Below are 121,896 nucleotides of genomic sequence, written 5' to 3'. Positions count from 1 at the left end.
CTGAAAAAACCTGGGAGGCCCTGACTACATAATTTGCCTGGCAAGTATCTTCTCCACCAGCAATAAATCCCAACTCAATACATATCTAAAGTGATAAACATTAGAGGGCATGTGCTTAAGAGTATTAAGTCAGCTTCAATTACTGGGGCAAAAAACAAATGTTTTCAGTTTGTGATACAAATAAATCTAAAAAGGAGAAAAAAAGAAACAAAAACCAAACAAAACCAAAAACCGAAAAACAACAGTGAGAGAGAAAACCACTGCCACACGAATGTCAAATGGGTACTTCTTTCTTTTTTCTCTTTTTTAAACAGGTCTGTACAGAAACATAGCAAAGAATGCAGTGATCACAGCTCAAACCAGACAGCAACCTACGGGAATGCTAATCCTGTGGACAGTACAGCAGAAACACTCCCATCTCCAGATGCTCCAAATACATCGGCTACCCTAATGCACTCCAAACCAGTTCTACCTACAAAGGACATTTTGGTGTGAAAAAGTTTCTGTAAAGTTCCCTTTGTTTCCAGTGTTTTTCTTGTACAAAATATTACAATGTTTTTAATATATATTTACAGACTTGCACAGCTAGAAAAAATACAAATTACAATTAGGCTTGGCAATCGGTTCTTTTCTTTAAATACATAATATTTCAGAGCAAAATTGTAGTGGTAATGTATCCTGCTCTTCAAGCGCTTCTTCCTTAAGCTTATCAAGCATAAAAAGCACGATCGCAGTGAGACGTGTCACAGTATGTGCAACAAATGCAGCTCATCAACCTCCTGGCATCAAGAAGATAAAAGATGAACGCAATTTATGCACGTTAGTGGCACCATATAGAAAACTCCGTAACTGAACATTAAATTCCTGAATAACATTCATTAACTGCACAGGCAGAGCCTGCTTAAAGAATAAAAAGGACAGCAACTGTAACTTCCAGGAAAAGCAGACACCAACTTCATGGGCACTACACATCTCCAACTCAAATGTAGCCACAGCCAACATTCCAGGGGCATTTGGTAGCTTCAAGCAAGCCCCAGGATTTGAAAGGCTTTTGCCTTTTAAGTAGAGGCCAGGGAGAATTTTTTGCCTTAAAGCTACAGTATCTCTCATTATGGCTTTTAACACCCTGCCTTTCACTGAGATGAGGTATGTGTTTCTAGTGAAATGGTAACAGTTGAGCAAAACAGTTTTCAATGGACCACAAAACTCTGCAGGCAGGTGTAAACAGATCTTCCGTAAGAGGTTGCCAAACCGAATTGTAACAGTGCAAAACAGGATTATTTTTTTTTTTCCCTGTTAGGAAAATGTTGTCGAGGCATCCAGGACACCACTAGTAGTTGTCAACCCACTGAGCAAATCCTCTTTCCACAAGAGTTCTGTTTATTGACACCACCTGAAGAAAGAGGAAAAAAAGAATGAAAAAACCACTAACAAGAAAGGCCACGTTCCAAATCAGCACTGTGATGAATCAGAACTGAAACATGTTAAACAACAGCATGGCAGCATACCTCATCTCCCATCATACTCCACAGCTGTATCAGTGGCAGACCTGTTGCACTGTCATAATTCGTGACCTGGAAACAGAAAACAGCAATTTGGTCTCATTCATTATAGGTGCAGAGCTGGTGTAATTCACTGCATGGTACTCAGTTCCTCAACTCACATGCTAGATCAGGGGAATCAGCTGCTGCCACCACACAGCTCAGATAGTGCTGGCAAGTTTACTTTATTTGCTCAAATCTCTGCCCTGGCCAGAATTACTTATGCCTTTGGGCACTGTGTTAAGCCAAAGGAAGCTATAAAGCTATCACAAACACTATCAGGCTTCCCACTCATCTCATTTCAATTAATTTACACTGATAGTTACAGCCACTATGAGAAGCACTTCAAAAGAGGTAAAGTCCCCTTCAGTAAGACCTAGCACCATGCACAGAAGCCTTTGAGCTCCATTAGAATCCCTTCTTCCACTAACCAGCCACAGGCCACATCTTTCTGTGGCAGGAACACTCCAGGCTGGCAGGGCAGCACAGTGCTTCACCTGAACAGTCCGCTTTGGCTCCATAAGCCCATTTATGTATCCATCCTCATCGTCTGCATCAGCTGACAAAAGGGATTCTTGCCCCTTTCTTTGCACAGCTCTTAGAGGCACACAGTCCCGTGCAGTGGTGATGCTATACAAGGTTGCTACACAAGCCTGTTCTCAGGAGCTTAGGCTTCTCAAAAAGAATCTTGCCCGGCAGCCAGGCTTACAGGTTCTAGACTTTCTGATTAACACACACACACACACTATACTAGGGTTAGAGAGGATAACAGTAGCAGTAAAATCATCAGCAAGTCTTTTCCAGACAGCTCTCATGTACCTGCGCCAGCAGTGCTGCCCCTCTGGTCATCTCACTAACAGCAGCATCAGCTTCTGATGAAAAGTGATCCTCATCTTTGGAAAGAAAAGAACAGGAGAAAACAAGTGAGATATTCACAGGCTTTAAAGTCCAGAAGGTACCATTAATCTAATATTGTCTGACCTCCCACATAAGTTAGGCCAGAGAGAATCCTCACCTATTGCTGCTGCAGGCATTTGCTGAAACCAGTCTATTAAGCAGGAGATCACAAGTATTATGCCTGCTGTGTTGCTGAAGGGAGAGGATGAACTGCTTTTCAAAGCCACTAGCTAACTTCACGTGAACATGAGTGGTTGAGGAATGAGGAAGCTTTAAAGACAGAAGTGTTCTTTTGCAGTACCTCTGCCATTAATATTTTGATCCTAAATGAAGTAAGCTCAGGAGCCTCAGGCCTTTCCTGACCCTGCAGCGTGCAATACTATAAAAAGAAGCTCTGAAACGTTTCTCCCACAGACTGGCTGCACTTGAATGGTGCCAAACACACTCTGCAAGCACTGGCAGCCCAAATCTCACAACCTGCACAGCTTATAGGGGTACTGCTGCTAACTGCACACACACGATGCAGCAGGAAACTCTCATGTCCCAGCCAATACAATTAAAATCCACTCCGTGAAGATGAGACAGGACATGGCTTCATTTTGGAAGAAAGTCATTCATTTCCTATCTATGGGTTACAAAATAGTTTCCTCTTTGTGTTCCCCACCTTGGGATGATCACCAGAAACAAAGGAATTCCCTGCACCTCCAGAATACCAAAGGAGGAAGATTTTCTCAGGGCATGTGCAAACCCCTCACATCTGCGAGCAGCAGCATAAACCCTGCCACCCATCTACAGCCTTGGCAGAACCTGCACAGGAGTCCTGCCAGCCACAAGTTCCAGAGATTAAAACCCTGCCCAATGTTGTACCCCTTCTGCACCCAGGGGGGCAGGATTTTAGACACCAGTACGGGAAACACTGCTAGCAAAGCCAGAGCCTGCCACCAGGGGGTGGGGAGAAACAACTGAAAACACAGCAAGCATTTCTAGGCAGCAACTGACATCAGGGCGCTTGGAGGCAGCCTTCTCAAGGCATAACGTGCACATCAGTCTTTTCAGCAGGAAAATATCTGGTATTTGTCTAGCAGACTGAAAACCAAGTTTGCATTTACAGTTACACTATGTCTGAATGCAGCAGAATCTTTACAGCTGCTTCAGCTACAACCTGCCAGTCCTGACACGCTGCTGTTCAGGAGAGTAATTCATTCTCACCCCTATACAGGAAAAAGCCTGGATATTTATTATCTTCCTCTTGAGTAAGACAGACTGTGTCATTCTAGCAGATCCAGAAGAATAAAATACAATTTTTCCAATCCCTAATCCACTTCAGAGGTTGCAATAGGAGGGATAAAGTTTAGACAATCAATTCTGGCACACAGCTGGTGCGCATTTAAACCCACAGGAGGAACACCAACAGTAGCTAAAGAGCTCCATTACCTGGAAGTGGCACCACATTGTCTAGTAAAACTTCTGCTCCTTGGAAAGGTAGTGTTACAAAATCAGACCTTAAGAAGAGAATCAGATCAAAATAAGAACATGGCTTCAAATTACTTCTGTATTCTTTAAAGTGACATTGCTTAATCAACTGCTCTAATAGGAACTCAGTTTATAAATGATAATGGAAAAAAACAACCAACCAAAAAACAAACTATTCCATCAACAACCTAACTAGAAGCAATAAACTGCCTGCTCAACAGGACAAGTCAGTTTGAGCTCCAAGCAAATATCAGCTCTACAACAGAGCCTATGCTTCTTACCTGCAAGCCATTGTCACTCTTTCTAAAACAATTAAGTATTTAACAGGCTTGTATGCAGCTCTCCCAGCCAATGGGGATGGAGAACACAGAAGCTGAATTTTAGTCCTACCTCATCTATTAATGGTACATTTGGGACTCTAGAAGGCATCCGTTTGGTAAGTTTCCAAGCTGAAGTGGCAGAAGTTGCGTGGCTTTTTTGAATGGAAGTGGAGACAAATTGCAAGGGTTTACCACGCACCCAAGAATTCCACAGCCCCACTGCTGGGACAAACCATTTAACCATCTCCCACTTCAGTATTTCAAACTATATGGATGCATTTTATGCCTACTGAAGCCAGATATTGCCTCAGGCTGTGGAAAAGAAACTACAGACCTGATTTGTCTGAGCGTGTCAATCTTTACTCTCTCGTATCCTCCATAGTCAACGTATCTGATCTCCACTTCACCGCTGTCTTTGAAGTAGCCAACAACTTGTGCCCGCCACCATGCCCCATCAAGGCCTGGAGCAGCACAGATGATACCAACTGCAAAGAACAAAATACAGAGAAGCTCAGCATTAATCGATTTCTAGAAAACAGCACTTCACACCTTACTGGTACTACGCAGTTATTTACTAAGAGTCAACAGCATTTCTTACATTGCTTTTATTTTCTTTCACACCTCTCACATTCCCAGGTGAGAGGGCCAGCAGGTGAGACCAGCAATATGCATTCTGCCACTAAATCTCAGCCACTATGATGCTGTTCTATGCAAATATCCACTTCTTTTTCAGCCTCTGGTCACTAGCAGCCAGATCTGCTGTCTCCAACAAGGAAAGCAAGTGCTAATTACTCTTTCCCTGTTATGCACTTCACATTAAGTCCAAGTCACTTACCTTCCACAGGTGTTGGCAGGGTTGGAATTCCAGGCTGAGAATAGCAGACATACATCTGCTGGTCCAGGCTACGCAAGACATGGAAGGTGGGGTGCGTATGCTGCTGTAGAAACATGTGTCCAGCATTGACTTGGTTAGCCACAACCACTTCTACAGTGACTCCATCTGGGAGCATCAACTACCACAGGAAGGAAAGAAATACTCATCAGCTTTTCCTGTCACATAAGCTTCAGTTGCATTTAGAAACACTGTTTAATTCCTTGTTCCACGAGCAACTCCTAAAGCTAACAGCCACTGGTGGGAGAAAACCAGCATTCCAGTAGCTGGCTTCCAAAGGCTGCTATGGATCAGAACCAGAAAGATATCCAGCATTACTCTACACTAAAGGAAATCAGATCTGAAGACAGGCCCATCTTGTGCACAAAGACTATCAGCACAGAGCAGCTGTAGGACTACACAAAAGATCAGAGAGAGTCAGCCATAATCGTAGGTCAAGTCATGCTGCACTATCAATGCTGTTCAACTCCCAAGGAAGCCTCGCCCACAGGATTTTCAATATCAAGGCAACCTCTACAGGGGCTAAGATTTGTCACTGAGGTAGTTTCAAAAGTTAGTGTGCCCTGCCTACCAGAGAGCTGCTGTGCTGGGCAACTTCCCAGAACACAAAGCATTACTCTGCTCAAAATACATCAAAAGTGCCTTTAACTTTATTAAATTCAGTCCTCCTGAACAAAGCTTGTCTTCACATCCATGGAGACAGTTATGTGCACAGTTACTGTACAGATTCTAGATGCCCAATGCAAGCAGCGTTTCTAAGCATCTTGCAGCAAGAGCAGCAAAAACAATTATTCAATGAAACACTAATGTGTAAGCATTCTCCAAATGCAATTAGGTACCATAATGCCACCAGAGCCAGCAAACCAGGGCTTACCCAGGAAGTTATAGGGAGGGAATGAAGTGCCAGCGATGGTGGAGGTGGAGCATAGACGTTGGTGAGACTCAGCTCTTTGAACTTCTTGCCAATAAGGCTCAGTGCTTTTTCCACATGATGCTGGGAACCTGGAAGACACAAGTCCAGCACAGAGTCTGTTGCACAGATATTCTAAGGACATACATGTAGCTGTATTGATTCATGTAGGATACAAAAAACTTCCTAGGCTACATCAACAATTTCTAGAACATTAAGACTGGCCATTAAATCTGATGCTAGGGCCAACATGAGCAATGAAGGTTGCCAGGCCATCACTTCAACAGCATTAGCCTCCAGGATGATCTATTTCACAGAGTACCAGTAGATTTTTTCAGCCACATTTAAGTCTAATTCCCACACAGTCAGAGTCCATTTGTCAACACACATTCCCTAGCTCCTCCCTCAGCACTAAGTGATCCTCCAAAGGTGCTGGTTACAAGCTACAGCAGCTCAGGATTCTAAACTGCACTCTCACCTCCAGAATACAGAGTTCACAAGCCAGGATACAGGTGACTTGGTACACACTGCTACTGTAACTGCACTGTCTGTGAGCAGAAAAGTTTCATAGAGCACTGGACTCATTAAGCCTGTAAAACTGTTTTAAATTCCTTGCCCATTGAACTACACCCCATAAGCTAAGTATTAGACCATGAATAGACACATCTCACCTTCAATGTGACAGATTTGGAAGTCGTGGGAATAAGGTAGTGTTGAGATATAAATTTTGGCACCAGACGTTTGCTTCAGGAAGCTCACATACCTCCCTTGTTTGCCAATCAAGCGGCCAACTAAATGCTTTACAAAAGAGATAAGAAAACAGTCAGGAACAGAAATGGATCGAACAAGGCTGCTCTCCATGCCTTCTTTCACCCACATTCCCACTTCCCAGCACACAAATGGCTAGGCAGGATGAGTACAAAGCAACATAGGACCAGTTTTGTTGGTCTGCGATAAGGCAGTTTGTACAGACACCGGTTCAGTGTGTACTGATCGTTTTAAAACATTCACATCTTGCAAAAAACATGAAAACAAAACTAAATGTGGTGAAGGCTGCAGCCTTACTACAGCAAGTGAAAGAACATCTCCCAATCTTGACGTATTTTTGTTTTTAGGAGACTACGTTCAACATACTACTTTACATTTTGAATAAAACGTGTCAGGTATAGCACAAGCTAATTAGATTAAAAAGGGAGTAAATCAGGCTATCACGTGCCGGAGCATACAGTCCTGAAGCAGCTGTGCAGTGTGCACTCAAGGCAACAGCATGCTTATCCTGACAGCTGCTGTTTCACTTCACCAACTGTCAGCATATAGGCCTGCTGAGGAGCAGAGCTGCAAGGGCAACGATGTGTACAGCAGTCATGGGTGACCACATACACAAAGTAGGAGAGAAGGGATGAATACGGTCCCCAAAACTATATCCTCTCTCACAAATGCAAGAGAAATCTCATTATAAAGATAGATGCAGACTGCTCCACAGAACAGCTCAGATCAGTATTCTGTTTGTGAGGAGTTTAGACAGGCTCATGTTATAACATAATCCTCCTATACAGTGAAAAACAAATCCTCACCTGCTCTTAATAACCTTGTGCCCTCAAACCATTCTAGAAACACTTTTGAAGCAGTGCACTAACAGGCTGGGGTGGAAGATAATGGTGAGTAAAGGGTTTAACACCCAACATTACCCTGGGTATAGATCTTACGTGCCTCTTGATTACAGCTGTGTACAGGCTCTTCACTCCTGGTCAGTTGCAACAGGAGCTAAATGCTTAAATCCTTGTTTATTTGTCTGTCTCCTTGGGACAGCACTGAGCCACTACCAGACTGCAAGAACCAGATGATCGCTATGTAGGGCAGGGCAAGAAGCATGATGAGCTGGTGGCTGGTTACCTTTGGAACCTCGATTTCCCAGATAGTGAGGTCGGACTTGCTGGATTCTCCTCCTGGCTTAGAGTTCTGGTGGGTCTCTGTCTTCCCCAGGGCACAGCCACTGTCCACAGAATCCATGCTGTTCACATCCGAACCTACAAAACACACACACACACACCAGCGCTCTGATTACTCTCAATATCCACCCAGCTACAACATCATCTTGCAGGTTGAGCTTTTCTCACGTATATTCATGTGGCGTGTTCCTGTACTGAGTTCTGCAGCATTTCAGTACAGATTGAGCCCTGCCATGCACAGTCTAAACAGTTTTCTTTTGTTCCTGGAGTACCTCTGGGAACACAACAGAAGGAAGTTCAGCATGAGTCCTTCAAACAGGGTGACACCTTGCACAGACAGGGCACTAAAGTCACCACTACCAGCTGAATGGAAGCTATGCTATTATCAACACAGAGCTACTGCTGTGGAAAGATACTCTGCATTTTCCCCATGGCTTATACAGTGCTCCTTGCAGGGAGGAACACAACCTATTTGTCTGCTTCATATCACATTCCTGCCCGAACAAGGGCTGCACAGTGAATCCTGAGCACACCCAAGCTGCCTCTTGCCTTAACACCTCATATGCCATAACACAGTACCAAAGCTGAGTCTGTATCAAGAAGGTTTCCCTTGGGAAGGGGAAAAACAAACAGCTTCCTTCAGGTCAGTGTGTTACAAAGTTGATCCTTCCTGCGGATCAACATGCAGAAACATGAAGACCATCCAGTACAAGATCTAAAAGAAAAGTAACTGAACAGCTCTACTTCGCATTTGCTACATTTTAACTAGTAAAACAGCACAGATGCCAAGAAAGTCAGATACAAACAGCACAGCTGCTTGCCACAGATTCTCCAGTCAAGAGGATTGAAATCCCACAGCCGGGGTGTGAAGGTCAGCTGTAGGGCCTCTTATCCAACAGTCACACTAACAGCTTTACCTGCTGTATCCTTCCTTCCCAGCCTTCAGCTTCAGCACAGAGCTTTCAGCTCTTGCTATTTATCAGCAGGCGCACAACCCATTCTTACATCTTCTCATCACATCAGCACTGACAGCAAGGCAAAACCATTCTCTTCCCATAGTTATTCTCACTAGTGAAGATGTTCTGCAGGTTTAATCCTTAATTCTTGGCAAACTCAACCCTTGTCTTGCAACAAGCAGCAACCCCACTATGCAGCAATTACAAAAGACATCCTGTCATTAAGAGCTGTTGGCGCCACAGGATCCTAAAGGATTTTAACACCCATCCCCAAGGTCACATGGGTCAACATTTGCTCAGACAGTTTTGTATTCTGCCAGGCATACATCATCCAGGATCTAGAAGGCAAAAACAACACAAAGACAGATGGAGGAACTCCACAAGCATTGCTGCCTGTTGAGAATTCTTGGCGTGCACCTACCCTTCCAAGCAAAAAAGGCTTCAGGGTAATTGGTCTGCAACCAACAGATTTTATCAGGATTTATTAGAAAACTCTGCTGGTTCACCCAGCAGCACCTCAGAAGCCTGCCCTACAGCCTCCCTGCAGAAGCAGCCCACAAATGGAGATAAGAACTCAGTGCTTACTAGAGGTTGCCTGAACTGGAGCAGAAACCATTTGCATTAGCAAGTTTCAAACCAGTAAGGTGTTCAACCCCTACATGTGGTCTATATCCAGTCACACCATATCATGGGGACACTCACATACTTTGCTTTAGGCAGTGAGCACTGTGCTCAAAGGGAATCAGCCTGTTCATCCCTTTGCAGCACATCACAGAACCCTGTGATTTCGTGATATGTTGAACATCCAGTGTTACTTTGGATACCCATTCACAAACATTCACCTGCTGGGAAAATGTTAATACAAAAAGGAATTATCTGAATGTGTTGTGAAGCAAGGTGTTACTGCCCAAGAAATGTCTGTTCACCATATTTTGTCAGAAGCTTTACAAACCCCTTACCTCCCGAGTGATCTCCATCCGTCTCTGCCACCCAGTTACTCTCATGGCGCGATTCAGAACCGTCTTCTTTCAGCATCCCATTACTGTATGGCACTTTGCTGTCTTCAGGCAGCTTTGTGGTAGGTTTTTCACCTGCTTCTGAGCTCTGCTCAGCAGAAGTGTCTTGGGTTGCAGATGTGCTCAGTGAGTCCGAATGCTGACCTGATGCAACAGACAGCATTGTGTTCTGCAACAGGTCCTCCACACTCGTCCCACCTTCAGATGCACATGTGCTAAACCCAGAGTCCTCCACAGTCAAGTGTGACTTTCCCAGTGACTCTCCGTGGCTTGCCACAAGAGTTCTATCACCTCCTTGGGACTCACTGCTCACACAGTTCTTTTCCTGATGGTCTTGTGCGTCTCTCTGAACCGGGCTGGATAAATGGCCAAGTGCTGAACAGCTGGAATATGTCACGCACTGATCACATTCCTCTGTTGGCAGGGATGTTGGTACCGCAGCATCACTCTTAAGAGCTGTGTTCTTATCCCCTCCTCCAGCTTCTGCCACAAGCAGCTCATCAGAAGAAACAGTGCTTGCTCTCTCCTGAGGTCTCTCAACTCGGCTGGCTGCAGCCTGGCAGATCCGACTGGACACATCGCTTACAGAACCAGACAGCACTTCCTCAGTTGCTGCCAAAATGACCTTGGAAATTATCTGTATTGCTACTTGCTCGATTTTCTCAACTTCTTCTTTGTCCAGACTCACTCCTCTGATCCTCTCTCTCTCCAACTCATTTCCTTTTGCATGTGTGTCCTCCCCATGACACACAGGTACAGTACTGTCATTCGACTCGGATATCTTTTCTTCCCTACATTGCTCCAAACAGGCAGACTGCAAACTGTCTGGTAACATCCTAACTGCAGAATCCTGGTGACTCAATACAACTTCATTAGTAAGAAGGGCTTGTGGGGTATTGGCTTCCTTTTCCAATCCCAAGTGAAGGGCTGTCACACAGCCAGTATCAGACAGCGCGATTTCTGGCATCTGGCTTTCCTTAGGGGACTTAAATGAAGACTCATCTGACTGCTCTGCATTGCTGATCTCCTCTGCGATTCCAAAAGGCCCTTGTGTCAGCACCACCGATGCTGATGGGCACTTAGCTTGGTTTGCACTAGAGCCTGAGTCCTCTTCAGGGCTGACTGCAGCACCACTGTGACACTTAGCACTCTTTGAGATCAGAGGGAGAGAAACACAAGCAGGGACGCTGTTTTCATCTTGAGAATCTTTAATTTCTAGTTTTTCACTGTCGTCCTCAATGGTGCTGGGCTGAGTTGTCCTTATTGCTGGGGCTGAAAGGTCCCGTGAGAAATCTAACCTCTCGCGAGTCTGACGCGTAAGAGAGGGTGTCATCGGCCCTGCTGGCAGCAGGGAGGTCGAGGTTTCATTCTCTGGGCGTTCCTCTTCTGGGGAGAGAGGCAGTCTTTGAGGAACACATGCTTCCGTTTTGGGTGGTGAGTCATTCTCTGGCAGTTCTTTCTGCTTCTCTTCCACAATGGCTATTGCTTTTCTCTTATGGTTGCTTGGATGCTTTTTTCTATGGGAATAGATCCACCAGCAGCCAAGAAGTGCCAGCACTCCAGGTATGGCGTATGGGATAAAAGTGCGAAAGCGTAAAGCCATTTTACAAAGCCTCAGCAATTAATCCTAGAAAGGGAAACAAAAATGGCGTTAAAACAGTCACAGAAAAGACAACAAGAAGTTTTACAAGTGTCTCAAGCCATTTCCTTTAGCACAACAGGGCTGCTCTCCAGCTGCTTTAAATTCACATCTCTGCTCTGTCAGCAGACCTGAGAACACAACCCTCACCTAGCACAGGGATACCTGGACAGCTCTCACCAGAGCATTTATCCTGGCCAACAGCTTCACCTTCTTTCTCCTGTCTTGCCCTTGCAGGTCAGTGCTACAGACAGGGCAGCATCCCACACAGCACATTTCTCCTGCTCCAGGCTGAGATCCCAGCACAGCTGCACTGCAAGCATTCGGCAACTCAGACATGATACATCACAGGTCTCCCCTGCTCTCTTCTTTGAGAACAGCATCACACTCCCCAAAGCATTTTATAGGCTGACAAACACCAATGACTTACTACATTTGAGAGACTGAAGGAGAACTGCTTCACAACCCTCCTCACCCACATCACTGCAGGAGGGCAGCGCATGGCACACAGCCCACGCCAGCACTTCTGGGGGTGCAGAAGAGCACTGTGTAACTAACCATTGTCTTATACACAAAGCAGAGGCATTTCTGAACAAGGAACGCCTGTCCTCATGATGATACAAGGGTCTGCAATAGCCAGAAGTGCCTTTGAAATATTTCACACTTTCCACTGGAAACCCAACACAGATATAAAAAAAACAAAAAACAACAAACCCAAACCCTGTTCTTCCTCTTAACTAGCCATGACCACCACAGGACGGGTATTCATTAAGAACCAAGGGACAGTAAGTCCACTCAGAACTTGCAGATCCCTCCATGCCAAACATCAATCACTGGATTTGCAAGCTAAGCAGATGGGAGGGCTGACACTGATCTTACCGCCCATCTGTCTGCAGTGTGGTTTCTGCTAAAAGAACAGAGCTATATAAAGGGAGAACCGCAGCACTAAATCAGGTTACGGCACTAAGACAGGCAAGTTCCCCTCTCTGGAAAAAGCAGCTCCCGAGTCAACAGGTGTCACAAGACCAGCTGGATGTGACCACACATCCGAGCAGAGAGGACAATGCGGGCAGGAGAGAGTTACTGCACCCTGCTGCAGGACCATGCCAGGGATACCGCTAACAGAAGGTGCTGCAGGACCGGCTCTGATCCACAAGTGCCTGGAATGTCTCTGCAACCTGACCTCGATCACTCAGTGACTGACGAACAACATCTGCAAGCTTTTATGTGGCTACATGACCGATGTAGAACAGGAAGGCCTGCAGCTGAAGATAACCTACAGAGACAGCAGCATGCCAGGATCCACAGAGCACCCTACTGCCTGCAGAGGTAGCTCCTGGATGCAATAAGCCAGTCGTAGCAAGCTTTCTGGGCTCTGAGAAGTGCATAAAGTGCTCAGCCAGTTAAAATGAGCTCTGAACACACAGAGCAGCCAAACCCCCAGCTTGCCATGCACTGATGAGTCAGAAAGCCAACACCACTCCACAGGGCAAGGGCCCCTAGGCCTTCCACTGCCTGCTCTAAGGCAGCGGGTGGGCACTGTAGCAGAAGGCACAAGTAGAATGAAGGCAGAGGGTTCGGTGTCACCAGGGCAGCAGCTCTTTTATCCACATTAGAAGGATCCCACTGCTCGTTCTCTGAAGCCTTTCAACTGGAATCATCCTACCACTCTAACTGAAAAACTGAACCTTGCAAAGTAAGGCAGATAGTTTGCTTAGAGAAACGTTATTTCAGTTGCTTCAATTTCATAACACAACAGAGGAAGAACAAACAAAGCAGCCCTGAGCATCCCTAACACCACAGGAACTCCAGCTGGGATAAGCTGCACACAGCTCCTGGTGCAGCACAGTGGGCAGCAGGATGGTCTCAAAGCTTGCCTACACCATCTAAGTTACCGTCTTTGTGCCACCATTAACAGGCAGGAACAGACTACATTCAGGGCTGCTCCAGCCAGGGACATCACTTCAGGTGTGTAGGCTTTGTGTCAGCTGGAGACGAGCACTGACAGATGGAGTATCTCGCCTTCACTCCCAGCAATGAAGGCCTCTTAATACTCAGTCAGGAGGTGTCCAAGAACATGACATCACGAGTTCAGAGCTTCAGCCATTGCACACTCCTTTGGAAAGATGCTGTGAAATTTGAAAACATATAAACTCATCTGCACAGTGACTGCCAGCAAAGAGATGCACCCTGAATGCCTCAGCAGCAGTTCCTCATCACACCTGAACCACTGAGGTAGGTACAGCACAACCAGGGCTGCACTGTGAGCATGCAGCCCTCCAGGGCCCAGCACAGCACATCATCCTCCCGCATTGCTCACCGCCCAGTTGTGGTCATACTAAGACCAGAATCCAGGAGGCCAACACATTTCTAACATACCTAACAGAATACCCCTTAATTGCAGTTTCAGCCTTTGTTTAAAGGGGTTCTGTGGGTTTTTTAAGCTCCGAAGCAACTTCAGAGCACGCTTTCATGTCTATAAATAGAGCAATAAGCAAGATGGCACACAGCACTCTGCTTCTGCTTTGCATCAGGGTGCTGCTTGGATAAAGACAGACATCACTGTGCATTAATTCCACCACATTAATGAGTGTCCAGGTCACACAGGTGGCTTGTGCACTCCCTGCTCTTAGCAAGGTAAGGACACTTGCACCCTGCATCCCTGCTGCTCTCTGAAGACAGGAGGACCCAACCGGGGATTTTCAGAGCAGCTGCCCTACTCTGTGCCATCACTGCTGCGATGCACACACCTCCCTGCAGCCCAACTGGGTGCCCTGCCTGCCTGGCAGGGACATCACCCCCACCACGAGCTCCAGGACTCCTGGTGAGTTATGGCAGCAGACCTGTAGGACTGTGCACATCGTGTGGCCCTGCTGGGCTGCCCTGCTTCCAGCACTGCTGCAGACAGGGAGGCCTCTCCTGCACTGCAGGCTGAGGCCCACGCTCCTGCTCTGCTCCAAACTCTGCCCTGAGAAGGGCAAACAAGCTCCACACACCTCAGCTCAGCACCCAGAGCCCATGAGCCAGACAGCATCACTTCAAACCTTCAGCGATGCCTCAATGAGCAGTTTCAAGTAGTAAAGATTAGAAATACATTTTAACACCCCCTGAACGGCAATACCTGTCCAGCAGAATCCACCTGGATGGAGATCTCACAACTTAGAAGCTCAGCCTCAAAGTCTGCCCTATACCTACATAAACTGCCTTGGTGAACAGCTGCTACCCTCCAACTTCTGCAAGGAGAAAGCTGCCTGTCTCCCTGCAGGAAGCACACTGGCTCTTCCCTGCCCAGCTCTGCTGGCACCACATTGCAGCTGCTCTCCCCACTCCCCATCCCTGCAGGGCTGACGTGCCTTTCCTTAAGGAAAGCTGGAACACAAACCAAACCGCTGCCCACCTCCCACAGCAGCCTGAGTGCTCACGGTTTACATTTTCCTGGAGCAGGAATTAAAGCAAAACACAACATGCCTGACAATACCCACACACAACAGACTTCCCTCCAACCGGGTTATGACTTTTACAAACGAGTAACACAAATAAGACGTGTTTACAGGAGATAGCAGCTACAGAAGCGGGAACCACCCACTGAAAGAGTATTATCTGGTTCCCTTTGAGAAGCGTAATGTTTCTTAGAGAAGAATCAACAATCAAGGCAGTCCGTTGGCGATGCTTAGTCTGTCTCAGCTGGAAAAAAAATGATTATCAGAGCAAGTGTTCCACCTGCAGCTTCCAAGTACAACCCTCCCAGTCTGCACGAGGAGCTGGGCAACAAAAACATGCCTCCCTTCAGCTCTCAGCACTCGGGTCCCAGACAAGCCAATATTAGCTGCGTTTTTCACACCTTTTCCTCCAGCCACCCTCACAACTTCAGCTGAGCTGGCTCACTCAGCAGCCCCACCTCCTGGTTCAATGCAGATGCGATTTAAGAAACACAGTAACACCTCCCGTTCCTCATGAATGAGGCTTTTAGTCGTCCTGTGCAGAAGCTGCATGAACTGGGCAGCTCTGATTTGTTCTGCATGAGTCTTTCAGTCTTGCAGCAGAGCTCATGGCTGGGAACACCATTTTGGTTAGTGTGCTCTGGATTTGGAATTGAGGTGAAAAAATAACCCGGTTTTGTGCAGTAATTTGGATTTTGTTTGGAGGGTATTTTTTGTCACTGTTTGCTTTTGAACCTGGTCACTGGAAAGCCTGCACACTGCTAAGACAAAGGGTTGCATGTGTCCCCTGCAGCACAATGGAGCATTGTGAGCCACTGCTGCTGCTCGTCTGCTGTCCACTTAAGTTAGTTGTGATTAATGCAGAACCACCCCACAAGCTGTCTCATACCACAAACTCTAATTAAAGTAGCTCACAAGGGCCCGTTCCCAGCAAGCTCCCCCATACAAGACAGTCCCATTATGACCCATCCCTACAGAGCTGCACAGGTCGCACCCGTTTTCCAACATGTCCCAGAGTGACAGGGCCCCCTCCCCACTGCTTGCCTGACCATTATGCACACAGGGGGCAATGGGACCGTTTACACACACAAGGCTGAGTGCTGTGGCCTCCCCTGCCAGCAGCAGGGCACAAGATGGCAGCTTGTCAAGTCACATGGCCCTGAGCACTGCCAGAACAGAGGGGCCGGCCCTGCATCCCTCACAGCCTGAGGAGCCCGTGGGGGAAGCTCAGCAGCTCCAGAACCTCAGCCCAGAGGTGATCAGCGTGCCAGCACCAAGCACTTGTGCCTGGGTCTGTTCTACCTGCACCAAGAGGAGCCATCGCACAACAGAACTCACACCATCGGCATCTCAGGAGTCTGCTCTGAACATCACAGCGCACACCAGGGCTCAGCCATGCAGCTCCCTGCTGAGCACTGCCCTCAGGAGGGATCAGGACAGCAGGGAAGGCAGCAGGCAGCAATCCAGGTCACATTCTGACTTGATTTATGGACAACTCCTGGCAAGGACCTGGGAGATGAGGACAAGGATGGTCACATGTGTTCACCTACCTTAAAAAAGAAAAAAGAAAAAAAAGAAAGAAAAAGCTGAGGGCAGTCAGCTCATTCTACTGGTTCGCAATAGGGCTCCAAGGAAGCCACCTTGCTTCTCCAGCCAGGCCAAGCAATCCTTCAGTGCACGCATCCTTATAAGGTTAGAAATGTTTGCAGGACGAGCTTTGCAGGGACGCCAGACAGCTAATTCCTAAGGCTCGAGAGGGGAGCGCGGCCATCCCTGGAGCACAGGAAGGCGCAGCACTGGGGGCACTGCCCCACAGCCTGGTCCCTCACACAGCGCTATGGGGGTCCCACCCAGAGCCTACATGATGAGACACAGCCAGAGCTCAGCGCCACCCTGACCAGAGCAAGCAGGAAGCTACATTGGAAGTATGGCTTTCCCAGCAAGGCCGGGACGCCCCCCAGCAAGCCCTGCAGTTAGCGATACAGCAGTTGGGAAATGAATAGTATCTGGGTGAAAGAGAACTGGGCAAGGCTGCCTTGGTTAAAGCTGCAAGGGTACACGTGGCCTCTTAAAACTTTCCATACCAAAAATAACCTGCAGCACACACTGCCTCATAGGAGGCAGATGAACAAGAGTAGACAAAAATCTAAAGAACTGGAAGCCCCACAAGCAAGAACAGAGGAAATACTGCACAGGAACAGCCCAGAGATGGGAAACCCGAGCTACAGCAACCTGCCTCCACCAGTGCCCAGCTGCCTTTGTGGGAGGCTGCAGGTCAGGCTGCAGTGAGTGGTGCCCAACATGGACCTCACAGGATGGGCCGTGGAGCTGCAGCCATCTGCCACATCCCCAGCAGCCTTGTGCCACCCACTCAAGGCACCGAGCAGCTGCAGGACATTGCAGCATTTCAGACTCCTGCCTGTCCTACCCCATCCTCCCAGGGCAGTGTACCAGTCAGAAAGAACATCCACCACCCAGAGCTGAGAGCTCAGGAGATGCGACTCAGAAGCAGCAAGGATGTGATGGCAGGCAGATCGCAGACAGGATGGTATGTACTTTTTAAAAAAAAAAAAAAAAAGAAGTAAACAGGTGAGTTTCTCTATACTTAATTAAAGTGTTCTGCAGCAGTTTCTGCCACTAACACCAGCACTGGGAGACAAGAGCAGCAGGGGATGCTCCGGAGGCAACACCTCCCATCACCAACTACACAGCTTACAAAGCTGTCTCTCCTGCAGATGGGAAGCTATTAACGAAGCCACTCTACAATCTTCAAGTATTAAAAACCCGAGTCCTAGCTGCAGAGGGGTTATTACGACAAGCAAGAGGCTGGAAAAGTTGGTTGTCGTAGAACTAAACTAGCACTCTTGAACATGAAACACCAGCACCAGCCTGCCTTTTATCTCAGAGATAAAGACTGCTTTTTGTGTAATCAACTCCACTGATGTTCCTACAACAGCTAAGTCCCTTCCTCTGCAGCTGAAGCTGCTGTGCTGACAGCCCAACTTTAATCACTGCTTCACCCTACAACTCTGCTTCTGTGCCTTCTGCCCCACCGAGGAGCCTGAGATTGGAGCAGCAGATTTGTTCAGCTCCAGCTGCATCACTGTGAGGCCCAAAGCAAGGCTCACAGCCATCTGCATGGACATACTTGCAAGCAGAGGTTTACAATGAAAGTATCAGCTTTGCCAAACCATATGGATTTTTTTCTTGCAGATGTCTCAAATCACAAAGCAGCTCACGCATACACAACCACCCAGCACCAGCAGCCATCCTTGCCTGCACTGCTGCACGGATTAATATGAGGTCCTGAGCTGATCCCACCTGCTATACAACAAGCCACAGGTTACTCTATGTAACTAACGTTAACCCTAATAGGTTATCAAGCTCCTTTATGCACTTGGTACCTTACAACCTTTCTGCTCCCTCATTTCATTACTCAGCTTCCTCAGCCACGCTGGTGCCTTGCTGGGAACCCTCTGTCACAGAGATGGCCAAGATCAACTCGCTGCTTTACCAGAAAGGTGAACTTCAGAAGCAGCTCCTGCATCACTTCATCAGTACCACCTTCACTGCTCTCCTCTCAAACATTTGAGGAAGTTTGCCAGTCTGAGTCTGCTTCTGAAGCAGAGCCAGACCAAATGTTCTGTTGCTTTGAGCTAGCCAGAAGAAGTTTAGCACATCGGCCAGGGGCCACACAACCTTTCCACTATTGTTCGGCTTTAGACAGCAGAGAAAGCCCTTGGATTCAGAGCTCCCCACCCTTGTACATAGATATCCCCTCTGGGAGCAGCACCACTCCGTGCTCCCCCACCTACAGCTTCACACAGCCCAGCCGTGCTGATGCACACCCTGCCCTCCCTGCCCTCTGGGACTCATCTCCAGGTGGGCAGCACCCAGCATGGCCATGCTATGTCCCCAGTGCACAGCCCACGTTGCACCAGGGGCAACTCAATGGTTTCAAAAGCATTTTCCATAAAATACTGAAGAGAATCTCTGCTTGGTAGTACAGGGAAAGCTGCTTTTATTTCCTTTATAATTTACTAACATATAATCACTTTTAAAAAGATTTTTATCATCTTTCCTTCTTTCTGCATTGTTACCCAGCTTGGAAATCACTTCTCTGGACTTCAGAACAAACACATTCAACACATACGTGCCTTGTATTTGCTTCTACATCAATACAAAACTCAACCCTTGCTATGGGCAACATTAGTGTCCACTGCAGGTGTGGCTTACAGTTGAAAATCTAAGCAATAAGTAGGATGCGTGGCACACACGCTGATTTCCAAAACCCAGGCACTCACAACACTCAGGAGCAGAGACTAAACTAACCAACAGCTCCCACTGTGCTCTGCACAACACAACAAAACAGACCTGGATTTTCAAGGAGACAGGATGGGGAGGTTCACATCACTGCACTGATAGTGCAGTAGGAGACAGTGGGGTGTGGAGAGCAGTGACAGACCTGCACCTGGAGCTCACCACAACAAGACCTTGACAGAACACACTTCTCAAAACAAAACCCGGGCTAAAACAGAACAACAAGAGGTGGCGTTGCTCAGCAGGAAACTGTGTGCCTAGAGCTCAGCTCACTGCAAATAAGCCTGAGAAGCACGTGGAGGAAGGATATTGAACATCTGTTGTAAAAAGCACTCCACATTCACCTACACTGAGAAGGAGCAGCAAAAGCTTCAGCACAACACTTAAACAGAACAAGCAGGAAGATGACTTTTATGCATTAATAAGCTTGCTACAAGAAGTTATACAACATACTTGAGACCTAATCAGAGAGATGAGCTTCACTTTGATCTATATTACAGGAGCAGCTACAAGCCCTCGCCCCAACTGTGCTGGGGGCTGTTCTCATGCTCAGGATGGCTCCCCCTGACTGCAGCCCACTGCTGGGGGCAGCTGACACACCAACCTTCCTGCAGCCAGTCCGAGCTGCACACACACGAGGAGCAGAAAGAGGTACTCTGAGCAGAGGGACAGGAGCCCATCCTGCTTACCAGCCAAACAGGACACTACATGCTATTCCTTCAAAATACTTTGGAGCTGTGATGTGAAAACTTCTTTCCTACAACCCCGAACACTGTACTTGTCCTTATCCCCGCAATTCAACAGGAAACTGAACAAATCCCAAGCTCACAAACAGAAGAGGCTCCTCATTAAGGAAAGGGGAAAAAATACAGGATAAAACCCTTGACTTTTATAGAGAGATTTTTCTCTCCATTCCTTGTTCCAGAGACTTCAGGCTTCCAAACCACTGATACATCCCCAAGCACAGCTAAAGCCCCAGTATGAGAGGCATATGCAGACCATGAGCTCTTGCTAGGAACTGCTGCTATTTATACCTAGGGAGCCCAAACCAGCGAGAGCACATGGGAAGTTTCTCATCCTCATTGCCAGGTGGCAGCAGAGGTCACAGGCAGTTCTCCTAAGGACCTCTTCAAGGTCTACAAGCACAGATTTGTTTGCTGAAGAATGATTTAAAACAATCTCTTTGAATCTCTCTCAGCTCACCTCTGCTAAGAGCAATGCATGGGGCCTGTGCATGCTGAGCAATAAAGCAGGGGAACAGCTGAACAGATCATGTGCAAAAGCAGTGACTGACACAGGAACACACCAGCTCCTGCAGCCCCTGCAAGGAGCAAACCCAACAGCCTGACCTTGCAGCAGCACAGTGTCCTGCAGACACCTCAGAGTAGTTGAAGTTGGCAGCTTCAGGTTCCACCAACCATTAGTGTGAAGCGTTCCACAGCAGCACCGTAGTTAGAGATCAGGATTTTAGAAAGGCCAGTCATTAGATCTGAAATATTACATGATTAGAAGTAATTAATGGCCTTTAATGACTTACAGACGTTGCTAAGGGCACCTGGGGACACCAAATCTGAGCTCACCGTCCCTGTGGACAGCAGAAATATCCTAAATAACTTTTTCACATCAGTTAAGCACACACAAAAGACAAGAGCCATAGAGCCACAAGGGCCCTGTGGCAGGTGGGGGTTTGGAGCTTCATGATCCTTGAGGCCCCTCCCAACCTGGGCCATTCTGTGATAAGCAGAGCACGTTATTTTAGAGCATCGTGCTCATGTAGCTCTGCAGCTGCACAAACACACTTGATCTCCATTATGCCCCATCAGCCTGCAGTGCTTCCAAAGTGAACTGGAGTCTCAACACAGCAGCCAGCAGCTCTGAACACGGAGCAGCTTTGTCTGCAACCCTCATGTTGCTGTCACTGACTCCCAGGAGAACACAGGTGGGATCAGAGCCCACAGACTGATGGGCCCGACCCTCAGGTACCGCCCCACACATTGTGCAGCGAGGGGAATTCCTGCTGCCTCACCCCACGCAATGGGGAGCAGCTACCTTTACCCCAAGGCTTTCAAGGCAGCTGATGAAAGAGAGGGCAGCTCTCTATGCAAGCACCCCAGCACATCCCCAGAGCTTCAAGGAATGCAGTTCCTCCAGTGGGTATTTAAGCTTGGCATGACTAACGAGAGCAAACCTAAATAAGGAGCAGCCACCAGAGTGTACAAAAAAAATGTGTTCCTGCAGCACTGACCCACACAGATCTCCAACAGCAGCAGGTGTTTCACGTCTGACAGCCATCAGCCCCTGCATAGGGGACCATAGGACCCTGCATAGGAGCTGCTGGGTCCTTCAGGGGCTCTACAAAGCTCTGGGAGCAGCAGGTGCTGGGTGAGCAGCACCGGCTCTGCAAGCGATGCATAAAGGGGGCTTCCACTGAGAGTCAAGCACAGTTTGAGTCCTACATGTTTCTTGCTCCCTTTCACTTACTAAAGCTCGAGTTCTCCTCAGTGCAGCACACACAAGCAAACCAATCAAACAAGAACCAAGCTGTGGAGGCGTGCAGAGAGAAGCGCTACCTTCATTCTGAAGGAATCACGGACATCAGCCGGCGCCGGGCCCGGCCACACGGCGCTGCTGCACCCACGGAGCTCATCAGACACAGCGGAGGCTCAACAGCCGGACCGTGACCCACGGGAACCTGCGGCGGGCGGAGCACAGCGCAGCTCCGCGGCTCCCGGCCCGGCCTCCATCCCGGCACATGCTCAGTAGATCATTCACAGACCAAGTAAACACGAGAAAAACAAAGTTGCTTCTCTTGCTTCAACTTTCCCCAGCAACGAGCCGTTTCCTTTCACCTGAGACAAAGTCCACAGCGTTTCTGATAACGCTCCCCGGGCGCGAGCGCGGCCGCACCGAGGCAGCAACGGGGCCCCGAAACGGCCCCGACGGACGGACCCGCCGCGGGGGCAGCAGCTCCCGTTCGGCTCCAGCTGCGGTGAAGCTGTGCCGAGGAGGCCGTGGGACAGCACACAGCTCCGGTAGGCGGCACAGCGCCGCCCGGTAAGCGGGACCTGCCTCCGGTACGAGGCGGGGAAGCACCGCAGGAGCCCGGAGAGAGCGGGACGGTTCGGGCGCAGCTCCGCGAGCAGCGACGGGCCGGACCGTAACCGCTGTGCTATAAACCAACCAACCAACCAACGGGCAGAGGCGCACGCGCTGCACCGGGCGGCGGATCGGCGGCAGCTCCCATCGGAACGGCCGCAGCACGGACAGGCCCCGCCGCCCCGCACGGCAGCCCGGGCTCGGCCTCGGCCCCGCGCGATCCCGCAGCACGCGAAGCCCCGCCCGCCCTCAGCGCACACGGAGCCCATCGCCGCGCGGCCCCGGCCATGTGTGGCCCCGCCGTGCCGCCCGGTGACCTCCAGGCCGTGCCGCCGGGCTGACCTTGGGCTCGGCGCGGCCCCACGGGACCCTCCGCGACCCACAGAGCGCGACGAGCGGCGGCGAGCGGGGCCGGGCGGCGGGTACGGAGCCCCCGGTACCAGAGGAACGGGAGAAGCGTCGGGCCCGCGGCCGAGAGCTGACAGCTCGGGCCGCAGAGCTCCAAGGAGATGGGGGCCCGGCTACGCGCGGTACTTACGGACGGTCCGGCGCGGCGCTGCCCCCTCCCGGCGCCGGAGACCCGAGGCCGGTCCCGGTCCCGCTCCCACCCGCCGCCCCCCGCCCGCTCCGACCCACGTGCCGCCCGGCCGGGCCGCCGCGCTGGGACACGCACCGCGCCCCGCCCGCGAGACACGCCCCTCTCGCGAGAGCAGCGCCGCCCGCCGGGACCGCCCCCCCACCCCGCGCCGAGCATGCGCACTGCGAACAACGGCGCCTCACGAGCGAAGCGAGGGCCGGCCCGCCCCGGCCCGCCCACAGGAGGATGGCGGCACCGCACACGGCACCGCCCCGCACACGGCACCGCCCCGCACACGGCACCGCCCCGCACACGGCACCGCCCCGCACACGGCACCATCCGCTGCTGCAGGATCATCCCGCCGTGCCGCTCCTCAGCCCCGCGCTGCCGAGGGCCGTGGGGTGGTGAGCACGGAGCGCACAGCGCGAGGCCTCCGAGTGCCGGGCTGACGGGTGAAGGGAAGGCGCGAGTCGGGGCCGGTAACGCCGCGCTGCGCCTTGAGCGATTCGATTTCGCTTCAGTGTGAGGTGGCGGCGAATGAACGAGCGGCTGCGGGTGGCGGCTGGTGGGGAGCGGCGCTGTGTCCCCTTACCAATAACATCTCATTACAGCCCTGCCGTTCACATCTCATTACAGCCCTGCCGTTCACATCTCAACCAGCACTGAGATGTGGGAAGGCCAACAGGAGCTTTCTTGCAAACTGCTTTGCGGTGTATTCCATGCACTGGTTGCAGTGCCATAGCACGGTGCTGGCTTTCAGTGTGAGCCTGGTTTCACTCTCTGAACCCGCACTGTGTTGTAAGCAGCGCTGACTTGTCGCTCTGGGTGCAGAGCAGCGTGTTCAGGTGTCAGCTGCAGTTACAAAGGGAGCAGTAATTTTTCCTTTTCCAGCAGTGAAAACCAATGACCGCCCTGACTAGAACGGGACCAGAGGAGAATTGCACCTGGAGGAAAAGGGCCCACCCAGCTTTTCAATGGACAAGATACACAGAGCTGACAACAGCCCGTCCTCGTTTCAAGAGCAGTAATTCAGCTCACAGAAACTCAGGAGCCAAATATTTGGAAGAACTGTGTAAGTTTCTTCTTGTTTTGTTGTCCTGCCCCTGCCGATCCCTGGCCTCACTTGTGTTTGTAGTTGGGGCCTTTATTCCTTCCTATGCTTCGTGCTGCTCCTAAGCAGGCTCCCCTTTGGCTCACCACCACTCTGCTGTGTCTGTCTGTAGGCAGCTGGGTGGGTCTCACACACTGCAGAACTCTGCACGTGCACTGTAAGAAGGGCTGGAAGAACCAGCAAAAAGGGAAAAAACCCTGGCTGATATTGCAGGGAGAGGGAGGGCAGAGCCAGCAGTGAATGCACTGCACAAAATGCAAATTATGGCACAGAGAAGGGAGCCCAGGACAGGCGAGGAGGGAGAGGCAGTCACTGCGACCCTCACCTGGCACCTCGTATTGTGTCTTAACCACAAGTTGCCTTGGGAAGCTGAATTAATAAACAACGGCTTGGAAAACTCAGCCCCAGTCAGGCCTGTCTCTGATCCGCCTCTTCAGGACACGACACTTCACTTACCTGCGTCTTTAATGCCCGGATCTGGATGCCCAATTCTTGTACAGCTCACCACAGCCATTCTGTTGAGCATCCAGCTCTGCGCTCCCTGAGCTAATCAATACTAATATTGACACTAATCAGGAGCAGAAACTGCAGAGCACATCTTTTTTGTTTTTCTAAAGGATGACATGCTATAAAAAAAAAGTTTAGTAGTTCACTGTTTCTTAAACACAGAGTTAGTCACCACTATCGTGCTGTCATCTGACTGTACCTTAAGATGCAGCTGAACGTTTTCATTGTTGCACTGAGCAGCAAACCTGGACTTGTTTTAACAAGTTAACACCAGAACTTTATTCTACTCCACCCACTCAACCCCGGGATTTATTTTCATCTGGGAACTTGTTAAGCACAGCAGCACAGAAACGAATGATCCACGATGCTTAGGATTCACACACAAATCTTAAAATTCTGCTGCTGGAAACAGATCATCAGTGCTTTGATAGGGAGCAGTCAGTAGCACTCTTCACAGCAACAAGAGCCGGGCTTTAGTTCTTAGTTCCATGGCACTGTGCCTGAGCACGATACACTCGACATTTGATGATCCCAGAAGTGACCAACTTGCAGTAGAACTCGGTCCTGTGGTAGGATGCTAAAGGACCAGACTGCACCTACATGTTGTGCAGTGGGTGTTTCTCCATGTAGCAGTTCACCCGTGACAGCGTTTGGTCACAAAAGGCTCCGAGCCACCCTGGGGTCAGTGAAGTGGGCCAAAGAACGGGATGTCAAAGCAGCAGAGTGTGGTCAACAGAACAGCCACTTTCTTTCATCTGCTGCTTCCTTAACCCAGCCGCATGCAGCTGTGAAGCAGCCTGAGATGAGGCTGATCCTCGCAGCAATGTCACCATTCAGAGGTATCGGGTTCAGCTCCATATTTGTGCCATAGTTTCCCTCAGTGCTGGCACCCCACCAGCTTCTGGAAAAGGTTTTCAATTTTTACATCTGTGCACATTCTGTTGTTTTTTAGGGTGTTCACAATAAAGTCTGACATTACCATTATGAGAAGTACATTTTTTAATGAAACATCTGTGATATCTAGAGGGTGAATATTAGAAAGTTGTGCTATTCCAATTGGGGTACGTGGAAGTGTTTGTGCTGGCCAGAGACAGCTCAGTATTTAGGAATGATCTACTCTCACTACAGGTCAGTGTTATTGCAGGGCTTTGCAGCAGTTCTAACAATTGCAGTTTTACTTGTACAGTTTTACCCTTATTTAACTCTAGAACAAAATTTGTACCCTTTCATCACAGAAGTTCTAAACTTAGACTTTATTTTCCCTTTGTAAAACATTCTGGCATTCAGGTGCCAGCTGGGCAGCAATTCTGAAGCCATTTCCAAATAGAGAAGTGGTTGCTCTGAGGATGCCATTTTTTCCCCATGTAGAATTGTTTGACCGCATAAAGACTGAGCTAAAATAACTCCCCTTTCATTCACTACCATTGCACCACAAGTACCAGGGAAGGTCAGCTGGCCTAAAGAAGAATGACAGTGATTTTAGCAGCAGTCACTTAGCGTGGCTTCAGGAAATACCTCTTAGGGCTCCTCTCTATACACAGTGCTGCTATTACTGATACAGATGAATGATTCAGAGGCAGCATGTAAGTACTTACACATTTTTAGTAAAGTATTCCCCTAAAAGAGAAATATATATATTTGTCATGAAGGTTGCCTGACAGTTGGGACTTGAGGTTTTTAAGCTAGAAGAGCCCAAATAGACAAATTATACTGCTGTATTCTTTAAAGGCCAAGCAGCTGTTTTATTAAAATACTGGATTAACATTAAAAAGTCTGATTCTTTCGATTATAATCATCTTACTGCAGTGACATGAGATTGATGACACGGGGCTGGCTTTGTTCTATCCACATGCTGTCCCCTCCTCAGTTATCCACAGGCAGTTTTGCTGCTATTCAAAACCTTGCAGGATCACACCTGCACAGCAGCACATTTGTCTGAAGGACAAACCCTGAGGCAATTGGTTCTTGTTCTCCCCAGGGAGAACAGCTTGTCAAATCTCACTTTCAACCCCATTCAAATCCGTGTTCCAAGAAACAGAGGAAGGATTTCAGAATAGACCAACTCTGTCCCGTAAGCGAATGACCTTCAAACAACTTGAAGCAGGTTGAATTTACATTTTACTTCAAAAAAAGGCAAAGTACATACATGAGGAGAAGATGGAGGAACAAGTTACCTGAAACCAGGCTTCTACCACTTCTGCCTAAGCTCACCAGCTGTGTCTGATCTGCAGGGCTCGGCCCACCCCGGGACACTTGCTTACCATGGGAACAGGACTGTGGATCAAGGGAACGTGTTCGAAGTCGAGGCCCAAATGGAAAGAGGAAGATATCGTACACAGTGTGAGTTTATAGTACACAGCTTTGTTTTTAAATGACGCAACGCAACAGCAGGAAGGAGAAGTAGTAGTTAACAATGACTAACACTAGAATAATCAAATTTGTATGTTATACATATACAGCAACTAACTGCTTTACAAAAAAAGCAAAATAATACAATATATTGTCACATGTATTTACAGTGTAGTAAATATACTTTTCTGTCAAATTTTACACAAAAAATATTTACAGGTGAATATACTGCATTAAAAAAAATGGTGGGACCAACACTAAAAGTGACTTTCTGTGGTAAGTTTGTTGCATAACAGTAAGACGTGCTTCATTACATCGGTAAAAATTAAACTTAGGATGGAACAGAAAAAGCCCTAAAACCTACAACCCATTTAGGAAGAGAGCCCTGGAGTGCTCCAAGTGCTCCTCCACAATACTTAGTTGAAAAGCTTCCTCTTCTTGGAAACTTCATGCACATTAAAGCAGAAACATTGGCATAATTAACAGGTAGGTTATGTACTATTCAAATACTACTGAATTATCTTTAAGTCAGGGAAAATACAAACACAAAATGTTAATCATCTTTACAGTACTTAACTGTAGTTAGTACGTAATGGATAGCATGTTCCAAACCAGGGGTGTCAAACATACAGTCCCCATAGTGTAGCTACGTGGTCCATGTGTTACAATCAGATTTTTCTGCATTTAAGTTATCATTCCAAAGTGCACAGACTACAACATGGCTGCAGAGGTGATCGATCCTCAGACTGTGACTGGGGCAGCCTGTGCGCTGCCTGAAACAGTGACTGGAAGGTCTGACCTTGGGAGTCTCCCACTTCTAACACCAGGTTTCATGCCCAATCTTGAAGCATCATCACCAGCAACTAACTGCTGATCATTAGCATCAATGGAGTGACAGGATGAGGAGAGGGGTGAAAGAGGCTGGATTAGAGGTGGAGTGCAGCGCTCACAGGAATGAAACAGAGCAGGACACAAACAGGCAGAATGGGAAAAGGGAATAAATAAAGAAAAAAGTAAAGCAGTAGCAATGGGTGTTAGAGGGAGCAGGTTTTCATGGTGATGGATGACAGTAAGGCACTGACCAACCATTTACTAATCAAAGGTTACAAATGAAAGGAAGGCGTTTTCCCCTTTGATATAAGCACAAACTTCCTAAACCCTGGTACTGCTGTGTACAACAGCAAACATAGCTACATCTGTAGCTGTCGGCTGTGACCACCTGCAGTACTGCGTTCAGGCCTGGGCTCCCCGAAGGCAGACATGGACCCGCTGGAGCAAGTCCAGAAGGGGCCAGGAGGATGCTCAGGGGGCTGAAGCACCTCTCCTGTGCAGATGGGCTGAGGGAGCTGGGCTGTTCAGCCTGGAGAAGGCTCTGGAAGACCTCACAGCAGCCTTCAGGAGCTGCAGGAATGGACTGACAGGGAGTGTAACAGCACAATGGGTGAGGGCTTTGAACTAAAAAAGTAGATGTAGACCAAGTAAAAGGAAGAAATTCCTCACAAGGAGGGTGGTGAGGCCCTGCCACAGTCTGCCCAGAGCAGCTGTGGGTGCTCCATGCCTGGAGGTGCTGGAGGCCGGGCTGGGTGGGCCCTCAGCAGCCTGTGCTGGTGGGAGGTGCCCCACCATGGCTGGGGCTGCAAGGTGAGCTTTAAGGCCCTTCTATCCAAACCATTCTATGGTTCTGTGCCTACAGTTACACTCAAGTTCAGCTCTTTTTACCTAAACTGCCTGACCTCCCCGCTCTGAAGGTCTGGGTCCCCTCACTGAACTACACAGTGAAAACATTCAATGACTCCTTCCCGGGAAACAACAGATGATATTTTGCTGACTTGCTTTATCAATGTATCGTTTGTTTCAGCCAGGACCAAGAGCTTCCAGCAGTTCTGAGTTCTCACGGAAAAGGTAATTTTGGTTTCACCATACTCAAGTCTCTTAAGAATGCATTACTGCTTATTTCATGATGCATCTGTTACACAGGCAATGCAGAATATTGGCACTCAGTCCAATCAGAGCAGAGCAGTTCATCTGGAATTAGTTTTAAAAAATTTGCTCACAGAGAAATGACTGAAAATTCTATTTTTGTATCAGTAAATGACAAGGGATTTTTTTCCTCCCGCTGATGGAGGGAATAACTCCAGGATTCTACAATTCATTGTCTTCAGCAAAACAGGAAGGGCTGGGAATAGCTGGATTCAGCACAATTAGGTGCAAACCGACAGTGATACCGAAGGTGGCTATTAGTGATTTGATGTATGAGATGAAAAAGGTTTCTAAATCAGTGACTCCCAAATGACAAATGCACAGAGGCTCAAAACACGGCACCAGTCAGCGCTCAGTTCTTAATTTAAGTCTGGCCCTGTAACCCTTCCATAGATCTAACAGTTTAGGAATCGTTTCTACTGCTGCTCCTACACAATCAAGAATAAAAACACGTGGTAAACTGCACAACTCGTCATCTTTTCCAATGATTCCATTTCAATTCTACATTTTCTTCTTGTTTTGGCAAACTATTTGCATATTAAGCTTATTAAGTTCATAGTTCTTCCAGGACTGTAAACAAATTAGAAGAATTGTTATTTTATGAATCAATACAATAAAGGCATTTTTATTTACATAAATGTTACATTGTTACTGTGTGGATACACGTGAATTATGTGCTGTATCAATAAAATCTGAACACTTATAATTGTACCATTCTCTAATAATTTAGCTGTGGAGTTTGATTTACTGAAAGCCACTAATAAGATTGCACTAGAGGATTTTAATCTCTTCATAGAGTGGATATACTTTTTTTTTTTTCCCTTCTAAAGCCATTTATTGTTGTTAACTTCTAACATACAACAGAGATTTGAATCTAGGAAGTGTAACTGTTCTTTAGCAGTAGATTTGCTTATAGCCCTACAATGAGCACCCGGCTGACAGGCCTTTGTCACAATGCCCATTCACCTCTGAGATCCAACTCTGCACATCTCCAGTCTGTGCAGGTAATGTCTGCAGCACCCCGTGCCACACCTTTACACCTCATTCAACATAGCAGCATATTATCACAGTCCCCATTGCCAATGCACTACTGTGACCGACAAGTCTCTCACAGTGACAGCAATTTCAGTTTCATGTAACCCCCAAATACGAGCCCTTACAAACTAAAACCCCTTGAAAGTTCTGCAAGAAAAGTTTGACTGCAGATGTCTGCACTGATAGCAGAAATTGCACTGCAAACATTCAAACGTAACCTGGATTTGACAAAGTGTCAGTTAGTTTCAAAGTTGTGTACCTTAAGCAAACATTACTGTTTTTATAGCACTGCTTGGACAGCACAGAAGCAGCTTTGCCAAACAACCTCCCAGGGCTGGAAGTTAATCAATAAAATTTTCCCCTCCGTATCCCAATAGTTTTTCTGCCAGGAATTTCTCGAAGGTGCACATTGTTAGAAGGGCAAAACTAAAGCATGCGTTAAATGGAAGAAAGCAGCAATCAATTTTAAACACTGCTATAATGACACCATAATAGTCAGTTCTTGATGGTTTTCTTTCCACTGTACAACCTTTTTTAGTGCAGTTAAAGTACGGCAAAAAACCACTGCTTTGGAAAAAAGCCAGTTTATCCAGTCTGGTCCATATACAGTCCAAGTGTTTGAAGCTATGGTCTGGGGAATGAAGAGACTCATGAAGCCTCCTTGTCCTCTCAATTTATTGCTAATTACAAGGAATTTAATCTAATCGACCAATTCTGGCTAAGCTCATTGTACTGCAGCTACTGTTAAATTTCTTTTAAGCATGGTAAAAAAAAGTCCACAGCTAAAAATCCTACAAGTTTGAATTAAAACCAGGCTGATAGTAACTTCCCCTGGGTCATAAAGCAACTACCTTGAGAAGTGTGCAAACAGGATTAAGTATTAACACTTTCCTTTAGAGAAGAAACAAACAAGGTGAATCACAGAAGCAAGGCAGAACCGTCTATGGGAAATGGCTTTCATATTTGGACAAGTTATGTTCTGCAGCGTTAAAGAACTCACAGCTCCTTCGCCTACAAAGTCCTTCAGGATCTACATGCGGTTCTGAAACACTGGCTTAAATTAAAAAAAAACAGAATTAAAGAAAGAAGGCATTAGAATTCAGGCAATGTTTCAGGAGTTGATCATCTGGCAACACGGCTGACAGGATGGGAACTTGAAGAATTAAGTGCAGCATCACAACTGGTGGGGGCCCTTTGCGAGAGGCCCACGTATGTCAGTCAGTTTCCAAAAAAAAAAAAACCCAAAAACTGATCAAACAAAAAACCAACCCCAAGTTTCACACAATCTTCTTAATGCTGTGACGTTTCAAGCTGCCAGCACTTCGCTGCTTTTGCACTTGGCTGGCGGAGCCGTGGCGCATCCTCCCGCTGTTGGTGTGGCCAGCGGTGGGCGAGAGCTCCACGTTCTCCTTGTCGATCCCTGGGAAAACACACAGACCAACGTTAGCTTCCCTGCTTTGCCGCCCTGTGACTCAGCATCCTCACGACAGACGTTTCTGCAAATGAACAGGTTAACATGTAGGTGCCTTCATGGGACAAAATGCTGTGATACCCTCGATACCAGAATGAAGGCACCCTTCTGGACCACACGGGGTCAGGCAACGGCGACACAGGTGGCACTCAGTGATTGTGCTCAGGACACAACCCAGGTCTGCCATGCGAACGGGTGGCGGTGAGGAGGCAGCCTCTGGGAACACAAGCAGCCAGCGGTGCTGCCCTACAGCTGGGAAAGCAGTTCAGACATCCAACTAACAAAGTATTTAAAACAACTTGTAACTCTCTTGGCAAGTAGTAACACAGCCTCACTGGTGACGATGACTCGCAAATGAGAAATCTGATGCAGTACTGTAATATGAAGAATCATTTTTTCAGATCAAATGTACAACTCTGTGCTCAGAGTAAGCACAGCGCTGACCAGATCCAACACCCCTCTGTGCTAACCTTTGTAAGGACAGGAAAAGTCACTGCAAATACTCCTGAAACTTCACTGTAACAAACAGGGCAGTGAGACTCAGGTCCAGTTCAGAAGGAAGGGCAGAGTGCTCCGCTTTGGAGCTGCCTCAACACCCTGCAGCTGACAGCAGCATCACGGTTGCCTGTGTACGAGGCTGCTTGCTTGCAGGAGCACATCCTCCGATATATTTGTGGGCAGAATGAGCAAGGGTAACTGAAAATAAAATGCTCCATCCATACCCTCCCAAATCAAGAGTAAAGAAACTCTAGGGCCAAAGCTTGGACATAATTGCACAATTATGCAAACAAGAGGTGAGTCTGGAAAGTTTCATGACTGTTATTGCCAAAGTGCTGCACTCCCAGACAGAGGCAGGAGGTAGAAGGTAAAAATGAAACCAGGATTTCTACCCAAATGCATGTACTCTTCTTGAGCTTTAGATGTTCTCTGCAGGACAAGGGAACTTCTACTGTGTTGTGCTAAAGGAATCACATCAAACAACCCTCCTAAACAAACCCCACCAGTGTAACTTCATGCTGACAAGATGACAGTGCATGACTGGGTATTAGCCACTGCTCTACAGCCCTGGATACAGTCTGTCATTTGAAGACTTAAAAGCTAAGACTCCTGCTTAGTGCAGACATGCTTTCAGTCATTGCTTTTATGCTAACCCTACTCTGAGTTAATCACTTGTGTATCTTCATGCAGCTGTCACATTACTTCTGCAACAAGATGAGTATGTTTGAGGCACATTTAACAACACTAAACACAGTACATGTACAGCATTGGAATGAGTAGTAGGAATGATAATTTAATGGGAGAGGTTCAAAGTATAACTAGAAGCAAAAATTAGGATGTCTGACAGCAAATAAAAAGGTTAGAGCAAAATCCCATCACTACACATGGTATTTCCCACAGTTCTATGTTTCATCCCTCTAAGAAATTGATTCTCACAAGCCAGAATGGTGATTACTCTCCTCTAATTCACACAGTTGCAGTGAAAATCAGAACTACGTTCAGACGCTGTCTGAAGGCTGCCATCCTTCCGCTGCCTGTATGTGTGAGCTCATGAAGTCACAAGCTATGATGAGAACAGGAAGCAACCTGCATGTGTGAGCAAAAAATGTCTTCCGCAGACCTATTTATTTCTCCACACAGAAGCAAAAATCAAATGGTGTCGCTGAGAATTCATTTTAATGAACCCTCTGTCTGCTGCCATTTAGTCCAAAGAACTGGTGTCTGTTTCCTGGTGGTGCACCAATGATGCTGAAACTACCTCCTGTGAAACTGAAGAGCTCAGGAAATAATTTTACATTTTAGCTTAAAATGTGCAGCAGAACAATTTCACACACTGAGCTTCCACTATTACTAAATGAATCTTATTCTTGAAGATGTGAATGGCATTTGCCACTATACCAGTAAATATTACTAGCACCACAAGAGAAATGCAACAGCTTAGCACTTACACTGAAGCCATTCCTGTACTCAGGATTAGTAAAACACTTCTCATGCCACAAGCCCAACCCTAAAGCGGATCAAGCAGCATCTCGTGCAAATATGATGGAAATAGAGAGTACCTTGATGAGGAAGCTGCATGAAAACTGCAGATTTAGAGCAAGGCAGAGAAGCTTTACAAACACAGAATGAAAGAAAAAACGTAAGTGAATAATGTCCATGACAATGGGGTGGGGACAGATGACAGACAAAACATACAAACAATCTTGTCTACTTGTTTCTGGATTCAAGAAATACATTATCAGCAATTTAATGTATTTGTTAGCATAATAAAAAAACATACTTGCATCCAACTGTTTCTTTAATTCAATTCAGCACTGCTAAATACTTGATTTCCTCAGTAGTTCTCCTATCACAGCAAGCAGATGACAGGCCTGCATCTCATGCCAGCCCCACAGCCGCGGTGCTGCCTTCAGCAGCCCGGTGGCCCATGTTTACTTCCTATTCTGCAGTTCTTCTCCCAATGGTTTTATCTTGGCAGATACATTACATCTCTCATTGCTTACTCCCTCAGCACGATGCCTCAAGGCACAGTGAAGGAAAACGCAAAAGGGAGCTGTATAAAGTGTCAGAACAAGATTTTTGAAACAATTAAGCAGCCTAAAAAGCAAAGGATGTTTTATGCAAAGTTGCATTGGTTAATGAAACATTTTAAATGTGAGAAACAGCAAGTTGACTTAGGTGGAGCAATGTAATAGATGTGGGATATGGGAACACAATGAAATGCTGGAAAACCACTTTCCAAGTTTTTGAAGGCACTCAAGCCTATTCAAATAAGCACAGCAGTCCTCATGGCTGAATTTTATTACTGTCCTTTGCATTCCTTTCAGCTTTTGATAAAAGGAAACAAAAAACCACCAACAAAATCTCAAGAAAAAGCTGATAAAACAAACTGAAAAATATACCTACTTGATAACCACCAGCAGCTAACACACCCCAGCCTTGCATGGGAAAGTCCTGTGATAACAGCAGTTATCCCTCAGTAATCTCCTTTACTTCATAGAGGCTTTCGAACATTTTACCTCCAAGCAAACCATGCATTCATGCATTATTACAGACCTGCATCATTTAACAAGTTTGCCAGTTCCTCCCAAATGCTGCTGGTGGAGATGGGCTCTTAACCAGCATTAATCAAAGCCCATCTGTTTGTGCAACACTTGAATAAAAAAAAAACAAATTTGAAGAGCTGCCTCAATTCCTTCCATGTAAGAACATAAAATGAGGGGTAAAAGGAGGACACAACCAGTAAGTTCCTTTCAAGTCAGTGTTATTTTCTTACTTGTCCCAGGCTAGAATGCAAAACAAGGAATCAATACCAACGCCACAATGACAACCACGGTCTCCTCTAGTCTAGAAACTTTACTATTAATAAAGTAGCAGAAAAAGAGGTAGCAACTGTGCAAAATACCTCTCATATTTCCTCTCCTCACTTCAGACAACATTATTTAATGTAACACATCTTGTCCTTGTGTGACTGGAAATCAAGTCCTGTTTTTGACCGGAATCTTAAAGGCATATTCCTAGAACTCAGAATCAAAACATCAAGAAGTGATCACTCCAAACCTAAATAAGTTAAACTGAGTTCTCAGACTGGGGAAGAGTTGTAGTCACTTCTCACTGCACAAAAAAAAGGAAACTGCCATTCCCACACAACTGGAGCACCACAGAACACAATCTCACCTCTGCACACCTTACCTCTGCAAACTTGTAATAGCCAAAAAAACCACAAACAGAGCTATGCACAACTAAGTAGGACTTAAGTCAGAGCTACCAGAAACCAATTAGTAAACAGTCAAAAAACCCAACATGCTTCTCTAAGTCTCACACCCAAATCTAAGTGGTCTTGAGCCTCTCATTAGGTAAGAAATGAAGCTGAAATAAAAGGCTGATTGATTTCAGTGTTCAGAATTGCAACAGTTAAATCACTATTTGAGAAACATCAGACTGTGTAACTGCTTGACAAAGAAGAGCAAAGCATTTCCGCAGTGTATGAGCCAATAACCAGAATCACTTCAGGCAGAACCTTCCGGTAGATCTCTTTGACATAAGTTCAGTTTTCTTCCTACATTCCATTTTCTCTAGTTTCTCTCTCATATGCTATGTCAAATCCTTTTTAGCCTTATTTTTTCGTTTTTCACCCCAAAAATCTATGCTGCCATATTTAACCTCTGCATCCTTCTTTAATTCCCCTCTCCCCAAGCCAGACAGAATTTAGCATTTCTATTTACAGCCAATGATGACTGCACTTCTGAACGCTGTCATACTTATTTTTTTTCCTTCTTCCTCCAAGCAGAGTCTGAGCCCCATTTGGTGCTGCCTGTAGGAGTCTCAGCTTTATCCCACATAGCCTGAAACAGAGTCAGTTCAGGCATTCTCAATCACAGCACAGCTCTGGATTATATTTCCTAGTATGTGCTAGTTTGCACTGCCTAAGTGAATGTTATTTTCCTTGCAAACCTTCATGATTATGTATCTGTCTTTATCAACTTTCTAGGATTCACTGTTGCATATGTTCCATGTTAAGATGCAGCTGCTATTCATTCTGATGTACTTCATGTTATTTTCTCCATGCATAATGACTTGGAAGACGGCTTTTGTGCTGGACAAAATCCAGCATCTGAAACACCAGTGTAACAGCTTAGTCAACAATTTAATAGTCATTAGACTCAAGAATGCAATCATGTTTGATGCGTAAACATATTAAAAACATAACGAGAAAGAGTATCTGGCTGTATAAATTCAGTACATTTCCCTACCTATGTAGTACCACAACTGCTACTGACCTGGGGAGTGCTGGGAAGTTGCGAGCGAGGTCATGGAATTGGAAAGGTTAAGGTTGGCTGTAATGCTGAGCTGGCTCTGCACTGCAGGAGGATACGGAGATGTGGGTGTCAGGAGAGATTCTTCACTGGTTTCTTCATCAATTCCAGGCAAATATGTGTCAATCAAGGCATCAAGAAACTTCACTATGAGTTCAGCATAGTCTGGGATTTGTGTTTGCTGTGAAAAAAAAAGGTGGGGTCATTTCCTCCTACTTTTCTGTTGATGAGCTGCACCCCTGACTCACTGTAAGTTTACAATGGTTCTGCCTGAAATTTATAAAAAGCATTTGGGTGCAACTACGTGTGAACTGGGGTCCTTCCCAGATTAGTCTAAATGTAATACTACAGATCACTCGCAGATGCGATTTTAGTACATCTAAGAACTGCACAGCCAGAAGAGGGGGCTGTTCCATTCTGAAGTTCCAAATCACCCAAACTTAAAATGTTACGAGGAATATTACTTGCACCCCCCAAAGCCTACGGCCAGAACACTGCCTACTCTGCTCATGTAGTTCCTGTAGCAATGACTAGAGGCAACAAATGGGAGCACAGATGGTCAATACTTTTATTTCTTCTGCTGTAACACAGAATTTGTCCTCACGGAATTATCGCTCTTACTGATTTGAACTCTTAAACAGTGAGATGCAGACAACAAACCAGAGTCTCTGAATAACATTCCATGTCTTCAAGACTTTTTGCAAACTTTGGGGTGCTGAAAAGCTGTATCTACCACCTGACTACTTTTATCCAACTTCAGTAAGTTTACCTTATTGATTTCACCAAAACAGCTGCTGCAGGCTGAAAAACTTTCAGCCATAAGAGCAACCCTTACATTTCTGACTTGCTCGTATCAATTTTATCACTTATCTGCATCACTCCTGAATTTATCTCTTACCTTGGAAAATGGGCCAGCAAATCTCCACAACCCATTAAATCCAAAACCTGCAACAACAAACTTAATGTTATGAAGGATTTATGAAATCAGAGAGAAACCACACAACAAAATTCATCAGCTCTCCTGCTGAGGCACTTTCATTAGGTATCTAACTTTGAATTCAGCAATTAAAAACAAATTACTTTGTAGATAAGAAGTTTGGTATTGGGGCGGAGACTCCTCGTGGTAAACAACACTCTGAACAATCCCATGAATTGGATTCAACAAATTTGGATCCTGACACAGTGACAGAAGGGTATTGATCTTGGAATCCAATAAATTATGCCTAAAGAAAAGAACAGAAGATTATTTTTTTCCCACCAAATAAATACGCAGTTCTCAACAACTTTACAGCAAAGTACTTTTAACCCATAGCTAAAAATATATATCAAAAGAATATCTGAAGTACACTTGACACCAGTTTTGATATGCACTCGAGTTACTGATTAAAAAATTGAGTCTAACTAGTACAAAAATATCTAAAATTGTATATGTTGACTTACATAGAAAACTATATGACCACGGCAAAAAGAAATGTGATTTTCTACAGTACCAAATAAGTGCCAAAGCCACACTGAGTCACCAGACTACTGTAATGGCAGCAGGAATGCTGAAAGCTTTCGGGAGGAATGGATGGCTGCACAGACGGGCTCCCTGGCTGCTCTGCCAACCTGCCCAGAGAACTGACGTGTGCCATAGGGGCATTTGTGGCACTGCCATGTGAGGATGCCCATTCCTGTAAGAACACTCCTTTCTCCCCTGTGTTAAGTGAATGCAACGTTCTCAAACTGTGATGGACATCCGTCTCAAGCAAAGGACAGAGTGCAGCTCATAACGTAGAAATGAGTAAAGCAACTCACACATGCTTGCCCTGGACCAGAGACATTTTAAAGGAAGGCCAAGTACAGAGTCATCACAAACAGCTTCAGATACTTACACAACAGGAAAGACCTTTGGGAAGACAACACTGGCTTCTGCTAAATACTCGTACAGAATCCGCTGGTCAAATTCATCAGTAGTGTACTTCACTAACGTTGCCTGTGATAATGCAAAGGACTAAATCAGCATGCTTCTAAGGGAGGCTGAGTAGTTACAGCCTTTTTTGCTTGTTATTATAGTTTAAGGTCTGTAAGATTTCAGGATTCCAGAAGAAGCAGCATTCCAGAAGATTAATTTGGAGACATGGAATTAAGTTGCTTCATGTCATGGGAAACAATAAGAACAGTTGGTAATAGCTTCTATTTTGGCCCCAAATTAGATAATAAGTTTTTGACAAAACTGTGCAACTGAGTCTTTCTGCATTACAACAGAAATGCAAAGTGTATTGGTGTACCTGGTGAAAGCACTAACGTACTGGTTGCTATACTGCCATTTAGTCAGGGTTTAAGTTGGACTGTGCTGGTATTCTAACAATTTTCTCTTCTTAACTTCTAAAATATGTAGTACATAAAATAGGTTCTTGTTACATCAAATCAGTTTGTAATAAAATTCTGTCAGGAAAAGGAACCAAGTGTTCAACATGTTCTGCACTACAGACAGAATCATGGAAATTCCCAATTTCCCCTCACGTTGGCTTTTTTAATGGGATTATAAAAGTAATTCTTAGAAAGTCTGAAGAAAAGCAGCAAAGAACAGAGTGGCACAATCATTCTAATTTTGATCCATGTGAAGCAATAAAGCACCACGAGGAACATTTCTCTGGACGATGAATGAGCATCAGGAAGTAACAGACAATAATACACAGAAGGAAGGCTTACAAGAACTGTAAGCAGCAGTGCTTGAATTTTTGGATCAGTCAGAACTTCTTCATCCAGGAGGACATTTGACTCAGAAACAGAAACTTTTCGGAGATGGGGGTGCTGCTGCGGTGATATCCTCTGGGTTTCTGCCAAACAAAAAAGACCAACCAATCAAAAGGGAAATAAATCTAAACCAAAACAGAATTAGATCTTGCATAACAAGTCCAATTATATGCAAACTTCAGATTTCTCATAAAGTATAAAAGCAACAATTATGCTGTAATACTAGCAGAGCTAGACTGTCACATGGAATGTATTATCAAATGGCAAACAATAACCCCAATTTCCTATTCAGTGAAATACAGGCCCAGGGGTGGTAAGTAACGTTTTCAGGGTCAGGCAGCAGACTGACATCAGATACAACAGAAGAACCCTGGTCTTGCATTGCAATTGGGGGTGGGGTCACAGGAAGCAGATGTGGGAGAAGATGAAGAGAGGCATTCTAGGCATCATGTCAGATTCCACTTGCAAAATCTGCAGCTTGGGCTCAGTAAGCCACAAAAAGCCGAATTTTACTTATTTTGCTCCTGTATATAGTACTTTGTAGCTGCCCCTTATCCTGCACCTGCAAACTGAGCAACTCTAATTCAAACCTCAATTGCCAGTGATATGAAAGACTACACTCTCCAGAAGCCACTATTAAGGTATTTCTCCCTGCCCTGGTAGTAACCTAAGAAAATAAACACTGAATTTGGAAATAATCCTTTGTATATAAATACAAAGCATTTATAATTAGTGTTATTCTGAAAATGTTAGTCCTGTTTCTCACCCATTTCATAATCATTTTCGGCTACTCTCCTCATTTTGGGAGGCGTTGTGATTCCAGATTCCATGTCTTGCCTTTTAGGAGCCTTTGTGTCCGATATCAAATGGTCAAAACTTTTCCTTGTACCTAAAAACAATTTATCAGGAAATTAAAAACATTAAACCTAAATCCATACTTTAAGTATTTCTGACTGTCTGGCCAAGCTACCATCCTATTCTGCAACATAACAGTAGGAATCTGGGGACATTTTCACTACTTTCAGAGATGGTAGAGAAATTATGGTTACATCATGCCGCTCTCCATCACAGTTTCCAAAATGCTTCACAATGCATATGAGAATAGCATGCAATTTATTCAAGTATGTAAGCTGTGGGCATGCTATGGTTTCCTGGTCAACACATCACATTGAATAAACATGCCAAAATGTGATTACTGAAAAGGAAGCAGTAACAGGATTGTAATGAAAGAAATGCCTCTCTTCTTCCATGTACACTACAATGTAGAACAGTAACCATAAGTGATGTGGAGAACTTATCTTGTTTCATAGAATCATAGTATCTTTCAAGTTGGAAGGGACCTTTACAGGTCATCTTGTCCCACCCCCCTGCAATGAACAGGGACATCCGCAGCTCCACCAGGTGCTCAGAGCCTGGTCCAGTCTCAGCTTGACTGTCTCCAAGGATGGGACACCACCATTTATCAGGGCAACCCATTCCCGCACCTCACCATCCTTATTGTAAAGAACTTCCTCCTTATATCCAAACTACATCTCCCCTCTCATAGACTGAAACCATTGCCCCTTGGTCTGACAAAACAGACCTTGCCGAGGAGCCTGTTTCCCAGAAAACTGGCACTATGAAACTTTAGTATCTGAAATATCTTTTTTTTTTTTTAAAAAATCACTTCAGCGTGCACATTCTGAGTAACATTTCCCATCTTCCTGACCAAAGCAAATCAAATTATTCCTCTTCAATTGTAGTGTCCTCTATTTGCATTTTGTAGAAATCAAGTGCATTTCTCTGAATCAAGAATAAGCACTTGAAGTCAGAACAAGTACAAGTATAATTTTTCTCCAGTAAAATTTCATGGAGTATCCCGCAGACAAATTAGTAAATCAGGTATCTTAATAACCTAGGAGCTTTTTAGTGTTTGCTTGCGAAGGCTGCCCCATATCCAAACTCATGGACTTTCGTGTTCGAGGGCTTATCTGTCCCACTGTCGGGTAACTGGCAGCCAGGTGTCTGTCTGACCCCTTTGGCGATGACCACGGTTGATTTTCCTTTAGTGTCCTGAAAGTGCACAGAAATTAAGAAAGTCTTTAAAACTTTTGCATATTTAGACATTAATTTTTCAGCTAGCCAAGGTATCCTTTATTTTCTAGCAGAAATATGCATCAATTAAAAGTAATTATTTTGCTAGAAAAATGTCTGAGCTAGTCAAAACTGACAATCTGGCATGAACCTAATACTGAAGAGCTGAATATAAAGCAACAAGAACACAAGCGAATCTGCCTATAAGGCAAAACGTGAGACATTTATTATCTACTGCTCCATACTGGATAAAAGGAGAGGTACTGGGTAAAGTGCTCTGTACTGAGAAAAACTGACTCTGTGTGGTATTTTCTAGGCTGCCTTCCTAGCTTACTCCAGTGGCTACATATGGACAGCTGATGTCAAAGTTCTCCAATGACAGGAATCAAGCAATCATTTGGCATGTCCTTTCTTCTTAAAAAGAGAAAAAATGTTATTCTAAAATGCAAATGAAGAATGAAGTGAGATTAGGTCTCACAGAAAAGGGTTATCAAAAAAGTTATCTCCAAAGCAGTTAACTGAAGTCTAAAATTGCTTTCCAGATCTCAACATCCTACCTCTAGAGACTCAATACACAATTTTCCCTATGATTCTGTGCAACCAATGTGCAGCTGAATATTAACTTTGATTTAATGAACACGGGGTTTAGTTTTCTACTTAATGCAGCTCACCTTTAGATGGCTTAGTAAAGAAAACAGACATTGAAATTTGGGAAACTTTTATTCTCAAAAAGATAGACAACCAACCTATAGCTAGTGTCACTGTGATGGATGGGATATGTATCCATAGGAACATTTTCCATTGCTACATCTGTCAACAGGAGAGACTTCCTATGTTTTAGGCTGCAGCGACTTCGAACTTCCTCAGACACTGTCAGCAAAGCTAAAACATAATAAAATCAAAGAAAGTTGGTGCAAATTTTCTGTCAGGAATACGCTGAAGAACGTAAGCATCTACTTGAAATTTCTACTTACTACAAAAAAGACCAGAGATGTAATTACACCCTACCGAAATGTACAGATTAAAAGTAGGTCATTAAAAAAATAACTATTCTCGAACCAACAAGAATTCCATGATCTAATCATCTGCCCTCGTACAGCCATGATTTCTGTTTCTAGACAACTAGAAATGTAAATTCTGTAATTAAAAACACACTTTAGAATTTAAACCAAAGCACCTTCAGTCTCCCTGAAGCATTTTGGAAGCTGCCCAGTAGGTGCTGCACTGACAAGCCTTCAGACCACACTGCGTCAGTGACGCACAGCAGCCTAACCCAGACTCTTGTCCACCTCCGGTTGCAAGTTTCCTTTATACTGATAACAGTCATTAGCCTAACACCAGAAGATATTCCCACAATCACAGAATCACAGAATTGTAGGGGTTGGAAGGGACCTCTAGAGTTCATTGAGTCCAACCCCCCTGCAAAAGCAGGGTCCCTATAACCCATTCCTTTTCAGTTAACCCAGGTTCAAAAGAAGGTTTGTTCAATCTTACCTGCTAGGTAAGCCACACTCTGGGTGTTCACCTCAAACTTGTCACAGTTTCTGTGTTTGTTAACCAGAGCTAGTAGTGTATGTAGAATCCTTACTGTTCTTGCTACAGTGGTAGGTGAAGGATGCCTGTACCCTGCAAAATGAGGTTTAAACACCAAATCTTGTATTTAATTTTTAAGAACATATCTACAAAGCAAAAATATTTTAAAAAAGCTTTCATAAGTATTTTCCAGCATGTTCTCAGGACGCCTCATTCATATGGTAAGGAAGTACAACACCAACAGAAACTGCACATTCAGAACTACTAATTCAGTCCCTCAGTCCAAAATCACACAATCACAAATGTCTGTGCTTACATTGCTTCTATTATCTCACAAATCAATCTACAGTGAGCAGATACAGGCAAGCACAGAGAAAGAAAGTATTCCAGGAGAAAGAAGTAATGTACTGTAGCAAATGAAACAACACATTCATTTTCCCACACGAGCAGCAACATGCATTCTTACCTTTCAGGAGGTGCCCCACTAGTGCAAAGTTGAAGTTGGAGTTGAAATTTAGCCCAACAAAATGATCCATCTGTTTGCAGTGCCATTCAAGTGGTCTCCTGATCTCCATGAACACCTCTTCTGGGCTCTGGCTCAGAGAAAATAAGACATAAAAATATTTCATACAATCAAGGAGTGGATTTGGCTGGGACCTCTGTACACATCTTCTGCCATGGGCAGGGACACCTCCCACCAGTTCAGGCTGCCCAGGTCCCAGCCAGGCCTTGAGCATCCCCGGGTATGGGACACCCACAGCTGCTGTGTGCAGCCTGTGCAAAGGCCTCATTGCCCCCATTATAAATTTCTTCAGAACAGCCTATCTGATTGAAGGTTACTCATCATAGTAAACTAAAACAGTGACAAAACATGGTAATTTAAGAATGTACAGGAACCTATTGACTGCACTTCTGACTTGAATAGATCTATGTATTTCTCAGTTGCATTTTGGGACAGAATAGTTAAGCTGCCATCTCTACATCACAGTGTACTGCTGATATTACATAAGTAAACAGCTTGCAATGCGAATTTCAGTTCTAACTGTTCACCAGGACAAGGAATATATATATTTTTTCTTTTGCATAGAACAAATTGCTTACAGGAACTAAGGTTTAATCACAGCGGATTACTAGCAGAGGCCTTGCTTACCTTATCATTGAACACTCGAATGCTATCCAAGGTATGCAGGTTCTGTTCAAGCAGTGCTGTACCTGCCGAGTACAGGTTGACCTCATCCAACTGCAGTACTGCCATGGCTACCCAGAAGAGGGCCTTGTGCATAGGGGAGTCCTACAAGGAGAAGGGAAAAGAAAAGGTCACAATTCTGCTTTCACATAAGACAGTGCAAAGCAACCAAGTGATAATTGAAGTTAACAAATTGAAGTTAATTTTAAACTTTTTTTTAAAAGTCCTTGGCTATGTGAATGAGTCAAATATGCACATTAAAGCAGCCACTCAAATACACCTGGCAGGAAAAAAAGTTTTGTTTTTTTCTTAGCATATTTTTTAAGGTATCAACAAAGCAGGAGTTACAGACACATCCATATTCTCTAGAAATCCCTTTCAGAACTTTGCCATAGAACTGTGTTTTTTTAGGTGTGCATGACAATGCCAGGTAAATCTGCAGTGACTGAAGTGATGACATGCACAGGTAAATCTGAAGTGATTCATTAGTAACATCAAATGGCTACATTAATATCACATAAGACATCATCAAAACTTATTACGAGGCATGATCAGAAAGAAGTATAAGCAATTGCAAATTTCAAAGCCAAGATGGAAAATCTATGGTAAGAATGAATACAAACTGTGGTGCAGCCTTTGCGTATATTGCTATGGCCCAGTTTGATGAAGCAGAACAGTACATTCTGAAGTCTTTTTAAAGCTTTTGCACATATGAACATCTGTGACATACATCCCATATGCAGTACTTTCAAGCGTGAGTCACAGCAGCAATGTGTGAACGTCAGATACCACAAGACTTACTGACATTTTTGAGTTTATACTCATAACTTTCACTTAGAAAACACGTTCTGTTTACTCCAGAAATCCAGCTGCTTACCTTGTTAAGAAGAGGCTGCAATTTGGTGAGTGCTATAACTGTAGCTTCTATTAGAACTTGGCTATTGTAATTATCAGGGCCTTTTAAACAGCTCTCCAGACCCTTTTTGTAGAAAAACAAGAATAATAAGAAGAAAACAGAACCCATAATTAGATTTTGCTTTGTGAAAATATGAGAGCTCTAAACTATAATGTGGTTCTCAATTAGTTTACAACACCTGAGTTCCCTTTAGGCCAATTTCAAAGGAGTTTTAGAAATGAAGATTTACACCAACATTTATTTACTGTTGTGAACAATCACACAACGGGTATTTAAAAAGTAAGGGTGCAAGAGCCACAGAATGGCTCTTCTGCAGTTCAGACACTGCACAGTTAAATTTTATGTCCACATAAAAATACTTAAAGAAATTTACCACAATTCAGCTGCTATAGAACACAACCTTCTTTGAAAATATGGACATAATTGCTAAGCTAGGTACTATGTTTTAACGTTTTCTCATATAAACATTCTGCTTTTTCTTGTATTTAGTTGCTACACATTGTTAACTTCCTTAAAAAAAACTAAGAAGAAAAAAAAAAGAATAGCACACATGCAGGAGCTGCACTGCCAGAAAATTTCTCATTTATTGAAATATTGGCTTTTCTGGATCTAAATTCAGTGTCCCAAATTTTAAACTCAATATTGAAATCTAATGTTACTCTAGAAGTAGCTGCATTGATAAACTTATTGTCACCAAACTAATTTAACATGGAAAGCCCAGCCTACAAAGACAATTTCCCATCAGGTTTCTCTGTAGAAGAATATGCTTGAAGAATGCATTTACTGTGAAATTATGCTGAGTTTTATATTCAATAGAAATATTTAAAATTTTTAGTTACTTTGTGAGTCAGAGAGGAAGACAAACAGAAACCCAAATACCTTGCTAAGAATTCGGATTATTTGTTTTATTTGTCCATGAGACACACGCTTACTTATACAGCCAAAGACAACAAGTGCTCTTGGCTGCAGGGATGGATTATACTGGAATGCAAACCTGTGAAGAAACAGAGTACACTACATTAAACGAATATACAACAGACAAGCTGTACAGTGGAAAACTGAAAAGTCTAAGTGTACTACGCAGGCAGTTAGGGGTTATGTTTTGAGATCTATAACATACTTTTGAGCTAGTTCGGTCCACTGGTCCAGCCACTTGCATGTTGGAATATCTCTCATACAAGCCTAAAAAGAATGACAGTGTTTGAACATACAGAACATAAAGAAAATGCATTATTTTAATTCAGAATGTTCAGTTATTTTAGTTTTTGGAAGTGTTCCTTATCATGTCACTGCTTGCTACACTGCTCGTTGTAGAATAAGCAGCACTGTATTTTCATTTTGAAACACATACCTCCATGATCTCCAACAAAGCTTCGGTAACAGTTTCCAAGGAGGTCAGTGCAAAAGTTTCCCTCTCGTAGGAGCCAGGTGAAAATGACCTGTCTCGATAGCTGGAGCGGAATGCTATGACTGCAGCTGATTTCACTTTGCTGATTCCAAACAGCAAATAAAATTTAGGCAGAGAAAATTCAGTCAAGCTCAGTCTTAAAACTTGCTTGGTCTCCTCTGTTGAATAAATTTTTAGACATTAGACGTAAAACACTGACATACAATTCACATTTTAAACACTCTTAATCTCATTCTCCACAAGTACACAAGCAGACGATAAACCTATGCACATTTCAATACTGTTTTCTTTGCTACTTGTCTCAGAACATGCCAGAACAACTGTGGCCTGTTGCATAGACCACTGAAAGCAGTCGTGAGAGAAATGCAATCTGAAAATAGATAAGAAAAATTTGTCTAAAGATGTGATTCCCTGAGGCTTTTCCTCATATTTGTTAGGTAAACAGACACACGGAGTGCTGCTGGTTTGGAAGGCCAACATTACTATAAGTTCAAACTGCAGTTCAATTCTGGCTTTGGTTCGCACTGCAATTAACTCACTTAGATCAGACGAAAATGAAGGCCCTGGGACTGGCACTGCATATTTTTGCAGTTCTGAACTTTGTTCCATTACTGTGTACTTCAAACTTTTTAAACAGGAAGGCTTGTCTTTAAATACAAATGTCTGTGTCTATGCACACACTCACTCCGTCAACATACTTAGATATAAAAGGCGCTTTCAGATGTTTAAAAAAACAAGATTACATAAGCTTCTTGATTTTTTTTTCACGAAATCCAGCCTGATTTTATACTGTACCTCTGTGACTGCTGTATCCTTGCTATCTCGCATATTTTAGGGCTGCTATAATACAGCTGTATGCAACATGCCTGCTTTAACCATGCAGTTTCAAAATTTTCTTATGTAACTGATATTTGTTACCATATTATGCAACTATTGAAAAGATGTACATCAGCCAGTTTTAGCACAGATGTATTTTATCCTTAATCTGCATTACAGGAACTTACTGGTACTTACTTTGTTCCCTTTTTCAAAGACCCATTTACAATGTATACTACACACCTTCTCAAAACCAGTCACATTTTAACTCCCCCTTCATAGTTATTCTGGCTCATACCCTTATTCTGGCTTCTACAAAAGCTCAACAGCACCACAGTATTTTCAAGCTCAGAACTGTTGAAGGAGAGACAGATAACTCTGGTATTTCTGAAACCAAAAAGCAGTCATTCAAAAATCCGTTAAAAACTTACCACTAAAATGAAGCTGTGAGCAAGTGCACAGAGAATGAATGATGTTGATGACAAGACCATGAGTGGAAGCTCTGAGAGAAAGGGGTCCAGTGGCCACCAACAAAGTAACCACATGAAAGAGGTAGGGGAGATGTGCAGCCACATCCAGAGAATTGTTGAAGGAGAGCATCAACATGTAACGTGCTAGAATGGCAATATCGTCCCACATCAGGTGCTGTTCCAGTGTGGGAGTTGGAGACAGACAAGTTTTGTCAATTATTTTGCACATCCTTCCAATCACCTGAAAAGAGAGCAATCATTTTGTGGAACAAAGAGCAGAGCCCAAAATTTCAGTAAAATCACTTACAAATTAACAATGCGTTATTCTATTTTTTTTCCATTACTGCTGAGTCATCAGAAAGCACCTCAGTGCTACCTTGTTATCTAAAGGTGAAATTACTGTTTAAGAAGCAAAGAGTGAACTCACTTTGCTTGAAACCAATTTTACATTTCCAGAAGCAAGTGCTACCGCTGTGTCGGCCATAACCTCAGCCTTAATGGATCCTAAGCCCCCTGTGGCACTAGTTTTGATGAAACTGTCCAGCACTACGTCAAGGAGATCCGTGATCTGGTAGAGACAAAAAAGTCTTTGTTATTATCTGGTTAACATATTTTTTCTATGGTAAATAACCTTCTAAATAAGTAGATCTTGGTGTTTTATAGTTGAAGGTGCACAGCTACCATAATTAGAAGCAGCAATCCTAGCGACTTGTTGTCTTTTTGGAAAAAGCCTATTGAAATATTAGAAATGTAAAATGAATTGCATCAGATCAAAATGCTTCACAACTGCAGAAGAAGTATGATACGGTATCACTTTTATTTTGTTCTCTGCTTCAAAGTACAGCAGCTATTTATAAAATGCTGCAGATATTGAGAAAAAACTGGATTTGAGGTAGAAAAAAACCCCAAAACATACTTCTGGGAAATAAGCAAGATCCAGTCCATCTAAAATGTTATCTTTATGTAAGTGATTGAAAACACTATAATCTGCTTATAAACAAATTACAAGAAATCAGGCAGAATTTGTACCTGTCCCAGACTTCCCCATATTTTAGCCTGAATTGAAGGGTACATCTGCTTCTCATTTATAGTCATTGTTATGAGCTTATCCAGAATAGCAGTGACTCGTTGGCGCTTCGCATCGTCATTGTGTTTGCAGAACCGGACCAGATTGGACAGCCAGGGAGTCATGTACTCCAGACAAAGATGTTTAAGTTCAATGCCTGAAATAAAAATTCACTTTGTAACAAACGATCACTGTTGATTCCTATTAGCAGGTAAATAGTTATTTGCAAGCATTACTCCTTTCATTTTCCACTTAAAATAATGACTATCAGATCTGAGCAAACAATACCCCAAAACATAGCTCTCATAAGGCTATAAGTAATTATTAGTAATTACCACATTATTAGTAATAACATCCAGTAAACATCTGCATGAATCTAGCACAGAGATTCTGACATTTTAGTAAATTAGGATGTGTGACAAAGATTTGTATGCTTAGCATGAAGTGGGATATAAAGACAATCTCTTTTTAATCTTGAGAATGTATTCCAATCAGCTTCCAGCAGTAAGATCAGAGCTATTTTATGTCTGGAAAACAGAGATAACAAAGGCAGAATAGCAGAACCAGATAGGAGAGAGATAATCAATGTGGATGGGTTAAATTTGAAAGACACTGTTTCCTTAAGGTATCTGCTAGAACTCAAAACTTCACCAAGCTTGTTTGTTTGTTTGTTTGTTTTTTGTTCTGCAACATTCTCAATTCTGCTATATTAAAAGCAGTGCAATAGATCTGTCCACTGAGAACTCACTGTACAAAACTGTCGGGGGTATGAAACAAATAATTTGTGCTGTGATCACACTGAGTAATTGTCTACATAAATGAGATGGCTGGTGTAAGCTACAAAGACTGGGCTTGGGCTGCTTCATTTCTTTCCACGCAGAAAGAAAAGGGTACATTCAAGTGTGTAAATCAAAGTACTGTTGGAGTTTCTGCTCCAACAGACACCACCCCCCCAGGGCACAACATTGGCTTCTGAGAATCACAGAAATACAGAATTATCTGATAAAACTTGATTATTAGGAAACAAATATAAGTGGGTCATCTTGAAAACATCCACATCAGTTCTAGGAAGCATTAGTAACTTAAACTTGCTGTGATTCAGCAACATGAGTAAATCTGTTAAACTTGACAGCTATCAGCTTTAATTGTTTCGTGTTCATGGTTAGTACTGAAAAAGACCAGTGTTACTTACTAGATTTGCTAAATCCTGAAATACACTCTTCCAAGAATTCTAGGGTAAGGTGTGGCTCGTTAGCTGCAAGAGTCTTACTAATAGACACAATAAAGAGTGTGTTGTTGGCAGGAATACATAGACCTGAAGTTTCCAGTAACTGGCCCTCAATCTTTAAATTAAAGGTACAGGTTAAGGCACACAGAAGATTATAGGCAGCAGACCTGTAACAAAGCAAGCAATGTGATTTGTAATATTCTTCTTGTCTGTTTTAAAATACACACATTACACTGAGACATCACAGTAATGGCAGTCGCATTTCCAAAACCAACTCAATATTGTTATATAATGTACTATATTTAAACCCCGAGCTGCTTTTCTGCATCAGTTAAGATTCAGAGGCAACATTTGCCTTGGACAAATGAATTAAATTACTCCTTTATTTTAAACATTTTCTGATAAGGTGACAGAGTGCTTCAAGAATTTGTTACTAGACTCCTCAGAAGAGCATCCAGTTCCTGGAAATGCTAAGTATTTCCAAATGCACCTGAGAGGCAGGAGCCAAGGGCCACAGAGGCTCCCAGTAGAGCAAGGACTCATTTTTGGAGGCAGCCCTCTCTGACGAGATCCAAGAACTTGCTCTGCAAGGTACAGTTATTAAGCAGGAAGTTCAACACCAAGCAGATCAAATGTACCCAATAAACATATATTGCAAACTGCACTTTTCCTTATAAAGGGAAATTAATTTAAAAGATCAATACCGCAAACTGGGGTCTGAGCTTCCCAGGTTGAGCAATGCTATGTTCAGTAGTGTTCCAGGAACATCCTTTGGGCGAATTTTAGTGTGCTGTGGGATGGAGTCTGGTTGTGACAGCTCCCACCGTGTCCGTATATGAATAATGGACCTCACAATGGCTTCACACTCCTGATGCATGAAGGTGAGTGGTGTTCCCTGGTTGGCAATCGTCAATGTAAACTGATTCTCATCAACAAGACAGATTTCCTCAATTTCAGAGGCATAGTATATATCATTTAAAAACACTGTCTGTCCCAGGACTCGTGTTCGTTCTGCTGATGTCACCTGCACAGCCGTTGATCCAACCTTAGAAAGAGAATGAAGAAATGGTTGCGCACCTGCTTTTAATGACAAAAAGAGACTAGGCTGACATTTCTATCTGACCGAGATAAATGTATGAAACTGTATGCAATAATACTTTTTGCTGTGATTTCTCTATGAGATAGGAAAGAAAATTAAATGACAGCAGAAACGCATTCAAAATCTTATCAAAACAGACCAATTCACTAATAAAGCATGAAAATACTTACTTTGATAGACACTTTGGTGTCTTTGTGAGCCAATTTGAGGGCATTGTGAAATACTTTCAAGTCCTCTTCCAAAGCTAAGGTAGCTGCTGGAAGTTTCTGCTGGTCATGTTCAATGTGCTCCGCCAGTTTTCCTGGAGAGTCTATAAAAATAAGCCTTTTGCTTCCTTTCAAACCTGTCAAGAGTCTTTCGTGGTATTTGGTGTATTCTCTGACCCAAGAATTACAGTTGTAAATAAAAACCGCTGAGACATTTTCATAAGCAAAGCCTGGAAAAACTACAAACCATTTAGAAAGAAAGTCTGTTTTAAAGCGATTGCTGGGGCCAGCATGTGTGAGGTCCACTACTATTTCATATGGCTTTGCGTAGTATGGCTTCAGAGTCAGCAGGACGTGGTATATCAATAAATCTCCATTGATCTGACCAGTCTTGAAACTGTAAGAAAACACGACAGACGCTGTTGAGTTTGCCTTTTAGATCCATAATAGAACATTTCAGTGGTGCATCAGACACTGTTACACTAAAACAGATTGACATTTACACAGTCCCAAAAATGTCAAACTCAAAGCAATGATATTGGACCGGCATCCACAGCCCAATTTCTGCCACGGCTCATACTCCGACCACGTTCAGTGTCCAGTATGCTAAAGCTTGGTTTGGATTTAACTTCATTTTGAAGTGCCACACCACCTATCACGTGAAGTCATGAAGTCTCTGGACAGCCAGGGGGCTCATCCAGCACCTCCAACAAAAGGAGAAATAAAATCCACACTGGTGAGGAAGAGTGCAGCGATTGGCTCAAAGCTGATGCAAGTTAAGGGATTCTTTGAAAAAATTGTAAAGTATCACCCCAAACTCTATTTTTATTATCATTTTTTTAACACATTTCTACGGATTCATATTATACCTACTTCTATACATAGAAATAAATTATTTAAATAGTCTTGGTTAAGACTAATTAAACACTCACATACAATTTTTTTCAGCTCACTTTATCTGCCAAGTACTGTAGAAAGCACAATAATGTACTCTCGTACTTGGTGGATCATTACTAAGAATGGCTGGTCCTTTGCGTAGTACAGAGGACCCATCTGGGCTCCAGCAGGAGAGGGGTGGTCAGCAGGGATAGGGAGGTGATCGTCCCTCTCTACTCTGCTCTTGTGAGGCCCCATCTGGAGTACTGTGTCCAGGTGTGGAGCCCTCAGTACAAAAAAGATATGGAGATTTTGGAAAGGGTCCAGAGGAGGGCCACAAAGATGATCAGGGGGCTGGAGCACCTCCCCTATGAGGACAGGCTGAGGGAGTTGGGTTTGTTCAGCCTGGAGAAGAGAAGGTTGCGGGGTGACCTCATTGCAGCCTTTCAGTACCTGAAGGGAACTTACTCCCAGGAAGGGAGTAAACTCTTCGAAAGGGCTGATAATAGCAGGACTAGGGGAAATGGTTTTAAGTTGAAGGAGGGAAGATTTAGGTTGGATGTTAGGGGAAAGTTCTTTACTAGAAGAGTGGTTAGGTCCTGGAACAGGCGGCCCAGTGAGGTTGTGGATGCCCCGTCCTTGGAGGTGTTCAAGGCCAGGTTGGACGGGGCCCTGGGCAACCTGATCTAGTAAAGGTGTATGTTTGGTGGCCCTGCCAGGCAGGGGGTTGGAACTACATGATCCTTGAGGTCCCTTCCAACCCGGGTAATTCTGTGATTCTGTGTGTGATTCTGTGAAAAGCATTCAGGTACTGTGAAAATACTAAGAACCCTTTGTTTCTCATTTAATGATTTACTGAATTTTATGAGATTGGGCAGAGCTGTCTGAACCATGTTTTCAGAGTTAGCACAGCAGATTAAATTTTACTAGAAAGAATTAAAAAGTCAAACTTCGCAGTAGTAAGACTTGTGCCTGCTTTGAGCTAGTATCATCTCAACTCTTTCAAAGCAAAATATGCTATGGAAAACCCTACTGCAAGCTCAAGTCATTTTCATCAGAGAGACACTGATCTTGGTGACATCTGAGGTAAATCAACTGAGTACAGCATAACGGAGGAGATGCACTTCACAAATGCATTTGTCTGCCCAAGAGACTTTATTTTCCTGTGTTACTTCCTGTTACTCAGAAAGCTCATTTGGGCAAGTTGGTGTTTTTTCCCCTCTAATGTGTCATGGCATAGTTGTTTAAAAAAAAGAAAAAGAAGAAGAAAGAAAGAAGGAAGTGTGTCATCACTGTGGTTTTACTTCTCCACTTAGAACACAGGGCATGTAATTTCAGTTACAGATTTGCTTAAAAAAAAACACAACACAACAGCATTGTCCAAGTCTACTTCATGTTAATTGACGTTTGCACCCAAAGAGCAAACACATGCACAAAGAAAGCTTACTGTTAAAAGACTAAATACCCAAACACCAGCTTGCTTTCAACTGCACCTTGGAAAGGTAAGTGCATATTTTCCTTCTTCTTTCAGTTCTACTTCAAGATAAAGGTCTTAAGGTCTTAAGATTTTGTAGGAAATTATACATGAAAAAGTTTGGCTTTTTTTTTTTTTGTTTAAGTACAATTCAATGCCTGATTTAAGGAATCTGATAAACAATTGCTTCTAGTGATGTTAGAAGTTGTTCACAGTCAGACTCTGAGGAACTAACAGTGGCAGTCTACACTTCTCTGTAGTTTCTAAGCGCTGCAGCTCTTACCGTGCACTGGCAGAGGACCCTATCAATACCTGGGCACAAAGGGCTGAGCTAAAAAGTAAAAGCCATTTAATGATCAGTTCCTTTGCTAACATGATTTCAACTGAAGTCCTTAACAATATTGGTTTATTTACTTTTAAGAAAAGCATATCTGGTCCAAATAAACAGTCGTACAGATGCAGTTATCGAGTAGAAAAGATTGGAGTGCATCTGTACCAGGAAATGCACCTCATTTCTGCATGTCATGCAGAAACTTTGTGAAATGTTTTGTTTCCCTCCCCCCAAAAAAGGTTTTGCTGTTGCTACTTTTCCTCCTTTTTGTAGAGTGCAACAAGACATTCCCCAAGTAACTGTTACTACAGAAAGATAAATATTGTACCCAAGCTGTAGCTGATTACTAAGATCCTTTCTAATTCAAACTTAACAATAAGGACTCATCTCAGAGCCTTAGTTCTACCTGATGTGTGAACCGCAAAGAAAGATACAAATATATTTTCCTCTCTCAGCCATGTAAGCAGCACTGTCTGCTCCCTTCCCTGGGGGGCTCCTGCAGTATGAAAGGTGTCATCTGGGTGCTGAAAAGACAGGCAAGCTTACCTCTCTGATTTTTGAGTGTGAACACATTAAATTCTCTGGTAAATGAACTAAGTTTCAACCATGGCAAAAGTAAATTTATTTCTGGTACGTTTCAGAATTACCAAAACCTAGAAGCATATAGATGTGCTTTGTTACCTTTAAAGTAACGGCTTCAAGAAGAAACACATTTCTACAAACAGCGCTGTTAACGTCAGTCATTCTTGATAGCATTTATACACAAACAAGATGTAATCTACAGCACTTGGAAGAACCACTTCACTTTGTTAACAGGGACAGGTAAGAGACAGGGAGCACAACAACCAGCCATAAGACCTGAGGGTGTCTCACACATGCAAACCTGAGAAAACTCAGCACGGACATGATGCAGTAACTTCTCTCACTTGTCAACATCACTCTGAGGTTATCCTATTTGTCTCTGATTCATGGTACAAATCTGGTTACCCCAGTATAGAGCAGAGTATAATACTAATGGTAATCTGCATAATTTCAGAGGTTTGAAAGGAAATGTCACAATCTGAAGTACATTTGTGATAAACAGGCTTTTGTACAATGAATCAGATATTAAAGAACAAACATTTTCCTAGGGATTTATGAAAAACTCCAGACAGTTGTGATAAGAAGTAAGAATGATTAGAAGAAATTACTGCTGCCACTTAGAGGAACACTTTCAATTAAAGCTCTCCACGTGGCCATCTGTACAAGTGCAGTTACTTCTCCCATATTTGGGGAAACATGGTGAAGAAAAGACGGTACTTTGTAGGTTTTATGTGGGTGGTGCCTCCCTTCCTCATTTAAAAGCAGAAGTGATGAACTTAAAGATGTAATATGGTTAGCTTTAAAGAGGAGGAACTACGGCAGACTCTGTACGTACATGCACAAATCAGTGAGCACACAGCAGAAAACACTTTCCTCTACTCCATGTTCTTTTTTCATCTTCATGAACATCACACATAAACCTCCAAACATTGAAATTTAACACTGTAAGAGCTGAAGTTTGAGACCACCAATTCAATCAGGATTCCAAGCAGCTCAATGCTCCCTCCTACACATGGTGAGCACGAGGCCAAGTTACAACACATTTCTGATCAGAAAAGCAGCTGGATACTAAACCCAAGAAGTCTGATTCAGACCTCTAAGAACTGGCATTGCTAATTCCTAACACCAGAATTTCTGTTTTAGTAGGTGACCAAAGAGGAAGATGAAGACAAAGAGACATGGCAAACCACATTCTGCTTTCCCTCTTGTGATAATCTTTTCATTGTGTTTGCAAATAAGTGCAAACCATACCGACTACCCCAGGGTTAGCAATGAAATCTGGTATCCAATCTGCCAAAACCTAACTTGCAGTCAGAACATAACAGAAGACAACACAACATCTCTTCCAGGCACTGATTTTAATGGGAAACCAACACCCACTGCTGAAATGCAGACAGCCACCCCCCAGTCTTTATCTTCAACGATGGACCCAAACTCCTCCACATCTTCCTCTGCCCAAAGTGTTCCCAGCACTGGAGGACCAAGGAATACCAGCAAACCCAAGATGACCATGACAAAAGAAACATGTGAAGACAATAAGTTTCTTATACTGATTTGCTTCATTATAATAGCAGCCCTTGTACTCATCTGCACCTTCTTGTTTCTGTCAACTATTGTAATGGCAAATAAACTCTCCTATCTCAAAAAAGCTCAACAAGAAAAACGTCGGCCCAGGAGTAATGGTGATATTCTGGCTACCAACAGCTTCTGGCCAAGTGCAGCAGGAACGTGGCAGAGGATCCCTAAGGAGACAACTGGGACTGACTTGGTAATGCAGGACTTGCTATCAGCGAGAGATGCTGCAGTCCAAACAAAAACCCAAGACGAATCTACTGAGAGTTACACTAAAGACACAGATAATAAACATGAAAACAAAGGAACAATGTCACACAAAAGCAATTCAACCCATTTTGTAGTTGAGATTTAGTCAGCTAAAAAGACCTTCAGCTTTTACATTTTATACTGGATTAATATGAGACAAAAACTTCACTTTCAAGTAACAACACACACTGTAACATGAGAAAACTAAACCTCCAGGTTTCTCATTTTTAATGTAGTGGGTATGCTGTAAAAACCTGTACAGCTAGAAGGGAGTAGGACTGCGTTGAAGAGATTTTTAGAAACAGCACCAAGGCTGTTTTAACTCCTTTAACCAGAAATCATGGTTGTAGGAACCAAACAGGATAAAGCAGAACAGAACTTTGCCATTTTTAAAGACCACTGAGGGACAAAAAAAGAAAAGGACAGTTTGAATATGCTATATTTACGTAGACTGAAGTGCTACATAGGCACATCCCACTTGCTATTCTAAGAAAACCATAATTCAGTCACAATGTCGATGCCATTATCGAATCAGGAACTACTCTGTTGAAATGTCTTTGCAGGTTTATTCCATCAAAACTTCTTAAATCAGCTTAACTGCTTTTGAACCAGGCTGAGCGCAATCATGCATTCTGCTTTGAATTTAGGTGCAAACATGCGAAGTTTGCACTGTGTGTTAAAATATAAGAACTCTTTCTTGTAACCATCAATAAACCAGAAATATCAGTTTTTTAAATCAAGTTTATGTTCTGTTTCTTCTCAATGTCATAAGAGGTAAAACAGCAGCATCACAAAAAAAAAAAAGTAGAGAATCACAATCCTATCAGTGGAAAGAAGGACAAGAAACAGTAATGAGGGTGGGATCTGCGGCCAAAGGTAGGTGAAACTGCCAGGATTGAAGGCAACTTGGATGAGGTAAAAGACTCGGGAAAGCGTGAGTCCTAATATCAGCACAGGATCAGGATTTGCATGTGCAGCAAGAGTTGGCAAGAGACTGGAGAAGAGCCAGCACAGCCAGCAGAACACAGCAGCAGGCATGGGACATTGGATAGCTGTGGTGGAAGGCACAAGAATGCACTTGATAAATGCCATGAAGATAAGACTTGTGCACGTTTCTTTTGTCAAGGAGACAAAAGGTAGTTTGGGTTATGATATGGACAAAGAAAGACAGCAGGAAAACAACTGCTTAGAGCAGGCAGTCCTCCTTTAACGGTGGCAACAGGTGCCAGCACTGTCCAGACAGAAGAGCAGAGTGGGGAAGGGGAGGCAGCCAAAGGGTGAGATCTGCTGCTATCTGCCTGTAACACAGCTACCTAAAGGAAGACATGCAAGCCAGCACCTCGTGATCAGATAGTACTCTATGAGTCACTATAGCGAGCCTACGGTTGCATTTCCATTAATAACAATGATAGCTCATCAAAACCACCACTGAATTTTTATCAGTAAAAATGAAATCCAATCCAAACTTAGCTCTGTGTCATTCAAAAAAATTGTAACCACATCTATTTTCAACAAGGACTGGAAAACAAGTGTTCATGAATTCCTATGTAACAGGCACATACACAGCAAAGGCCACCTCAATATTTCAGTTTCATAAAGACAATTGAGCTGAAAAGTTTGCTTTTAAATCATGCAAACCTTGAGCTAAGCTTCTTAGTAATCCTCCTACTCTTGATACTTCCTGCAGCAAGTGTTGGTAAACTTCCTCTTTAGCTGCAGAAACTTGCTTCAACGTGAGACAAGCCATTTTAGAGCTGCTCGACTCCTAGTACAGTCTGTCCTCCTAAGGCTTCATACAAAAGAAAGAGATTGCTTGCTTGACAGAAGACAAAGGTAAGAATCAAATTTCAAAATGTAAAGGCTTAATATTTGCATTATTTCTTTTTAAATGAACTGCAATCGCTATAGCACTTCCTCAGCTAATTCAAAGTTCCAGGAGTACTTTGAAGATGCAGGCATTCCATCTAGTTCCTAAGGTTTTGCTACTGTGAGCTGTCATGAGCTCTACACATATACAGCATTTTAATAGACTTTGAAGCAGAATATATTTTTGAGCAGAAGGAAATAAAATGGGGTCAATTTTATCTGTTTTAAATCTTACAGTTTAGATTATGTTCTCTAGAAGCATTAATCTGCTGTGTTTGCATTGCTGCATCTGAAACGGACTTCTATAGTTGCATATACTGAAGCTCCAGAGGCAGTTTCACATGAGCAGTGTGATCACAAACTATCTCAAAATGCACATAGTCACTTCAGATAGAAATCACAATGGCTGGCTGCATTTTAATGCTTTGTGTCACACAACCATTCTGAAACCTGAACTCTGAGCAGGAAAAAAAGCCTGCTCCATCCCAACCTCTTGTCGTTAACCCAACCTCCTGTTACAAAAACTGCCCCCCATGAGGGGTTAATTTACAAAGGCAGTTTAACATTGGAGTTCTGTACCATTACATTTGCAATATTTGGGAACCTTTGCAAGATTATTACACTCTAACCTTAACTGCGGAAGTGTAGGAAGAACAGGAAATAAACCTTAAAGAACCTTTTACCCAGGTCTCAGCTTATCTCTAGATTTCTCTCTCAGTCCTCCATACATAAAGTAGGACAATTTTCTTTACTCTTGTTTGTCAATACTGCTGTGAGTGCTTCATATTCCATTCCACATCCATAATCATTTCTGTGATGGACAAAAGTTATTTTGAAACAAACTTTGCACTTCTCTTGGAAAACAAAAAGAACCCACCATGATATTGATGTCAGTGACAAAGCTGTTGTCCACACAAATGGCAAAAAACATGCAGGTTAAATCTAGCCTAATTTTTTTAGACTGTAAATATAAAATTGTCTGGCATCAGTGGTACCAGTCACTTCAGGTTCAATTTAGTGTGTTTTACTTTATTCTTGATGTAGGACGGGACGTATTTAAACAGACTGAAGGAAAATGGTCAACAATGCAGTAATATTGGTCCTCTTGTGTGGAGAAATTTGGGAATCACTTTCCACTGAAATACCTTCAAATGTTTCCACAAATGAAAGCAGCGTGTATATCAGCACCAGGAGCCCGGCAAATGTTTCCACAAATGAAAGCAGTGTGTATAGCAGCACCAGGAGCCCAGCAGAGGACAGATCTACCACGTACCAACTGCAAACAACCAGCCCCAGCATGCAGAAGCCTGCAGGAGTTCTGACTGCTGGGACAACACTGCCACAGCTGCCTGAACTACACATAGAGCCCACCAACGGCAGCTGGGTAGCAGCAACGATAATGGGCATTGTTTTGGTTGGTATGGTGATCGCTATTAGTACCATTGTTCTATGGAAATGCTGCAAGAAGCCGTTGCTAGCCGATTCAAATTGGGCAGGTCAGTCTCCATTTGCAGATGGAGACACTCCAGATGCCTTTATGGACTCTGGCCAGGCTACCAAACGTTCATCAGTTTTATTTATGTTGCCTTGGAAATTAAGAGAAGAACCATTGGTACAACATGACCCTCCTGCATTAGAGAAACCACCCAATGGCACCTCCAGCACTCAGCAGACCCCGGCAGAGCACAGCTGCTCTGCCACCGACACTGCTGGAGCAACGGCCCCAGGCCCAGAAGCAGCAAGCCCAGAACAGGTGCTGTGCCCACAGCTTGCTGAGTGCTCCGAGCTGCCTCCTCCCCCTGAATGGCTGACTGGGCCAGCTGAGGAGCACGCCTCGGATCCTGGCCAGCAAGAGGAACTTCCCTCGGAAATGAAGGAACCATATCCCCCACCACCAGAGCTAATTATTGAAGAGATTTGTGAGCCTCTGCCACAGCCAGAACACCCTCAGTAGACTGCCAAAATAACTTTCCAAAACGCTTCTCATTTTTCTTAAGTGAAGCACTCTTCAAATAACTGAACTTCAAATAACTGAATAATGGAGAAGTTGACACAGGCAAGAACAGTGAGACCGCAGCACGAGCAACAGCTCCCCAGCATTTCTCAACATCGGCTTTCACAAAATGGGAAGCACCCCCCCCCCCTTTCTGCCTGAAACAAACCACGCCAGAAGACAGCACGCCTGGTGCCCACTGCACGGCCTAATAGTGACTCCACTGTGCAGATAACCAACAATTCTTGATATTGGAGGCTGCAGAAAACTGTGTGTACCTTTGTGTGTCAGTACATGAAACATGCAGATGGATGTGGAGAGTAAAACTTTAGAGGGACTTGGAGCTTCTTGCAAAGGTTTGTTCTATTAGACTAAAATGAACGCAATGAATTCAAGTTAATTTTAATAAAGCTTTCTAATTTGAAGATGTTTTGGTTGCTAAAAGCATAACAGAGTTATTTGCTTAGATACAAAGCTTCTAATTCAAAACAGTCCAAATGCTCTGGCATGCATACATACAGACTGTCTCATACAGAAGGTCTATTTTCTGCATCAGATTGAGAAACTGCTGGGGAACTCTGGATGACAGGTATTCAAAGCAAATCCCCCAGCAGCTACCAGTCCTTTATGAAGAGGAAGAAGAGCTCCAGATCAAAGACTGATGAAATGCTTACTGATGTAAAACCTCCCATTACTTTGAGTTATCTTTCAGTAATATAGTAGTATAACTTTTGGTAGTATAGTGAAAAAGAGGATATGGCTACAGACACATGAAGAAGGGAAAGGTGGCGTTTGACCGATATACTTGGTGTTGATGGATGAAACGAACAGTCCACAGAACATCCAGGCAAATGACTATTGGAATTAGCTGCATATGTTTACTAATTTCTTCCCCTCAAGTAGGATTTTCAGAATTGATTCAATGTTATTAAACTTGAAAAAATGGTTTAAGGTTGTCTAGATTGCAGGTTCCTTTAACTCCAGATGTCCAGGTGTTGGAGAAGTTCCTTTCTGGGCCCCAAGTATGAGCAGTTCACCATCCTGACCAGAACCATGCATTTTTATTTGACCTATTTGACAATAAATTGAAGGGAATCCAAGGTGAATTAGAAACATTTATTTTACTGGCATTTAATGCCTAGATTTGTAGAGAGAAGCTGCTGGATAGCAAGGCTAGGTTTCCATGGCATCTCTGCAAAGAGACACGACAAAGAACTTGCAGCCTTGAGTTTGCTGGGGGAGGGAATATATGTTTGGATGTCACATATATATGTACCTATTACAATTGACTTTAAATTTCAAAAACTACCAATAAAAATTAAGTCTTAAGTTGCACATATGCAATTCAACGCTGATGCATGTACAAAGAAAGCAGGAAAAGATGTTTATATGAGATGTATGAGTGTGTATGCCTGAAGAACAGCATTCTGGTAACTCAAAGACTCTGAGGCTCTATGCACTGAACCACAGTAAAATATATGCATAAATTTTGTATGTTACAAATGTATGCTTTACAAACTATGCATACCCTTGCCATATTGTCTGGAGAAAAGCAGATAAAGATTTTCTATAGAAAGCAGTGAAGTCCTGCAGCCTGTTTTATACCCAACAACACAGAGACAACCTGATCAAAGCACAAAACCAAGGATTTTTAAATTAGGAAAAGATATTCTGTCTGGGTAGCTTAAGTAAGTTCAAGATAGGAAACCTAAATTAACATTAACCTTTCTTACTGGAACAGAGACCAAGGGAAAGTAGAAAAGAGCACAACTTACAGGACTTTTTAAATGGGGACATTTAAATAGGCTCATACACTAAGAAAATTTAATACGTTACATTTTGATGCAGTATTATGGCTACAAATACATAAAGATGTTAACTGATTCAAATTAGAAAACCCAACTATTTTATTGAATATGTATGCTTTGCAATAAATTTGAGTCAGCACCAGCGACAGCTCTGCAGTCCTCCAATGTAGTGCAGATCAGGTGGTTGCAGAGCCCCAGCTAGCAGCAATACGATGCAGCTGAAGAGGCAAGCACAATCCACAGACAGCAACTGTAGCTACTCTCTAGAACAAGACGACCTCTAAGCTTAAATCTTTCACAGAAATAATGTGCTGATATTGCAGAAGACATTACGGTAAGTTTGTGTTTTTTGTTTTTAATCACAAAACCTACTACAAAATTAGAGACAGAAATAAGAACGAAATTATTAGTTGATAAGAGATGCTTGCACCAGGAATTTGCTGCAGTGTCAGAGATTTCTTACTAACATGAATTCAGCTTTCAAACATGTGTTAGCAGCTTTGAGAATGTAACCGAAACAATAATAAGGAAAAGTACGACTGTGCATGTTACTATGAATGCAGAATTTGGGTTTCCAACTAAATTCCTAACAATTTACGATGTATTTTAAGCAATTCTACTTTAGCAAACAGCATGCATGTATGGGGGGGTTCTGCTACATTACTGCAGAGATTTGTAAAGCAAATCCAGTTGACAGCCATTTTTTCATCCTGTATAAAAGAACACATTATTCCAAACATAATATAGGCTTGAAATCACTAAAAACAAGAAGCAGACATTGTATAACGATTGGAAGAGACTTTCATTTTCGGAAGAAAGCCCTCATTTGAGCTTGAGGGGGAAAGGCAGATGAAAAAACAAGTCTCGTTCTGGCAGACAACATGACAGGCTCTGAAGGGATGCTTTGTAAAGTCTCTCTTGAACAAATACAAAAAGGACCGTGCCACAAAGGGGTTTATTGATATTTTTTACTTAATTTCTGCTGCAACCAATCACTGCAAAGACAGCCCTTACAAATAAATAAAATACATTTCATGGATTTAAAGGGTGTCATTTTGGTATATTTATTTTTAGGCAGCAATGGAACAACAGATACTGAAAACATCTACCTGCCTGCTGGTCCTTCTGTTTTTCATACCCACTGTTCTGGGTATCTGTCCTTCTAACTGTACATGCTCAGGAAACAACAGGAACGTGGACTGCTCAGGCAGAAATTTAACAGTATTGCCACAAGGACTTCAAGACAACATTACATATTTAAATCTGTCATTTAACCAGTTTGTAGATCTCGATCACCAGCTGACAAGATTCAGCAATTTGAGGACCCTTGATATTTCAAATAATTGGCTCAAGAATGTTCCTGCTCATCTGCCCAAGTCCTTATGGGAATTATATGCCATAAATAACAACATTAAAGTCCTTCAGAAACTTGACACAGCTTACCAGTGGAACCTTAAAGTGCTGGATGTTTCCAGGAATATGGTGGAAAGAGCTGTTTTGATCAACAACACACTGAGTAGTCTCAAGTTTCTCAACCTCAGCAGCAACAAACTTTGGACAGTTCCAACCAACATGCCCTACAACATAGAGACAGTGGATCTATCCAATAACTTCTTGTCTCAGATACTTCCAGGAACGCTGGTGAGATTACAACACCTCACAAGCCTCTACCTACACAACAACAAGTTCACATACATTCCCGACAAAGCTTTTGACCAGCTCTTTCAGCTGCAAGTAGTAACACTATACAACAATCCATGGTCCTGCAGCGATCAACAAAATATCTCCTATTTACTTAAATGGGTGCAGGGCACCACTGCCATGGTCCAAGGGGCTCCCTGCGCTGACCAGTCAATGCTGTGGGCCGATGTCACGCCAATCTCCACCACTGTGCCAGACGCCAGCTTCATGATTAAAGGAATGAAGGCAGCAGACACTACTGCCTCTCCGGCTGCAGCTGAATCAACCCAAATGACAAAAATGCATAAACAATTCAAAGCTAAGGAAGTTACTACCTTGGCTTCGTTAAGCCAGACAATACTGTTCACAAACACGGACCGGCCCCTGCTCCCCTACCCTGAAGAGCCAACAACCAGGAAGGTCAGCACGTATGAAGCAGCTGCCACACACACCATCTTCATTAAAGATTCAACCGATGTAAACTCAAGCCTGACTCATTCAACGGGATCTTCCACCACTCCTATGACTCTCGGTATTACCAGTGGAATGCCAACAAACTACTCCAGAATGCCTCAAAGCACAACTGCTACCTTAAGGAGAGAGGAAGCCACTACCAGCATTCTGAGTACTGATGTGCCCTCCAAAGCGAGCATCTGTGAGATATGTTTGTTTTATGCTGTAATGCTTAATGCAGTGGCACTGTTTATTGGCTAGGAGCTCATGCTCTTTGAGGTTATTCCTGTGATACATAGCGGAGGTGGGAGGGGGGGAACATCCAGGTCAAATAATGAATCAAAACAGGAGAAATCTGAAAGTCTGACTGATCTAAAGAAAATAACAGTTCCTAAAGAAGTGCAGACTAATGTCTCGATACTAAGCTGCTACTTATTTTAATATGTCTTAATTGAGTAAAACTAACTTATGATCTTGTTTTTTAAAATGTGCTTATTTTGTATTTAAATTTTCAATTTTACTTGCACAGAATAAACATCTGAATTTTAAGTACTGATTGTATTATTTTGTTGTTAAACAACTGGAAGAAACAGAAGTCCTGTATCATATCTGCATTGTCTTGCTTGATTTGCTAGTGAGCAGTTCTTGTAATATAGCAGCACAGATACTTTGTAAGTTATGATGCCATGCATAAGGAAGGGAAAATATAAAGAAATTAAACCTAGCTGTTTCACTAATCAGAAGTAATTCTTGAGAAAAACTGCTAGCATGTATATCTATGTTTGCTTCACATGTACTAGGATATTTCAAATACAAGGAACAACTGTTTTGAATTTAGGAATTAAATATGACAATGCCATGATGTCTATCTACTAAGAAGGGGTAAACTGGGAAGCTAACATGGTCCAGCTTCAGCATGAGAAGAGTGGTAGGGGCTGATCTCTCTTTTTGCTCTGTCTTGACTTAGAATTGCAGGCAAGTTATTCCTTGCTCTTCATAATATGAAATAAAAAAAGATAGAAGTAGAGGAAAATGCAACATGTTCAATGCCATGACACTCTCCAATAACACAAAGTTTAATCTACACACATTAACAAAATCGAGCAACTTAACTTACAATCAAAAACCTGAAATACTTGTTATTACATCAGAATTCGTTCAGAATGCTTCAAACTACAACTTCTTGATAACCAAAATAAAATATCAGCCAATTCCAAAAGCAAGTTATGCAACATGTATCAATGGAGCAGTTCACTTAAATCTCTCATTTAAACAAGTCTTGAATCTTGCGACTTAAAATTTAATTCAAGCCATGGCACTGAACATGCCCTAGCACGAACGCTATTCTCCTTGACATCCGCACCATCAGCGAGTAGAAGTAGATGCACGCATGGTTCTGACCCCTCCAGGAAAATTATGTGGCAAAGGTACTTGATATACTACTGATGAAGTTTTGCAAACAGCATGAAATGAAAACTGAAGAACAAGTTAATTGTAAGAGTATTATTCACTTAATATTGCAAATCTTTATTCAATATTTTCCATGCATTTCAGGCCATTTAATTTCCAGTTATTGTAGCATGAAGGTGCTACAAATCTAAAAAACCTCAATACCAAGACTGCAGTCCTCTACCTACTTCTTCTAGGTTATTACTCAGGGCTGTAGATCATTTATATTCACTGGTATCAGAAAAATCACAACTTTCCAAATGTGAACAGTATTTCTATAATCAGAAATGTGTTTTAATTTCTAACAGTACTGTAAATGTCGCACAATGAATTTGTACAGTTATTTCATTGGCATTTAAGTAAAAATAAAGCTATGTTTGTATTGAAATGAACTAGTGACCGTGTTTCTTTTCACTACTGTCTTGCAGACAGGTAACTGTACAGAATAGATGCTGTTTTATTATACAAATCTATTCCAAGCAGGCATTTGGCTCAATCTTTACGTCTTATGGAAAAAAACTATAGTACGATCAAACTGTACTATTTTGATACTCAAATTTCCCTAATACTGTTTATTAATAAGCTGTTGAAATAATGATAGTAGCCTACCTTTCTGCTTCTTACCATTTTGAACTTGCAACCCACTAAGACCTGTGTCTACTCATTAGAGAATGCACTCCTTCCTACATCTTAAAGAAAAAGGAAAACTATCTCCATGTTAAACAGCACAGAAAGCATCTTAAGACAAAAAGTCCACACCAGTGACATTTCCTAGGCATTTTAGGTATATAAGAACTAGTTATCCAAGTCAAAATTTAGAGAAGCTAGATCACAAGCAACATATGCAGCATCATACTAGAAAGCGGCAACAGGTAATCAGAAAGAGTTCCCCACTTGCACAACCCATATATTTTCCCCAGGCTAAATAATCTGATATAAACTGATGAATTCCAGTAAGCAGCATCGGTACAAAGAAAATGCCGCAGCCTGCCATCCTCTCTGGAATGGAATCATACTTGTCAAGTACTGTGACTGGCTCTAAAACAGCATCAACTTACTGATTATGTTCAGAATTAGGTATTTCCTAGGTTATTCACATGGTGTCATCCCACACAGTTTAGAGCAGCTTAGCGTGAAAGATAAGACAGAGATCACAAAATGAAATGCTGTGACTAAAACACCTTAAGTGAATTATATTATGTTGAAAGAATTACATGAAACATGACGTGTCTTTTGGCATCCTATGCTGAATGGCTCAGCAAAATCCTATTGGATGCAAAAAAGTCTACATGGAATTAACTTTTAAACACCCTGAGAATGTTCCAATTATAATTAGACTACTCAGTAAACAACAAACCTTTGGAAAATCCTGCTTTTCAGAAGTTATTCAGGGCAACAAGCAAGTCCTGTACTTGGCTTACTAGCTTACTACCCAGGCTTTGAAGTATGAAGCAATCCGATACATGCCTGGAAGTGGAAATGGGGTTGTGCAGTTTACTGAAGGCATACATTGACTGAGGGGGGGAAAAAAAGAAAAAAACACAGATGTGTATGGAAGTGAGATGGTACATCCCTTCAAACACTGGGGCCATGCTCCATATCCAAAACTTGCCATTGGTGGGTGGAAGCAATGAGGGCTTTTCAGTCAGACTGCCTTCACTAAGCAGATTAAATTTGGATTCCCTTGTATTTTTCTGGAATACAAATGAGTTGATAACAGAGCACAAGTGGGCAGGCAGTGTGGGAGGCAGGCACCTGTTGCTTGGCAACAGCACAGTCAGATTGAAATAAAATCAACACGCATGGATGTGAGCGCTGCAGAACAGCTTGCTGTGCTTCTAACAGGCAGGGCACTCAGTCCACAATAAATATAAATACCATAACCTATTCTCAGGAAATTCTTTGTTTCAAAACAACTATCTAATACTTCAATATAATGTTTAATAGTCTTTTAAAAAATGCTGCTGTCTTTATCTGTTGGTTCCTTTCCAAACACAATCCAGCACACCTTGTTGCAGAAATACTTGCTTTCAAAAGGTTAAAATCGCTGCGCAGGCAGCTGCAGTGTGAAGCAGCTCTGAGGTTTGTGTTCCCGTGCTTCCTATTAATTACTCTGAGAGCAGCTTTAAAACTTAATGGGAGTACTTCAGGATCAATATAGACTGATGTATTGAACACTGTAGTAACAGAGCAAGGATTAAAGACGGAAGGAGCGCTGGCTTTGGAAGTCTGGTTGTTACCCAGGAAACAAAACACTGAGAAAAAAATACAGAAGAGATGAAATTTCACAGCACAAGAGGATATAAACTGATCCAGATATGTCAGAGAAATGACTCAACAATGACCTAGCAACAAGACTTTAAGCTAAAAAAGAAAACTTGCCTGCTGCAAACCCTCAGATGTACTGGCAGCTCAGACCTGCACAGCCTTTCTACATTTCACACCTCAAAACCTGACAACTGGCTCAGAACCACAACTGGGCTCAGAACCCCAAAGAAACATCACTCAGCCATGTCCCTGTTTGCAGCATCAGCACAGAAAAGAGGACCCAAACCTGCTAGGTTTGAACAGCACCCTTGCGGGGAGAAACCACAGACCTGCATAGTGGCCAAAGAGGAAAAGTAATAAAAAGGGGTTGTAAAGGCAATAAACAGTAACTGACATGACAAACAGGTGCCATCCAGCCTCATTATCCACATACTGGCTTTATTCTAGCCCACTACCAATTTGCCCAAACCTGGACAGATTTCTTCCAAATACCTGTATACAGTGCCCACACACCAAGCCAGCACCTCATCCAAGGAGCATCAGACATCAAAATCACAATCAGCATTTAATGACACTAAAGATCACATGTTTCTCAGAAGCTGAATAAATTCCAACTACAGATACGAAGTATTCAGTCTCCTTCACATATCTGTTTGTGCCCACTATGCACCTCACTTAAAGAAAGGTAGAAGAAGTCTCATTTCAACAGGCTTACACCAAAAATAACCTTACCAGAATACAACAGCAATTGTAAATATATTTCAACAGAAATTATAATTATTCAAATATAAAGGAGGTATATTTTTATTTTTGTTGTCATACAGTCAACAAAACTTCTGTAAGATATGGAGAAAGGCAGAGAGAATGAGTTCCAACTCATCTTCCTCAACAAAAGGATTGAATATCTTGAAAGCCTTAAGTGTCCCTGAAAGTATACATCCTAACGAGATTACTTTTCCTCATGATGGATACACACATCAGTCTCAGAGAAACAATTTCCAAAATGCCTCTAGTGGAACTGAAGAAAGGAGCAATAAAAGCAGGTAGGAGTGGAGGCATGAAACGACCCAGCTGACCCTTCTAACTTGCCACAGAAGAATGACAACTTATTCAATTACACCAGTGAACAAACATAACTGAGTTTCCAAACATCCATTTTTATTCCTGTATTTTCAATGTCAGTTTTGTGGTTTTTTTTCCTATTGAGAGCAACGCAACTAGTTTAGAAGGGGTGTGAACACAACACATCCTCTGGTCTTTAAAATTCCACTGACATTCAAGTGCATGAAGTTAGTTGCGTTGTCTAAAACAACTTTGGTAACCACGTGCAGATTTAGTTGCAGCAGCCTCTAGGGAAAAGAAAGAACTTACAAACAAATGGAATACCACAATCTAGGTGAGCTAGTTTCAGTCTCACTTTACTGCCAAATCTGCCTCCCAGCTGAACCTCTAGGGCATCATTCACAGTTTTCTCCACTGTCCAGCATAAATGCAGTACTCATACGTAAAGTTTGATTTCCCCAAATAAAGGAAAATGAAAGCCTTGCTTACATACATACTTTCTTACATACTTTCGAATTCAGAACTATAAATTGTTGGAAAACAGTTCAGAAAGAAGTGGGAAAGAAAACAAAATTTATGTAGTGAGAGCAGCAGCCACAGCCACCAGCTTGGGCATCACAAAAGCTGTTCCCAGCATCACCTCAACAAGCATGTGCACCATTAGGGTGCACACACCAACACAGCACAGCAAGCAAGCACCCCACTGCCAGCACACAAACACCCCATCAGCAGCAGATGCACCAAGAGGCGACAAAGCAACCACAAACAGCGTGTTGGGAATGGTGCTGGGCAGCTATATTGGCATGGCTCTGTACCCACCAGCAAAAATCACACTGCAATAGCAGAAGCACATCCATGAGCCCTAATGGCACCAAAAAGCAAGGCAACAACCCAACCACAGCAGCATTAACAAGACCTGACAGCATGAGTGAGTACCATGTGAAAGGCCCAGCAGCAGCACCGGGGTACAGCCACGGCACCACCAACACTGCCCAGAGGAAAAGGGCACAGGCACCAAGACCAGTGACAGCCCAGTTCCACAGCACCTCTCACCAAGCTGTGAGCACAATGACACTCCTTTTGTTAGCAAGTCTGTGCTCAGTACTTGAAGCCATTCTCAGTTTCTATGGATACTGCTTTGAACATGCTGTTTTCACTCCACAGATTTTAAAAGGTCGTTATTTAATAACTGAATTAAAATACCAAGTTTCATTGACAGTCTTACTGTAGTAGCACCTTTGTGGCCTTATTTCATTTGAATTAAACACAGATTTATAGAGAGAGAATTACTATTTGTTTGATCATAAACTGGCTAATATTAAGCTTGAAATATTCTTCCTAAATTCAGTATTGCAGCAAGCTACTTGTCATGAATAACTGAAGCAATGCTATGGCGCACTATATACAAACCTTCTAAATATTTGTATTACTCTTTAAAATGGGATTAGGGGACTTTTTTGAGAAACCACATCTCATATTTTAACTTGTTAATCTTATACTTCATAATGTGAGGACGTTATAACCACTGATAAAAGGTTAACAGTAATGTGGTCTAAGGGTAAACAGTAATGTGGTGGTTTACTTCAAACAGTGAAAAAATAAATAAAATTCATTGTTACAGGTACCCACACAGCCCAGGGTGTAAAAACCATGACAGTTCTAATTTAGTTCTGATCACAGCTCAAAGCTATGGTCTCCAAAATTTGGCAGATAAGCTACGTTCAGAGTCCTGTTTGTGTCATTTATATATACTTGATAGTTTTGATTCTGCACGTTTCTTTTAGACAGGGTAGGTGAAAGATTCCTTACCGCCGAGCAATGTAGTAGAAAACAGGATTGCCAGCTTTAGATGTCCCAGCCTGGTAGAAAATATTTAATGTTTTCAATGCTTTGAACTCTTCTTTTTCATGTACCTGATGCCTAAGAAGTAGAAAAGGACATCAACTTTTCACAACCACCTTAACAAAAAATAAACAAGCAAAACCCAAACCCTCTATTTGCATCTTTAAGCACAAGTATTACGTTCATAAAATCTTGAACCTTTGTTAAATCACAAAAGCTACTGAGGTTTCTCATTTATTAAAATCTACTCATAACCACAGCAGGTGCGTGTGAAGCCAACTTTTTGAACTCTCCTTCAGAATGAAAGCTGCAGGCTTAATAACTACTTATATTACTCAACATGCTGAAGACTAAAAACCCACAATAATCTCATTACCTGGTCATAAATTCTTCAAATTTCGAACTGGTGAGATTTAAACTGGACCAATGTGTATCAGCCACAGGTTTGTGCTCAGGTGGACCCAGATAGGCAAGAAGAGTAGCCATTTTGTCAAAAGGTCGTCTTCCTACAGCTTTGTGGTCCCTAAAAACAGCACATTTCTTAAAAGACAGGTCTTTCTTTACTCAATCCATGACATTCTTCTCAATATTAACAACAAAAACATCTGATTCCAAATTCCAAACGTTCATTCCCAATGAATGGTTCCTTTCATAGCATTCCTAAGTCTTACCTATTACTGGAAAGGTACTGGCCAATTTTCTCCTGATTGTTCCACAACAATCGGTGCAAAGCAAGAACATTGCCATCACTGATGAAAGACAGGCTGTGATTGACAGTGTCACTCGCTGGGCAATCAGACGCAATATCAAGGAAAAACCTGGAGATGAAAACCAGTGATGCCATAAACATATTCAGGAAATCTGTCACGTAGGTACAAATTAAAAGGCCAAAAGAACAGATCTCTGCTTACAGTTTACACAATAAAGATCCTTTGCAGAAGTTTCCAAAGGGCCTACCTTCGAGCTGCATCAAAATTGCTTTTTACAAAGTCATTAAAAGGCCTCATATGTTCTTCTTTTGTAAACAGGACGTGGTTGGCAATACTCTGAAGTATCTGAATGACAATAAAAGGAAAGGCACAAAAACGCTTAATGTTGAAACTGCTATGATAACCAGCATAACTTCACTGCCATAAATAAGTTGTTATGAAACCCCAAAACAAGAAAAAACCACACAAAACAACTAATTTGAAGTATGTTCTTTTACATCATTTTAAACATTAAGATACAACCTCACTTAGACAGGCTTAATGGCAATAATATATGCTTATTTGAAGAAAATCACCATTTCTTAACATTAAAAACATACACAGGTCACAGAAGTACAGAACCATTAAACTTATCAATCTTGAGAATAAAGTCAGGGGAAAAAAAGTCACTTCTTTAGAACTTACATGAACTTAATCAATATCAGCATATTCTCTACTCCAGAAATAATGCTGTTTTCAAACAAGGTTATGATGTATAAAAGCAGCAAGGCAGCTGCAGTTCAAATAAACATAATCTTTGCTATACAAAACTAAGTTTAACTAAACCTTCCTCACATAACTCCACTGGAGAAGAGAATTGTTTCAGGTAGAATTTAAATACAGCCAAATAAAGATGCACGCTGATTCACCTTTGACATCAGTTTCAGTCCCCTCTCAATTCTGGGCGGAGGCTTTTTATCTAAAATCCCTGCCTCATACGGGGAGACGATCGCAGGATTGATGAAGCGCAGGAACATGGCACTTCCAACTGCCCCAATGCTGTTCTGAGGAAATCGCTGACTAACAACCTACAAAGTTGAGAATTACAAATAACACATTTGCATTAAAGGGAAAGCAACTGGAGAAAAGTCTCGTATGGCAATCCTGCAATATGTATTCTTCCCATAGCAGTCAAGCTCAACAAGTCTGAGTAGGATTCTCTTGCCTTGATAGGTCTTGCATTGCATGACAATCAAGAAAGAGAAGGAAAGGAGAGAAAGGGTGAGATGGCTGTGGAGGCACAGGCTGGATTTCCTTCAGCTTTCAAACAAACTTTCTCACTGGGGTCAATTTCTGAACACAAAATTCAAAGTTACTGACTACTTAACTCCAGCTGTTGGACAAATGTCTTATGTTTGTATGCAGGCACGCAGTCTTCCAAGGAAACATGGATAATTCTTTTTAGATTCTCATGTCTTCTTATTTGCATACATATTTCACTTTTATTCTCAAGGTCCTCCCTCTCCATCAATGTGACATACGAAACAAAGTTTCAGGAATAATTTGAATTTGAGGGAAGGAGATGTTTCTAGAAATACTCTCCATCACCATCGTATCTCATCAGATTTGCCAAGGAAGGAAAGACAGGATGGTCCAGAGCTGAATTGGCAATGCCGTAAAAAAAATTCAATATCTGTATGTGTATTTTGTAAAACTGACAGTTAATATTAAATCTGATTCTATGTTGCTACCTAACAAAATCAGCAGTTTCATATGCAAAGGTAAATTGTTTACAGAAAACACAAATACTCCCCAGCTTTCCATACTTTAAACCAAAACTAGTGCAATCTCAAATCATGCTTCTTTAAACACATAAAGCCATCAGCACATACATAGCATATCAAGAATCACTATGGTTCAGTAGCAACTTCATTCATAGTTATCTTGTGAAACAATTACTGATATTATGTTCTCGTAAAATGTTAGTTTGCAGAGAGATCTGGTATTTCCACATGTTACTGTGCTGCTCAGCTACTGCAAAATGTAACGGAGCATTTATTAGAAGCCTAAATTTTTGTTCTACCTCAGTTTTATTCATACATTATGTTTTGAAGTCACTGTTAAACAAAAGGGTAAGCCTTAGCTTTTAATGACACCACTTCATCACAGTATCCAGTAAGTTAGTTGCAATGGGAAATCTGCTTGTCTTCTCTAAGTAAATAAATACAAATGCTAAATTTTATTGCTTACTCACAAGGCAAACAAAAGAAAATATCTGAAATAAGTCCTGGGAGCCTTTTATTCTCCAGCAACTCATCAGTTAACTGTTCTTCTGGCAGGATGCAAGCTGAAGTCGTTACCTACCAAAGCATTACAACTAAACAGACTCAGATTTTCCCCCAAACCAAAGAAAACATTTTCCTTCTCCTTCTTTTCTTTTTTAATTTGAAGATGGCAGAGGTAGAGGAATCAGAATATTACACACTAAGAAGTAATGTTAAAATGTGTTTTTGTTTACTCCGATAGGCACACAGAGAATATTTTAAATATAACTTAATTCCAGTGTTAATTGAAATGAAAGCTATTTTGTGCCAGAATTAGTAGAATGATTTCACAGTGAGTTCAAACAGACTGAAGTGAAGATGTTTTGAACAAACAGCAAAAGATTTCTGTTGTGGGTTGAAAGAAATGGCTAGTAAAAAGGTCTCCAAACTTACTGATTTTTTGTTTTCCTTTTTTTCTTTTACGGTAGCTTTATTCAGTAGAGAGTGGCAAGTTGCCTACAGAACAGAGATGAGCACAAACAAGTCACAGCACCAACTACATACAGCAACAAAAAACCAATGTTGACTTGTACGTAAATTGCACAGTAAAATGTAACAAACATAACCAACAGAAAATGAAATATATAAACTAAAGACTGATGATGGAGGTTTTATTCCACTTTGTTTTAAATTAAATCTTGTTTACAAAGCACTAAATATAAAACAAACAGAAGTTGCGTTTCAATCATTTCTACTATTTCTGGCTAGATTAAAAGTCAAGCCACATCAAGGTGTTCATGATACACAAAACTGGGCATTAAATTGTATATTCAGTTTTCAGATGCAATTCACCATTCCCAAATGATTTTAATAGTACGAACTGCAAAGTGTTATACCTTTGAAATGCACATTAACTTTGAAAATAAATTTGGAGTTTAAAATCATCCCAATGTTTCTCTGTGTGTCCTTCAATTTGGTTAATCTGTGACTCATCACAGTTATTATGACTTCGATAACAGTTACAGTAAAAACACTTCTGTGAATAATGGAGGAAAACAAAAGCAACAGGTCTACATCGAAGATATTCATTTTGATTGTGTTAATTTCAAGGCAAAGGGACCCACCACAAAGCATAGCATTCTCTCATGTTTTATGTCAGGATCTGAGCAAAGCTGTAGCATATCAGCCTTATACTACACACTTCCAAAGAGGAATATTTTGCTCTTGGAGCAAAACCTATCTTCCATATAGGCTGCAACAGTAAACTAGCATCACCAGATGGCTGGAGCTCTCTCAATAGAAAAGCTCAGAACATTCAGTGGTTTGAGAGCAAGCACATACCAAGAGTTCATATAATCTTTAGAGTATCAGAGAAGAAAAGAACTGGAAGAGAATTCCTATAGCTTAAAACGTGACAGAGTAAAAACAAATGAGTGAAACTATCAACTGAAGAGTTCTAATTTATTCAAGACCTTTTAATATTTAACCAACGGTGCCTTTACCAAACTTTCAACCTTGTGTAACTTCCAGAAAGATACAGGTAACTTCAGAAACAGGCTTATCCATCTCTATTCATCTTGCTACTTCATTCAAAGGAGCTAAAGTTTCCATCTTTCTTTACTAAGAAAAATCATGAGTGTTTGTGTGTTTAATTCCGTATCTTTCTATGTTTCTATCAGTCAGCACCATTTCTTTGTACAAGGGACTATAATCCAGTTCATCCTTGACCACAAAATGTTCCAGAACATATAACATCTGAAAACGAGCAAGTGTGAAGGTGATGCAATTACTGCAGAACCAGCAGTTAGCTGTATGCATCCAGGTGAAAATGCTTATGAGAAACCTGCTGGTAAAAGAAGCACCAGCCGGTGCAGCCTGCAATATCCAATCAAATACAGAACCTCTGTTCCTATAACACTGCCACAGTAACTAAAATTAGCTACAGACCTTGTATGGAAAAAGAATACCTATTTGATTGATCGGAGAAGACCAGTAGTCATCTGGCTTCAGAAACAAATAATCATTTCTACTGAAATAATGCAAATACAGCATTCACTTACAAAACCAAGTAGTACCTACTGTGTAGAATTTTTTCTGACTTTTCATAAACAGTTCAAGCTTTTTTTCTCCTCTGTGTCTGCTTCCACTTCCCACAACTATCTCCCACATACAACTAAGGCTGGTAACTCCTTTCCACGTCCTCCTTCCAAACAAGGCTCTGAAAATCTGTTTTCCTTGTTTCACTTTAGACCTGCTCCTCCAGAACACCCCAGGGCTCACAGCTCACAAACTGCTGTGCGCAGCTTTTCTGTGATAGAATTCTTCCCCAAGACTGGAGACTAAATTCCCTACAGGTCCCATAGGCAGCAGGAGCATTCTACAGGTTTTCTGTCTGTGCATTACTTATAAAAGGAGCCAGAAACATGCAAAAGACCAATCCCAGTTTGGTAATTTTCTTTTGCAAAGCTGATATGACAGCACAAAATAATTTTATCCACAAGTCACAAACTCAATCTTTGTAATTTGCATCATGAAGAGAACTCCATCAATTTATTTATCTTTGTCTCTTCCAGGTTCTCTTCCTCCTGTTTACTTGCTTTATTTGTCAATACTGTGTATGTGAAGAACATCTGGTCACCCATTTAAGCAAAGCACAGCAGCTCTTTGCACACAACATACTCCAGGCGTCTGGCAGGCAACCCTACAGTAACTCCAGGAGAACGTATTGCTCAAAGCAGTTGGAAGGTATTTTACTTCGTAGACCAAAATGTACTCGTCATCATTCTACATCTCAAGTATAAAAATTTCCCCACTGCCTAATCATCCTCAAAGTACAGAGCATCTGCAGCATTCCAGTTCCAAGGTTAATGTTATTTACTGAATACTATGCAAGTGGACATCCTTCCCAGTAAAAGTTAATAGCTTTGCTTACAGCTGTCCACAGCAAACTAGAGACTCCTGCTTTCAGAACTTAATTGAGACATGATAAATTTTGCATACTGTAATGCCTTGATTTCACCTGTAAAAGAGCTTATTTAAGGAAGTGCACACATAACAACAACTCTCTACCAAATACAGTCAAAACAATTTAGATATTTATTCCCTTCCACTACAATCAGCTTCAAGTCGTGCTTTCTAGAATTCAGAACTTCAGCTGGTTTTGTCTCACTGAAAACAGCTTTGTTGCTTTTTGTTGTTGCTTTTAATATTTATTTGTTTACAAGTATTTCATTATCTTTTTAGCCTCATCTTCTACCAAAGATGCAAAGTGTGAGGTTGTGTCCACCTGTAAGTAACACTTGCAGAGCAGTGATCCAGATAAGATATTTCATAGACAGTTTTGGAAAAATTTACTGCATGGGTGAAATACCCCTAAAGAATTTGCCACTATTTTTATGCAGAGAACTTAAGATTAATAACGGCACAAGAAGCTATTATATTCATGAAGCTGATGTTGATCAAGGATAAGAAGTTAATTTATTAACTTTAAATAAGACCAATTAAATCCGAAATAAAAAGTGAACAAGTACAATGCTTTTATATTCAAAATGTAGTTTTGCATTCTGTCCAAGAAGCAGTGGTTTTTTTTTTTTTGTTCTCTATTTGCTGCCTTCCCCACAGAGGGTGCTATGTGACAAACTGATAGAAGTGAATATAACCATTACCTCCATAGTTAATCGTTAGTCTCCCACTGAGTTGCTAAAGCACTGAGATTATTAGGTCTGAATTCTTAGCTGTGATACAATTCCTTAAAAAAAGAAAATATTTTAGTCACCTCCTTACAGCCATTTCAATTCCTAAAGCACCATATCATCTCCAAGCTCAGATCCCTGCTATTCACCAAACTTCTGATAGAAGCCTTTCAGTAACATCCAATGTGCACCCAGACCAAGCTGTCAGAATTGAAAAAAAAAAATAAAAACCCCGAAGTTCAGGGGCAGGCAACCATTGCAGGCATACCTGGTACAAACAATGGCACACACTGCGAAGTTGTGGTGGGAATTCCGAAGAAGAATTAATGATTGCATGGAAAAATTTGTCTGTCATTTGCAAGAGGCTCCGCTGGTTCTCTTCAAGGCTTTCTGTGGGCTCCAGTCTGAAACAGATCCAGAAATGTAAGACTGGAAATCAAACAAATCACTGTACTTGTACTTTCAGCAGTTATCTTATTCTACAAGGTAAACAGAACGTTTATAGGAACATTTACAATCTTTCATACATTTGCCACCAATACTTTAAATTGCACAAACAGAAGGTCATTTAAAACTCAGTAATAAACAGACAGCTAAGTTGGACTCTCTCTTCCATACAGAGACAAGCATTCATCATTTCCAGAGGTCTGCACTATCCGTCTGATGGTTTCTCTGGAAGTAGTTTCTGAGATAAGAGACAGACATTTGAGAGCTTAACTATTAAAAAGTTGGCCTACCTTTTGGTAAGCTTTTTAAAAGAAGAATGATGAGAGTTTCCTAAGAAGTAAAGTCAGAACAACCGGCAACAGTTACAAAATCCAAGTCTTGAAGTGACATGAGAAATTAAAACAAAATACTGTACGCAACATACATGCATTCCATCTTGTTTCTGTAACTAATTCAGTGACCCAAACCAGATGCCTTCTGGTACTGCCGGAAAATGCCAAATTATGCCTACATAAAAGTATGAAGTAGTATGAAGTAGCAAGTAGATGAGGTTTGTACGGGCTCCAAGCCCTCAGGGCTTAGAGGACACGCAGAACTCATGTCACTGTACCGGACAGCTCTGTAAACTCTCCCTGGGTGTAAGAAATGTAGATACAATGGATGTGCCTAGTGGAACGAGGAGCAGAAAGTGTGAAAGCATGAGAAAAATATCTGCAACAAGAAAATAATGATGACTGGGAGACAAGTATATAAATAAATACATTTGTTCCCCCCTTTGAATCTCAAACCTTGTAGGATCCACCTCAAAGCTAACATGCTGCCATTCAGAGGATGTGATCACCGTTCTTAATAAAGGTTCCAAAAGCTTCTGCAAATAAGTAGCACCATATACCTGTTGAGAAAAGAAAACCAGCAGATATGGCCAGATTAAGACAGCAATCCACGTGAACACTACAAAATTGTGTAAAATACAACAACCTGAAAACACTTAATTTGTTTTGGTTTAAGACAGACTCCTAAAAAGCAGCTGTGATCAACTTCTGCAAGTATTTTAATTACTTGGAGAAGACTATAGGTCACTTCAATAATCATAATAAGCAGATGAGAGTCCTTCTTAGTGCACAGTGACTCAACACCCCATCTCTGCACAGTATGTCACGTTTTATACTGAAATTAAAGCACAGAAGAGCTTTGAATTCATCTCACCACCTTTAAATTGCTCATTAAGTAAAAGGTGATCATATAACTCTGGTGCACGTAAGTTTTAAGAGATTTACTATGACTGAAGATTATGTAGGTCAGGACTTCAAAATAACTAAACTCTGTACAAGTATTTAGCAGTTTTTACCAAGTTAGATCTTCTAAATTTCTAGTAACATTTGTCTTCAAACCTACAAATCTTGCATGTTTTTGTTACACAACCAGTCAGGTTTCTCCAAAATACAGAGCACACAGACCAAGAGAAATGGAACATTTATTACTTCAGAAACTTTTAAAGGGACTAAATGCAAATTGAAGCCCAACAAGTTGAGTCAGGCAGTCTTGGTATAAGTTCCGTTCCAGAAGGATTGGCATTTTTTACCTACAGAATTATTTTTATCTACAAAAATTAGTTCATCAAGTATTAAACGCAAAACTCCCTAAATTTTCAAGAGACGTCAGTGAGATCTACGACAAACTTGAACTGAATTTCAAAGGCCACTTTGTACTATTTTCATATAATGCATTTTCTCAAATGCTTAACATCACAGATGGTTAGCTTTGTATTTTTATATTACTAAACCATTCCTGTTGCTGGCCTGATTTGTAGCAGAAAGAAAGGTTAGATAACATACCTTAAAACAGAAAGTCATTATTTTACTAGCTAAGCTGTTTCCTCGGAAGAGTGTCTGCATGGAATCTGCTAGTTCAACTTCCTTTGAAAACATATTCCAAAGTAGCTGATAGAGCAAGTGCCGGGAATCAAAGAGTGTGACCAGAACACGAGCTAGCTCATCCTGAAAGGAATCAAGGCAACGTTCATCTGAGCAGCGAGTTAAAGCTTGTACTAATGATTTAAAGTTGCTATTTGCATGTAAATATCCAATTAAAGCACACACAACCTTTTCTTTTCCCTTTGCTACTGTCTGAAACTCTTTCACTGTAACTCCTCCTGCAAATTCAGAATGTCCAGATAAATAAGCAGTTATTCTGCTGTATAACCAAGACCAACTTATCTTGCTAAAATCTCAAATAGTTGAACAAATAGTTTCATTTTTCCGCATTACAGCACACAATCTGCAATAAGTAATGTCAATCAAAACAAATGCATTATAATAATTGCATATAAAATTACTCAGACATTAACTAAAATTTAATAAAAGTATAATTTAATAAAACTCTAGTTTGTAATTAAGATCTGTTAAAACCGAATACATTTCTTGAGAATATACTGAGAAATACAAAAGGTAGGTCTAATCTCAATTTGGTGTGCTACCGTTACACTTGGAAAATATTTGCACTAATTATTTCAAGTCTTACTATTTTCAAAAAACACAGGAAATTAAATGCACAAATCAACTTACCCACTGAGAACAAGGCACCACGTTTGCTAAAGCCATAGCAATAGGAAGCTCCCCCTGGTCACCCATCATCGTAACAAGCTCCACCAGCCTCTCAAACCGATCTGCCAGCACCGTTTCTGCTAATGTATCAAATTCGGTTCCCTGCTGTAAAATTTTGGTGAGGACTTCCATAAACGTAGCTCTTGTCTGGAGGTCTTTATGATAGCCCAGGCCTGATTTAAAAAAAAAAAGAAAAACAAAGAACACATCCAATAAGGCTACTAAAAAAAAACCCATAAAAATAAATGGAATACATAATTACACACAGCTTTCTCCTATTTCTTTACCTATTGAATGCATAAGACCACTGTCCACATTTGCATTGAGTAAATTTGACATAGCAAGAACAGTGCAGTGCCGCAGCGATGCCAGTCTTCGGGACATCCCACGTTTCCTGCCACCAGTTTGTGCACTTTCATCTTCAACTTCACTACAGTCATTTAGAAGGTTCATAAACAGCGTGAAGTATCTAAAGGAAGAGATAATAACTTTGATCATTGAAAGATTATACAAAGGCAAGGCTAGGAAGATTTGCACACAAGAACAAATAAACTGTAAGCCTTCCATAAAAAATCCCATGCATGCCGCAAATAATCTTTTCTGTAGTACTGGCTAATATGTATATAGGGTATATATATCTATATATACATATAGGGTACTATGGTTAGGCTGCGGTTAGACTTGATGATCTTCAAGGTCTTTTCCAACCTGGGTAATTCTATGATTCTATTATTCTAAATTGTCTAAGAATATATTGAAACAACAGGAAGGCAATGCCATAGAAATGTGAATACAAAGTTCTGTAGATCTAGAAAATGAATTTCACAGATGTACCTTCACAGTTAAATATAATTTCAAACCCAGTTAATCCCTCCCGTGAATTAAAGCTACATCTATGTTAAGGGCAAACAAAACCAAATCTAACAATTATTTCTAAGCAAACATGTTTCCATAAACATAAGAGATAGAGCTGGGTGAAACAGCGAATGTATGAGGACACTATTAGGACAATAAAATTAATTCAGCTAGAAGAATAAAAACATAGTTTTTAGGAAAAGAAACATATGGTGCATCTACTCAGAGCCACAGTATAGTAAAAAATAGTTAAAAGCCACTATTTACTTAAGAAATAACTGAGATTTGGCTTCCATCAACTCAACACCATCTCCTTCTTCAGGCTGTAATGGAAGCCCAGCAAGAAGAGAGACCACTGCTTCCATACTTGCTTGGTCCAAATCTCTGGAAACAAAAAAAGAGTTGTGAATCATTTTAGATTTCAGCAGGATTCTTCTCTGCTCCCACTTGAAGATTTCCCTTCATGCACCAAGTCTCTTTCACTTACACACCTAATTGCAGCTGAAAAGTCTGCCAGAATAAGGCCTGCATTCTGTCCAGCAGGAAAACGGCAATCACATAATACAGTACAGGTTCAAGGAACACATTATTAAAGGACAAAAACTGAAAAGCAAGTATGTCACTAAAAACATTTAACACTGTAATTTTTGATGACTTTATAATGCATCATAGGACAACATAACTTTATAAAATAAAAAAAAAAAAATCCTAATGCTAAATCAGAAATTGTATTAAGGAGAATTCAATAGGAATTGGAACACTTTGAAGGAACCCTCAGGAGCCATGTCAGGTAAAACTATGCATTAAAAACAGCCCTGTTGCCGCTCATCAAAAACTTAAGTTTCAGTTTTGGCATTTTCCTTAAAATTATGACCACTAAAGAAATTCCACACAGTGCAGCTGATCCGTGGATATCAAATGACACCAAGAACACCATCAGCCATTTCAGAAACAGCATAACAGCATTCCCCCATACCTTGTCAAGCACTTCACATCTTCATCTGTTGCTTGATTAGATGTTCCCATAACCCAGTCTGTCAAATATTCCACCATTTTGTTCCTGTTAAATATATACATATACACACAAAATTGTTAGCTTTTGGTTTTTAAATAACCATCCATTCCCTCAAGCACACTCACTACCATTTACCTCATCTCATTTATTACAAACTCATATCTGAATCATCAACACACTGAATTTTACTGGACCCCATACAGGTTTCTTTTCTTTTTTTTAAACATCCATTTAACGTCCCCAAAGTCAAAGCAAAATTCTAACGTAGCACCAGATTCTAAATTATTAGCTCTGAAAACAAGAACTGTTATGAAAAAGTGTTGGTATTTTTAAACAAACAAACACGTAGCAGAACAAAATTATACTTGTATATGTTACACTGCCCTAAATACTTTATACTGCTTGAATTTTTTACTTACCTAAATTTCATTTCTTGGCAAAACGAAAGGTCATCTCTCCGCTCCATCATTACTTCCACCAACTGACAGAGTTTAGTTTTTATTTGAATCGCGTGTACCAAATTCCCCAGTACACGCACATACCTGAACATAAATAGCAAAAAGATGAAATAAATACTTCATGGTTCACAAAAAATGGCCCATGCATCTGATATATCTTTTCAGCTCTGTCTCACACCCTACAGGCCAGCTGATGTAACAGACCTGCATAATGGATTAGCAATTGTTTGGGCCAATATTTTTATCAAGCAAGGAAACCAACCTTTATATATCAGCTGAAGATGGGTACCAAATTTCTTCCAGTGAAAATAAATTCCCTATCAATATAAAACTGAGCAGAAACCTGCCCATCAGCTGACTGCTAACCAATAATACAACTGCATATGAAGGAATGAAGGAATATTTCCAGGAAAGGAGGTGAGCTATGGAATGGTTGGTTCTGATAAACAACAACAACAAAAAGTCACCTTCCATCAGTTCATTTTATGCTATGGTATGAACAGTCTCCATGTCTAATGAACCCATTAGGTCTATTAGAAGGGGACCATAATAAACTTCCTTGATGGATGCAAGCAAAGGTAAAAACTAAAAGAGTCTAATTTTCCTCCTTAAACATATTACTTCGTATAGAAAAGTCAAGAAGGTTTCTTACCTAACCAGATTTAGCATCATTGTCTCAATACTGGCTTGTCCAAGATGCTCTGAGCTCCCTTCTGTATGATTGTCAAGCAAGTTCTTCATTATAGCAATGGTTTGTTCTACAAATTGTGTGTTGGTCTCAGTTAATAAAACCTACAAGAAGAAAATTTCTGGTCTTAATTATGATCAGAAAAAAGAAAGGGGAGGAGAGGCTGTTTATCAGATATACCGCAGTATTTCAAAATCTAACAGACAAGCATTTTTCAATTATCACTTGAACAAAAGAATGTTACTATATGTCATTATTAAAATAGATTAACACTAACCAAGCTTAGAGATTCTGACAACATTCTCACAGGTTCTGTTGTCTGAGAGTTTACTGAGAATTCAAAGATATTTTTAATTACTTCAGGCTTAATATAACTTGGAACCAAATATAAAAATTACAAGATGCATGTTCTCAAACAATCACAATGTCAGCAGATTTTTTGTACAAAACACAACAGATGCCTCATTTTAACTACCAATAATAAGTACTAACCAAGCACTAACCAATAATAACTACTAACAATAAGACCGATGCTTTTTAATAAGATACAAATGTAAAGGAATATATCAACACTTTACCTGTCCTTGAGAATCAAAAAACTTGCTGATGGTATTCTTCAATTTGTTAAATAGCATTGGATAAAGTGCTGGACTCAACTCCAAACCCACCAGATCTTTAATATTAGTCCGTATTTGTAGTCCCACTTTCTCATGGTTACAGACCATCAGAGTCAATAATCGATCTATGAATTTGCTAACAGGAGTCTCTGCATTTCCCTCAGTGGATACCATAGATATCATGGAGCCCTTACGCTCATTGACTGGGCCCATGGGTGGACTATAGGTTGCTAATCCTGCATTGCTACGATGCTGTAGGCACACTCCTCCAAGAGCACAGAGGAATCCCGTCATGTTGATCCACTCCTGAAGAGAATCTGTGTCAGACAAGTCTATGGAGCCTCCCCCACTAACGTGTGACATTCGTCTCTTAACAATTGTCTTATGAAGACTTTCAGTAACCTGAAAAGGAACAACTCAAGATGAAATCTCTTCAATTAAACAAATATAACAAAGAGAGATCAGAATTTAAAAGTATTCCATAACAAATCCTGCCACTTAAAATTCCAGTCTCAACAACTTTCTAATATTTGCCTTTTGCAGTTTATTTTGGTCGTAAAAGAAATTTATCTGGGAGAACTATTTTTTGAGAAGTTGAAAAAGCAAGGCTAAAAACAGCCCAGAGAGGGCTGTCTACATGACTCCCTGCGGAATACCAGGCTAAAGCATATTTAAGTCATAATTGCCAGCAGCTTTTTTTGTTCCTTAATAAAAATAATAAAAGAAAAGAAAATCAACCTTTCAGTGGAAAGGATTGCACTATTTCTCTCTAGGAGTACTTCAGAGTATTTTAGTTCAGAATTTCAGACTCCATCCACCACACAGCAATTTAAGTAAAATTATTTCTTTCTCATATCAATGAGCACAGAGGACTGATTTCTGGAATACTGTCATGGATCTTATATCCTCTTACAGAACTAGCTGCCTAAATTTAAGTTAAATTCCTTAAAATACATAAATTTAAATATTTACTTTGAATTTCTAAGTGTTGAACCTATGGAAAAATCATAGTCACCTGCCCATCTTCCATTTTGGTCTTTGGATAGTTAAGGATTAGTTTTGTAGCTTGTTCCCATTTTGCATGTGTATCCTCCCAAGCCTAAAATAAGACATATCAAGATTTAACTTCAAAACTACTTGAAACAACGGTCTTTGCTGTGTTCAAAAAATCCAAACCAACTAACAGTAACGAGAAAAACCAACAAAACCAACAGATACGTATACAAGTTTATAAGCAAGTTTACCTCTGTGTTCCCTGCGGTTGGATGTTCAATGCGTCTTAATAAAGCCATCACTCTTTTCTGAAGAGCTGCTCTCCCTACAAAGAACAGAATTTTTATCAAACAGGTTTTTGAAAAGCTACCTACATCAAACATGAGATCTTAAAAAGTAATTTTTAAATTAGCAAGAACATAACTCCTTAAAAAGCATTTCAAAAAAGGTTCTCACTGTTATACCTTCAAATCATCAGACATCCAAACTCCCACTTCGTTCCATCTATTTCAGTAAAAGGAGTTACACTCACATCAAGAATCTTGTAAAGAACTTCAATCCTGACAGTTCTACTACCCAAGGGGACAGATATTCTCCAGACTCATCATTCCTACCTGTTGACATCATGTTGCTAACAGATGCAAACTCCATGAAAGTGTTGTAGTTTGGCAAAAAATTATGAACTGAAACTTCATCTACTCCACATCTGATATCTGCTTCCTCACAGAGGTGACGGAAACAGGACATTGCAACAAGGACAGCCTCAATATCCGGACTCCACAAAAACATGTATAAGGCGACTTCCAATTTTGTTTGGGCCTGGCGACAAATAGGCGTTCCACTGCATCCTGCTGCACTTTCCTTGGGAAACAAAATGCCAAATTTGGTAACATTGCCTGGGAATATGTCAGTTTTCCTAAAATTTAGCTTTATCCAAGATGCTTTTCAAATTTATTCCAGAAGAATAAACAATTCTAACCAAGATCAGAACTCTACTGTATATGACACTGCATAAACCAAGTGGCAAAAAACTACTTTCACAAAGACAATCACATACTTACGGAAGTCCCATGAAAATAGTGCGCTAAAAAAAAACAATTTTTTTTTTGCTCATAGAAGATATTAAAAAAAATCACGTTCACTTTTTCCTGCAGCTAAACAGTAGACCAGAAAACCCTGCCTGTCAAATGGCATACCTTACTGAAATGTTTGATACCTTTTGCAGTACATTACAACTGTTTGCAATATATTAAGATTGAGATTTCAGGTTTATGTTACTCACCATGGATGAATTCCCTTTTCCTTTCCTGAGGGTGGCTCCAGGAGCACAGCGCAGCATCTCTTCATGGTCAAGAGACATCTGACTAGTTCCACCTCCAGAAACATCATAAAGGAAGAGAAAGTGACAGGAAGTTCTGTCTGATTGCTATGAAGAAAGGAAAGAAAAATAATTAACCACCTCATCTTTTGAAACAGTATCGTTCAGGACATGGCTCTACATTATGAAGGGGAAAAGCTCCCCAGAATTTAAAGTGTATCTTTCACATTGGTGCTCTAAGACAACTTTATAAGTATACCCATGTAAACAGTATCTTAGAATTATACTTTCCCTTAAGAACACAAGGTATTTTGAGAAGCATCTTCAAAATGTATCACCTTGAATTAAGCACATCATACCTTTTACTCCCTTCCTTGGGCCTCCTGAAACCCCAATAGGTTTCTTGGTTTTCCTCCACAGAACACATACCAACATGATTACAGCTGCAGTGTAATTAAGTCTAAAGAAGCCAAGTTCAGCAGCACTGTAAATTTTCTATACACTTTATGTTTTAACATAAAAAGTAGAAACTGAGAACTTTCTCTTATCCTGATATTAATAATTATCCTCTAAGCATTATGAAGAGATTTTTAACAACTAAGTACTTCTCCACTGATAGCAGAATTAGAATATTAAGCACACTCTGTGTCTCACAGACAGCTGATTCCTACTTCAAGGCAAAACATTAAAGTCTTCCCGAATTCACAAGAAGCCAGAATGTCTATATTTCGGTGAGATCAGATTTTACAAATGTACATTAAGTTGGAGATAAAGGAAAAAGTCTACCACTCAGCATTCAAAACAAACTCAAAGTCTCCATCAATAACACAGCTACCCAAGTTGAAAAGAGAAGGAAGTTAATTTAAAGATAAAAATGCTCTCGGTACAATGGACTTTTGAAGCATGTCACGTATCACACATAACATCTTCTCATGTTAATTTATCTACTCACAAACCAGACAAAAAACAAACAAAAAAAAACCAAAAAAAAAAAAACTAACAACTTTATTTGCAGTAGTAGGCCTTTAATTTAAAAAGTCTGGTTTTAATTCGAACAAGTACAGAGTTCAAAGTGTGTTCAGCTCGGAAAAAGTATCTTAGTATTAGAAGGAAGCAAGTAAGTTCAAGGACACGTCTGAACAAAAGATCAGTGAAGTACATTTTCTCAGAACCATCTTCCCCTTTCTCTCCTCTTGCAGAATATTTCCCCTGTATTAGGAAAATAAGCATAGGGCATCACCTCCTCAGAAATAACAGAGGTTTTGGAAAACCATTTTCAGGGAAGTAAAACAATACATGTAGCTGAATCCTCACCCTAACTTCAGCTAAGGGTTCTAATCACAGATGCCTCACACAGCATTCTCTCATAGATGACAGAAGACAAAGCATTTTTCTCTTAGTGCAAATCAGAAAACAGAAAGTACAAGTGTAGCTACAACTCCTTCAATCATAAAAATAACTTAATAAATAAAGGGAGTGACAAAATGGCTATTTACATACTTTATTTTTTAGAAGAAATTTATTCCTACAGATGAGAATCTCTCGCAGCCACTTGAGGATTTCCGTACTGCTGAGCATCTGATGACTTGTTAATTTCTTGCAGATATAAAAAAGCATTTGTGAACTGCAGCAAAATGAAATGAAGCATTAACTTTATAATCTACTAGAAAAATATTTGAAAAAGTTAATTACTACATTTTGCATAGAAACAGACAATTAGCATGAATATCCTATAGACGTGCTAACATCTTCTAACTTCAATAGTAGATATAATACAGGTGTGTACTTAAATGACACAATCCCCTCTACCCTTCCCACCACCCAAATGGCCTCAGTAGTTCCCTAGAGGAAGTTAAACAATTTGGGTACTTGTTAGAAGTCCAGACTCCAGAGCTGTTGATTCAGAAGTCCTCCATTTATCCACAGAACAGATACAGAACAGACAGTGGCAGTACAAGTTTACCTACACTGCTCTGATAACGTGTCTCAACTCTGTTCTGGAAGGAACACATCTAGGGATGTTCCTTCTTCATATCCATTCAGGCCTCACACTCTCTGTTAAAACTGCCAAAGGGTCCAAATTAGTGTCAATTTTAAAGGGTTTTTCCCCCAGCCCAAACAGACCACAGATTCACTTCTATTACTAGAAATTATGGTAATGAGTTTGTTATTGCCCAACTAGGTAGGACTCAGCCCCAAAACTACCCCATAATAAGCCCTTAGAGCCACCTCCAGTTGTCATGCAGGCCCATTTGTTGATGCTAGTCAATGTACATCACCTAGACTTTAGTCTTTCTTCCAAAACAACCTCCTATGCCAAACCAGATGAGATCACCAAATTCTCTTATTAAGTTGGTCAGCTCATTCAGTTCTTAGAATTCTGAGTTTACAAGCTCCTACTTTTCAGTTCAGCTCTTTTGTAACTGACTTTTTTTGAACTTTGTTTACCTTAGTGCTCTCCAATAAACCAACTGCAACAGCTGCTGTAAAGTTATAAGAAGCAAGACAACTTTACCAGTAAAAATTCTTTAAACATATGAGAAAGACAAATGGAGACCAGAGGTCAGGGTCAGCTACTACCTTCTGTAGGTGAGGGTTTCAAAGTCAAAATAGCAAATCCACACTTCTAGAACTCCTTAGCATTACCCTCTCTCAGTCCACACAGAATAAAACAGAATCCAAATAATAAACACTTCCATGCAGGGGTGAAGCCTTTAATTTTTTATATCAACAATCATTACTACAGCAGGCTGAAGAGAATCAATAAGAAAGCCTGCAAAACACTTGCAGATATTTTTGTTAGAATTCAAATTGCATAAGGAAGATGCAACTTCATCATGAGAAAAATACATTAATAGAGGCAATTCATGCTGATACTACATAGCTTTCCTGAACTGCTTACAGCTATTGCAAAAAAGAAATCAAAACCTATTCCTCTTACTTACAAAGTTAACTTACCTAATTTCCCAGAATGTTTCTATAGGTGCATCAGGATTCCATAAGTCAATGCTGTCTAACTGGTGAAGAACTAGCAAGGCCTAAATTCAAAACAAAATAGCGTCTCATTTCAGATAAGTTTTTATTTTAATATTTACTGAAGATATTACTCCAAGCAATCCTACATACACAAACTTCTAGTGGTGACTACAAGATTTCTTCAGTTAAATCTCTTCACCAAGGACAGGCAAATACTTTCCTCTTTGTAACCATTCACCGCACAAAGGCTTTGATAGATAATGGCCAGAAGCTATTGTTAAGTGCTTACTTGTGAACTATCACCAAAACTGGGACAAGACAGTTCAAGTCCAACAGCACTGTGTAGAGCACAACAGAGGAACTGCCAAACTCTGTTTGATCAACGACAGGGCAGAACAAAACGTCTAGGGCAGTCATCAACTGGCAATCTGAATTGCTGTGTTTTAAAACTTGCCCTCTAGGTCTCTCCTGTAAAACTTTTAATGCAGGAGACATTTAGAAAAGGATCAATAGAGACACATCCCTAAGACACAACTTCATAGTTAATCAACACCTTGTAGCTTCAAGAAAAGCCTTGATTTGTCTAGCACAGCCTGTACTAACTATTTGGCATACAGAACATTCACCTCTTACCTCCATGGCTTCTTGTGCTATATCTGGCATGCTGGATTGTGGAACGAGTTGTACAAGGCCTGTAATTAATTCAGCAGTGCTGCCTTGTGTCTCAGGCCCTTGCTTCCTTGGATTCTAAATAGCAAAAAGGAAAGCAAGTTTAAGAAGCAAAGCTTGTCAATGACTGACCATGTTACTGACTGATAAGCAACAGTTTTGTAACTAAACGAGGGGATTTCCACATTAATAGTGGGGCAGCCAAAACACTTGCATATTTTATCTTTGACATAATAGAAACATATTTAAATTAAACAATAAACAGACTAGACAAAAAGAAAATGTTTAGCACACTGCTTGTACTACCCTAGTTTTGGCATTGCTGCATTCCTATGCCCTCCACATGCAGACATTTGATCAAAACTCAGTTTACTTCCAATACTTTCAGATTTGATGTACAAGATTAACAGAGTCACAGAATAATAAAGAACAGAATATTCATTCTGACATGACTTCACAAGAAAGCACTTTTAAACATAAGGCTTAGTAAGTTATGGTTCTCTTTCACACCACTACAATGAATCTTAAGAAATTTAACACATCTGCTTTAAAGAATACTTGCTCTAATCCTCCTTTTACTCATCACCAAGGACAACATTAACAGGAAGCTGTAAAGAACTAAAAAAGCATCCATCTTTCTGGTCACTGAAACAATGACTGTAATCCCTTTTTTCTCCCTTCAGTTACAGAGCTTTATGTTTCCTTTCATTGTATCCCACTGCAAGATCTTTCCATTTTTCTTGTTGCCTTTTTGTTTTGACAGTGCAGATGAAAAGAGTGAGTAGAGAAGTATCCTAGATGTCATGTGTATGTTTGTAATTTTTATTCCTTTAGAAACTTCAAAACAAAATTCTATTTGAATGAAATATTCAATATACTTACACACAGCAAAAGCTTTGGATCAGCATGGATCAGTTTTACCAAGGATAACAGTAGGAACTTGTAGCTTTTGGTTTCCAAGTCAGTAGGTTTTTCTTTAAATTTAAGGCTTGTCATTTTCTCTTTAAATGTAAGACTCTGACAGGAAGAAAAGGCACAGTTATTGTCAGTAAGGTACTGTACATAGTAGTTACCATTAAACAGTTTATGAAGCATTATTGTTTATATTAACTATGACTCATGAAAGAGTTAAAAAGTATATCCAATTCACTTAAGTACAGTTGCATGGACTTCTGCTCAAAAATCCCCCATTAAATATGCATACGCTATCACTATTACATCTTTAAAGTTTATCTAATAAATATTTTAGTGAGCTGCAGGTGGTTTAAGAAAAACTCTGCATCAGACAAACTACACAAGTGAAAAATGTATAGAAGAAATAACAACAATTCAGAGTAATTTCAACTGTTCTGAGAGGAAAAAGAAAAATCTCAAGTAAGCTTGAACACATGAGAGGGTAGGGAATCTATTTATTTGTTTGTTTATTTATTCCCCCAAAAGCAACACACACTGTTTTCTGTCATAGTTACAGTCCGGATGAAGGCATTTTCATCTACGTGATGTCTGAAAAACACTGTGAGTGCCTTTCAGTTCTCACAAGGTACACAGTGCATCTTTTCATTAAAAAATGCTAGTTCCGTTTGAAAATCCAGTAGTTGTTCCAATGTCCTTATCTGAAATGGAGGGCACTGTAAGGCTTGGATCAAGGATTCATGTGAAATGTGCCGTGATCCAGCACTGCTGTTCCCACAGCAGTTAGTAATACGACCAATACAATTAACAGCAGTCACACACAGTGCTGGCTGTGCAGTCAGTGTGTATGGATGCTGCTCATCATAAGGATTTCCAAAACTGAGAATATGCTTCAATCCTGCAGAGTGCACAACACTTCAATGTAAACAGTTTTGTTGCACAACAAACAACTGCAGCATCTTCACCTTATAAGATTTATGGACAAATGCTTATGCCTGAGAAAACATTCATTTGTGTCTCTGTATGTATTAAAAGAATATGCAATGTATTTCATTAACTGGAATCCCAGAATGCTCAAACACAGAAGATTTTCATTTCTCTCCAGTAAACGTACAGAATTTATATTTTCCTTAATTTTAAACTCCATCACCAGGGAATAAGCCAGTATTTATTTGTGCCTGCTGCTACCAAGATAGTAGAGAGTAAATGGTACAAAAAAACGTTGTGGATATTCAGCACAGGACAGAATTATCTTCTCTAATTTATTATTTGAGAAAATCTCAAACATTAATGAATAACCTTAGTGAAGACAAAGAACAAGTTCTAATTTTGAACAGTAAAATAAACCAGCTCAAAATCATCCTCAAATTAAGTATATGTACAATATTGTAGTATGTAATTCTTCCAGAAATGCTCAAAGCTTATGCTATTTTTCTGGCCAGTGAATATATATAAAAAAAGATTACAATCTAGCACAGGAAATATCTGATTAAGAAATCGGTAATATGCTATTAGAGCTAACTCAGGCTGTGCAAAATCTGAGTTTGCTACAGTAGGGGAGAAGAGACACATGGCAAAAGAAGCTGATCAGCTTCTGTGAAGTGTTTATTTACTTCACACTGTCAAAACCAAAGACAGGGACACGACCACTGTCTGCACAGACATCGGGGGGGATAAACACCAGTCTGAAGCTAGCAGACAACACTGGAACAAGAACACATGGGGATAAAGTTACTAATAAATAAGTTTAGGCTGGAAATTAGAAAACAGTTCTAACCACAGAGCTGGGAGATTCTGGCAAAGTGTTGTGATGGAAATGTAGAGGGCAGAAAGAACAGAACAGATCCAACAAAAAGCCTTTACCAATGAAACAAGTTTGTGTAAAGGATGACATTGCAACAGCCAGACCAGCAGAAGCGGTCTCCTCCAGTCCTGTGCTCCACGGAAAGCATGCCACCTTTTGTGTCCGAGATGAAGTGATGTGACTGCAGTGGTAACTATGCACAGAAAAGTCAGAGCAACTAAAGGCTTTTCTGCGGTAGTTACAATGGGTCATACTTACAGCAACAGAGGCCCACTGCCATGCAAAACAGTGACTGGTTGGCATCTGACCATGAGCGACAGCAGCCAATAAGAATAGAAAATAAGAAGCAGAAGACAAAGCACCACCAATCAATGTCAGAGTTGACACTACAACACCCCTGCTATATTCTCAACAGATGAACATACACATGTAAAACGCAAGTTAAACAAGTTGTAGCTTTCAACTAACAGTACTTTTTGATTGCTTTTCTTTCATATGAGAAGCCCAATAGGAGTATTTTCATGCATAATTTTAGGCCTTCCAAAAACAAACATCCAACACACCGTGACACAATTCAGAACATCAGTGAGCTAACTTGACACATCCAAAGTCCTACATAGAAAGATCAGAAGGAAATGCAGTTGTGTGAGAACTTACTCAATAAATCCGGATGAACTACAAATCTGAATTTACCCCACATTTCTTCTAAGACAACCGAGAAAACTGACTTCATTTCACAATGGTTGAAAGATCTTTATCATTGATGCTGTCACCACGACCAAACAGTCAACTTGCTCATCAGAAAGCAAGCAAGACAAATAAAATGAAGTACCAGTCATGCTAATCATGGTAAAAGCATTCCAGTTTTCAGAAATTAACCTCACATACAGAATGCTTCTGTTATTCAGGTTAAACAGAAATGGATATAATATCTAGCTATTCACACAGCAAGAAAGCTTAAAATGAATGGCTAGCCACAGAGGACAGCTACAGAATACTTCTACGTTGCCAGTTCAAAAGCAGCATGAAAAATAATTGGAGAAACATATATCACTAAGGCCCAGGAACAGCTTGTCAATACACCATAACCTGGAAATTTCACAGAGCATGTATGGCTCTCTGTTGCTTTTTGGACTGTCATGTTCTTCCCCCCTCTAGTTTCCAGTCTAAAGTTAATGAATAAAAAGCCAAAATGGAATGGAGACATGGGAAAAGCAATAGGTTTGTGTTTTACCAACTTCTTAGAAAGTCTTACCGGAGTCATACGAATTGCTGGATGTGCCCCACAGCCCTGAATAGCTTTGTGAAGTGTCTCACTAAACATGCTGCGAAGCTCCACGGAATGGCAGTACACAGCATCGATCCTGGGCCACCAGTCCAATGCAGACTAGGAGGAAAGTGCAGAAATGCTCAGCAGGTACACTAGTTAATAATATGAGTTATGTTACAGTTTACCTATGATTCTGGGATTTATTCCACGGTTACCTTAGATCTCTAAAAGTTACAAAAGGTTTAATATAACAAATGAGTGCTTTATGCACTACTACTGATATGTTAGTTTTTCATTTCAGACTTAAATGAATTGTAACAGAAGGAACGCCTCTAAGTTAGCTACTTACTACAATTCTCCTTCTGAACAAACACGAACTCTAAAAGTTCAGGAAACAAGAGTAGATTTCAGGATACAGAGGGCTAGATAATATTTTAAATGCTCCACATGTGCTCAACTCATTCTGATACAATAAACAAAGTAAAAAAATTATACTCTAAGTGCTCGATAATATCTGAAGAGCTGTATTATTCAACATATTAATCAGAAGTAAAACAGCATTAATTTGAAAATGTACAAATATCATAGCAATATAACTATACTTAAAATAACTTCCTTATTTTTCTCCAGATACACCATCAGATCCAGAGTTTTTTCTACAGCAGCTCATTTTTCTCTCTTTGCCAAAATGCCTAATATTTTTTTTGTTTAAACACAGGGTTCTCATTATCATGCTGGGATAAACGAACTGCAATAACATTATGTATAAAGTCAGTAGGGCTGGTTGCTCAGCACTGACTGGTTCCATTTTCACAATGAGAAAAACCTCTCAAACAGAGAACCCAACCAACAGACAACGCAAACTATGTTTGCACATGCTTGGCTATTAACAAGCAACTCTTGTGGTACGGATTTAAATTGTATTTTATAGGTAGCTACGGATCTGAACAGAAACCACAGATAGCTGGGCTAATTAAACACTTCCAGAACTTACATTTGTGATTATTCGGTGGAGTGAATTTACTAATACATAATGAAATGTTGATGGGGAACTCTGTGCCAAGCAGATCTGCAATGAAAATAATACAAAAAAGCCACTTACGAACACATTTATTCTCTGACACCTTTCATATCACACTGAATAACATACTGGAGCCTTTTAATTAAACTGAAAAAAGTGTCAAATGTATAGACACAAGAATAAGAAACTCTAACTGGCTAAGAAAAGACTTACAGAAACACAAAGTAATGTATCACTAAGGGACACTTACACAGTTGAAATTATTTACCAACTCCCAGCTGTTGCTGGCACATCTTTGATAATATATAAGTCACTGACAGCATGCAGAGAATGACTTACCAGAACGTTGTGCTCTCACCTTAAAGTGTTGGTTATTATGCGGGTTTATGCGGAAGCATGAAACTAAGCAGTCAATCATAAGGTCTACATCTGCATTCTGATTGCTTCTTGAAAAAGGTTTGCTTGGATTAAACAGCAAATTCTATGTACGTTTTTTTGTTAAAGAAAGAAGAAAAAAAAAAAGAGACACCAAGATTATTCCTGTCTACTTTCAATACATCACATGGGGGAGGAAAAAAGGAGCATGTATTCTACTCTAAAAATTACACTTTTTTTCCCAACCATATCTATCAGTATCTACTGTTGTGACACGGCACCTTTGGGAAGCACTGAAGTAGTTAATAAATTACCCAAATGTCATGGCTTCACCCATGGGGCACTAAATGAAGAAAACAATGCAGAATTTCAGGAGGAAGAAAGCAGGGCAATAACAAAAATAAAAATAAAAATGAAAATAAAAAGGGAGTGAAATTAAGAATTACAACAACTCAATCAAATGCTGCAATTAAAAAACAACCAACAAACATTCCCTAAAGAACACCATGCCAATCATTACAGGGGAAGTTTGAAGATTTAAAATTCAAATCTCTTCATTGCAACTAGGAAACATAGTTTACCTTAAGATCAACTACCATGGACTGCACTAGTAAGAAAATGACAGAATTATCCTCCCAGTTGATGTAGGTAGATGCTTTGCACAGTTTAACACAAGCAATAGCAGCACTTTCAGTCAGCTGTCTGCTCCCACCGTGGCCTGCAAGTGCTTTCCTGAGATTGTCCAGGAACAGTTTCTGCAGAATTCAAATGGGTAACATTTATCACCAGACCTTTGGTAATCTGTGATCAGAGTTTTCAGAAACTGAAGTGTTAAATCAAATAATGTATTTCCTGAATAGAAGTCACAAATACTGGGGCTGCAAAAAAACAACTTGATGCAGCATTTTTGAGAAGCATTATCTGTATTACACATTCATGTTGGACCATCTAGGGCAATCAGAATGCAATGAAATTAGATGATTGTTTACTTGTAATAAGAATGTTTGCAATTACATCAAATTCTCCTTCTGCAGGTATTGCAATTACAGAACACTAGTTACACTGCAGAAACCTAGAACGGTACAATACAGAGCAGCAAGAAGAAATGCTAAGCTTGCTACTGGTGGTAACACGAGCACTGCAACACTGGGATTCAAGTCTCTAAGCAAACAGGCAAGTTTTGAAATGCCATTATTTAGGACATACTAGCTGCGTGAATTATTGACAATGAAAGAACATACACCAGTTGAGAACATGAGAAGGGTGAAGAAATTCATACATGGAATTTTCATACACTTGAGATATGAAAGACGTAATGAAATAGAATACAGAATAAGCAAAGACAAGCATCATCTAGAACTCAGAATTAAGATAATTTTCTTACCTTGTTCATTTTAGTTTCTTCTACCACGTCCTTTGCTATATCTTGAATTATCTCTGGACACAGGACCAGGAGTATGATTTGTAGCGGCCACACCGCTGCTTTACGTTTTGTGCTCTCTGCAAAGCCATCCACCAAGTCAAACAACTTCTCTGCACAATCTGCATAAAACATAACCTCAAGTTCAATACTGATTTTAATTATGAAAAGACAGGAATAAGAGAGTAGTGATATCTCTGCCTACACAGAAAAAAGTTCTGCTTTGCACACAACAAACATGCTGCCCAACATAAAACAGGAGCCATTTAAAGCTGGGCTTATCAGAAAACATTCATTTTCATCCCTTTTGGACTGAAGATAAATATAGCTGATGTTTTCTAACAAGTTTGTTTTTAGTGTATCTAGAAGAAAAATACGCATGTGAAGACTTTGCATCTTTGGGGTTCCATTTTTTGTGCTGTGACCACAAAATGAATCTCTTTAGAAGTCGGGACAGGAAAGGAAGCAGAAATATATTCTTGCTGCCCTGAAAAAGGCTGACAGAAATTTGTTCTGACACGCTGGATGGACAAGAAGGAAGAAAAGACAAAATGAATGTGGGGATGCCTTGTGGGAAAACAAAACCAACTAAGAATATCTGCAAATCTCTCATGACTTAGCAGGAAAAAGTTAAAACCAACTTTTGAACAGTGTGCAATATCTCACCGGCCATATCAGTCTGTGGTGTTTGATACAGCTTTGTGAATTCATCAGGATAGTTTTCCACCCAGTTCCAAAAGGCCTGCAGATAACATAGAACATCTTTACAGTCCAGAGCTTAAAAAAAAACATATTTTCTGAAATTAAGTATTTAAATGAAGATTTTAGTCTTAACTTTTAATAATTCAACATTTCTTGCATCAAAAGGAAGCACCAATGCACATTTTACAATAAAATTCTGAATTTCATATATTTTTAAATTACAGAAAAACAGCTAATAAGCAATGAAACAGAAAATTAATAATACTTGCCTTTTCAAGACTGTTGATAACAGCTAACTGAGCTACTTTCTTAAGGGCTTTGAACTTGAATACAGTCTCTGTAAAGATAAAACATCTCTGCATTAAAAAGAAAATTAGTTCTGAAAAGCTGCAAAGAATGTTTATTAAAAACACGTGAAGTGCAAAGCCTCACTTTTTAAATCAATACTTTAAAGCTACTTGGATACCTGTAAGTAGACTGTAAAAATGTATAGAGTATTTGGACTAAGGAAGAAAAAGCTGAATGTATCAATATCATTGTGTCACCTCTAACAACACATTCAGACATAAATATTTCAAAAAACAGGTTCCCATCATACCTTGCAAGAGTCGTTTTAGCTTTGAACAATCCACACTGATGTACTGTAGAAGTTCAATGTCATGAACATCAGCATTATCTTCTGAACAAACAGTCAGTTCCTGTAATCTAAAAATATGCAAAGTAAATTAACTTCTTCATACAATGTCAGATAGGTATGCACACACACCTACAATTCTATACATTTGCAGAGCAGCAGGATAATAAATGATCTCCACATCTCGTATGATCCTCTCCAATAAACTTATCCAGGTTTAGAAATAAAAGACAGATTTTGCAAAATTAAGAGTGTTTCAGCCTCATATTGAGAATAGATCCAAAAATACCAGCGGTAAGTCTCACAAGACGCCGGTATCATCTGGTGACAGCTTGTTTACAGCCAAGATTTGACTAAAGCCGCCTGCTATCTCCCATATTGTATCTGTAATCTTTTCATCCAAATTATTCACTTGATGGAGTCATGACACCTTTAGACTACTGTTCCTTAGCAGCAAGTCTTGCCCCAGCTAATTTCTCTACAGTAAAACAATGACTGATGCCATTAATAGCACAGAAGGGAGCTACAATCACACTCACATGAAGCAGGTCCCTGTTATTTGGTGCAAAAGAACAGGATGAAGTTTAACTGTACCATTCTAAATCCAATGGAACCTCTTCTTCGTTTTGCACTGGATAACTTACTGAGCAACTCAACAGATACCAAGCCACTAATAAGTAAATCATATGTTCTCACTAACTAGATCGCCATGTCTAGTTCCAAAGCTACAGATGTGTTTTTGACAAGGAATGCAATTTCTAATACTACACACAAAAGCAGCTCTTCATTTCTTCAACGCCAGGGAAACTTAACAGCCCACGCTGGGAATGGGAAGGTCCCCACTGCAGTGCTTTTCGTGCCAAAAATCCCCCAGCTGCTGTACAAGGCCTAGAAATATTCCTAAACAGGAAGCACAGGTCAAAAGATCAGCAATGCTAACTGTCGGCAAGCTGACCCCTGTGGAGATCAGCAACAATTGGTCAAGTATTTAACTATTTCTGTGCACGCCATCCTGAGGAGAAAAACAGGTTGGGGGGAAAAGCACTGCGTTACGGTCAAACTGATGCTAGGAAGAATTTTAGAGTTTGAGAAGTTAGCCATGCTGCACACATGTGAATAAGTATGGATTCACAGATTAAACCCAAAGACTGTCAGAAAGTCTCAGCTGAAAAATATTTCCTATAAAAGGAGCAATACAAATTATTTCCTTTTCCACAAGCAACAGAACATAATCAACCTACTGAGGAAAACTACATCCTCCATATTAGAAGCCAAGGTTATGCTCTTTGAAGCAGTTATTTAAGTAAAGGCTCTTTTCAAGTTTTAAAATACACAAAAAGTCATATAAATTATTTCAGTTTTATTTCTAAAAGGTATATTCTTCACATTTCAAGGAGTATGTAAATCTTTGTTTCAATTAATTGGCATATTAATTGCTATTCAGCAATAGAAGGGTGTGCAAAATCCACTCCTAATACACTACAAATTACGTTGGCTGTAACAACACGTGATCAGAGGTAAACCACTTCAAGAATCTCTCAAGAAACATCACTGTCAAATGCTGAAGCTTAAGAAAGACCTGGAGCACAGCAAGAAGAGCAAAGAATAGATGGAAACTTGGAATACTATGAAAGATTATGTTGTTTTTACAGTAAATGCTGTGTAGAAACTCTTCGTCAGAAGACAAATGGGTCTTCAACAACTAACAAACCATACTCCAGTCCAGCTCTTTTGCCCCCCTCAGGCATAAGGAAAGCTTAACATAATAACCTTCAAGCAGGAAAAGTGAGGAAGGGGATGAGCCTCGGGGCTCCAACAGAGCTGCGGACAACCTGGAATTCAGTATTCTAAATTCATTAAAAAATGGATACAGGCCATTATGTTCAGTATCTCTTTTGTCCACAACACTTTACATCCACAACAGGTTATTCAACTTCAGCCTACAGCAATACATTTCTCTCAGTCACTGTTCCATTTTACAGTAGAATTTAACTTGGACTTACAAAAGCAAGTAAAAAAGAGCAATAAGCACAACTCAAGAAGTAAGCTGAGTGTAACCCAGAACAGATACGAAAACAGGTACGTTTTCTCACGTGAAAGTCAAGTAAGAAATGCGGAGGGAATTTCACTAAATACTGTTTAAACAGTAAACATTTTTCAAAAATGAAAGACTGCAGCTGATGAACAACGTCCTAGGCACTTATTTTCAGGTGTTCTAACACACTGGCTAAGTCAAGCTACTGAAACACCTACCTGGTGGAAATGCGGCTGAACACAGCGTTAAAGTTATTGCAGCTAAGAGAAAAAAGAACCCCAGAGGCAGAATTGCGTAGTTCAGCTGCATGCTGGTTCCCTTCACGGTAAGTGTGGATGAAGTGGCAGATTTCTGGCAGCAGCTGTTTAACCAGCATAGTCTCGTCTAGTCGCATCGTATCCTTCGGTTGCTAAAAATAAACATTTGGTATTTCATGATATTCAGTTTTCTAGGTTTGAAGGCAAAGAATGGAGCATCTGCCACTAGTAGCACAGGATCTGAATCTGGATTTCAAATCCCACTTGCAATGCTACCACTGACCACGGTGCAAGTAAACTACACAGAAAAGGATTCTTTCCATTTGAACAATAATTTGCATCATTCAAACCACATCACAGTTTTGAATTAGTCTCCAAAATATGCAGGATGCGAAGTTGACCAATACCATCAAATAACATCAAATTCCCTTCTGAAGTAAAGTATATTACCTTTCTGAATAATGCCCTCTGTCAACATACATAGAGCACTAACTCTGATGGCTTAGAATGGCAGCCTAAAGAGCACAGACCCACACTTCCCTTTTGGACAGTATTCTGACCCCTACACTTTAAACAGCAAATATCTTCTTAAATGAACTGAAAAAGAGGTGCTTCTCTGTTCCTGTTCCCTGGAACTGCTCTATGAGAGTCAAAAAGTGTCTCAACTTTCCTGTAAAAGAAAATTTCACTTTTTGCCAGTTTGTACAGTATGAGACATAAGGAAACTATTTACTAAAGAATCTGAAGTGAAACTTTGCTCTAGTAAGAACAAGTTTTAACAGAAGGGTCAACATTAAAGCTCTCTCAAACTCTACCAATGAATTTACCACAGGGAATTGGGAAGTTTCAGAGACTCCCACTTTGCTGACCTGAGCTCTGTTGCCATGAGAACTTGATGAAACATTGAGCAAGAACAGTGAGCAAGAAATAAGCCTGAAGATATCACAGAACACAAACGCTCTTTGTATAGGACTTTGGCTCAGTCTTACTGTACATATACTGACTCAATTTGTTCTCATTTGAATGGACAATGCAAGAAGCACCCAGCATATCTATAAGCTGTTCAAGTATTATATCAGGAGAAAAACCAGCATTGATGTTTCTTGCAAAACGTATGAAAGAAAATTTTAAAGAAATCAATTTCTGAAATTAAACAGGTTCTGGGGGGCCTCCTCTGATTTTGATTTGCTGTATGAAAGATGGAAAGTGAACCAGAGGAGGTATTTACTTCAGCTCTTACAGCTGTACTTTATTATGCAAAATGCATTTACCTGGACCTTCTGTGAATTCTGATGAATCCACTGTTTTGCTACTATAAGCCTGACAGACCGAATCACAACAGTTATTACCTTATAAAGAAAGAACTTTCAAAAACAGTGAAACAGCAAGGAGCTCAGATGATTTCATGATATTCAACTAGGAACACAGCTTAAAAAAAATTCCCTTTCTTAGTAAAGAAATAAACCACAGACTTGCAAATTTTTTTCACAGTGAAATTTGGCTTTGCAATTACACAGTTTAGCACAGTAAGCTGTACAACAGTTAACATCCCAAAGGTAACAGCAAACCGCCTTTCAGCACAGCTCTGACTGGAAGCCTCGGGACCAGACTCCCAGTGGAAGTTTGAACAGTTAATTAATATAAACTAGGAAGCACCTGCAAAAGTAAATTTTAGAGTACTGATAGCAAAGTTTCTACTATAAGTGCAATGACATGAAACTGAAATAAAATTACTTTACCAAATGAAACTCACAAGAGACTTTAAGTGGAATATGCCACATGCATTCAGAGTCCTGCAAGAATCTAGCTAAGCTAGATAACCAAGTCTAATTCTTTACCTGTTTGCCCCTTGTTACCCCAGGTCACATCTGCCTCAGAGAATACAGCTGTGTGAAACTGTAAACAAATTGTTCCATGAAAATCATTATAACTCCAGAAATCAGCTGAGCAGTGAGAAGGCCAAGTTCACAGGTTTGCCTGAATCTATTTATATGGCAAAATATTTCTAATCACTATCACTAAATTTAGGCAAAAAAAAAAAAAAAAAAAAAGCCCACAAATCCTTAATTTATCAATTATGCAAATAACTTTCATATATGTAAAATTCTAGTCTTTTTAAAATAGCATTAATTCTACTTTGCTCTAAATGAGCTACGTTTTATTCTTTGTACCAGTAATAACTGACAGGCAGGCATCTGACTTATTCTCTCTTAACTCACTTGATACCAGGCTTATCCAAGTCTACTCACCCCTGCTAGACATTTTTCCAGTGTATCCAAGATAATCAGTTGAGACAGATATAAATTCTTTTCAGCAGTTTCTCCAAATATTCTCTGGAAGAATAAAGGATATGCATCAGAGCGGCACAAATTTGACTCGCAACACATTAATATTACAGAGTTGCATAGAAAATTATGGCTCCTTTACTGCTCTAAAGTGAAGTTCAGAAATGTAGCCAGTAAAAAAAATAATAAATTGATTAAAATAAGAAATCAAAACCCTATTGCTGAAGAAATACCTTTGTTTAGTTTGCAGTGTCAAATCTAATACAGAACAAGCAATTACTGCAAAGTAAGAGTGGAGGTGCACTGCAGCCCCTTGCCTTCATCAGACCTTTAAACTATTCAGAAATGAAGGTTACACCTTTTCAGAAACTATTTTGGTATCAATTACTGCTGACTCTTTTCCAATTATGTATTTCATTGCCAACTTCTTACTTAACAGAAATGATGTTGCAACAAATCTATATCGACAAGCTTATTCAAGTGCTGCTAAATTTACCATAGACCACAGGAAGAAACACAAGACTCTCCAAAAAGATGCCACACTTCAGAACCAGGATGGAGGTAGAGATCCATGCAGCATTTAAGCTATCAGCCAATTGTATTGCTGGTAGTGGCTGGTTCCAACAATACGAAGACAGCAGAACAATGCAGAAAAGATTTAGCCAGAATTGTATGGATACCACTGCCAGAGTCCACAACCAACTTAAAGATATCCAAAGGAGGTTCTTCTCAAACATTTCACACTGCTCATGAGGTTGGCTCAAAACTAATTGCAGCTTTTGGCAGAGTGCAAACCCTTTTTCTCAATACCTTTACAACTAACACTGATTTGCACAGTAGCTTACTCCACCAAACAGAGGGGAAAAAAAAAGTTTCTGTTCTGCAGTGAAAAGCAAACACTGATTTTTATAATCAACATTTTTAACTAGGTCTTACTGTATGTGCTCCAGAGATTTCAAGATCTTCAACACAGCTCCTGGCAGGTCGTGCACTGACAGCTTCTCAGCATCACTACCTAGCAGCTCCCTTGCTTTGCTGCATTCCTCATCCAAAAAGGCTGCAAGCACTGCGGCCCCAGCCACCTGCAACACCTTTCCAGGCAACGGAAAGCATCCTCCTCACCTCCCAACAAGTGGTGCATCCCACCAGATTGCACAGCCTGTACCTAAATACTGTTCAGAGGCCCAGAGGACTGTTCCCTGCCTACAGCCCTTCCAGCTACAGATCTTTCCCATGAATAACAGAGAATAACATTAACCACCACCCTCCCTTGAACATCTTTGCCGCAGCTATCGCCCCATCTTCACTTGTGACACAGTGCTGTTGGTGAATGTGATTGCACAAAAAGAAAATACGTAAAAGTAAAAAGCAGTCAACATATTGACTAAGCTTCAGTGACTCCTTGCTATGTACAAATGTGAATAAATAAAAATCATTTGAGAATCATCCAGCAATCCAAAATGAGAGAACTTACCATGTTATTAACATTTTTTAAGATATTAGTGAGACCACTGATGACCAGAGAGAACTTGTACTTGGAAATGTTGATGAGACACTCCTTGTTGTGCTCCGTGCTGACTTTGGTGTGTGTATTCTGCTGGCTGGCCTTTATTGGAAGCTACAAATAGAGATAAGCAGTATGAGCTTTCTTGCGCTGAAATTTACATCATTAGAGATGGATTAAGTAAGACACCAGGAACAACCTTAAAACATGTTCTATAAGACAGACACAACAAATCCACAACAAATGGATTACTTCAGTTTCTCTGCACTTCTCTTCCTACTAGAGATGCCTTCACCATGCTAATATCAGCAAGCCAAAACAAGCGGAGATGAAGGTGAAGGTGTACAGAGGGAGGTGAGCTGCAAGGAGACCAGGACAGTTCTAAGTGACCCCTGCCTGGAACTCAGGGATGCCCAGGAGGAGCCCCAGGGGCCCAGCGTGAGCGTCAGCTGCAGGCAGACCTCAAGGACAGGGAGCCCCATGTCACCCCCTTCAACACCCCACACTGACAGCTGGGCTGACGTGCAGCTTTTCCAGAGTTATAAGATGACTGGACAAAATTGAGAACACCCTTCATGTTGGACCCAGATTTTTCCAGGGTCACAAAGCAGTCACTTCCCAAGCACGCAGCCACTGCCCTCTGCTTCTGCATCGCAGTCAGTCCGTTACAGAACATCACACAACAACATGAAAAGCAATTATCCATAAACATTCATTTTACTGGGGATTTTTATAAAGTAACCAAAAATGGGAACCAAAAAAAGCAATTGGCACTAGTGTCCCTTTTACCATGTGTCATTTCTATTTCCAAGTATGTGTTGGGAATTCCCCATCCACAGAAACTTTAATCTAATGCCACCACTAGTTTTAATCCTGGCTGGAGCTCCTCGTAAGGGTGTATTCTGAAGGACCAAGAGCTCAAAATGAACACCACGTCGTTTTTTGCAAGAACTGTAATGAAGAATCCAAAACTTGAAACATTTTTCTTAACAAGTTCTGATCTCGTCATTAAACACAACCAATTTACACCCACACCTCCCATTTGAAGGGAAATGGACCTCTTTAACACACTATCTAGCTTTTATGCCTGAGAGCAATTTCCTAGCCACATAAATTGCAGTTCAGTCTGAGTCCTAAGTATTGGTTCTTTTGGGTACCACGGGCTATGATCAGAACCACCACTGTTCCCATCTAGAAATGACTGCAGTGCCATGCTGGGCACCCCAGAGCAGCACAGTGAATGCCATAGGGAGGTCCCTGAGGAACGCCTTGGTCAGGTCAGTGGCTTTGGGGTCCCCAAACCCAGCACTGCACCCCGAGCACACGGCCAGGCAGCATCGCTGCCACCTGCACAACCGCGGGGCAGCTGCGGCCGCACACACCTCCACCCATCACACAAACCTGATCCCCAGAGCGCGGTGCTTCCAGCAGTGCAGTGTGTTTCTGCATGTTCGTTTCAGAACTGGAAACGGCGCATCAAAGCATTGATGACTCAGGCTTTGTTTTCATTGCTAGATGTTATTTTTACAATATATTTTCAGAAGTCATTAGTAGAAGACAGATACATTTCATTAAAAATTTCAGCATTACTTGGACTTTTATTGAAATTTTAAGTCCATGCTGACAACGGCAGAAAAGCTCAATACCAGCGAGTGATGGAGCAGCTCAGAAGTGCCTCTCGAAGGAGCGTGTCAGATCCAGTTCTGCGTGCTGCCATGCAATGGAAACATCGCGTTACACGCTTCTGAAGCTTCCTGCCACAACAGCCACTGCAGCAAGGTCACTTAGAAGTAAAGCTGCTTTTTATACTGCCTTTTGAAAAAGGAAGCTACACAAAAAGGAAATATTAGCACGGAATTTTTTTTTGGATTCCTCAGCTATTTCCTCTGTGCTTTCTGACATGCTGGAGCACTTTCTGCACCCAACCAAAATGCAGCACTGAGCAGAAAGAAACTACCCAGCTTCCACAATGAGATCCAATCTGAGCCTCACAAGAAGAGTCCAAAGTGCTTTACCTTTACTTTCTTAAATTTTATTCTAGGAAAAATACAGCCTGGAAATGGATAACCTGTGTAGCTTTTAATTAAACCAGGAAATAAAGCACAAGGCTTCTATATAACAGGAGTTATATAGAACAAACAAGCACAAACACAGGCATCATTTTGAACTCATCCCAGCTTGGCACAGGATGGTCACTGTGCTCTCATTCAACTGTTCTCACCATTAAAGTAGGATGCAATAGACAGCAGCCTTATGAAGAACACTGGGACACACACAACTCACACAGAGGTGTGCTATGATACAAACTGCCTTCCTCTCAGTATTATGACAAAGCCAAGTTTAGGTGTCAAATCACCTATAAAGGACAGGGGAAAATGGCATTTTGCTACACCATTGGCTTTCCTTTATGAAGCTGGAAAATAAAATATATGTGGACTGAATCTGGAATCTTTCCAGCTATCAAGTTCTAAATATTTTAAGATGAACCGAAACAGAATCTCGCTGCCATAAACAAGGAAAAGCCATTAAATAGCTGAACCTGACAGTTACAGTAAGAGATGCAGTAAGAGAATAGAAGCCCCTTCACATCCTGAATTCAGAACAGGAGCAATCCCGTATTCCAAGTACTGCTCATACTAGAAAAGCAAGTCAGGAGTAAGTACCAAACATAACATCCAGAACAAAGGCCTCCAGTGCCATTCTTAACAGCATAAAAATATACCTACATTTTCCATTTCAGAGTTTATTGGAGCTTCTTCATTAGGCAGTAATGCACAGCTGTACTGTACATACACAGCACCATTACCTCCTCAGCATCACCAGTTAAAAATCAGACATCTCCCTCTGAAACTATAAACATGCACTGCAGCACCTTTTAAAAAGTCTTAATTCAGAAAAAGTACCTCATAACTAAATCTTCTGAACAACAGGGAATTTCAACAATATTTGACAGACACTGCCCTTAAAAAAATAGTAATAACATTTTCAAACAGAGAACTAAGGGTTTGTACCATGATCAAATGCCTATTTCCCCACTTAAACAAGGAAGGATCATCAAACCACTTTGCTGCTTTTCAGCAGCTGACGAATGGACTCAGGTAACATCTGCTGCTCATGAGCCATTCCTGCATCTGTTCTGCAGGTCACATCTGCACACACAACAGCAGCTCTGTAGAAACACTTTACATATACTGGTTTAGAAAGGTAAGAGCAAAGCTGCTTCAGGTTAATGTCAGGGAGAGAGGAAGCAGCAGCTCCGTGCTTAAGCCCAGTGCCACAGTCCAGTTTGCTCCATGGGATCCTCTGAAATATTTTTTCAGAGTAGTTGCAGAAAAATAATTCCACCTTCTGCACAGTCTGATCCTCCTTGTAGCACAGGGCCCTGCTGCGCCCCAACAGCACGGCCAACACAACTTACACTAAATACTCTGAAATTCCTTAAAATATGAACTACTTACTACTAGCGGCTTCTTAACAAGCTCAGATGAAAAACAACAATGAAGAACACAAAGCCAGCGCCTGCAGCGAGTGCTTCTTCGGGTCTGCAACTCTGTACAGATTTCAAATGTCACAGAGAGAAGCAACAGGAGGAGGGAAGATCTGCTTTAATGTAATGCCTTTTAATGAAGGTTAAGGTGGGAACATTCCTAATGGCGTTCAGTTTTCATACAAGCTTCCTTAACTGAAGTAATCATATCTCAAACTACGCATGGGGAGACTAAACCATAACCTGCACAATAAGGGGCTTCTTCCATTGAAGTATATTGTAATTGTTTAAATCGCCACACGTTTACACCGGATCGATATTTCTATCTGATAGTCTTTAAGACAGCCCAGATTGAACTGCATTAGGCAGTGAGATTTCTTTGCTAAGTGTAGCAAAGCCACCTTTGTGACTCTGTGATTTCACCGCTGCATCAGCCTGCCCATGACTTCAGTTGTAACGCATTAAAAAACACTACAAAGTTACAGCACATAGAATTGAAAGTGAACATTTCCAAAGGAGAAAAGAGACCGTTTTATTCTTACAAATTCCTGGGCATGTCTGAAATAAGAGAACTTCACCAAAGCACAGCCCAGATTCCTGGTGCTGCTGCAGCCTATTTCCGCCCAGCTCATGGAAGTTTTGAAAAATAGATTAATAGTTTCTACATACGGAACATGTTAATTGATTGGGAATGCACTGTACAAGAAACAGGATCTAATCTCACACGCACAATCGCTTCTTCCTGCACCAGCTGAAACCTTCCAGCAGCCTCCAAGGGTAGCTCAGCACAGTGCGTTGCAGCAGCAAAGTGTCAGAATTGAGTGCAGATGGGCAAAACCGGCACTAGCTGGGAAAAATGCATTCAGCCAGTCAGCCCTCGGTTAATTCATAAAACTATGCCTGCCATTCATTGTAGGCACAGAGAATCATGCACACAAAAGCAGATTTTGGTTAAAGCGTCATTTAAAACAATAAACAAGAGTAGACAAGAACAAACTGGTCTGCGCTGATTTGGGCTGTTTTCAGTACAGATCAGTTTGTTGTTCATCTGCCTTAAAATGAATGAAAAGACTGTCTGTACATTTTGGAGGAAGACGGTTACATTTTCTTCCTCTGTAAAAGAGGGAATAAACCTTGAAAACATTTGTCCTCTCCCCTGCAGAAAACAAAACAACTCACAAATTAAACCAAACTCCCCTTCCTTACTCCAATTGGATGATAACATAACGTGGAGTGGCGTTCTGGCTCCCTCGATGCTGCATCAAAAGGTCCTGCATGCAGAAGGGCAGACACAGTATGCAAGGGCTCAAAAACGCATTATCATCACTAAAATTACACGCACCACATCCAGCACACTTTGATTAATTAAAACTTAATTTTCAAATGAGCGATTAAAGACATAACAAGTCAACAGCTTAACAAGCACGTGATTACCCAGTAATGACACAGAAGTAAGCAGTTACAAGAAGCATGTAAGTAGCACCGCTGATTCAGAATTCATTTAGCAGCAGAAAGCTGCCCTTTGAGGATTCTTTAAGAATAGAGACACTTTTCCATGCAAAGATCAGTGCCAGGCAAGGCAGCGGAAAGGGAAACCAGATTGAGACCTGAGCTGAAATTAATAAACATGAAAACTTCCGATAAAAAGCAGACATTGATATCTCCAGCTCACCTCACTGCTTCATTCACTAGTTCAGAATGCATTAAAAAATATTTGCACTGATTAAAGAGAAGCATTCAATAAACTGATTAAAATATTGTAACTAAAGCCAATCATCAAAACTATCCAATGACCACAACAGTCAAAACTGCATTTAATGTAGATTGTCCCTGCAACTCCAATATTACAGCATCTCAAAAAGCAGAGCAGCTTCCTTCCTGTCAGAGAGGATTCCTCCCACATACCTTACTGCAATTATTCTGTAAAATGTGCAGGAAAATACTTCTGTTTAAAAAGCTCAAGTTCTTAACTCCTAACAGATGTTGGCAAGCCCAGTTCCACAATATACATAACAAAGCAAACGACAAAGCCTTGGGCTTTTTAACACCAGTACACAAAGAAACATATTCTAGCAATACTGGGAAAATAATCTGTACCGTGCCTTTAAAGCCTAGGGAGAAAATCACCTATGATTCAAGATAAGGTGATGTGTGGAAGGGGGGGGAAGCAGGGAGAGTACATTGGCCAAGCAACTACCATGCCCAAAACATATATGAAAAATCTGTATCATTTTAAAGTCAACAGACAAAGCTTTTCTTTCCTTGAATTTCATTCACAGCAGTTTTATTCTAAAATGTAAAGCAGAGCAGCTTATTTCCATGCAGATAAGCTGCCATCTATCCACAGGTTGTCCAAAGCCAAGCGTCACCATCAGGGACATACGGCTCAGGCAGGTGAACAAAAACCAGGGCTCAGAACCCATCCTATGTCATGATGAGCCTATGAGCCCTCAGAGAAGCGCCTTTGGTGCCATGAGGGATGTGCTCACAGTTCAGCCAAACGAGACACAACAGAAACCGACCTCTCAGACTCAACCCTGCGCCCACTTACATGTCAGGAAAGCATCCTGGGAGTAAAAACGCCAAGCTTAAGCAGCAGGCTTAGCCGTGCTGGGAAGTCACGCCACCTAATCCCAGTAAGCAGTTTCTTCATGTGGATCAAAGACACAAAGTCCAAGGCCTACAAATCTCTCCTTCCATTGAGAAAACCCTTCTCCCAGCTGCTGACACCGGCTTTTGTAAACAGAAGCAAATATCCCTCAGTGCCACAGCCTGGGGAGCTGCTCCATCCCGCAGAAGAGCTCCCCGCACTGGGGGTGAAATTTTACACCCATGTTCACCGTTAAGTGATGGAGAAGAAGGCAGAATTGCCTGAGCAGCTCTGCAGCCGCTCTCCTTACACTCGTTTGTGAGGCTGTACTCCTTTCTGATGCACGAGATGATGGAAAGGGACAGAAATGCCAGTGGCATCCACAAAAGACGAACACGTTTCTGGGAGAGGTGAGAGCAGAGCTGAGGCAGAACCGGGCACCTCGGCCCCCGCTGCTCTCCACGGGCAGCGACTGAGGCGGCCCCAGGCCGAGGCCAGGCCCGGAGCCGGGAGCACCACTGGGCTCCAGGCACGGCTCCACCCAGGCCCACGGTCCCGCACAAGAGGTGCCGGGCCGCGCTGCATCGAGCCGGGAGAGCTGGGGCCGGGCAGAGGAGCAGGGGCCGCCGGCAGCGCTCCCCCCAGCAGCCCCCTGCCCCGAGGCCGCGTTCCTCCCCCGCCGTTCTCCCGCTCGCAGCCCCCCGACGCCTGCGCCGCCTCCCCCTCCCCGTGGCCGCCCCCTCTACCTGCTCGTCGAAGCGGTTCACCACGGCCTGCACCCACTCCACCGGCTTGTGGGCCGCCATGTCCCCCCGCCCGCCCGGCCGCGGCGGGGGGCGGATCCCCGCGGTGGGGGGGGCGGGGGAGGCGGCGGCAGAGGAGCGGGGCGAGGGGAGCTCTGCGTATCCCTGTCGCGCTCCGGGGCCCTCAGCTCCCCGCAGCCATCAGCGCGCAGGGCCCGCCATGACACCACACCGGAAGCGGGAGCCCGGGCCGCCCCCGCCCGCCCGAGCAGCAGCGCCACGGCCGCCGCGCCAGGGGGAGCAGCGAGACACGGCGGCGGCAGCGGCGCCTGCGCGGGCCCGGACACACTCTGCGCATGCGCATCGCCTGCGCCTGCGCCGGGTCCGGCCGTGAGCTGAGGGGCGGAGCGGAGTGAGGTGGGAGGAGGGGGGGTGTGTGAGTGGGTGTGTGGGTGGGTGTGTGAGTGTGAGTGAGTGGGTGTGTAAGTGAGTGTGTGTGTGTGTGTATGTGGGTGTGTAAGTGAGTGTGTGTGTGTGTATGTGGGTGTGTGTGAGTGGGTGTGTGAGTGAGTGTGTGTTTGTGTGTGAGTGGGTGTGTAAGTGAATGTGTGTGTGTGTATGTGGGTGTGTGTGTGTATGTGGGTGTGTGTGAGTGGCGGCCGCGCCGTCAGCGTGGGGCGGGAGGAGCTGTGCAGTTCGGGTGCGTTGTGTGTGGATGTAACGTGTGTAGCCGGACCTGTTTGACAGAATCAAGGCAGGCTCTTCAATCCTCTCACTAATTTCAGACTATCGGCTTTGTTACAGCACCAGCCCTCGCTGCACAGCGCGGTCATTCCGCACCGCTCGCTCCCGGTGATCCGGTAGGTGTGGACGATACACCGAGCCGTTATTACCGTATAAATAAACCCACACACTGAGGTGGGGCTTCCTGAAAGTAAACTAAAATCGGCAAATGAACGGGGAAGAACTGAGGAGTGAATGGGCTGAAAAACAAACTGTGTTAAGAAAACACAAATGCTTGAAGAATTAACAGCAGTTTCTCTCTGCACGACTCTCGGTACCATCAGGAAATGCAGATCGCGTTCGGCCATGGATGGTGGTGTCTGCTGTGCTGCTACGTGCACTGCGCTGTGCATTGCTCATCTGCCGGGTAGAACCGACCAGCTGCGGTGTAAGGAACATCGACCCCTCTGCATTAGAGCACATTACAGCCATCAGCACCGGGATGTCTCAAAAAGGTTTTTAAAACTAAATGCTGAATTATGTTCTAGAAAAGACTTCCACTGTATTTGTTACATATATCAAACCTACACGATATGTGTGCAATGTTGCCAAGTATCTAAGTGTCCCATCGCAATCAGGAAGAACATCTACCTGAGGAAACAGCCACAGCCTTCATGGGGATCTCTGCACCCTGCTAAAATCAAAATAATAACTAATTTGGGGGAAGGAGGGGAAGAAAGGCTTCAGCCAAATGATACACAGTGAAAAACGTGTCTCAAAAAGGCAAAAAATGAGGGGTGGTGAGATGATCTGAGACAGAGGCATCGTGGGAGCTCTCGACTTCAGTAGGAAAAGACTTGTTCCCCTCAGAACTGACTAAACCAAACAAACCGTGCTTCTTCCTGTTTCTCAGGGTGTTTTTTCCCAAAGCAAATCCGTTCCCTAAAAGCAAACACAACTTGCTGCAGCCTTCCCAGCCATCAGGGGGGAGATGCGCCCCAGGGGTGATGCTGGAAATCCTCAGTGCTTCCCTCAAACTCTTGGGAAATTTCCAGACAGTATTTGGTCACAACCACCCATCCACAATGTTCTGCTTCCTTTTCTTCCTTCTCAGGCTCAGTACAAAGTGCTCCACATCACATTATCCTAAAAATCACTGTCCTATAAAAAAGCACAGCATCTCTACTGTTGATTTTGGTGTAGGGCACATGAAAAGCAGCATGATTTTGTCCTCCAGCAGCAGACACATGGCAATTTATGACTGCTAGGTACGTATTGTTTGAAGAGAAACCATTGCAAGGCCCTTAGCACCAGATGAATTCTAAGTTGTGGTACCATTTCTCAGCAGCTTTTGGCATTCTGGTGCTTCTTGATTATTTTGGTAGGGCTTTATTTAAGATACTTTAGTTTAATACACTTTCTTAAGCCTGTACATAAACTCAAATAAGAAATTACAGCCTAATTCATCCACAAAAATACCCCACTGCTTTGTCAGGCTTTAAACTGAACGTCAATGGTTTTTCCTCCCTAAAAATTTCCTTTCCTAGCTGTCAAAAGTGACAGTTGTGGTAGAGTCACACATAAGAGGAAAGTCCCCACTTTGTTCTCTGCTGCCTCTCAGCACAGGCTTAGGCCTCGTAAAACCTACAGAGCCAAGCAGCATAGCAAGAGCTGCAAATCTATCTAGGTGGGAACAGGCCCTCTCGTGAAATTTCCAGACAGTTGTAATTCTAGTTAAGTCAAGAAATGCCCCTGAGTCACTTCCTTGGAGGGATTCTGGCACTTCTGCTTTTTGCCTGAGTGAGAGGGTAGGGAATCAGATGAGCAAACCAAGGCACGCAGGGAAAACAACCTGGCCAGATCTGCCTTCCTCTGTAAGTCACATCTGAACTCAGTTCCTGATGGAGGGTGTCACTCTGGAGGAAATGGGCCAACTCTGTGACCAACGGCAAAAATATTTTCCTGCTCCTTTTAAGTGCAGTTTGCTAAACAAACTAAGTTCAGTTAAATGAGAAAGAAAAGCAGGAAGGAAATGATCTGCCAAGGTTTTGGTAAGAGGTGACAATATCTCTAAGCTACAAATTCAGCAAACACGGATTTCCATCAGAAGCTGGCGGGCTCCCAACAGAAGCCGCACAGCCGCTCCAGCAGCGCTGCCAGCTCTATCTCCATCGAGAGGTTGGTTTCACCTCCCGAGAGGACATTGCTCCAACAGATTTGTCCATTAGAGGGCATTATAGGCCACCGAAATCCCTGAAGTTCCAAGTGTCAGAAAACAGTCCGTATTTATTTCCATTTGATCAATGAATGGTGGTTTTGTATTCTATCCTTGACATTTGCCTTACTATCTCACTTGCAACGTGCTGTATAGATTTCAAAATGCAACGAAACTCTCTCTGATGGATTAAACCATGGATTTTATTCTGTATATTGTGCTTTCCAATTTCTCTCTGGCTGCAATAGGATCTGTTAAATCTGAGAAGAGAAAGTAAATTAACTATCTTAATGGTAATCATATCATAATGGATTATAATGTAGAGAAATTAGAGTTGGATACACAATATTCATACTAGAATTTTTATGCCAGATAGTCTAATCATCATGGGATAATTAAAACAGAAGCACATCACTACACAGTAAATCTGTGCTGCTGCTCACCAGTAGCTACTGTTGCCCTCAACATGGACCTGACCCTACAGGGAGCTGGGCACTCATGAACCCACTCTTCAGATGTGGTCTTTTTTCACTCTGGGGCGGCCTTGCAGCACTGCAGCTACACAGATTTCCTAAATATCATCATGTGAATTAAAAGCAACAGTGCAACACAGAAGTCACTTCTGCCTTACTTGCAGTACTAACAGAAATTGAGAAACAAGAAGAAAACATTCCAAAGGGCAGGGGAAAATGCCAAGCTCTTTCGAGAGTATGTAGTATGACAGGAAAAGCCAGCTCAAAACCAAACAAATTAATAAATATATATTAAGAAATGGAGAGAAGGCAAGAGGAAAAAAATCCTTCATTCTAGATCAGCAAGAAGGGAAAGGAAAAGGTGAGGGCTTAATTGCTTTGTTTCTGTTACACACATCAAGCACGTGAGCTTCTCCCAGCTTAGTTCTCTAGGGGAACTGCGCTGTGGGTATTGTGCTGTATTGGACTGTCAGAACGGACTTTAGCAACTCATCACTTCCTTCCATACACAGAAGCAGTCATACTGCTATCAAAGCTTATTTCTGTTCTGGAAAGCAAAAATATTGCACAGTCCTGCGCAGTGCTACAGCAGGGTAGGTATCGCCTTTGGCAGGACACTCAGTGACACATTGATTGAAGTAAAAAAATAAATATAAAATACACCATTTCTGGACTCCATCATGCTGATATGGGCTCCAAATCCAGACCAACAGGGCACTGACAGGGTGCCGTGGAGCTGGGGGCTCTATCAGCCTGGCACTGAAGAAATTCCAGTTGCATTTAAGATCAGAAGCTGCACAGACATAAGCTGGGCATGAGTGTCAGTGTCTGCCCAGCCTCCACGTGACAGCTTTATCATCCAAGGTAGCAGCTCTGCACTGCACTGCGTGCTCTTTGCAGTGCAGTAGGGACCGCTCCTAAACCCTCGATCCTTTATGTAAGGTGCTTGTACAAATATAGATTAAAATGAATTTTTTTCTTTGCAGCCTTAACTGATGAAGCATGCAAAAGTCAAAAGGGCATACAGAGCCCAGTCTGACTAACTCTGTTGTCACAGCAAGGCAGGAGCGCAGCCCTGAGCAATGCCCTTGCTCATCCTATGAGAGAACTCCAGCTCATCAGAACCTCAGAGAACAGCTTAAATGTCCCTAGGAGAACATAAGCTTGGTGCTTAGCAGTTTAAGTGAGGATAAACACTAATTAGTAGCTTCTAATTTGGATTATATAGCACAGAAAGAGAGTTTACCCACTTTTATTTACAACTATCATCAAGATCTACCCTAACATTATCTTATTACTGGACTGCACCAACTTTTCTGGAGTGAGAACATCCCCGTCCCACCATTGCCACTGGTGTCCAAGTGCCCCGGACTAAAACTGCCTCAAGTTTGCCTACCAGGGCTTCTCTCAGCCTTTTAATTGCACTGTAAACTGAGCCTGGTGACATGGGATGTTTACACCGCATGACGCTGTGTCAGTGCACGACAAAGCCTCATCACATGATGCTACAGCATTACATCTTTAATGCCGTAATCTTCTGTTTGTGTGAGTACAAAGTGCTCGAACCATCAGAGTATAGCACGCATTACTGAAGAGCAGAACCTACAACCTAAATACAAAGTGTATTTCTAACATAGCGTTACTAAATCAGGATACATATGTATTTCCTTCTCATGTCAGGATATAGACTCAAACTTCAGGTCCTGCAAAAACAACTCCCACTTTCTTATGTCTTTATTTAACAGCAGACGTTTCCCACCAAAACTCTTGTGACCAGGCACGCACAGCACCAAAGAGGCAGCAGCACACAGCTGCTAAGGTGAAACATTCAGCTGCAACTAATGTGTTCCATGGCAGTGGATCCATCTGCAGGTCTGAGCCTGCACAGCTCATCTCCCCATGGACAGTCACCCAAATGGCATCTGGGAAACATGTCAATTATGCTCCCAAATCCGGCTTTGTCTCAGCGAGGAGCCCATCGCTACTGCCACGACTTTATTGCTATGCATTTTCTATGCAGTCTGTGACTTCCAGGGAGACATAATGAATGTGTAACAAGAAATCTCAGCAGTCTCTTCTGGGAAACACAGACAATAAAAATATTTACTAGGTAAAGGTGAAGTACAGACTGCCCACTGTGCTGCTTGTATGAGATACTTATTAAATGTTAACTTCTGGGTTCTCAGTACTAATGGCAGCACTGAGCTTTTACTTTCTGTGCTATAGAGCTGCTGGAATAATGGAGCACATAATTACATCCAGTCACTCGTCAGAACTCAGATTACAAAACCAGACTTCAGTGCCAGGCCTTCAGGAAGTAAGATGTGGAAGGAATTACACAAATAACCTGCAATTACATTAATGCAGAGAGCAGGACCTGCCCTTAAAAGCGACCAGACTCACTGATGTGACCGCAGCTGGCTGATCCCAGAGCCAGGGGTGACGCTTTGGTGGAGAAGAAAGCAATGCAGGAAGCAAATTACAACCACAGTGTTGGTGCCTCTGTGCAGGTCTGCTCAGAACCAAATGCAATGAAACAAAACCTTCAGCGTGGAGGCAGATACAAAGTACAAATATGCCCGCACTACTGTGGCTTACTCCTGTAATTCCAGCAATGAGCTGTGCTCACCTAGGGCCCTTCTACATAGTTACAGCTCTACCTGCAATAGGAGTTGTCTGTGTATATCCATATATGAACACTTTTGCTTCCTGGACTGTTTTACTCAATCACTGCAAAACGTTTGCAGGCCAGCACTCAGATCCGTACAGATCCAGGTAAACAGTCAGATCTCACCACACATACTATTGCAGAGTTCTGAATGTGCCTGCCTGGAGAAATCCTGCACTCTGATCTGCAGATGAGTTTCCCTAAAGGCAGTGAGGATACACGTTCCTCCAAAACAAATGCTGCTTTTGTTTGCCCAAGTATTTGTCCTTATGCTAAGCAAACACAGGCATGCCTTCTATAACCTACGAGGATGCATTGCAGATAGGCTTGTTCCCATTTTCTCCTTCTGTTCTACTCCTATTCCCAAACGTTTTAAACAGGCCAACAAAAATGGGAGCTAGGAGATTTCAATAAATTCTCTTGTCCAAACCTCCAGCAGCAGAACTGCCATTTCTCCCAGACTTCACCCTTTCTGTTACCCTCCGCATACGTCCTGCAGCAACAGGCCTGGACACAATCCAGCCCAACATTTCCAGGCTCAGCTCCCACCAGCTCCGTCCCTCCTCTGCTCTATGAGCAAACATGCTTTATCAGTGAGCAACCTGCTCTTTCCCAACCCAGCCGCAGCAGGAATGCAGCCTGCTCCATTTCCAGGCAGAAGCTGTCAGACACAACCTCGTAGTTCCCCAATCTGCTGACTTTTTCTGTTCTTTTTAATTGATCAATCTACTTTGCAAAATGGAGGTATTCAATTGTTTCATTTTTTTCCTATTAAATCCAACTTGCTTTCTACAAATTTAATTTATGGAAGATGTATTGAATTTGACAAGGACATCCTTCATGTGATTGATTTTCCCTCTGCTTGCACAATCCTGCTCGTCCAGTGCCAGAACACAGACTTCATCAAAAGCAAAAAACCTTCTTGTAAACACGTTCAGCATTTTACTGCTGACTACAGTTTAGGTCAGCATGAATCGCTGTACGCTTTTCTCCCAGATCAGATACTGTTCTTTAAAAAGTGATGCCTTTTTGTACCTGTACAAATGTGTTTGAAAGTGGCACCATTCAGAATATTCCCTGCTATCTCATTATCACTCTCACAGCCAGTCAGGACACAGCCTTATTTCGGCTGCTACGTGACTGCTTTGGCATTCCTGTGGTCTCACATCAGCTTCCCAGCCTGGGCCCCTTTGGGTCCATTCCTCACCACAAAATAATTCAGTATTCAAATACAGCATTTTGCAATTCTCTTAAGAGCTAATATCCTTATCTCAGAGCATTATATTACCGCTCCCAAACTGGGTGGTTTTATTTAAGTTTGGTTTAATACTGGACTTAGTGAGCTGCCCAAATTCACCTGGGCAGCATATAGCAATTTCAGGAAGTAGCCTTCTGATTGTATCCCATGCTTTGGCCAGAAGGTCTTCAATCCTGTCCAACTTTAATGAAATAGTTAGAGCAATGTTTATAACCTTGGTTATAATGACAGACTTGGCGTTTTGCACCTGTAAATAATCAGATATAACTGCAGAACCAGAGTTCAGGAATTTAAGCCAAAAGAAAAGTGTTGAGTAACATTTTTCCCTGTGTGCTGGAACAGAAAGTCACTGTAAATCCACCAGGACAGCACAGCACTGTGCTGCTCAGCAAGGAGCCTTCATCTGCAAGGAGCCTTTTAGCAGCTGAGGCTACAGAAGTCTCACAGAGAAAGCAAACAGAGGAGGCACAGAAAGCCAGCACACTGTCTGAAGGGTTTGTGAGAAAAGGAGAGCAACTGCTGCACAGCAGAGGTCAGAGGCAGCTGAGGTTGTGTTGGCATATATCAGGTGCAGACCCTGCATATATCAGGTGCAGACGTAGTAGACCCAACAGAGACTGCCTTGCTCTGTCTGCAGTACAAGGACCCTCTTCTGCCGTCATGGCTTAGAGCAGTTCAAGTTCAAACCTCTCTGCAGGACCTTCGGCCATCTGAGATAATAGCTCTTGTCGCTTCAGTGGGTAAATTTAGTACAGATGTTCTTGAAAGTGCTCCCTCACAAGGTTCAACATCCAGGGCCGGTGGGCAAAGAAGGAATAATTCAAAAGCTGAAGTTAATAAACCTGGAGCTCCGTGTATCTACCCATGGTGAAAGCGTGGAATTCACTGCGCACAGAAAGCCATCTGCTCTGTTTATTGTAACAGAAAGATGTGGTCTAAAAATGATACAATCCCTGAGAGACCAAAAGAATGCCGAGAAAAAAACAATCACATCTCTCTGATATTCCATCTGTGCAGCTTTTCCCCACAATATGCCTTTAGCAGGCCTCTACTGATTAACCCCTTAGATTCCAGATGCATCAATTTACAGCCATTTCTGGAAAACTAACAGAGCAATGTAGGAAACACCAGTTCAGAAGTACAACGTGGAGGCAGCCTCACCCCGTGTGCGAGGTGACCGCAGGAAGCCAGACGTTGCTCCTGGTGTTCCACAGTGACCCTGAGAAATGGCCTCGTCTTCTGACTCCCCTGCCAGCCAGATTGTCTCTGTTTAGAATGCAGGCTCCTCAGGGCCAGCAGTCCCATTCCAAGCAGCTGAGCTGTGCCAGTATCACTTGTAGACATCAGGCAAAGAACAACATGTACACGAGATGAAATAGCTGAAAGTGCGCCAGACACAGCAGGGTGGCAACAAGGGTGGCAGGGAGAGACTGAGATGGGCAAAAAGTGCCTAGAATTATTAATATTTATAGTATGTGAGTATGTGAAGTTGCAAAGCCTGGTACGCAAAGTCTCATCCACTTCCATAAGTTTCTTGCAGGGCTGTGGGCTGTTTTCATGTATTTTTGAGCCCTGTAGGGGCTGTTACCTGGACCACCTGCACTTTCGGCTGAACTTTACTTTTATTTGATCACCACTTGGAAGTTCTGCCAGCCTTGTGAAGTAGGTCACTTTCACCTACATGTCTTCAAATAACAAGGAATTTTTTGTCCTGTTCTTAAGTGCTCTGAGTATAAAATTCTGCAACTTTTGAAAATATCTTTTTGCTCCGTTTGATACATTTTCTCAAGGGTCAGTGAATCGGCTCTTGCTACATGTTTTTCCCCATAAGGAAGGTCACCACTGCGGCCTGCACAGCTGAGCCCCTGCACATTGCAGAGCACAGAGGAGCCAGGCAGGAGCTCAGAATTATTCTGTGCCTGCAGCCGAGATTGAGGCAACTCACAGCTTCTCAGTGGGGACCTGGATTTTCCCCTGCTTCCCCAGGCCACAGTAAAAAAGACCTTTCCAGGGTACGCTGTGGCAGTGAGGGCAGCTCTCTGTCCTGAGGTGCTGACAGCACTTTCATCTTTGCCCAGCACGGTGTTCTGCTTCTCACCATTCTCTCTGCCACAATCCCTTTTTCTCTTCAGCCCACATTGCCCCCTTCTTCCGTCCTGGTCTTTTTTTGCATTCTCTCCTTCTTCTACAAACTGATGCTGAACTTTCTCTGACCCAAGGAGAGTACTCAAAACAAACAGCAGCTTGTGAATCATTAACAACATGGACTATAACTAGTATATTTTAATGACAGTTAGACCACCCAGATGCATGCACTACTGCACAGACCAGCCACCTTGACCTTCTTGTCACTGCCTGTAACTGCCCCCTTAGCTGCCATTTGCCAGGTGTGCTTCACAAAGCAGCAACTGAATAGGAGGGACAGAACTGGGCCTCACCATGGGCTCTTCTAGGACATCACAGTCATACATTGTCAGTGCTGAGTCTGTAGAACCCAAACAACCACAGATAACAGAAACATGACCTTGCTGGCCCCCAAACAGAAAATCCTTGTTGGGATGGCTTGCACAAACTACATGGGGATCTGCATGTTAAGCACAGCACGAATGGAAAATGTGATCAATATTCACTTCTGATCTGCACCAGGATTCATTACCTGGAATGAACAGCCATTCTGTGGTGGAAGCCTTTCAGCAGAAAGCTGTAGCAATGGAAAGGAAACAGAGCAAGCACTCCACTGAGGGAGTGCAAGTGCCTAGAAGGCAGAAAATGGAGGAAGCAGATACCTGGGCTCATTCTACAAATTCCAGGCAGTATGACAAATGTATGAAACCCAATTTATATCAGAGCAGCATGGCTCCTTGTTTGGGGCACACTCAATCTACTAGAAAGTGACTGAGTCAAAACAACTGCCTCAGAGCTGACTGAAAAATACAAATCACACAAATTAGTTAAAAAATTCAGAGAAAAGATGAAACAAGTGCAATGTGTTAAAGTAGGTTTGTCAAGTCAGTACACAAGAATGTTGATAAGTAGATCCTGGTACCTTAGTGACTGGGGAAAAGCTCCATAACCTGGGCCTTAGGAAGTACTTCAAGCAGACAGAAAACAAAAGTCCTCTTTCATTTGTAACTGCTTATAACAATTCATGGAATCTCGATGGAGTAAGATGGCACTGAGCTTATTAGCTTCCCAGCTGAATAGTGCAGACTTGGCAGCTGCATCCGCAAGGGAGGATAATGGAAAACACATAAATCAGCCTTGAGTCATCCACACAATCCTACAGGCCCTTGCTACATGTGACTGTGTGGGGTATGCACTGGTGCCACCCTTGATTCCACAGTTATGCCTCACCAGTTGCCCACAGCAAAAACCATCCAAAAAGTCATCCAGCACTTACATGGCATTAACTACAGCATGGGCTCTGACAATGGGAACCGTGATTTTTTTCTCTGAGTTCTGACTAATTCTTAGAACGACACTTTTTACCAGCTGTAATGGTTCAGTCAGCAGCATGCGGACAGAATTCAGCTTTCTGCCTCTTCTGCCTGGGCTCCAAACATGAGACAAAAGCCCTGCCAGCCAGGTGTGAACAGAGATGTTGGTAATGAATCCAAAACAGCCTGGGACACCAAACAATTGCCAATGAAGTTGCAAAAATCTGGGTATTTACTTATCACAGTTTGTGTCCCAAAGGC

The 121,896-nt window shown here is 41.9% G+C and overlaps 6 protein-coding genes across 22 annotated transcripts; 4 read left to right on the top strand and 2 right to left on the bottom strand.

Moving 5' to 3' along the window:
* Positions 1–274: 274 nt before the first annotated feature.
* AKAP1 (A-kinase anchoring protein 1) lies at positions 275–23,143 on the bottom strand. Of its 2 annotated transcripts, none has more exons than XM_085521659.1 (11): positions 23,123–23,143; positions 9,898–11,581; positions 7,927–8,060; positions 6,705–6,831; positions 5,998–6,125; positions 5,067–5,244; positions 4,566–4,716; positions 3,873–3,940; positions 2,361–2,434; positions 1,509–1,574; positions 275–1,393 (listed from the first exon to the last, which is right to left on the bottom strand). In XM_085521659.1, the coding sequence occupies exons 2-11, from the start codon at positions 11,555–11,557 to the stop codon at positions 1,331–1,333; spliced, it is 2,649 nt and encodes an 882-aa protein (XP_085377785.1). In that variant the 5' UTR covers positions 11,558–11,581; positions 23,123–23,143; the 3' UTR covers positions 275–1,330. The 2 variants fall into 2 exon arrangements, with proteins under 2 accessions (XP_085377785.1, XP_015736588.2); XM_015881102.2 differs by lacking the exon at positions 23,123–23,143 and adding an exon at positions 22,988–23,120.
* On the top strand, positions 22,959–27,256 carry LOC116654244 (uncharacterized). Its single transcript, XM_085522427.1, has 3 exons — positions 22,959–23,505; positions 23,921–24,098; positions 26,876–27,256. Exons 1-2 carry the CDS (start codon positions 22,959–22,961, stop codon positions 23,944–23,946), a joined length of 573 nt encoding a protein of 190 aa, XP_085378553.1. The 3' UTR covers positions 23,947–24,098; positions 26,876–27,256.
* Positions 26,986–111,189, bottom strand: NF1 (neurofibromin 1). Of its 15 annotated transcripts, XM_085521657.1 has the most exons (60): positions 110,865–111,189; positions 104,012–104,155; positions 102,502–102,585; positions 100,214–100,404; positions 97,925–98,031; positions 97,596–97,663; positions 97,291–97,366; positions 96,589–96,746; positions 95,786–95,959; positions 95,188–95,310; positions 94,803–94,877; positions 93,794–93,925; positions 92,797–92,841; positions 90,705–90,839; positions 89,787–89,900; positions 89,136–89,215; positions 87,678–87,801; positions 86,142–86,285; positions 85,474–85,720; positions 85,111–85,184; positions 84,882–84,965; positions 83,828–84,268; positions 83,214–83,353; positions 82,523–82,645; positions 82,065–82,148; positions 81,356–81,472; positions 80,521–80,702; positions 80,195–80,406; positions 79,466–79,627; positions 78,419–78,522; positions 77,452–77,587; positions 73,945–74,007; positions 72,157–72,315; positions 71,496–71,593; positions 71,210–71,356; positions 70,915–71,061; positions 70,506–70,616; positions 50,998–51,430; positions 50,433–50,773; positions 49,693–49,895; positions 48,464–48,657; positions 47,862–48,002; positions 47,396–47,675; positions 46,092–46,306; positions 45,861–45,922; positions 45,620–45,734; positions 44,702–44,803; positions 43,789–43,929; positions 43,105–43,231; positions 42,600–42,731; positions 41,852–41,987; positions 40,927–41,084; positions 39,799–39,921; positions 38,988–39,115; positions 38,168–38,268; positions 37,374–37,516; positions 37,192–37,238; positions 36,258–36,474; positions 33,537–33,587; positions 26,986–31,428 (listed from the first exon to the last, which is right to left on the bottom strand). In XM_085521657.1, the coding sequence occupies exons 1-60, from the start codon at positions 110,922–110,924 to the stop codon at positions 31,286–31,288; spliced, it is 8,598 nt and encodes a 2,865-aa protein (XP_085377783.1). In that variant the 5' UTR covers positions 110,925–111,189; the 3' UTR covers positions 26,986–31,285. The 15 variants fall into 15 exon arrangements, with proteins under 15 accessions (XP_085377783.1, XP_085377771.1, XP_085377784.1 ...); XM_085521645.1 differs by lacking the exon at positions 33,537–33,587; XM_085521658.1 differs by lacking the exon at positions 92,797–92,841.
* Positions 53,246–56,857, top strand: EVI2A (ecotropic viral integration site 2A). Of its 2 annotated transcripts, XM_015881109.3 has the most exons (3): positions 53,246–53,411; positions 54,356–54,536; positions 55,443–56,857. In XM_015881109.3, the coding sequence occupies exon 3, from the start codon at positions 55,459–55,461 to the stop codon at positions 56,221–56,223; it is 765 nt and encodes a 254-aa protein (XP_015736595.2). In that variant the 5' UTR covers positions 53,246–53,411; positions 54,356–54,536; positions 55,443–55,458; the 3' UTR covers positions 56,224–56,857. The 2 variants fall into 2 exon arrangements, with proteins under 2 accessions (XP_015736595.2, XP_015736594.2); XM_015881108.3 differs by lacking the exon at positions 54,356–54,536 and having other exon boundaries at positions 53,274–53,411.
* Positions 57,816–60,401, top strand: EVI2B (ecotropic viral integration site 2B). Its single transcript, XM_015881106.3, has 2 exons — positions 57,816–57,950; positions 59,028–60,401. The coding sequence occupies exon 2, from the start codon at positions 59,059–59,061 to the stop codon at positions 59,935–59,937; it is 879 nt and encodes a 292-aa protein (XP_015736592.2). The 5' UTR covers positions 57,816–57,950; positions 59,028–59,058; the 3' UTR covers positions 59,938–60,401.
* Positions 61,943–65,754, top strand: OMG (oligodendrocyte myelin glycoprotein). Its single transcript, XM_015881104.2, has 2 exons — positions 61,943–62,118; positions 62,859–65,754. The coding sequence occupies exon 2, from the start codon at positions 62,865–62,867 to the stop codon at positions 64,176–64,178; it is 1,314 nt and encodes a 437-aa protein (XP_015736590.2). The 5' UTR covers positions 61,943–62,118; positions 62,859–62,864; the 3' UTR covers positions 64,179–65,754.
* Positions 111,190–121,896: the final 10,707 nt, after the last annotated feature.

The sequence above is a fragment of the Coturnix japonica genome, chromosome 22 (assembly GCF_054131305.1).
Source record: "Coturnix japonica strain WE chromosome 22, WE-NBRP24, whole genome shotgun sequence".
Taxonomy (NCBI): Eukaryota; Metazoa; Chordata; class Aves; order Galliformes; family Phasianidae; genus Coturnix; species Coturnix japonica.
The sequence above is the reverse complement of the archived record's forward strand: the minus strand, read 5'-3'. Positions and strand labels throughout refer to the sequence as shown.

Excerpts from the sequence above, each read along its gene's own strand:
- AKAP1 (XM_085521659.1), bottom strand. The coding sequence starts at position 11,557 with ATGGCTTTACGCTTTCGCACTTTTATCCCATACGCCATACCTGGAGTG. Across the intron at positions 8,061-9,897 it reads GGATGGAGATCACTCGGGAG|GTTCGGATGTGAACAGCATG; the intron begins GTAAGGGGTTTG and ends TGTGTTTTGTAG. Across the intron at positions 2,435-3,872 it reads CAATGTGGTGCCACTTCCAG|ATGAGGATCACTTTTCATCA; the intron begins GTAATGGAGCTC and ends TTCTTTCCAAAG.
- LOC116654244 (XM_085522427.1), top strand. The coding sequence starts at position 22,959 with ATGGGGGCCCGGCTACGCGCGGTACTTACGGACGGTCCGGCGCGGCGC. Across the intron at positions 23,506-23,920 it reads GAAGGCGCGAGTCGGGGCCG|TGAAAACCAATGACCGCCCT; the intron begins GTAACGCCGCGC and ends CTTTTCCAGCAG.
- EVI2A (XM_015881109.3), top strand. The coding sequence starts at position 55,459 with ATGAAGACAAAGAGACATGGCAAACCACATTCTGCTTTCCCTCTTGTG.
- EVI2B (XM_015881106.3), top strand. The coding sequence starts at position 59,059 with ATGGTCAACAATGCAGTAATATTGGTCCTCTTGTGTGGAGAAATTTGG.
- OMG (XM_015881104.2), top strand. The coding sequence starts at position 62,865 with ATGGAACAACAGATACTGAAAACATCTACCTGCCTGCTGGTCCTTCTG.
- NF1 (XM_085521657.1), bottom strand. The coding sequence starts at position 110,924 with ATGGCGGCCCACAAGCCGGTGGAGTGGGTGCAGGCCGTGGTGAACCGC. Across the intron at positions 82,149-82,522 it reads TGCCAAGAAATGAAATTTAG|GAACAAAATGGTGGAATATT; the intron begins GTAAGTAAAAAA and ends TATATTTAACAG. Across the intron at positions 72,316-73,944 it reads AAAAGGAAAACAAAAAATCA|GTTGTTAGTCAGCGATTTCC; the intron begins GTAAGTTTGGAG and ends TCAACTTTGTAG.